Source organism: Pinus tabuliformis, chromosome 2_1 (genome assembly GCF_031772625.1).
Source record: "Pinus tabuliformis cultivar Carrire ecotype Pingquan chromosome 2_1, CPIR1, whole genome shotgun sequence".
Lineage (NCBI taxonomy): Eukaryota > Viridiplantae > Streptophyta > Pinopsida > Pinales > Pinaceae > Pinus > Pinus tabuliformis.
In genome coordinates, this window is record NC_142299.1 from 948,129,005 (window position 1) to 948,251,641 (window position 122,637).

Here is a 122,637-nt window from a genome sequence, read left to right on the forward strand (position 1 = left end):
GTTAGTCACAAGTAGTTCTTAATAAGGTCAAGCTAGCGTGACTTGTCTCCGGGAATGTAACCTGTCATGAGCATTAGTCACAGGGACTTCTTAATAAGGTCAAGCTAGTGTGACCCGTCGTGCTCCGGCAACGTCAGTACAGGTTATTTTATAAAGTCAAGTTGTATAATTGTCTGCTAAAGACATTTTGTACCCAAAATGTTATCCTAGATAAGTGGTGAATATTGTGGAAGGCCATATATTCAACCAATGGTGGCATCTCCATAGGATGGTTCAATATCGACACTGACTAGTTGCGCTCCAAGAGGTTGAGAAGCATCAATTCTGCAAAGCATGTCAACAATGGTCTGAAGCGGTTATGTCTTAAATGGATAAAGTGGGAAGCTCGAAAAAGTGGTGAAGAAAAAAGTTGAAACCTTGAGATTTCAGAATGAATATGAGTGTTAGTGATGACCATATCAGACAAATATGACGAAGATTTATTTATTGTTGAATTGTGGGTTTTTTATATTTTCTACATTTAAGCATTAAGGGAGGGTTTTGGAAGTAATGCTTCCATGTCATGTGTGAGTTGTCATTGAGTCCCTAGGTGTCAATCTAGAAGTAGTTAGTTTACTGTGTGTGAGTTCTAATACCTATCTAGATGTGTAATTGTGATTGATCTAGATATTATAAATATGTAACCATTGAGATCAATAAAATATAGTGAGTGTGATTTGTTGTGTGCACAATCATTGTCTCCTCATCTCTCATTTTCTATCGAAATCTAATATCTATTTATTTAAAAAAAAATTATATACATGTATAAAGTAAGTATTTCTCATCTATTAAAATTTCCAAAATTCTTATAAATATTTATTTTTATTTTTATTTTTTAGATATTTTATAGTAAAAAATTAAATAAAACATTTTTTTCATTAACAAATTATTACCAGATATAAAAATAAACATAAATCAAACAACTAAATATAATTTTTTTTATTAAAAATATGTAATTATGTGCAAGTTCATTTAATTTTTGTGGTTAATTTTTTTTAAGTAAAATCACCTCATAGATTATTTTATTTTTATTCTTTTTAACTTACTATTTTAAGTAATAGCATTTTGTTGATAAAGGCAAATTATGCTATGTCAAACATAAATTACACAACTAAAAAATTATTTTAATTAAAAATCTATAATTATGTGTACTTTCACTTGTTTTTTGTGATCAACAATTAGGAGTAAGTTAATTTCTTTTTTTGGCTTTTTTTTTTCTTCTTTTTTCTTGAAGTAAAACCATATCATAGATGGTTTTAATGAAACAACATTTTCTTAGCAAGTGGTTTTGAATATTTTTCTATATTATGACTTAGTTTACATTTAAATACTTTTTATTACAATAAATAAAATGCAAATGTTTTAATATGTGAAGTGCAAAATAATGCTATGCTCAATTAACAAAACTAATTAGATAAATATAGTGCAAATATATTATTTATTGTTGTTTTATTATTTTGAGTAAAAAGATAGTAAGAAAATAAAAACTGAAATTTAAATAACCAATGCATCTTAGAAAAGCTCAATAATGAACAAGTAACCACAATAATATGCTTAAAGCTATAAACAAATAATTTGTGAGATAAACCAAATAAAACAAGATAGCCCCGAGGGTTAGTTTAGTTGGTCGATGGTTAGTTTAGTTGGTCAAGTCTCAGTCGTAAAAGCACGTGTTATTGAGAGGTCATATGATCAATTCTTTCAACACTCTCAGGGTCAAGCTCTGTGACAGCAAGAAGTAATCCCTTCAGGTGGATCTGCCCAGTACAAACAGTACAAATATTTCGAGTGGAGGTCGCAATCACAAATCTCCATGAACCACGAACCATATTTAAAAAACAAAAAAAACCAAGTTCATCATATGCGAAAAAAAAATTACAATGTAAAAGAAAATACACCATTTCAAATATCACAACTTTCAAAACTGAAATCAATTTCCAAATGGCTTAGCCATTAATGGCTTCTCATTCATTAATTATCCAAAAAAGTCTACAAAACTGCTAAAAACAAAACACTAATTTCTCCTCACTAACATCTCATATAAAAAGCTAAAAAAATGTACTAGCACAAAACCAATTCTCGAATTGGTTTTAACTTATTTGTACAAACGAAAGAGAAAGAGATAGAAGTTAATAGTATTGATTTCTCCACTTGGTTATCTAATTCTTTTCTTAGTTGTTCAATTTCTTCAATCAACAACCTCATGTGCCACTCAACAATTCGCATCTTTTCTTGATTGTTCAAATCTTTTTTGCTCTTGTGCCACTTGGTTGTTTCAATTCCATTTCTCAATTTGAATGTCATTTTATTTAACTATCAGAATCTTTTCTTCGCCATTCAACTCACTTTACAATCATTGTATATTATTTGCATGTTAGTGTATAAAACACAAGCCGCACATTCAACTTTCAACATTACGTCAATTGCATCTAACAAAACCTACTTTTGGTATTACAAATTAATTCTAGCTATAATGAATATTGGATCACTTTTTTAAAATTCAAGAGCAAGGTTTAAAGCAAACATTAATTAGGATTTGAGACCCTTGATTTGGTGATCGAAACCAATGTCTAAATGGGGTCTTGGGTTTGTGTGGAGTAGGTATGATTATAATCAACTTCAAAATATTTTTTATGTACAAGGCCTCAAGTTCATGAGCAAAATTCAAAGGTCGTAATTAGGTTTCACGATACAAACAAGGAGCTTTGGGAAACAAGGCCAATTCTAAAATCAAGGCCAATATACAAATTGAGATCATGTCTCACTCTCATTTGTAAAGAGAAGGCCTGAATTTGAAGTCAATCCAATCATTGAATGAAGTTAATGTTGAAGCACTTTGATGAATGAATGAAGAACCTGAGGTTTGGACTGAAAAGAGAAATATAGCTTTGGAAGATAGCATACAAAGATTAAAAGGAAGATAAACAAAACAAAAAACATGAAAGAGAGTCGATAATTGTAAAATTTAAATGGTGACAATAAGTTCCAAATTTGAAAATTTGGATCAATTTCCAAATTGAGGCAAAACAACTAACAACTGAAAAAGAGGTGGCCAGTTTTGAAAATCAAGGTTGATGATTGCACTTTGGAAAAGGTTATCACTTAGCTAAACTGAAAAAGTTTGAATAAAAAAATGAAAGGAAAAAAAACTCAAATAAAAAATTAAGAAGCACTCAAATGAAACACAAACAAAAAGGAAAACCTTTGAATGGTTTGAAAAGATTAAATGAGCTTGATTTGGAGATCGAGGTCAATACGAAAATCAAAATCCACCCACACCAAAGTCAGTGGATGAAGACCCCAATTTATCAATCAAGGTTGATTACCAAATCAAATGGATCACAGAGTCCAAGGAAAAATTGAGAATTTGAAAAGAAGTTTCAAAGTCTAAACAAAGGGCAAGCTTTGAAATATTTAACAGTTCAAATAAAAGTCCAAGGGAAAGTTCAAAGGCAAAAAAAAGGTGATAAGAGGCCTAGATTTAACAATCATGTATGATTTCCAAATTACGGGACTAATGAACTAATTAAAGAAAAAAAGGCTTAGTTCTAGAAATTGGGGCAATTTGGAAAGTGAAAGGGGAGACACAGAAATTTTCAAAAAGTAAGTAAAGGAAAAGAAAGAGTTAGAATTCAAATTCTAAAGAGAACCAAAGACTCTAAAGAAAAATTAAAAGAAAAGTTTAAGTTAAAGCAAAAATTTCAAATAAAAATTCCAGAAAAAAGGCTCGAACTTGAATTCGAAAAAGTTCAAAAAAAAAACTGCTTAAAAATAAATAACCACAGAACCTAATTTAGCAGCAATCAGACTAATTTTGGGATTACAAAACGAACTTCAAAAAGAGGTTAACAAGTGGCCCTGATAAGAAGGTCAGGCCTAATCTAGAAAGCATGGGCAGAAAGAGTTCAAACAAAAAGAAAATCAAGAAAATAATGAATGAAAAACTAAAACACAATGAGGAATAAAGTTCAAGGGATGAAGGAAAGCAAGTCAACTGAAGTGCAGAGTTCGAGAAAGAAAAATAACCAAGTCAAAACAAAGAAAGTAAAACATGAAATGTGAGGGTTGTTAAAGGCCAAACACATTCTTATTTATGTATAGTTTTCTGAATAAATCACAATTAATTATGAAAAATAATTTCAACCAAATTAATGTGATCCACTATCAAAATATTTGTTCATAATAACGGACCACACTAGTGCACCAGCGTTCATCTAATTGCAATTTATCCAAAAGAGTCTACATACAATAATATCAATCACAAAAGTCTTAGAAATAATATTTTTCATCCTATTCAAAATTAGCACTCCAACCAACCAACCAGTATGAAAACCCATTACTATTTATATTATCTCATGAGCCCGAAACATTCACCTCACATACTCGTTTGATAGAATGCAATCAACCATGCAAACTTCTCTAAGGATAACTTTTCTAAATATCTATAGATAACTTTATTAGAAATCATTCGACAAATTGTGAAGGTTTAAAATGGAAAAATCATTTAGACAAATTCTGAAGGTTCAGAAAGGAAAACACACCAGATAAAAAAATGCTAGTATTTTATATATACATGGAAATCAAGCTTAAAGTACATTCAAATCAAATGCGAGTATTTTATATATACATGGAAATCAACCTTAAAGTACATTCAAATCAATGAAAAACATATGTCAAATGTATGATATGGATAGTTCAAAGAAATATGTGTGTCAATGTGGAACAATCGTATCAAACAAATCACAAACTACGAGCATCAAAAAGCACACTTTCTCAGATCTGATGAGAGGTGGATGGAGAAAATTATCATTAATTAATCCATAAAGTTAAAAAATCGGAAACACAAACAATTTTCCGATGTGATGAGAATTGCATGGGAAAGTTGCAAGCTTGAGTGCGATGGGAAAATTCAACCATAGGCCCTACTCATTAGATTCAATTGACAAACACATAGATCCAACAAATTTGAGTAGATTGATTTTGAATTAAGTGTATTATGTGGTTGTAGGTGCATCAAAAAATGCCATCAGCTATATTACTATCATTTTAATTTCGTTAGCAATGGTTTTTAGAGTTGCTTAAAAATAGATTCATTTTATTCAGTTTGGCAAAAAGACTACTTTTTCACATTTTCGTTAGTGTTTGCTACAATGTGCAATAACATTAGGATACAGACCATCGTAGATCAACAGTAAACAATTGAAGCTCCCCTTCATGCGGACCCAATCAACATTTCCTACATTATAGTAGAAAAGAAATGCCTCCAAAACATCAATATAACTTTGATAAACATTTGCAGGAAATGGATGGGCCTAGTAAAGATATCTTCCCAAAGTAATACCGAAATCATCAACGAGGAATAGAATTCAAAGGAATTACCCAAACACGTCAATTAATATCAGAGATTTGATCTGACGTTTATAAGGAACTTCAAATACATCATCCCTCTTTACTCAAGAATGAGAAATCTCTAGTTTTATATTCAGCTGACCATATGTTCTACTCTAGGCAGAATGCAGAACACAGCTAAATCATGCAGACTCAAACTTCCACAGGGTAGACTCCCTCTAAGTCTACACAACCTTCACTGGAACACCCGGTACTTGTACCTGTACCTGCACTTGGATCCAAAACCCCATTTTGGGTAAATCACCCAATAAACAACTTATTGATGGGTTGTCCTCTCTAGGAAATACCTTCCATGCTACCCAAAATTTAACACTTCCTCTTTTAGTGAGGAAGATATTTCCTTCATGCTTCCAGCGCCATGACTTTCCATGCATGTTCATGACCTCTTCGCATGAGTCATGACTTTCCTTGCGTAGCCATACCCCTCTTGTATGAGCCACGACTTCGTTGTACTAGGCCTAGTTTTGACTTGCACAGTGCATGAATATTTTTGCATGCAACATGACTTTTCCAATGTGATCCTTGCATGTCCTCGCAGGATCTACAACTTTCCTTACACCACCATGAATGATCTCGCATGGTTCATGACTGTCCTTGCATGGGCTGAAAACTTCTCGAAATCACTTGATCGTGAAGACTCAAACTTCCACAGGGTACACTCCCTCTAAGTCTACACAACCTTCACTGGAACACCCGGTACTTGTACCTGTACCTGCACTTGCTTCCTGCACACACTATGATCCACATGCCTTCAAAGTTGTCACGATACCATATCGATTTTTCCTTGGCACTTCAAAATCAAGACTGTCTAAAACACAATCACAAACACACTGAAATACCCTCAATCTACTAGCACTTCGCACAACGAAAATCTCCAGCAGTGAAATCAATTTAGTGCATAGAGATATGAGCCCCAACACTCAATTATTTTATTACTTCATTAATAAAAGAATCATGGGGCTCTCGTACTTGGGATCATGGCCCTCGATCTCTGATAAAAGCAGTATAAATAGTATAAAAACTATGGCTTGTAATCTGCAACATCAAATCTGCAATATGCCCACAAAGAACTAGACAAGAACAACCACATAACTTACTTGCTAAAGTAGACCATCTAGATCATCCCTTTCTGCACTTGTTGTCCTTGATATCTGGCAAGTCCTTTGCCTCCTCTACTCGCAGAGAATACTACTCCAGATTCACTTGCACAACCAGCTTCACAACTCAGCCTTTTTACAGTGATCTATGCTGCTCCAAAATCACTGATCTTAGGCCCAACAAGTTTGCGCTCTAACAATGGATTTGCTTCTCCGATAACATTGTACTTGGGGCACAAAATACCAGCAACTCACAGTGGGTTTGCCACATCAAATACTACTATATATCAACTTCAATGCATGTTTTTCACAACTTCGTTTGTGAACAGACTTCAAGATCTATACTTAGAATATCCTCAGTCCTTATCTCAGTAGGACTTGGATCACTCCCATAGCCCTAGCAGACCTTAGATCTGTCCTTAGCAACCAACCAATACTGAACGCAAGACTCATATATCTCTGTCACACTTTGTTACTTTCACTCCAAGACATTTTAGGGGTCTCAGCCCTCCTTAACTGATTTTTCCTAGTGCCAGAGCCTTATTGTGCCACCTGATGCCCTTTCAATGTTCTCCTAGACTGGACTGGGACCTATTCCGGCCTACTGTAGCATGTACATGAGTCTCAGCCTCCACTATAGGACTTCGGCCCTCCTTTCTATAGAAAAACAGAGTCTCGATTGCCCTCTCTACACTTGGTCTTGCACAGAACCCAGAACAGAGATAACACATCAATCCTTCTTAGATCGAACTGCTCAGACTACAAGAAACTCGTCCTTCTTCCAGCTCAGCCTTCTCTAAGGATCTGCAGCTAGCTCTTGTTCACATAAGGATGATTGCCATATTGTTTTGGCTCTGCCCTCGGTGCCCTTCCTCGTACTCTTGTTCACTTGGTCACGTAGCTTGAAACTCTCGGCCTCCTATTTCAGCCTGCGGTCACCCTCTTCTTAGCCTTAGTCTTGTGTTATGTCTCCTGCACATGGATCTGAGGGCACTCGGCTCTAATACAAGCCTTTCGGCCCTCCTTCCACGGAGATTTAGGACCACATCCCTCTCCAAATCTACAGCAGATCTCGGCACCTTCCAGCCCTACTCGACCTCCTTAGACCAGGAGTATTTCAGCCTCCTAGGGCTCTCTCAGCACAAGAGTGATTACATCTTCTCTGGCACTTGACTGCTCATGAACCTCACTTTAGGCTCATTAAATACTTTTCCTTGGGTCACTTAAGAAACCTTCTAGATCTAGGGTTTTCTCTTCTTTGACCCTTAAAATATTAAATTATTTCTTTCTTGGTCCGAAAACACTTACTTGTGTCTAAAACCTGATTTTGGATAAATCACCCAACAACCAACTTATTGATGGATTGTCCTCTCTCAGAAATACCTTCCAAGCTCCCCCAAAATTTAACAATTTCTCCATGTAAATGTACTTCACATACCATGGGACTATGGCTTTGTGAAACAAGTATATTTTAAATTAATTACCAAACAAAGATCTGAAACCGCAGCTAGTAAGTATACGTCATACAATTCAAACTTTGAATAGGAATGCATATACCTTACATTTGGGTTTGGATCTGTACAGAGATTGTTGCAAAATACAATGGAAAATCATACAGCTCTGATTGTAATTGTGGAAAAGTTCAGAGTAGAAAAGCACAAGCGCAGAATTGGCACAAGTGTGGCAGTGCCATAACTGCCATCATCCAATTTTTTCTCATTGAAAATTCTGGTCCAGTAGCATTTTGGTGTGTAAGATCATTCTGGCGCAAGAGTTGAGCTCACGCAAAGATGACATGGCACAGATTCTTGCTGTGGAAGCAAAGTTTGACTTACTAACTAAACCAACTTTGTTCACAAGTTACTTAGGCAAGTACTCAGTTTAATGTTAATTTTTGGGTAGCATTGGATGTCCTCTAACTCCAAAATTTTATGGAGGGGCTAGAACACATGAGATCTCCAACACCCATAAATAATTTGGAGAAATTCCACCCAGATTGTATTTTATTAAAATAATTAATATTTTTAATGGGATTCTTAAGTCTAAACTTAGGAAAATTAAAATATTAATGGGTATTAATGAAAATATGGGTGAGAAGCTTCTAAGAGATGAGGATCAAGTCTAATTTAATCATAGCCATCGATTAGAGACTTAATCTTGGCCGTTGATTTCTCAACAAGAAAAGTATAAATGGAGTTTTGGGGTCAGTTGGAGAAGACACACAAAGAGATAGAGAAAATCAATTTTCTGAAGTGAAAAGTTCTGAGGAGGAAAATCGATTGAGGAGATCTCTAGCAGAGGGAGGCAGTTCGGTAGAGGGACTTCAGTCCAAGGCCGAGAATACATAGCAGAGAGGCAAAGCAGCCCCAAGAGAGACAACACAACTCCAAAAAACGTGACATAGAGGCTAGAGGAGCTGACATAGTCACTTAGAGGCAGCATTGGGGTTTCTGTGAGGCAGAGAGAACAACAATTCAGCGAATCGATTTCTGAGCCGAGAAGGCTCACTAGGAGGGTGACGCAGCTCCTAGAGGAGGTGGCGCAGTTACAGCACAGAGCTTGGAGCAGCCATCGTTGCCCAGCACTAGGGACAGCACAGTGACTTGTGGGGTTTGTTCATCCAAGTGTTGGATTCGCCTAAATATTTGTATCCCGATAGAGGTACTTCTGTCGGGTTTATTCTCTGTTGGGTGAGCCGGATTTGGCACCCTAGTTGTATTCAGAAATCTGGTTAATAATAAAAACCCTCATATCTGCTGCACTGGTTTTCCTGCATTGGGTTTTTTGGGGGACGTTTAGTCCAAAAATAAATGTCCTTTGTATGGTTGTCTCATTTATTTTTCAGTACTTAATCTATATGGTGGTGTAGGCTGTAGTGTATTTACATTAATATTTTCTGAAGAATTATGAAAATAACTTGTTAAACTGAAGAACACAAGTAGGTAATGCAAATCAATTTACTGTAGTAGGATTTATGACTTGTTTGATTCATAAATTTTCACATGGTATTAGAGCGATTGCAGATCAAGGAGGACTGAAGCCATCAGCAAAAGGACAAAGGAAAACTTGTGTTGAAGACAATTGGCCGAGAGAGCAGAGGAGGGGTGACGCAGTCACCAAGGGAGGCTCACGCAAAGCTTGCATCAACCTGAGTGGGAGATGTTGTTGTTGTAGAGGGCAGCACAATGATTGTTGGGCCAGCGCAGAGACTGTTGAGACTCATTTTTCCAGTTGTCGTGGCTAGAGGTGCAATGCAAACTTCATCTGAAGTTGTTGGTGGGGTATTGATTTTGTTGGTGCAGAATAGTACCTAGTGGGGCAAGATCCTTGAGGTGCCCAAACTCTTGGATCACATATGGCTACAGGAGCCCTTAATGACAGTAGCAAAATGACGGGATTCAGTTGGTGTGAAGGATGATGGAGCAACAGTGGCAGAGCTAAAGTGCCAAAGTCTGAAGCAGCGCAGTAGAGTGTTGCAGCAGTGCGGAAGGCACAGAGAAGATACAACAGCAGCGCAGTAGCATCAGAGGATCAGCACAGATTAGCAACAGAGGTAGCTTCAACGTCAAGGGGCATCGAGATTGACCAGCATGTCAGCTTTTGGGTGACTTTTCAATTGCTTACTTCTCAACAACTGAGTTGCAGTGCAGCAATTAGCAATGGCAGTGCTATGGGTAGCATGATACAGCATATTGAGAGGGAGTTGCAGTACAGATGCCGCAGTGACAGTCGCAATGTCATGGGCAACAGTACATGTTGCAACAACGCAATGGATGAAGGGCAGCAGGTCAAGCATCAGCAACGCAGAGGACCGATATCGTGGATCAGTGTGATACTTCTGCCGGGAATTATTACTAGAGCACATTCATCGCTAAGAGGGAGTGTTGATTTTTGGGTAGCATCGTATGTGCTCTAGCTCCGAAATTTTGTGGAGGGACTAGAACACATGAGATCTCCAAGACCCGGTAATCATTTAGATAAATTCCACCCAGATTGTCTTTTATTAAAATAATTAATATTTTTAATGGGGTTCCTAAGTTTAAACTTAGGAAAAATAAAATATTAATGGGTATTAATGAAAATATGGGTGAGAAGCTTCTAAAAGACGAGGATCAAGTCTAATTTAATCTTAGTCATTGATTAGAAACTTAATCTTGGTCGTTGATTTCTCAGCAGGAAAAGTATAAATGGAGGCTTGGGGTCAGTTGGAGAAGACACACAGAGAGATAGAGAAAATCGATTTTCTGAAGTGAGAAGTTCTCAAGAGGAAAATCGATTGAGGAAATCTCTAGCAGAGAGGGGCAGTTTGGTAGAGGGACTTCAGTCCAAGGCCGAGAATACATAGCAGAGAGGCAGAGCAGCAACAAGAGAGACAGCACAGCTCCAAAAAGGGTGACGCAAAGGCTAGAGGAGCTGACGCAGTCACTTAGAGGCAGTGTTGGGGTTTTTGTGACACAGAGAGAGCAGCAATTCAACAAATCGATTTCTGAGCCGAGAAGGCTCGCTGGGAGGGTGACGCAGTTACAGCACAGAGCTTGGAGCAGCCATTGCTGCCCAGCACTGGGGACAACACAATCATCTGTGGGGTTTGTTCCTCCAGGTGTTGGATTCGCCTAAATATCTGTCTCCGGATAGAGGTACTTCTGTTGGGTTTATTCTCTGTTGGATGAGCTAGATTTGGCACCCTAGTTGTATTCAGAAATCTACTTAATAATAAAGACCCTCATATGTGTTGCACCGGTTTTCCTGCATTGGGTTTTTCCAGGGATATTTAGTCCAAAAATAAGTGTGTCCTTTGTATGATTGTCTCATTTATTTTTCAGTACTTGATCTGTATAGTGATGTAGATTGCAATGCATTTACATTAATATGTTTTGAAGAACTATGAAAATAACTTGTTAAACTGAAAAACACAAGTAGGTAATGCAAATCAGTTTACTACAGTAGGATTTATGACTTGTTCGATTCAGAAATTTTCACATTTAATGGTGAGTGTGAGGAATACTTGGTCAACTTTGATTGCTCCTAAAACCTATATATATGTAAACTCCTCATTAATTGAAGTCAAATAAATACGTATGCAATCAAGACAGCAACATTGGATAGTGAGCCACAGCACTATGAGCATTGTGAGCCATAATCTGTAAATCTTCTTGTGAGCCATTGGAATTGGAATCTTCTTATGTGGGCAGAGGAGCCCTATATCATACTTGAGAGCCATTTGTGGTGAATTCATATAGTATGTTCATTGTTCTATTAAAGGCATAATTTCCCAAAAATACTTGGAAGCAAATCATCCTGGAAGCATATATATATATATATATATATATATATATATATATATATATATATCATTGCATTTATATTCAAAAAAACATCATGAATGCCAAATTAGTTGTAGAATATATCAAAGCATGCATATTGTATTGAAATCAAGATAGAAATGGCATCCATAATACATTAATGATTAATTATTCGAGCATCAACCATCTAGAATCTAGATTCTTCTCCTCTTGTCTAGCCTTTCACTCTCCCTCGATTCTCTAGGGATATTAATCAACATTGCCCAATTTTTATCAAACTACCTAATTCAAGCCTTAAAATATCGTACAAAAACCTTAACATGCCTGATCAATGATTTTGACTTGAGTGAAGGGTACATTTTTGCTAAGGCCATGACAAAGGAATTCAACAATCAATACCAACAACACTAGGGTACATATAGGGCTTGGTGCTCTTGATTAAATGCCAATCATATGCCCTCATACATGATATAATCTAATGAAATGTCACAATCCCATTGATCCTGAAATTCTGAAAACTGCAAGTCTGTTGAATTTTGAATGGGCTATGAAATTCTATTTTCTCCATATGATGTCCGAGGAGGTTGGAACCACTCTCAAACATACTGAGTCATTTCAAGCTAATATTAAAAATTTAAGTAGAAGGATGAAAATGAAAGTGCTATTCTCTTTTATCTTTCATTTTCATCCTTTTACTTAAAGAATTTAACATTACCATTAGGGGGAATCGAGGAAGCATCTAGGGAGCATTAAGGGAGTACCTTGGGAGTGTCTAGGAAGCATGGTTTCCAAAATTCCAACAACAACAAAAAAGTGACCCACGAAACTGCACGAGAACTGTCATGGAACCACGAATGGAACCATCATGGTTCTAAAAGTCTAAGAAGCGTGGTTTTTTGACAAAACCACAGTTTCGATTTTTGAAACCGCAATTCCACATGTAGTACGCTCACAGTTTTTCACATGACGCAGTTTCGCGTTGCAATATGTGGAGGGGGGGCGGTTCATGCAACACTGATTTGGGTCGGATACTTCTTCTTTCCCCAAGTGTTATTTGCATTAGGATACTCTAGGGGGTAGGTTTTCCCATCTCATTCTTGGGATGCATCTGGTGATCCGGGCATCTGGATGGACAAGGCATGAACTCATTGGAAATGGTCCAAATTCACTCACATGCGCCTTTATTCACCCACAGCCACTATAGTATCCCACGACGACATTCTAGACAGCCTTGTGCCTCTCATCCGAATTTCTCGCAACAGATGATTATGCTAATTAGCTCTGCAATTCGTGCAAATAACTTGTGATCATTTTGTATCAAGAACTTTGTACTGCGATACTGGCCATGCAAATAATTACAGCTTAATCCCTTTCGTGTGCGTGTTCTATAGTCATACAACCTACACTAACAATTGACGTTGTGAGTCTATCTGGCAGCAACGATCTCAGGTTTACTAGAACAGATTTGCCATGATTGCTTGCTAACCGACTGTTACTCGATCTTCAGGTTGGTGATCTTCAGCCCTCGTACTTCCACGTAACAATCAGAAAAACTCGACTCACACGTAGACCAGAGTGCACAGAGCTCCTTCGTAAAACTTGCTCGCAGTCAATTGCAACAATGTAATAGTGCGCCTTCCAAAAGATTCACAACCCCTACGAAATCACCTACTCTCCAAAATGATCAGATTGACCATCACACTGAGATTTCAACGCTCTCATGGAAACTCCAAATTGCATGCAAAACATCCAGATATTTGCATAATTCAGACCACGTACTCATGCAAGGAAAGAGTTTGTTGTGTCATTGGATCAACTCTTTTTACTTAGATCGAACATAACACCTGTAACAAAGAAAAACAAAAATTTTGCAATCGATCTCTGTTAAGCAAGCCTGCCATAACAATTGCTTGTTGCACTTAGACAATCCGTGTCAAAGAGTGCAGTGAGCCTTATATTTCATCATCAAATACTCAACATTTAGGCCTTTCCCAATAGTAAATCCATCCTTCAACAAATCAATTGATATATTCTTCCGTAAGAACGCTTAGGCATAGATCTAGTCACCAAGGGATTCGACCCAGTGACAAGAACTTTGTCATCTTGCATACGAACTCGATCTCAGCTTCAATGTCTTGGGTCAGCTTTCTAACAATAATCTCTGGAATCCGACACTATTCTTGACCACAAGATCAACCCTACAAATGATAAATTTGGCTTGACAAGTCACAAGAGAAAACCCTCAAGCTGGCAAGAAACCCAACTCTTATAACACTAAACTATTCCAAACGGAATATTTGACAAGTTTTCGAAACTTCACTCAACCAAAATTCTTCATATAAAAATTTCATCCATCTAATAGAAAATGGCCAATAAAATGGAACAAACAAACTATGGCAACTCAAAAATGCGATAATGGAAATAAGTTCAACTTTATTATATTAAATGGATAGGGTTCACACGCAGATACAAACTGAAATAGCTAAGGTAAATAATTTGGCCTCCAAAATAATTTGCTACAATGTTTAAACCAGACCTCCAAAACTGAACTGAAAATTGATAACTGCACCTATGAATTTTGAATGAATTCACAAAGGGATGAGGTGAGTTTTTGTCCACTCTCACCGAACCACCCAAGGGTTTCTATCCTGAAGTTGAGAACCAGGTTCTCAAAATCTCTCACAAAGAAAATACACAAATCCAAGATGTCCCAAATGATCTCATCCTCCTTTCAGAGACTCGATAGATAGATCTCCAATCTTCTAGAAGTATTTCATTTTGATTATTTTAATATTATTCTAGAAGCTCCCCCTTGACTTCATCTAAGTGACTTTTTAATTTTATTTTATTTTACTTAAGTCACGATTGGATTTTTTCCTTCAATTAATCCTTTTCCCCTTCCTTTATTTAATTAAGTGATTAATAAAGGTCACTTTTAATCCAGGAAAATGGTAAATTGCCCCCCATACTTTCTTTTGTCGTTGGAATTCACTTCTCATCATTTCATCTTGTAGATCTTCTTGTTCTGGTTCCAACAAGCTATTACACGAAGGTGTTCTCTCATATATTCCTCCCAAAATGCCACCTTACGCATAATTAATTTAGGCTCAATAATAACCTCGTTTTATGAGAATTATCGAAATGCAGCAAAACCAAAAGAAAGTTTTGTGGATGATAGAATACATCAAGCGAACATTGTTGGATCCCATAAAACCCCTCAAAACACCTCTGAGACCTCCAATTTTGTAATCCTGCTCCTATGGCCCAGCCATCACATACCTTGGAAATCCATCTTGGTTGTACTATAGAGGAAACTGAAAATGGGGACATTACTAATAAGTTGAAAGCTTTTCACGTGTTTCCCATTAACACCATCAATCAAATTATCCCACTGAGGTACCACTTTTCTTAAGCATAATACTCCATTTAAACTGATACTAGTTATGTTACTCAAATAATTCTTGTATCCCTTTCTTCCTCAAGCTACCAGAATGATTGTATATCTACAGCACAGAGATTTCATAATTATCCTTTGATTGCTTTTTGCCTTTCCATGCCTCTACCATCTAGCATGATCCAATCCATCCACTTGGCAAGCTTTGATTATAAATGTTTCTTTGTCATGGTAATATTAATCAAGGTATAAGCCCATTGCTCTATCAAGGTATCAAAAGAGGTTCAACATATTAGATAGACCGATGAGCATTGACTTCGCCATCAATCCAACACTTATTCATTAGCCCATTAATAGTCTTCAAGAAAACCATGTAGTAGTCAAAATAGCACGATGTCATATACGTGATGATTTGACTTCTCCAAATGTGCATACACATTCCATCCATTGATTGGAAGCTGGTACATGTGTGTTTCCTTTGGTTTGTGCATCAATTCAACTAGCTAGAGCATGTCGCTAAAATTGCAATGTAGCATGTGTCATCCTACCACATCTACAAGTATAGTTTTTCCTTTACCAACATGCATGGGCACAATGTACACGTGGCATGGTTTCATTGGTCCATGTGGTTGTACCTAATTGATCCTTGGAATAGTCAAGACATCAAGCTATTAGTGTATCAACATGATCATGTGCCACATACTTGAGATGGTCTAATAAAGATTGACTCAATGATTGGGCCAACAGAGAATAATTTTTTGAAAAATAATTCTTTGGGACATCAAGAGAGTCAATGTATGGAGTAAAGAAAAGAATACATTGGATAACTCCAGGGCATTGACCCGAGGTCCCTCTAACATGATGGAGACCCACACTCGATTAAATCCTAAAACATAATTAAAAGCCTGATCATGTTTGATTCCACATTCGGGGTGAAGTAAACAACTTCGCTTCCAAGACATAACCAAACCCATTGAGGTAACACCCATTGTCTAACACTTGGAAAATTTCAAAAGAACAATAAACTCTGCAAGGGCACCTACAATGAATAATGAAAACCATGAAGCTAAAAGTCGATGTCAAGCACAACTAACATTAAACTTAAGGCATTAATATACCTTCCAAAATCACCATGAAACCTACAACTCTTCCACTTACAATCATATTCACGACCAAAGCAAAATCCTGAAACCTTAAAGACCTACAACAGAATAATCTTTCCATCTATAAATGGGGCTTTCTAAATAAATTCAAAGTTTCAAACAGGGACAACAAACAAGGGGAAGCAATCCTCTATAGGTGTTATGCAATATATCAAGAAATTTCCATTATGGTCAAGAGTTCTAAATCACTATTGCTATCATCTGAGAACTAACTTCATGAAGAACTTCACTGAATACTAAAGTGAAAAATCCAACCATGTTAAAGGACAACTAAGCAACAAGGAATTTATCAAGATAAATCTGACTTTAGAAGATCTATAACACAAGTTCTATTTTCGTGACTTTGAAAATCAAGCCCTTTGCTTTCTATTCTACCACAATTCTCAGAAAGTTCGCTACATAATATCAGTTGCTCAGCAAACGATTCTAGTTCTACTCGAGAATTACATGATATGTCAAAGATGTGTTTCCAACCAGCCCTGAGCTTACAAACAACCACTCATCTCCAGCAAGTTAGCTCTGAGAAGAGACGTTTAGAAAGGTAGAATAGGCCCCAAAAGTTATTTCTTTTACTTTTCCATTATAGAATAACATAATAACCTCACAGAAGAATTTTCTGAATAAGTTGCAAAGACAAATACTGCCCAGGAAGAATAATACAAGACAATTCCCAAGATTAAAGCTTTCAAAAGCAATATATAGCTTCGCATTGAGTCTCAAGAAGATTATGCCACACCTTGATAAACCTCGAGAGATCCTGAATCACTTTTGAAGATGCAAGGATTGTAAAACAAGCCCAAAGATCACAAATAGAAAACCAAGACCCCAAAGACCATATAAAAGACATCTGTCATTTCCGACATTAGGCTATTCACACAGTTATAAGCAAAAATACTGAATTATAAACAAGTTTATAGCATCAGGTTATGAAGAACTATCATCAACTAGTAAACCAACGAACAAAGCTTTTGTGTATCATGCCTGTGCACAAGACTCTTACATAAAACATAAAACAAGTTGTGGACACAATTAAAAAATATGATATAAACATTATCTCCAAGGTTAATAAATTGGAAGCAAATATTATCTAGTGTAGTTTAGTAAAACAAGTACAATGACTAAACAGAGGATTGAAAGAATAAACAGATCCATTGAACGTTATGGTAATTGAAATCAGTTATTTAACATTTTAAGACAGAAAGTTACTAACCCAATCATAAGCAATTGTTTGGTTGCACCAGTGAGCTAGTGGCGGCACAAGTATTCGCCCTGCATAGAACTTATTAATGTAAGAAGCCTCAACAAAACTTTATTTATTAACCCAAAGAAATGACAGCTATGCTAGCAGAGTTTAGAAATGATTCCATGGACATAAACAAAGTTCACACTAATTGTTTAGAAGACGGCTAAGCATTCTAGAATCTAGATTTTCGACCATTTCCAATTTGCCATCACCAGATTCCAGTAAGGTAATATTTGTTAAAATCAAAATTTTGGCAATTGCTATTTCCAATGTAGAAATGAACTCAGCACCTTTGAAAACCACTACTGCAATGAGATTGTGCACTCTTAACATCTGATATCTGCAATTACATAAACCTAAAATGATTCTGGCCAGATTTCAAGCCAAATATGCTGGTTTCCTTCACATTGCTTTGAGTGGCTGGAAAAGGGCCAATTCGTAGCACATTTAGACTACAGAAATTGATTAAGTTCTCAAATAATTACAATCCCAGTAAAAGTGGGGGCAACACGGTGGAGTTAATTAAAAAATTGCAATGAAAGTCAATGAAATTTCAGGATATGTTAAATCCAGATGTTTATATCAGAATATCTGTTCATCATTTGAACAACGGTAGTCCCAACTCTCTACATGTATTGTCTGTAGTCAATCATTACTCTGATACTAACATATATCTTCCTACAAAATCTTAAAATACAATATTTTTTGGAATTGCCTACTTTTTTCCGAATGCATTACAAGATTTACATGTAATTTAAAAATGCCAGAGAAAAGTTCCAGAAATTTCACCAGATCTTGAAGTCTTTAAGCCAAAAGCTTTGGACACCTCTTCAGGTGTTGTTTGTACTCGGGATGGAGGAAGAGGGGGTGGAATCTGCAGAACATTGGATAGACAAAAATGTCCACAAGTATCACAACCAATAATTAGAAAAAAGTAACATATGAACATTGAAATGAACCCTGACTGCAACCAAGCATAATATGCATTGCATACACGAGAACTTACCTTTGAATGTGAAGACTGTCTTTTACCAATTAGAGTGCTTGTGGTTCTTTCTGTACCATTCTTTTGAGTTTGCAGGCTATCTTTATCCTTATCAATAGTTTCCTTTACAAGGTCGACACCAAGTTCAGTGTCATGTTCAGCAGACATGTCATGTTCAATTTCAACAGCTACTGGGTTCAGATCACCATCCACAATTTCACTGATATCATCAAGCTTCAGCTTTAAACCATCCTTCATTGTTATCTCATTACACACAAGCCCATTTGAAACATTACACATGAGATTTGCATCCCCTGTCCTACTTTTACTTTTGCCTTCTCTCTTTGTTTTCGTCTTGTTCACAGCTTTCTCAACTCTATTGACATCATTATTAATGTGACTATCTCCTGATGAAAAGGGTATATTTTCTGCAGAAGAAGATGAAACAGGTTTCTGGAAATGTAAAAGACCAAATTCTGCCAAATTCTTTTCTTCAGCATGCACTGTCTCATCTGTCCCTTTGCAAGCTTTATCTAATGGCGGACTTGTAGGAGTAATTTCTTGATGCAACTCCTCGCAGCGAATCATAATTTTAACATCAGAATTATTTTTTCTACCATCCATCACCGTGGCTTCATCACATAATATGCCCCTTGAGGCTTCAGAATATGCATTCCTACTATTTCTGCTTATTATTGTATTGGATTTACGTGGTCTCGCTCTTCTCTTTTTGGAACCAGTGACAGCAAATTCTGAAATAGGAATTTCAATTTCTCGGGTCCGTTCTACTGGAATAGAATTATTAATCAATTGCTCCAAATGCACCTTGTTCTGGGATGATTGCTCAATTACCTGCTTATCAGCTCTAAGATCAGCATCACCCTCTGAATCAGGGAACCTGCCAATGGTCAGGTTTGCATTGCAGTCTCCGATGTTCACAGTTCCTGTAGACTCTACCAATTTGGCTTCATTAAGAGAACCCACACAGTCAATCTTTTCTTTGGATTCTTTGGTCCTCTTATATCTTTGTGGAACATTCTCCTCAGTTTTAACAGGATCTTTGCCTCTTCTCCTTTTGGGGGTAATTTCCTGACGCAACTCACAGTCAGTCATATCTTTCAATTCTTTACCATCAGAATTATTACTTATGCCATCCATCACTGTACCTTTATCACATAATACGTCTGCTGATGCTTGAGAATACACATTCCTGCTATTAGTATCTGACTTACTTGGTCTCCTCCTTTTGCAACAAATGTCAGCAAATTCCGAAATATGACTTTGCGACCCTTCTTCCACAGGAGTACAATTATCAATTAATTGCTCCAAATGGACATTGTTCCAGGATGATTGTTCAACTTCCTGGTTATCAGTTCTGTTATCAGCGTCACCCTCGGAATAAGGTAACTTGTCAATGGTCTGGTTTGCATTGTTTTCTTTTATCTTCACAGTTCCTGTAGACTCTATTAATTTGACTTCATCATGAGAACTCCCACCCTCGATCTGTTTTTTGAAATATTTGCTCTTGTATTTTGGTGAAACATTTTTCTCAGTTTTTACAGGACCTCTGCCAACATGAAATGCTGAGAAATTTGGAGATTTCGTCCTCCTTAATTCACAGCCAGAATCTGTCCATATATTTTCATGGTCTACTTGTACATCACTGTCCACATCTGATGACTTGAGTCTTGGAGCTTCCTTTTCTACAAATTTACTGGGAACACCTGGGGACAAGTTAGCTTCTGTTCCTTTCAAGATATTAGGATTGTCCTGTGATCCCACAAATTCTTTTCCAGAAGCTGTCAACTTATCTTCTTGGACTATCTGTACATGATTGTCCATGTCTGAGGACTTGAAATTTAAAGATTTATTAGGTGCACCTGAACTCAAGTTAGCTTCTGATTCTTTTAAGATATTAGATTTCTCCTGTGATTCCACAACTGTGAAAAGCTTTTCAGGCTTGTCTTCTGTGCTTAGCTTGCAACAAATAGATTTTTCAGACAATTTAGCAGGCTGGGAGTCGTGTCTTACTCTCTTACTGCGCCTTAGTGAGGATTCCCTTCGAGAATCTGTTCTGGACAAGCTTTGTTCTTGTTCCAGTAAACTTGATTTGCCAGTCTCTGTGCCATCAACCTGTACCACTGGGCACTCAGAGTCAGGTTTTTCCACTTTTTCCTTGCTTGCACAATCTTCTGTATTGCTAGCTGATAGAATATGCATATTGAAACTTGGTTTCCTATTGGATATACTGATAATATGGTTCCAGTTAAATGGAAAACCATGCAGGAATAAATGGATTACCTGATGAACTATGAGTTAGAACATAGAGTAAGTAATCATCATAAAATACCCCAAACTAAAAGAGAAACAGAAATCATCTACCATACTTGGAAAGGAAAACCATTGTCATTAGTGCATTGTTCATCTATTGTACCCATCAGGAGAACATCAAGCCCATCAACCGTCCTCAGCTTGCATTTCTCTAGACGGGATTCTATAGGTGCTGTCCTAAACTCCTCACAATCCAGCAAACTGTAACAATGTAAACCACATAGATGAATATGGATAAAAATTGAAAAAGGTGAAGATACACCAACATAGCCTCCATAAAACAGCTGACCCAGCAACCAGCTGAAAGGTTTCCTATATCTCTTACTCTGGTGTTGTGTACCCTCCAACAGCTACTTGTTCTTCATCATCAATGATGCCATTCTGAGGACAGTTTTTAACCACCCTAATCAAATACCACTTGTATAAAGTAACCTGCATAAACAAAATAAAAATACAATGCAATCAAAAGTAAATATGTGAGTTAGTACCCTAGCAATATTTGCTTTGAGAGATCAAAATTGTTCAAGGATCGATACTAGGTGCAAAGACAACTGCAAGGAATCTTTCTGACAAGATAAACCACATTCATTTATGTTATGTACCAGAATCCATATCTGGTGTTACGTCAACCAATTAATAACAAATTATTGGCACATTAAATATTCTGAATCATGTTCCTAATAGGAATAATAAACTGTTAAAATTTGGGTACTACCTCACAAGTGGTTCCCTAAGGCTTTGATCTTAGGCATAGGGAAAAGTGTCCAAATTTATTTTTACTTTTCTCCTAAAGTGACTTTATAAGTGGTAAAGTTACATTCTAATTTAAAAGTGACTTTACAAGTGGTAAAGTTCCATTCTAATTTAAAGGTGACTTTATTAAATTCAATGAAAAATTAGAAAGTGAAAAAGAGACTATGGAAATAAAAAGCTAAGTGGATTTTTATTTAAGTGGGTGAGTTAAAAAATAGAAAGTGAGAATTAAATGCACATTTATTCTCATCCCTAGATCTAAATGAATCTAGGTCATTAGATCTTAGGGTAACCCAAAAGGTCATTTAGAGAGTTAAAAGTAGAAAAGAAGAGGAAAAAATCAATTCATTCTTTCATGAGCATTTGAGAGAAAGAAAAGAGAGAGCAAAGAAAAAATTTCTGGGCAATGAGGAAGTGAAGGAGAGCAGCAAGAAGACATTTCAACAAAATATGGACAGCAGAAAGGCACAGAAATCGAAAAAGAGGGACAGCACAAAAATTGAGGAAATGGGACAACAACAAAGGCATAAATTTCGAGGCAGTCATACTGCTGAAAGCCGTGCAATCCATACAGTTAGTACAAGTTCTGCACACATTTTTCGAGGCAAGTTGTACAACATTTAATGTTGTTTTATTGCTGTAAAAATTTCTGTTTTGTTTGTTCGCTGATTGGCACAATTTTCGAGGTGGAGTTCAAGCACGAAATTCGAGATAAGTTGTAATTTGTGATTGCTAGAATTTTTACTGTGTATTTCAGTTTCTTTGTAAAAGCATTTTCAGAAATAAAAAAAAAAAACTCTCAAACTGGTTTTCCCCAGGAGTTGTAAGGGGTCTTTCCAAGGTCACATTGACCAAAAATAACTGTGTTATTTTCTGTGTGGCTGTCATAATTTTGCTATGTTTTATTTCTGCAATTTCAGCAGTTGTGAAATCTCTAAATTTGTGTTTTCAGAAAAATATTGTCATTTCCAGATTTTAGGATTTTTATCATGCTTGGATTTAAAACTAAATGCATGGAGTGATAAGGAAAACTAACAACCAGAGTGGGGGTTGAGATTTCTTCATGGTATCGGAGCTTGGTTTGCTGAAAAGTGCAGTTTGGGACAGCAAAGTGAAAATTACAGCAAGCTGATTTTTACACAGAAAACAAAAACCTTTACCACAAATTTGAAAATTCAGTTTGGTAGGACAGTGAAACATGTCTTTGGGTTTTAGAATTGAAGACAAGTTGGATGAGTAAAACAACTACAGTGCATGGAAGGAGAGAATCTTGAGCATCTTTGAGGAAGTAGAAGTTTGGGGCATTATGGTAAATACCACACAGAACCCAGTTATAGTACTTGTTGACCCTGTACAGTTCGCAAAGTTTAACAAAAATAATGCTAAGGCAAAAAGATTGATTCTGGAAGGAATCAAAGACCATGTCATTCATCATGTGAAAGGAAAGACTTATGCACATCAGATGTGGACAGCCTTGACCAGTCTTTACCAGAGCTCAAATGAAAACAGAAAAATGGTCCTAAAGGAGAAACTAAAGGCCATTAAAACGGCTAACACTAATAGTGCTACAACATACCTCACAAAAATCACTTCAGTGAGAGATGAGTTGGCAGCCATAGGTGAGATCATTGCACCCACTGAGTTGGTGAGAATTGCTTTGAATGGTCTTCCCAAGACTTGGGAGAATTTTGTGGATGGCATTGTTGCACGGGAAAACCTTCCAGATTGGGAGAGGTTGTGGGATGATTGCATTCAAAATGAGATCAGAAAAAACCATTTTGAGGAAGCCAAACAGGTGGAGGAGGATGACAATGTGGCATTGTTATCAAGAGGCAAGAAGGGCAGAGCAAAGAAGCAAGCTTCCAACGGTGGAGGCAAAGGCAAAGGTAAAGGCAAACAGCAAAACAAGGAGAAAGACTATTCCAAAGTCAAATGTTGGAACCGTCAAAAGTTGGGACACTATGTTGTTGTGTGTCCGGAGAAGAAGAACAAAAAAGGGAAAGACAAACCCATGGCAGCTTCCGCAGAGATAGCGAGCTTCTCAGAAAGCTTTGTTCAGGAGTTTGGGTTCATAGCTTGTGAGGCCTCTAGTGCAGGATCCCCTGCCATGCAGGTTCAGAGGGAGTTTGCATTCCTTGCTACTAGCAGAGCATCTTCTAGCATTTGGTATGTTGATGACAGCATTATTAGAGCAATTGATGTGGGAACATTGACATTTGATAGGGGACCCAAACCTCCCTTGAAAATATCAGATGTTCTATATGTGCTTGGAATGAAGAACCTGATATCTGTCTCAGCACTTAAGGACAGAGGGTATGATGTGTTGTTCAGGAGATCGGTGGTGCTTATATATGCTAGGGGAACTCCAGCTTCTTCAGCTAGAGAGATTGGTGTGCACAATGCCAAGGTGTACAAGTTCTCATTCCAGCCCGTGATGGCATTGAGTAGCAGCACCCGTGACAGGACCGACAACAGATCTAGCAGTTCAGATTTGTGTGAGATTTGGCACCGCAGGATGGGGCACATGTATCATGGGGCCTTGAGTAAATTGCAGGAGATCACCACTGGTGTGCCAGATTTCAGTTCTGATCACCTTGATGTATGTAGAGGATGTGCTATGGGGAATTTTGCTAGATCCCCTTTTCCCAACAATGGCAGCAGAGTGACCGGGATCCTTGACTTGATTCATACCGATGCGAGTGGTCGAACGTAAATTGTATCCTTGAGTGGCTATCAGTACTATGTTTTATTCATTGATGACTACTCCAGGAAAACCTAGATTTATTTCTTGAAGACCAAGAGTGAGGTCTTAAGCGGTTTCAAGAGTCCAAAGCTCTTGTGGAGACCCAGACAGGTAGGAAGATCAAAGTCCTCAGGTCAGACAATGGAGGGGAGTATACCCTTGGTGAGTTTGTTGATTTTTGTGCTGAGGCAGGCATTATGAGGGGTTCACAGTTCCTTACTAGCCCCAGCAGAATGGGGTTGCATAGAGGAATAACAGATCCATTGCAGGGGCTGCCAAAGCCATGCTTTATGATCAGGGTTTACCTTTATTTTTGTGGGCAGAGACCTGCAACATTGCTGTGTACTTGCAAAATAGGGGATGTGAAGTTCAAGGACGAGAGAGCTTTCAAGAGGTCACGAGAGTTAGAGTATCTAGAGTCACCAAACCCTCAAGAGCAGCTGAGTCAGTCACAGGGATCCAGTGGTCAAGGATCAGGAGGTACATCGATTACAGTGTCAAGTCCATCAGTGAGTAGTGGCTCTCAAAGCCAGGTGGGTGGTTCTTCGAACCGCATGCACGGCAATCCACAGAGCAGTTCACACGGTATTCCACTAATGGACAGTTCGCACGATACTTCAGCATCTACAGACACAGATTCAGGCATGAGGTCTGTTGGCAGGCCTTCAGGAGTTCAGGCATCTGATGATGATGAGGATTCCTTCACTCCAGTGGGAGAAGTATGCTCAGGGAAGAGGAAGCCCAAGTGGATTCAAAATACCTTGTGCGAGGCCACATCAGTTGTTGGGCCAAAAAGACAAGTTAAAGAGTAAACCACCTGAGCGGTTCTGTGGTTACATGGCATCGGTAACAAGTATTGTTGACTCTAAGCCTTCTAGTTATGAGGAGGCAGTCTGCCAACAAGTCTAGAGAGAGGCCATGATGGAGGAGTATTCTTCTATTATGAAGAATGATGTTTGGGAGGTAGTGCCGAGGCTTGAAGGTAAATCAATTGTTACTTCCAGATGGCTCTACAAGATAAAGCATGTTGCAGATGGCAACATCGAGAGAAGTTCAAGGCTCGATTTGTGGCGAGAGAGTTCTCACAGGTAGAGGGAGTTGACTATGAGGATACCTTCGCTCCAGTAGCTCGATATACATCTATTTGCTCCATTATATCGATTGCAACAGAGATGAATTGTTTTGACCCTACCGCCTACACCTACCTACAAGTCAGTGAGAAAAGCCTTTAACCCCACAAGGTGTGGTTGGTGGCAAGGAACTCAGAGAAGGGGTTGTCACACTAATCCCGAGTCCCTCTGTTTGAGCTATCTCCTAGGTTAGCTAAGGGGGGTGGTCCCTAATGAAAAGTTAAGTTAAAAAAGATGTGAGTTTCTAGGAGAATTGTTAGAGTTAAATAGATTATTTATTTAAGATTTATAAGAAAACCTGATATGAGCAATAACCATAAACACATAAGATAAGCATGAAATACATAAACAACCAGTGCCTTCAAAGTACTGCTCTTTAAGAAATGAATTTTTTTATTTATTTATTTTTTTTTTTTGCTTAGAATGAAGTGAAATGCTTTCAAATGAAAGCCCAAATAAACTTAGACTTGGGTTTCCAAATCGAAAAAGGTTACTTAGTTTATGCTTCAGCTCTCTTTCTTCAAACTTGAATTGCCTCCAAGAACACCTGTAAGAAAGCAAGCAAAAGAGTTAGCATACAAAATATATGATATTTTTTCAAGATAGAAAAGAAGCAAAGGGCTCATGAAACCCCCTCTTAAATAAATCTCTTGATGTCTTATGAGATTGTTGGCTTGAACAACTTGTGGGATCTTTGATATCCTTGGAGGTGACTATTCCAACCGAAGAAGTCCTCACACTCCAATAGAGTTGGCAACCTATCTTTTGAACACAAAAATGTCTGCAAACCAATTGTTAGTGCAAAAGAGACTTGGCATATAAAGACCAAGTTGAGCTTGTCATTCAATCAAAAATAACAAGCTACAACAAGATCACAAAATATGCCAAGCCCAAAGGAGATTTGAGATAGTTGCAAATCTCTCCTCCCTAGACAATAATGCCCTCAAGCAAATGCACAAAAAAAACAACTAGATAGCAATGTAAAATCAAATGAATAATAACATCAAATGACACAGGTATACCTCATCAACCAAAGAATGCACCACAAGAGAAGCTAGTAACCCCAAAGACTTTTATTTGTTTATATGAAAGATGAATACAAAAATCCAGCAAAGGCTCCTCAAGCCCAACAGCTCGTTCTAAAAATACAAATGAGAGCTCAAGACTCATATAAATAAGAAAATGGGAGATGATCCCAAGGAAAATTCCAACGACAAGTGGACATGGATTGACAATCCCAATGTAGAAAATCAAATCACAAGTGACAAGATGATTGGCTGTAGGTGGCAACCTTGACTCCTTGACTGTCCATCGAATATCTTCAAATCCGTTGTGGGTGGCATAAAAAATGGGCAACGTATCCCTTTGCTAGCATGTGCGCGCATCTTATTATTGCCAAGTGTGAAATCTGTGGAAATGAATGGGAGCAATATCCCACAAAATTAGCCATAAATCAAATACAACGATCTTGTGCCCCACGTGTACCAAAGCAATGCCAATCAGATCTGTGTGTTATCATCAACATATCGCTGCCTTTAACTGCTGCGTATGATTTAATTTGTTGGTAGTGTATGTCTTTGGTGTGCATGGAATGGAGGGGGGCAAGAATTGTCCCATGTGGCAGAGTTGTCCCCACTAAAACTGATATCAAAACATGTGCTGCGTTATTAACTTTAGTTACTGACTGAGTGGAGTTTCTTTGATGGCAGCGTACATGAGACAATGCTTTGACTTTGGATTTTATGGCATGTGCATATTTGCCCTTGAATTAAATCACATGTAAATTATTATCCATACGTAATATTTCAACATTGCCTCTTTAATTCAACATTGGACCATTTGACTTGAGTTGTGGCTTCATGTGGTGGGCTCCACATAATTACCACATCATATTTGAATTTCATTTGGAACTGCCATGTTATTTGATTGACTTTCTTTGTCTTTGGAAAAATTTAGAAATTTTTCCAATTATTGATATTTTTCATTTTTTTCCCATTTTTTGCCACTGTCATTTGAAAAATCGGCTTTTGAAGGACTCTAAGTCATTTTTTGACCCCCAAAGTGGGTCCGAGGATAATGTTGGGCCACTGAGGATGAATTTCAGTGAGTAGGCCACTTATTTACACCATTACATAGAAAATAATTTAAAAAATCTCGTTTTGCGAGAAATTTTTAATTATTAAAAAATCCTACCTAGACCTAGCCAAATTCCACGAAACTTTTTGTGTGATCTAGTATGGTAATATACATCGACTCTAGACACTAAGATGTGTCAAGGGCTCAATCTTCAAACCGTCGCCCTGGCATTGGAGTAAAACGTGAGTGAAAAAACCTAGAAAATTATCCGCCTCTGAAAAAGAAGGGATATTTAACCAGATTAAAAAAACACTCCAAGGTGTACTCATTTGTGGATTCAGATTGGGCAAGTTGTGCTTCAGATAGGAAGAGTACTTCCGGGTGTTGTTTTGAGCTGGGTTCGGCATCTCTGTCGTGGATCAGCAGGAAGCAACAGTCAATTGCGTTGAGCTCAGCTAAGGCAGAATATATGGCAGCTAGTTTGGCTAGTTGTGAGGCCATATGGCTTCGCAAGGTGTTGTTTGGTTTATTTGGTTAGCCGTTGAGACCTTCAGTAATTCACTGTGATAATCAGAGTTGCATAAAACTCACGGAGAATCCAGTTTTTCATGACAGGTCAAAGCATATTGAAATCAAGTATCACTTCATTAGAGACTATGTCCAAAAGGGAGTTGTCAGGCTTGAGTACATTTCCACAAATGAGCAGGTAGCGGACATTTTCACCTAAGCCTTATCACAGGACAAGCATGTCTACTTCAGAGACAAGATGGGAGTGGTGAGGAACACTTTCCTCGATAAGAAAATGTGTTAAAATTTGGGTACCAGAGGACAAGTGCATCCCTAAGGCTTTGATCTTTGGAATGAGGAAAAGTGTCCAAATTTATTTTTACTTTTCTCCTAAAGTGACTTTATAAGTGGCAAAGTCAATTAAATTTAAAAGTGACTTTATAAGTGGTAAAGTTACATTCTAATTTAAAAGTGACTTTATAAGTGGTAAAGTTACATTCAAATTTAAAAGTGACTTTATTAAAGTCAATGAAGAATTAAAAAGTGAAAAAGTGACTATGGAAATAAAAAGCTAAGTGTGTGAGTTAAAAAATAGAAAGTGAAAATTAAATGCACATTTATTCTCATCCCTAGATCTAAATGAATCTCAACCATTAGATCTTTGGATAACCTAAAAAGCCATTTAGAGAGTTAAAAGGAGAAGAGAAGAGGGAAAGATCAATTTATTCTTTCATGAGCATTTGCGAGAAAGAGAAGAGAGAGCAAGGAGAAAATTTCTGAGCAGTGAGGAAGTGAATGAGAGCAGCAACAAGACATTTCAGCGAATTTGGACATCAACATTTATTGGCACACATCCCAAAGCAAAATCGTACAGTAGGAGAAAAGCACAAAAATCGAGGAAGAGGGGCAGCACAGAAATTGAAGAGGGACAACATCAAGGGCATGAATTTCGAGGCGGATTTGGGCATGAATTTCGAAGCGGATTTGGGCACGAATTTCGAGGAAGTCATACTGTTGAAATCCGTACAATCCATACAAGTTTTGGGCACATTTTTCGAGGCAAGTCGTGCAAATTTAATGTTGTTTTATCGCTGTAAAAATTATGTGTTGTTCGCTGATTGGCACGATTTTTGAGGTGGAGTTCAAGCATGGAATTCGAGATAACTTGTAATTTGTGATTGCTGGAATTTTTACTATGTATTTCAATTTCTCTGTAAAAGCATTTTCAGAAATAAAGAAAACCTCTCAAACTGGTTTTCCCCAAGAGTTGTAGGGGGTTTTCCAGGGTCACATTGACCAAAAATCATTGTGTTATTTTCTATGTGTGGCTCTCATAATTTTGTTGTGTTTTATTTTTACAATTTCAGCAATTGTGAAATCTCTAAATTTGTGTTTTCAAAAAAATAGTTATTTCCAGATTTTACAATTTTTATCATGCTTGGATTTAAAACTAAATGCATGGAGTGATAAGGAAAATTGATAACCAAAGTGGGGCTTGAAATTTCTTCATAAACTGCCTTATATAAGCTTACAAGGTAATACGACCATTGCATTAGAAATATCTAGGAGGAAAATATCTACATTGATAAGAAATTGTTATTCAAACAATCTCCAGGGTATTCAATCCATTTCAAGTAGGTATGCTATTTCTTGAATTATTTTGGCATAGTTTGATGATTTTGTTATCATGGCATCACAGGGTTTAAGGTATTAAACAACTTTATGGATGAATGATTATGGAACTATCTTCAAGGAAGGTGTGCATTTAATGAATATCTTGGCTCAGTTTTGTTGCATGGGCATTACTTGACCTAATGGGACCCTAAAATAATTGTTTCAGAATCACCTTCAAGGAAGTTGAATTTGTCAAAATAGCAAACGATTAAAAAATAATAGCTTTTAATCAAAAAATCGAGTTAGTGTCAGCGTAGATGTCTGCAAAAAATTTCAGCTCAGATAACACAAAATTATTGGACATAACTAGGCACTTCTAGAAATTTCCCCATTTTCACAAAACAAAAACTACTTTCTGTTTATTCAAGGCATACTTCCTTCTGTATTTTTTTTCAAGTGGATTGATCAAAACCACATCAACATACTACTTTTCCACATCACCAACTAACCTTCATAGCCAGTCAGTTCATTGAAAGGAACAAAGAGATATGGCAAGTTGATCAGCCACTCTTTAAAACCATCATCTTTGAAAATGTAAGTTCATGGAGGACAAGCACCTTACCCAAGAGTTAAGACCAAAGAAGTTCATCAATTGATCTAGTTGTTTGTCTCTACCCTAAGTTTGTGAGAACCCACCTTGAATTGGCCTAGGGGCATGTGAAGAGCGTGTACACAATGGCAGAGTGTATACTATGGCTGAACAATGATTCAATCTCTAAGCTCCAAGAAGGGTTCAGCATAGAAGGCCATCTTTGGGCATAACCCACCATGAGGGTTAACCCAAGTGATTTGGATAAACTGCCTTAATGTCATCCCTAATTATTGTATTTCACTCATGTCTAGTAGGTAGGAGGTGGTCAAGTGCATCCACAAAATATCTAAATGAAGGGAGATGGTCCATATGAATGCCCATGGACACTAAAAGATCCAAAACCTACATGAACCAATGTTGAGCCCGATCTGAAGGGCTAGTGTTATGAACCTTGGGCATTAAAAATTATAAGAAACCAACAATTACAATCAACTATCATGGGGAAATCTCTTTTTACAATGAATAAAACATATAAGACAAGATTTGATGATCCTAAGACTATGTTTCCATAGTACATATATAGGAGACAAAGGGTAGATTATAATGAAACGGTATAATGAAAGGTTCTCACTGACATAACAATATGACAATAAAAACATAATAACTAATACTTAGGGTTTAATAAGCGGTTTTAGTGTCGACATGGCACTTCTTCATTAATCTATGGTAAAATAGCTTGAATTGGGATCTTGTAACCAAGAAACAAGGAAGACCACATGAAAATGGACGCAACTCCAATTTGTAAGCCACACTTTCAATCCTCTACAACACCTTCTAAGGGCCATAATGCATCAATGCTAATTTATTGTCCTTTTGTTACTTGAGGGAAATCTCTTTATATGGTTGTATTCTCACAAATACCCAATTCCCCACTTCAAATTCCCTTTCATTGCAATGTTTATCTACTTCTTGTTTCATCATGTTATGTGCCATAACCAATTTCATCTTTGATAGTTTGAAAACCTATTTTTGGTGCCCTATGTTGTCGTCCACTGCTTGAGGCCTTACAGTCCCATTCAAGGGTGACGTGATGGATGGAGGATGACATCCAGAAAGTGCCATAAATGGGGAGATTTCTGATGAAATATGGAAGGATGTGTTGTACCATGATTCTACCAAGGGCAACCACTTGACCCATTGCCTCTACATATCACAATATAGATATCCTTCTAAACATGTATTCGCAATATCATTTTGCCCATTAGATTGAGAACAGTAAGATGAGTTGCGAGCCAATTAAGTACCTAGACAAGAAAATAATTTAGTCTAAAAATTTCTAGTCAAAATTGGATCTTTGTCACTTATAATAATCTTCGATATTCCATGTAGCATTTGGAATCTTTCCAAGAATGCTTCTACCATTGTACTTGCTTTAAAAGGATTAGAAACAGAGCAAAAATGTGCATACTTTGTCACTCGATCTACCACTACCACAATGACATTTTTTTCTTCAAATTTAGTTAAACCTGTAATAAATCCATTGAAATTTCTTCACAATGTCGGCTTGGTATGGCTAGAATGGTTGTAGCAACTCAAGGGTCTTGATTGTCTCCCCCTTATTTTGTTGGTATACCATACAAACTTTTTCACATCTACAGTAAGATCTTCCCAAAAACATCTTTCTTGATCCAATGGTATGTTTTCAAGAACCCTAAATGCCCTCCTACAAGAGAAGTGTGTAATCCCAAAAGGACCTTTTCTTTGAGTTGAGAACTCTTACATAAGTACAAGCAATCTTGATACCACAACAAATCATTCTTCCACATAAACTTTTATATTGCATCGAGGTCCTCTTGTAGTTGTTGATTGATCCATAGTTTTAAAACTCCGACTCCGACTCCGACTCGGCCGAGGATCTACTCTGACTCCGACTCCGAAAGGGTAATGACTCAGCCGGCTCAATTTCAATGACTCGGTCGTTGTAAAAAATACATTAAATATTTATTTTTTTTATAAAAAAACATAATTTTAAAGATTTTAAACATAATTTTAAAGATTTTCATTCATGTTTCCAAACACACAACATTATAATATAGATGGAAGACAACATATGATCAAAGTAGGCTCATGAATCAATCCATTATATCAAAATGGTACCTAATGGCACTACATTGTCAACTGTCATACATGATCAAAGACTCAAAACAAAAAACACATAACCAAGGAGGCTAGAAATGGCCTCTACAACAAAAGTAAATTGTGACCAGACTCCAGTACTAGTACTACAACTATTGGCTAGTAGCTACTGTCAAAGGAGCCAAGATCATGTCGATCAATCTCTGGATCATCATCAGAGTCAGATAGAGGGCCCCATGGCTCCTCCTCATCATCATCATCTTCAATTGCAGATGTAGAAGTGGTACCACTAGCAGGCTGTGCAACTGCAGTAGATGCAAGCTGAGATAGAGTAGATATGCGGCTGCGCTTCTGTCGTGGCTGAGCAGAGGAAGCACCTACAACTGGAGTCCTTGCTGGCTGTGAGACTGAGGCTGGTGGATTGGGATCTGCACTCAACTGAACAGCATGTTCAAGTTCAACTGATGTCTCAATATCTAGATCTAAATCAAGATCCTCATCAGGATCAAACTCTGCTGGACGACTCTCCACTACCCAATCTGATGTTGGATCAATGTCTTCCAACACAATGGGATCTGAATCAGGTCTTTTGTTCAGCAAATGGTTTCGTCTGAGCCGGAGGTTGTATTGGACATAAACTAGATCATTTAACCATTTTTTATCCAAACGGTTTCTCTTCTTTGTGTTACTTGGGAGCAGGAGCGAAAACGGGAGCGAGAGCGACATTTTCAGAAGCTCCTGGTTTGGGAGCGAATCCCAGAGGAGTTCAACAACCAATGTCACTAACATCAAGGTACATAAAGGGATTGGTGCTCTTCATTAAATACGAGTTCCATACCCTAATACATGACAAAATTCAATGGAAACATTACAATCCTCCAATTCTGAAATCCTTAAAAACTGATAAGTCTGCTGGATTTTGAATGAAATCTAAAATTCTACTTTCTCCATATGAAATCCAATGAGGCCGAAACCACTCTCAAACATCCTGAGTCATTTCATGGTAATGTTAAAAATTTAAGTAAAAGGATGACAATGAAGATTAAGGAGAATGTCACTTTTACTTTAAGAATTTAACATTACCATGAAATTTGAATAGCATATCAATAGTAGAGAGCATTTGAGTGTGTTAAATAGGGTTTGGGAGGGGGAAATGGACCCCAAATAACATTTAACTAATTCATAAAACACATTGGAGTTCAAACCAATCAGCAAACACTTCAAAATGTCATTAAAAAAATGTCAAATCGTTGTTTTGATGGGGTTACAGGCCACTGGTTATGACTCGGCCGAGTCAATACAGAAACAGCCGAGTTGGCCGAGTCGGCCATGACTCGACCGAGTCATTGAATGACTCGGCCGAGTCATGGCTGACTCGGCCTACTGAACAGTTTCCTCCACCGAGTCACATTTTTGGGCAATGAAACGGATCAGCTCGGCCATTTCCGTTTCGAATCGGCCGAATTTTAAAACTATGGATTGATCTTGTGAGCCTTCACACCTTGCTTCCATTCTATCGTTGCTTCTTCCACCTAACCAAATTGTGGAAAATAAATAGTGCATATTAAACTCTTTGTCTTCCTCTTTCCTTAAGAGTGCATTTGTCACAATATTTTATTTTCTGTTTTTGTAGATAATTTTGGAGTCGTAATCTAGCATCTTTGTAACCCATTTTTGTTGCTTTTCTGAAGACAGTCTTTGTTCCAAGAAGTACTTCAAACTATCATGATGTGTTTTTACTTTGAAGTGTCTTTCTATTATGTATGGGCACCATTTCTTAACTACACATACTATGGCCAACATTTCTTTTTCATAGATGGGTCTGAGTAAGTTCTTTCTTTTAACTTCACTACTTTCAAAGGCAAGAGACCTTCCTTCTTGCATCAAAATTGCACCAAACATAGATCCAACTTAGTCTTCATGAGATTCATCTAATAATTCATCAATGACAGGAATAGGAAACTTATCTTTGATTGTCATTCTGTTGAGCTATCTGTAATATCGACACACACCATGGACCATCCTCTTTTATAACCATTACCAATAGTGAAGAGAAAGTGCTCTAGCTAGGTTGAATGATGCCAACCTCTAACATTTCTTGAGCCCTAAGAGGCACAAAGTGTCGCAACATTTCGGAGTTTCCGAAACAAGTACATTTAGAAACGTCGCCTCCAAAAAATGGAAATGTTAGCTGAAACGCTAGTTGAAACATCATATATGTATATATATATCTATCTATATATATATATATATATATATATACAAAATAAATTTATAAATAAGTGAATAACACATTATCTTGCAAGAAAAGAGGGAATAAGAACCATAGATGACAATTTATAAGGACAACCAAGTCTATATTAACTATCGTAAATGATTACATGATGGTCGAGTTTCCACCGAGTTTCAATAGAGTTAAGTCTAGTTTTGACTACAGGTACGACCCAAAACATTGGGTTCCTAGAAGTTTTGTGCAACATAGCTTGAACCATACTCTCAATCTCACTTTTTTGTGCATATGGATACATGCAATGCCTAATGTTAGGTGGTACATTTCCAGGTTGCAAATGAATAGCATGGTCATGATCTCGAGCAAGTGGAAGACCCATCTCTCCATATTCCTTAGAATGATCATTTATAAACTTTGGAGATCTATTGTAGCAAAGGATACAAATGTTTAAACACTCAATGAACACAATTGCACAATTACAACATGGTGTCCCTTTTCTAGCAATTTTGTCTTGCTATAAGAGCCTATCACTTTAGAGGGTTTCCCTTAGATACCTCTAAGGTAAATTTCCTTTCCTTTTGATGAAAATCTAATGAAAATATCCCAATGGGCAATGAACTACCTCATTAAGGGGTAATAAAATTGTTATTTCATTTAAAGCAAGCTCTAACCATCGAGCTATGAGTAATAATACAAAGAAAAGAAAGAAAGAAAAAAGCAAAAGTAAAAGGTGCACAATAGGGGTTGAAAAGCAAAGGCCGAGTTGGTAACTCATCCATCCACATTTGCTCACTCCTCACATCTATACGATCAGGGTGTGGATCCCCCATCAGCCAATCCCTTTGATGTTGCACTTGGCCACAAAGTCTTGTCTCCTCTGTTTCCATCATTATTATTCACTGACACCTATCGATTGAAGGGTGGACTGAGGAAATGTTACTTCCCCCTTGGGGGATGGAAACACCTAATAGGATTGTCCTTTAGCCACTCCCACCTACGGAGAAAACACCATTGCGAGTTCAAGGTCGTGATTTTGGAAAGGGATCCTTATTTGAAGTATTAAATAGCCCATAACACTCAAGCTTGGTTCACTTAGATGCAATAATGATTTTGTTCCTTAAAGATTGGTTTATTCACTAGAATCTATGTGTGATTGTCAAGTGGTTCAGCAACCCATGTCTTGGGCAACTAACTCACAGGTATCCAAGCAATTTGAGAAGGATATTGGCACTGTCAAGTGAAGCTTTGAGACTATTGGGCCTCCCAACAACACGAGCATATCACCCATGAACCAAAGCACTCCTTGCACCCACAAAGTTGTGTCGCTTTTCACTGGATTTAATGATTCTTCTCGATGATACACCAAGACCCAACATGCCCCCAAGTTGGCCTTAGCACCTTATGACGAATGGCAGCGGATCCAAGGCCTAGATGAGGATGGCCTAACCTTCGGAGACTTGGGAGGGCTACTTGCACCCGAAAAGCCCTCAACACTAGAGCAGAGGTTGACACTTTTCACAATTAGAGACCCATGGAGACCACTTTGTTGTACCCCAGCTCGATTTTGCGACCACATGTAACCATTGAGGCGAATTTGAGGGTCGTCCCTCAAATCATGATTTTTACATGCTTCTACATCACATTGGGCACCTTCTAGCACTTGGACATAGCATATGGAGGCCATTTTTCACATGACATCAGCTTTAGAAGGCTAGCAACTCAGACGTGTGGGCTTATTTTGCACTTATGATCAAACGCTAGTGGGTTGGCTTGTAACCCAAGTGTTTCTTATGATTTAACTTGTTAGTAGGGGCTTTGAGGCTAATATTTGGAATCATCCTCCTCGCATTAATATAGGAGAGGACTTTTCATTTCAATCATCATCACTTGGACTAATTTGGCCTCTCTTAGGAGAATTTTAGCTTCTTTGTATCCTGGAGAGATGTGATCTATGGAGAACATTGTTTATTGGAGCTCTTCTCTTGGCTTCGGAGAAGTTATCTTGGATAAACAAATGGATTGTTCATGCATGTCATCTTGTAAGTAAGCCTTATTGTTGATGAATTTTTCCCCTATGTCTAACGTATGGAATGTATTGGTAATCTAGGGTTTTTCTATTGCACTAGTATTATTGAAGATCAATTGTATAGAAGCTACATATCATCATTGTATGCCTTACTCATGGATAATTGTAATAACCCTAAGTTGCACGAAATGGAGAAACGGGTACGAGTTTTCGAAACGTGACCCCCCCCCCCACAATTTTGGAAACAGGGAAACGCAATATATATATATATATATATAGATATATAGATATTAGGACATTTAAGAAATGTGTGCAATCATAAAGCATATATGATACATTCTAATTTATTACATTATGATTAAATTCTCAATTGTCAATGCATAAACTATAATTCTCTAAATTTTCATCACATATACTCATGAATGATCACATAATGAAAATATCAATATCCAAAACCAGCCACGAGAAATTTCTAAATTCTTGTCTTGTGCTTGATTAGGAGTCTCCTCCTACATAGTTGAACGACCTTAGTGCTCTTGACCAAGTACAAGTTTCGTACCCTAGTACCCTACGTGCTCTTGATTATTGGGAGTCTCCCCTACATAGAAGGTTTGGTTCTCTTGATTAAATACAAGTTCCATACCCTAGTACATGACGAAATCCAACGAAAACATTGCAATCCCCCCAATCCTGAAGTCCTGAAAAACAAATAAGTCTGATGCATTTTGAGTGAAATCTAAAATTCTACTTTCTCCATATGAAATCCAATGAGGGCAAAACCACTCCCAAACATCCTGAGTCATTTCATGGTAATGTTAAAAATTTAAGTAAAAGGATGAAAATTAAAAATAAAGGAGAATGTCACTTTTACTTTAAGAATTTAACATTACCTTGAACTGCGTATCAACACTAGGGCCATAGGCTTGAACATTTGGCTGCCCCACTCAAAAAATCCTCTTTTTTATAACTTGAGAGGCATCTAGAAGCATCTAGAAGATATTTTAGTCGCCCAATAAAAAATTAGAAGCGAAAAAATAAAAATATAAAAAAAAATACAAGAAAAAGTCAAGTTAGAAGAGGAAACTCCACTGTACGACCTAGAAACTCGTTTCCGGCCGTACTAGCCACGTTTCCTCCTCGAGAAATGGGCCAGTACAACTGGAAATGAGTTTCCACGTCATACAGTATGAGTTTCCTCGTTTCCGTTTCGTTTCTGACCGAAAACAGTCCCTTCTCCAACGTTTCCTGCAACTTACTAATAACCTCACCACGGTTTATATTTCTAAATTTTAACAGGAATCTATTAACTAAATAACACAGATACATCCTTGGTTTTCGCGTTTGAAGTCGATCCCAAACTGGCGTAGCTCCAAATTTGTTCTCGTTACCAAAGTGACCAAATCCTCCCTACCAAACTGGGCACAATCTTGGTACCCAGCTCCAAAACACTTCAAAATTGAAGCACTCAGGCCCCCTGCCCAAAAGATTCAAGAACAATTGCTCAATTCTCAAATTCTGATGGAATTTTCCTCTGTACAGCACTTCACCCTTCCCGCAGACCCCTTCCTCTTTCCTTTTTCCTTTCTTATATATAATTTCTCCTCTGTCTTCCCCCAAACAGTGATCGCCTTACCTCTCCATTCAATTAATAATCAAATAAGGGCTAAGGTAGTCGGTTCCAAGTATGCATCTGCCACCTGTGCTCAAGGTTGAAAACAGAGTCATACACAGTTTCTTTGAAAGACTAAGTTGATTTTATATTTTAAAGTTTTGAAAAAAAAAAATATAATATTTGTTTATAACTTTATTAATTTGTATTTCTTTATTATGTTTATAAATTTCTAACATTTGTTTGAAAATATAGTTTAATTATATTTCTTTATTAATTTAGTTATAGTTACGATTTTATAACATTTGTTTATAAATATAATTTATTTATGTTATTTCATTAATTTACTCATAAATATAACTTAAATTTTTTTTTGAGTTAGATATTCAATTAGTAAGTATACTAATGCAATACATACGATGCATGCATAAGTAGCTATCATATGCATGCCTCGTATGCATGTTAATATTCCATTTTTGCACGTAATTCAAAATGGGTCATTCCAATAATATGTGAACGGCAATCCCTTTGGTGAATCTTTTGAATTAGGTCTCAAGTGATTATCGATCCCCCACAAAGATAATAGTTAGGGTTTTGTTGCTAGGACATCCAAATATCCTACTCCCTTGCAAGAATTAACCAATCTTTAACATCTATAGACTCCATCCACGCAAGGACTAGACACTAGCCTTGTCTAATAAATGATCAGCCTTTATCTTATCCATAAATTGATTTTCACTCTCCTTATCTCTCTATTTTTGGCCCTCTTAAGAATAAGCGGCCTCATGTAGGGCTTAGTGCAAAGTTGTCTAGGAGGGAAATTTTGGGCATTGGAAGGATTCAACATCAAGGGTAGAAGTGGTTGCTTCAAAATCATTCCTTTTGATGGCTAATCTCTCCCATCTTCTCCATAATTCCTCTTGCACTAGCTATTTTCCTTGGGAGAAACCCTAGTTTGGTCAAGCTTCAACTTGAGGGATTTTTGAAGGTTTAATGTGCCATTGTCTTGTTGGAATACATTATTGGAAACCTTTTCTTGGCACCTCGACCTTAGTCCATTCCATTTTACATACTATCACTCCCTAGGTCTAGCATGCCCTATATTAGCCTCTCTAACTGATGTGCATTGCCTCTTCATCATTTGAGCCTTGTACTTAAGTTGAGCCATCCTTTGGAAAGCTTATTGTGACAGCTTAAACCTTTAAGCCTAGAACATCTCTTATAAGTGACCCATATACTAAGACTCATCCAATTGGTGAAATCCCATAGAGAGCAAGGGGTAGTGTCTGTGGTGACAGTGAACCATTACCTTATAGTTGCTACTTGGTCTAGTGTTTGCCTTGTAGGGTATCACTCTACAAGACCTGCTAAATTTGCAACAACAAGTTCCAATTCTTGAGCTTCTTCATCTTCACAATCTATGTAGAATAATTTATGTGCCACATTTATGCCCCTTACTATACTTGTTGTCACAAGCCCCTTTTCTCTTCTTTCATTCATTGCTATTGTGTCAACCTTGTCGGTTTAGGAGAGGGAGCATGATGTTCTCTATAGTTATTAGTGACCATATCTCACTTTCATCTTTCCTTGCTACACTAATAGCGTGATCTACGGATTTAGGTTCAAGAGATGCACCTCATGTTGGATGCTTTCATTTAAAGTTCCCATAAAGAGGTCTAACAAATAATCCTTTGAAATGTTCTTTAGACTAAGATTCAATTTTTTGAATTGTTGAATGTGTTTTGTAATTGGACCTTTTTTTTGCAGATTTATCAATCTACTAAAGAATTTATGCTCTTAACATCACTGTAACATGCTATCAATTCCTTCGTAAGAACAGACCAAGATATAATAGAATCATTTTTCCTTTCACAAAGCCATTGATACCCTACAAACTAATCATGTTCTAAATACATGACTGCCATATTTACTTTTTTCTAAGGTTGTCACTTGGTCTAGATCAAAGTATTGATCCATCTGGAATATCCATGTTATAGGATTGTTGCCATCAAACTATCTCATATTGATCTTCTGAATGTAGTAATTCCTTGGTGCTAACTTGAAGCGGTAATGATGTGGATCTTAAAGTGAAAAATCATGATTATGATTCTTTGATTTCCTATTTGTGCTCTCCAATTGAGATAAAATATTCCCAATATGTGATTGACTTCCTATATAATTGTCCTCCTTATTTTCATGATTTCCTTGGATCTCAATATCCCTTTTAGGAAGCCTCTCCAAGAGAAGCTTTTCCATGGAACTCATGGATTTTTGTATTTCTTCCTTATTTTCAGTCATGGACTTTTGTATTTCTTCCTTGACATTTTGCATTTCTTCCTTGGTTTCCTTCATAGTTTGTTCCATATGTGACAATTGACCTTCCAACTTCAATAGCTAATATTGGACATTTCTATTTCTTCACGAGTCATGAATGAGCTTTCTAGAGGTTTAAGTGGTGAAGTAACTTTTGAAGTACCCTTAGGAGCCATGTGAGTAAATAATAATGCTTCTCTTTTTCCTCTTTATTACAAATTTGAATCACCAAAAATAAATCTTCCAATCAAAACCGATGCCAAATGTAAGTTACATACCTTTTAAAACCCCAATTTCTAGACTCTCTGGATGGTTGAACTTTGTCCTGATATGTCTCTGAAAAATTGAGCCCCTCCGAATCCGAAATTTCAACCTATGATACTGCCAATATGCTCAAAATTTAAGGATATAAAGCTTCCGTAAAAAAAATTATATATATATATATATAGAAAAAAGAATAAACAAAAAAAAAAAATTGAAGATCACTTCTTTGAAAGTGATTTCAAGACCTTTCACAAACCCTAACTTCCACAAGGTATATCTCTAAAAGTATCCCAAATTAGAATCTAAACTTTTTACCAAATGTACCTTGAGATGTCTTCTTGATTTGCTTAAAATTTCACAATCTTAAACATCTTTGAAAGAAGTTATAATGAAAATTCCAAGATGAATCGTTTGACGCAACAAAACCATATGATAATGACTTTAATACCAAATGTTATGAACCTTGCACCTTAAAAAAGATAAGAAACCAATAACTACAGTCCACTTTGAGGACGAAACCTCCTTTTACAATGAATACAATGTATAAGACAAGATTTGATGATCCTAAGACTACATCTCCTTAGCATATATATAAGAGATAAAGGGTACAATTATAATGAAACAGTACAATGAAAGGTTTTAGCCTTTATAACAATAGAAATATAATAACTCTATATAGGGCTTAATAAGGGATTTGAGGGTTAACATGGTGCTTATGTAGGGCTTAATAGCCAAAGAGAGAAATACTACCTAAAGAACAATATGCCAAGTATAAATGCCCATCTCACCCCTCCACTAAGTCATTAGAGCTCTAGATGTGATGTAGAAAAGAGACCAATCTAAACACCATATCAAGTCAAAATGGTTAAGCCTCAAACTTTGTAGGATGATGCGCCAAGGGTCTATTTGCTTGCATCTAATGATGCCCCAAAGGAGAAGGGTCTAGACTCTCTCAACTGAGCCCTAATCAAACTCAAGTAAAGAAAGCCCCCAACCCAAATCTTTGAGCAATAGAGAATAGTGGGTCATATAATGGAATTCCATGAGGAACATCTTGGATGAGATGACCTGAAAATGGTGTCGAAAGAAATGTCTCTCAAGAAGAGATAAGGATCCATAGCCCTTGTTGATCCAAGGCTAGAGGGTTGATCGCAAACTAAAGCGAGGTCTAGAGAATTGTGCCCCCAAGTATGTGTAGGTGTTGGTGATCTCAATCTCCTCACCTCTAAATAAGAAATGAAGGTTTGAGGTCATCTTCAATCCAATGAAGATCATCACCTTGGTTTTACCCAAGTTGACCATCAACTACCAAAGGTCACAAAAGAGAGCTAAGGCGTCTAATTGTCTTTATAGACCCTTTCGAGATGAGGTTAGGAGGACCACATCATCAACAAAGAGCAGGATGGATACCAAAACTTGGTGGAGTCACCAATCATTATCCTAGATATCCTCGTGAAGAAAGGGTTCCTTCTCATCAATATAAATCCCAAACAAGGCGAAGGGTAGGGGGCCAACCCTATTTAACCCAAATGGTACTCTTGTTGAAATCAAACATCACATGAGCTATGTAAAGACGACCAAGCTAAAACTCATATAGGCGCATGGTGGCAATCAATAGGCTCTTGGAGATGCCAATGTCTTTGAGCCTCTAAAACAGGGCTTCTTATGCAACAAAGCCAAAAAAAATTGAAATCTATAGCACTAGACTTTTGAAGAACAATATATGCCTCCTCAATGGTGGCCAAAGGGTAAATATGTGATCAATTCTCTGATGAGCAAGTCAAAATCCTCCTACCCCCTAGCTTTGAGGTATCTTTGCTTGCTTCATATGGAGATTTATATCATAGAGCTTCAAAAACATGTCGCCCACCATGACCATCCTGTAGTTGTTGGGATCTAAGTGTTTATTTTTCAAGAGTCCTCCAATTTGATAATTGTTTCTTATGTTGCTTTCTTAGAAAAATATTTTCTTACATTGATTGTTCATCATAAAACAATTACACGGAGAACTTCAACAAAAAAACAATATCCCAGTAAGATCATCAAGAGATAGCCACACAAGAACACAAGAGTTTACCTTCGGAAAACCCACATAGAGGAAAAACCCAGCAACATTTTCAATAGAGAATTTCTTTAGATCAACAAAGATACATCTTAGTCAAACACTAGGTCAAACCTGGTCCATCCTCCTAGTCAATTCATCTACCCAAAGAATAGGTTAGGTCTTCTGCCTTCCTCAAAATTTGGTCCTTCGTTGCTCTTCACTTCATAAATTCAGCCTTCATGGATTTGGTATTGTTGTCACCTAGGATGCACACCTAAATTAATGTGGGAAAAGTCCCCAATCCCACCATGTGTGGCCTTAAGGCGAAACTCTCAAAGAATGGGCTATCACCTATTCCCAGCTCTCTTCGTTAAGGTTCTCTCCTAGCTAAACCAAGGGGGGTGGTCCCTAAAGATGATTCTAAGATAAAAACTTGCCAAAGATAACAAGCTTTGTTTGTCCTAAATTTATATCAACCAAGCTTACGCTTGGAGGTAAATATGAGAGAATGAAATATGCAAACTAGTTCTAAAGTGCAAATTAGTTAATTCCTTCAAGCGAGATGCAATTAGAATGAAATGATTCAAAAGTGAAATATCTTAAGATTTATCAATAGTGAAATATCATTCCACTTATATGATCAAATTAGAAATTATGATATTAGTATAAGATTAGCTTATGCGAATGATCAATGGATCAAGCAAAAATCTCCCAATGAAGTAAAGCAAATTAGATCAATTACAAATGAGACCAAGATACTAGAGATGCCAATTAGATCTAATAGCCAATGAAATTATTCAATGAAAACAATAAGCAAGCTAGATCAAGAAGATGACAAGAGATTAAAACTACTAGCAAGGTGAGAATGAAAATAGATCTAAGAATGTTAATGCAATTACGAAAATGAAATAAGCAAGAAAACTATTCTAACAAATGCAAAATGAACAAGTTAGTGACTAGATCTAGAGATTAAGCTAGCAAAGAAAAGAAACAAGTAGAGACTAGCTATCCAAGAGATCCTCCTACCAAATGAGGGGGTAGGGATACCAAAGGGAAAAGCCCTAAGCTCCCTAAAGAAAAATTCCCTTTATTATTATTACAAGAGAAAGCCTCTTAAAAAGAAGAGAGGGTTGAGATCTAGAGGAGGGTTTACAAATATGAACTTTAATAAGCTAATACCCTTCCTCAAAGAACCAAGAAATTTGGGAGAAAATATTATTTACAAAAATTTTATAATAAAATTACAATGGAAATCCTCCCAGCAAATTTGATTTCCTTCCAAAAAGATTCATTCAAGTTGCAAGACGTCCAAGAGGAATTTCGCCTAAGAGGGAGAGACCCTCTTTATGCTTGCGGCCAAGTGAAAAATGGCTCAAAAATGAAGATAGCATCCACAAAAATTCTACCTTAATTTTTCCAAGCCTCAAGTAATGGATTTCTTCAAAAATCAAACTTGAAAAACCCTTAAAACCCTAGTCGTCTAGGATCTGCGCAAGAGAAAGGAGAGGGTTTGATCAATGAACAAGTGTGTAGCTTCAAAAATCAATTTCTCTTTGATCCTCAAGCTTCCACTTGCAAGAAAAAAATTCAAGAAAATATCCAAACCAAACACTTGCTCCTACTTCAAATCTAAAAAAAATTAGAGAAGGGATCCAATATATATACAAGAGAAATATACGTACAAAATGGGTTAGAAATATACACAAAAATTATAGAGCTACTAGCCCAAAGGGTGTGAGGACAACCTCCGCTCTTGGGTAGCAAAAACACGAGCTATAAAATAGCTAGATCTTATAAATAAAGCACATGAATAAACAGTTATGAAGAGTTATGAGCTATGGCAAAGAAAGTCCCTTTAAAATTGTCTTATGATAAGCCTTTGAGGGAGATATATGTGGGTTCTTCCACTTCTATACCTTAAGAGTCGGTTGGTTCAACCGAAAACTTCCCCAAAAGCCCAAAGATCTGATTCAGAAAATAAAATCTCTAAGCACTTTCAAAAGATAATGTTAGATCCAGAACGAATAAATAGCACAATGAAAATGAAGATTTGGGGTTAACCCGAAAACCCAATAGTGCTTCTAGATCTAGAGTGTTTCTCTAATCCAAATATCAATGTAAGATAATTGAATATCAATAGGATCCAAACTATGGCAAATGAAAATAACAATTTAATTATTTACCAGTAGAGCATTAAGAACAAATGAATCAAAAAAATATTGTCATAGATGTAGAAGATAACACCACAAAGCTTTAACCTCGAGGACTTTCATTCTTTTTAGCTCAGAAAAATTTTCAGTGCAAAGCAGAGCTTCGATAGCCAAGAGCATGATTAAAACTAATGTTGATGTTCAATGCGGAGCTTGGAGCTTCCGTAAATACAAAAATGAGAGAGAGATCCCCCCCTCCAAGTGAAAACGGCTAGATCCCAAGTGCTAACAGCTAGATCTCACCCAAAAAAATTCAAACCCTTGATGAGCTAGCACAGAGCTATAGCAGGAAAACTGTTTGCCTTGAAGGATACGTTGGATTGACCAAAAATGTGGTCCCATAGTGGTTTGGACCACCAAAAATGTATTTATCCTTCTTTACTCAAAAAATCTCATTCAAAATAACAATATTGGACCATTCCACTTAAAAATTAGATTTGTTGGATCATTGGCTTCTTTCCTGGAGACCATCGAATTTTTCCTTTGGCCAATTCTTCTTAGTAAATGGAATTTTGATCAATTTTTTGACTTGATTTTAGTATTTGGAAATTTCCATCTTATTTTTTTATAATTTTCGCTCTGAGAGAATTTTTATTTTTCTCTCATTTTATTTTCTGGCTAATTTTTTGCCATTCCTTTTGATAAAAAATTAGAAAGATGGGCTTTTGAGGGGTAAAGATGTACTTTTTCCTCCCTCAAAGTATGTCTAGATAGAAAGTTGAGGTGTATAGGTCTAATTTTGATTACTCATAACCCCTACAACTTCTATAGACATCACTTCTACAATTTACATCAAGATTTACATGAAAAACCCATCAAGCTTGGAATTTTGACCATTAAAAATTGACACTTAGACACAACCAAATTCTACAAAATTTTACAAATGATCTAATATGGTAATATACATTAATACTAGACACTAGGACTCACCTAAGACTCTACCATTAAGGCGCACTCTAGCATTGGGGTGTAACTGGGAGAAAAACTCAACCAATTATAAGTGTTGAAAAACACATATAATGGGTTCAGGAAAAGAAAAACTCAGTGAACTCACTTGTTAGTAAAATGCTAAGCTACCTAAGCCTTTTACATGACTCTTTTTTCATCATACTAGAATCACATTTTACATAAGCCACGCAGACTTGTAGAATTTGGAATACATAGTGATGAACTCTAGAATTCTGGAAATCTAGATTTATGGCATTCTAACATGATCTATTGATGGTGGAATGCCTTTGAATGTGCTTTGCCCATGGGACCTCTAACAAGTCTTGAAATGAAACTTGAGTGGTTAACAGGTGCTGCAACTCTTGTTCATCACAGAGATTCCACATGGATTCGACCTTCCACTATGATTACGAATTTGTCCCTCAACAAAGATCTTCCTCCTTTCCTTGTTGCCTCAGACCTTCACTACTTCAGACCTTAGTTGCCTCAAATGATGCAAGTTTCTTGGCATGGAGGAGGAGCAAATTAGTGTGTTTATATAGTTTCTTTGGAGGCCGAATATGTGTCTCTAGAAGCTCGCCGACTTGACTAAGCGGAGGTCGACTTCATCCTTTAAGAGGCTAAAAATCCAATGTTTACAAATTCAAATTTATTCCTTTTTCAACCGACATGAAGAAAATTGTATTTTAATAATTTTATTTTCAAATCTAGCATGGGGAACATGCTTACAAAAACATTAAGATGTCAAATATACATTATGAAGACTAACCATAGCTACAAAATTTCAACACTCCATCTTAACTAGGGAGGTATTCATAATGACTATCTAGATGTTCTCATGTTGACAGTACTTCTCTAAGAAAAGGTTATAACAATTCATTATCAACATGAGCATCATCAACATCTATAACTTACTCAACAACTTCGAAATATAGCATCATCATCCAATTACCATAATTTAGTTAGCAACTCAGACATATGGTAAATCAATAGCATCAACATCAACCTAGACAGCATCTCTGACATAAGGTAAATCATCAGACACAACTGGTCGGTACCACTGACCCATAATCCTAGTTGGTACTCTTGATGCATGGCATATCATTTAGCATCAACTAGTCATCATAACTCTGGTCGATACCATTAACACACAATCTTGGTCGATACTGTTGACCTTGACTAGTCTTGGTTCACCATCCTAGTCAAGCCCTTCGACTTGAGGTTAAACTCCAAAGGCCACACTCTACATGAGCAACTGGGCCTGACGCTAAATAAGCTCACCATCCAATCTGGAGAGACTGAGCGTGACGCCGAAAGCCACGCACTCAATTGAGTGATCCTAGGCTTCTAGGACTATTCTCCCCATTCTGGTCAATTTCTTTGACACAAGGATAATAATTGTTCTCCGCTAGACCATTCTCCCCAACTGGTCAACATCTTTGACACAAGAAGAATGATTGTCCATGATGTTATCATATCAATACTTTCTCTCATTGAGAGGTATAGGACCATTCTTCACAAGAATGATTTTCCTTTGATGTTGTTGTCTCATCAATCCCTCTTACTAAAAGAGACATGCTCAATCACTTCAAGCTTGTCCAGAGACAATTTGCTTAATAATATTGGAGCCATATTGCTCTCTTCTTGTACCACGTCTTGGTACTAGATCTCAAGGTGCCTTGACTTGTCATCATGCTATCACTTGCACCTAATCAACCAATCCTGCAATTTGAAGTCATCGTGCTTAAGAACTCGCCATTCATGCTGCAACATGCTCGGCCTCTGAGTGCAACAAATGTCTGCTTCCTGCTCATCCACGGGACCGGAGCCCAAACTGAAGCGATGTACAAACTCATTATGTCTTCAGCACTCCTTACCCAATTTGAATTTGTGAAACCTTGCAACTTCCGAAGCCACACTGCTTCAATACAAACTTCATAAGTTGTGATACTTTGCTTCTGCAATGTTGAATGAGACATATTTATGCTTCCTATCATCTACCTGCTCGGTAAAAATCTATATATCCCTGTAGTTGTTCATCACTATTTGAGTCATATCTCAAACCATAACTCATTGTGCCATGACCAACTTTACCAGGCTCGTACTTCAACACATGTTGAGTTATATGCCTTGGCTCAACCATAGACTAGTCTGCTTCCTTCTCTTGATCCATCATCTTGGCTACTTTCAAGTTACCCTAACTGGGTGTTCTTTCTAGAACAGACGTTGTCGTGGCAACCTCGGTTGCTCCCTCTGCCATTGATGCTATTAGAGTGCATTAGCTATCTAGCCAAAATCATTCACTTTTAATCCAGAGATAAACTCCCTCTAGAATTAAGGCAAGGGTTCCTAAGAAAGCCTTCACTGCTTCCTCTAAAACAATCTTTTTGGTCTATGATGCTCCCTCTAACACATGAGCTCTTATGTTTTTGTCAAAAAAACAAATCAAATAGGATCAACATTGATCCAATCAATCCAAGTGTATCAAATATGAGGAGCCTGTACAAAGCCTTCCTTTTGCTTACAAGCATAAGACTTCATCATGTACCTCACAAGCTTGAGGTAGCTCTTATGTACACTTCTTTCATTATGGAAGACAATCTCTACATCCATCTGATGTAGTTTTCAACAGAAATCATAAAGATAATAAACTTTTAATAGAAGTGTACCTAACCTCATAGTCTTCTCCCTCTTATTGGGATAATCCTTCGCCATTGTACTTATTGCCATCTATTGCATACTTCATCTTAGAAGTCACAATTGACTTCTTTTTGGCATAGAACAAGACATACTACAATTTTTGTTGACCTGACTACTCCCTCTTGAGCTCAGATCTAGTACAATATCTCTCAACCCAAATCCTTGTTTCTAGGAGAGTCCTCTTGTCACAACTTTGCTTTGTTCTTCAAACTACTACCAAAACCTTGGTGGCCTTCAATATGTACATGCAATCCTCATTAGGAGGGCATGGAAGAACAATTACAACCAAGAAAAGAATACAAAGACAAGAGACTAACTACTAGTAAAAACAACAATTGCAACAATCCAAGAAGAGATATAAAATATCTATCTTTGGGAAGAATGTCCACTTCTTCTTGATCTTTAGTCTTCTTGCATACATCTTGCACCTTTATTAACCTTGTCATCATCCTAATGCCATTCCTTCCTTCCAAAAGCTAGGGTTTCTACTTTTAGTGAAAATGTCCAATCTTAGGGTTCTGTCCAAAAACCCTAGGGCTTTCTTGTTCAAACCCTTTTGCATACTAAGGTTTACAAACAATAGATTTTCAATTTCATATTTAAATGCCAAAACCCTAGAATGATGAAACTCATTATCATTAATTGATCAAGGATGTTTTGTCCATTAATTGTTCTTGGTCCAGATAACTCTGCTTTCTCATAACCATTGTAGTAGTAACAATATCTTGTTCTTTATTTAAATGTGCAAGGAATGACTTCATCATTCTTTAGCACCCAAGCATAATAGTAGATGCAAAATATCTTGCTTGGCATCAATACTTTTCTCTACAACAAATTCATGTTAAAATTTGGGTACCAGAGAACAAGTGGTTCCCTAAGGCTTTGATCTTTGGCCTAGGGAAAAGTGTCCAAATTTATTTTTTTATTTTTCTCCTAAAGTAATTCATGTTAAAATTTGGGTCTAAAGGACAAGTGGTTCCCTAAGGCTTTGATATTTGGCCTAGGGAAAAGTGTCCAAATTTATTTTTTTATTTTTCTCCTAAGGTGACTTTATAAGTGGTAAAGTCAATTTAATTTAAAAGTGACTTTATAAATGGTAAAGTTACATTCTAATTTAAAAGTGACTTTATAAGTGGTAAAGTTTCATTCTACTTTAAAAGTGACTTTATTAAAGTGAATGAAGAATTAGAAAGCGAAAAAGTGACTACGGAAATAAAAGGCTAAGTGGGTCTTTATTTAAGTGGGTGAGTTAAAAAACAGAAAGTGAGAATTAAATGCACATTTATTCCCATCCCTAAATCTAAATGAATCTCAGCCATTAGATCTTAGGGTAACCCAAAAGGTCATTTAAAAAATAAAAGGAGAAGAGAAGAGGAAACGATCAATTCATTCTTTCATGAGCATTTGAGAGAAAGAAAAGAGAGAGCAAGGAAAAAATTTCTGAGCAGTGAGGAAGTGAATGAGAGTAGCACGAAAACATTTCAGCAAATCTGGGTAGAGCATTTATTGGCATACGTCCCTAGGAAAAACAGTACAGCAGGAGAAAGGCACAAAAATCGAGGAAGAGGAGCAACAAGTTCTGAGTACATTTTTCGAGGCTAGCCATACAGCATTTAATGTTGTTTTATTGCTGTAAAAAGTTATGTTTGGTTGTTTGCTGATTGGCACGATTTATGAGGTGGAGTTCAAGCACGGAAATTGAGATAAGTTGTAATTTGTGGTTGCTGGAATTTTTACTGTGTATTTCAGTTTCCTTGTAAAAGCATTTTCAGAAATAAAAAAGAGCTCTCAAACTGGTTTTCCCCAAGAGTTATAAGTGGTTTTTCCAAGGTCACATTGACCAAAAATAACTGTGTTATTTTCTGTATGTGGCTGTCATAATTTTGCTATGTTTTATTTCTGCAATTTCAGCAGTTGTGAAATCTCTATATTTGTGATTTCAAAAAATTATTGTCATTTCCAGATTTTAGAATTTTTATCATGCTTGGATTTAAAACTAAATGCTTGGAGTGATAAGGAGAACTGATAACCGAAGTGGGGGTTGAAATTTTTTCATGGTATCGGAGCTTGGTTGGCTGAAAAGTGCAGTTTGGGACATTAAAGTGAAAATTACAGCAAGCTCATTTTTATACAAAAAACAGATACCTTTACCACAGATTTGAAAATTTCAATTTGGTAGGACAGTGAAACATGTCATTGGGTTTGAAAGTTGAAGACAGGTTGGATGGGCAGAACAACTATAGTGCATGGAAGGAGAGAATCTAGAGCATCTTTGAGGAAGAAGAAGTCCAGGGCATTATGGTAAATAACACACAAAACCCAGTAGTAGTACCTGTTGACCCTGTACAGTTGGCAGAGTTTAACAAAAAGATTGTTAAGGCAAAAAGATTGATTCTAGAATGAATCAAAGACCATCACATTCCTCATGTGAGAGGAAAGACTTATGCACATGAGATGTGGACAGCCTTGACCAGTCTTTACCAGAGCTCAAATGAAAACAGAAAAATGGTCCTAAAGGAGAAACTGAAGGCCATTAAAATGGCTAACACTGACAGTGCTACAGCATACCTCACAAAGATCACTTCAGTGAGAGATGAATTGGCAGTCGTAGGTGAGATCATTGCACCCATTGAGTTGGTGAGAATTGCTTTGAATGGTCTTCCCAAGACTTGGGAGAATTTTGTGGATGGCATTGTTGTACGGGAAAACCTTCCCGATTGGGAGAGGTTGTGGGATGAATTCATTCAGAAAGAACCATCTTGGGGCAGCCAAACAGGTGGAGGAGGATGATAATGTGGCATTGTTAGCAAGAGGCAAGAAGGACAAAGCAAAGAAGCAAGCTTCCAACAGTGGAGGCAAAAGCAAAGGTAAAAGCAAGAAGCAAAACAAGGAGAAGGACTATTCCAAAGTCAAATGTTGGAATTGTCAAAAGTTGGGACACTATGTTGTTGTGTGTCCAGAGAAGAAGAACAAGAAAGGAAAAGACAAACCCATGGCAGCTTCTGCAGAGATAGAGAGCTTCTCAGAGAGATTTGATTAGGAGTTTGGGCTCATAGCTTGTGAGGCCACTAGTACAAGATCACCTGCCATACAGGTTCAGAGGGAGTGTGCATTCCCTACTACTAGCAGAGCATCTTCTAGCATTTGGTATGTTGACAGTGGCGCTTCCCGCCACATGACAAGAGTCAGAGAGTACTTCTAAGAGCTTTCAAAGGGTGATACTGATATGGAAGTAGTACTTGGTGATGACAGCATTGTTAGAGCAGTGGGTGTGGGGACATTGACATTTGATAGGGGACCCAAACCTCCCTTGAAAGTGCCAGATGTTCTATATGTGCCTGGAATGAAGAAGAACCTGATATCCGCCTCAGCACTTGAGGATAAAGGGTATGATGTGTTGTTCAGGAGAGGACAGGTGCTTATATATCCTAGGGGAACTCCAGCTTCTTCAACTAGAGAGATTGGTGTGCGCCATGCCAAGGTGTACAAGTTCTCATTCCAGCCCCTGAGGCATCAAGGAGCAACACCCGAGACAAGACTGACAACAGATCTAGCAGTTCAGAGTTTTGTGAGATTTGGCACCGCAGGATGGGGCACATGTATCATGGGACCTTGAGTACATTGCAGGAGATCACCACTAGTGTGCCAGATTTCAGTTCTAATCACCTTGATGTATGTAGAGGATGTGCTATGGGGAAGTTTTCCAGATCCCCTTTTCCTACCAGTGACAGCAGAGCGACCAGGATCCTTGATTTTATTCATACCCATGTGAGTGGTCAGATGTCTCATGTATCCTTGAGTGGCTATGAGTACTATGTTTTATTCATTGATGACCACACCAAGAAGACCTAGATTTATTTCTTGAAGACCAAGAGTGAGGTCTTCAAGCAATTTCAAGAGTTCAAAGCTCTTGTGGAGACCCAGACAGGTAGGAAGATCAAGGTCCTCAGGTCAGACAATGGAGGGGAGTATACCCTTGGTGAGTTTGTTGATTTTTGTGCTGAGGCAGGCATTAGGAGGGAGTTCACAGTTCCTTACTACCCCCAGCACAATAAGGTTGCAGAGAGGAAGAACAGATCCATTGCAGGGGCTGCCAAAGTGATGAAATCTTGGGGTAAGCCCAAATCTCCTTTCATGTATAAATTTCGAACTGGACCTGTGGGTTATGGCCCACTAAGTCCCGTCGGAAGCGATTTAAAACATAGATATTGTTTATGCGGATTTCTATTAACATTTGAGTCATCCTCATAATCTATTAAAACAGCGTTCCATACATATGACAGCACCTCTGATCTGATGATCTGATCGTTCACGATCCTTTTTCCTTTGGTTTCCCCGAGCCATTCTCCGCGCGACAACACAAGAGACTCTCAAAACGAACAACAACAATGGCTTTCATACAAGCTTATCTGCTTACACCAACAACGAACAACGATGATGGCTTCTATACAGACTTATCTAATATTCTTTGTCAGCGATCGATTCGCCTCGGCAGCGTAAACCGAATAAAGCTTTAATAATTAAAGACACCACGACGTGACATGCACACCAGCATAATATATGAAACCTTACACAACACCTCTGCGTCTGGTTCATGGTCGTATGTCATGATATGAACATCCTTTGGCCGATCCGATTGCGTTCCTCTATATATTCAGGTTTTAAACTACGACACTGCCACTCCATACGATCATATTCATAATACTCAGAACAATCACATATAATAATTAAACAAGCTCACAACACGGAATGAATGCAATTATAAAACACACATGTACGCAACAACACTAAACCCAGGTTTATATAGTAAACAACACAGTTACAAAATTAAGGCATTTCAGCCTTAAGAACGAGCTCACGCTCGGCTACATCTTGCCACTCACAAATTACCTCACAGAACAGATCTATCACCCCTCTCGATCTCTGTCTTATATACATAAGAAGCGTTAGAAAGGAAGGATCGAGCAGATCCTCTCCTTATTTTTCTCCAACGGAACTTTCCATAATGCATGCACGGCAGATACTCTATTCATCAAATCCGCTTCAAATCTGTTTTATATCTGTTTTAAAACAGATTTCCCATATTTTCTCCTTCGATTCAACTCGACTATCCACGTACTCTTCGCTCAGCTTCGGATTCCTCTTCGATTTACGAGGAGTTAGATGCTCCTGCATCACAAAGCCATGCTTCATGATCAAGGGTTACCTTTATTTTTGTGGGCAGAGGCCTGCGACACTGTTGTGTACTTGCAGAACAAGAGTCCACATCGTGCCTTTGGGAATGTGACTTCAGAGGAGGATTTTTCTGGGAAGAAGCCTGATGTTGGGCACTTTCTTATCTTTGGGTCCCTTACATATTCCTATGTCCCCAAGGAGAACAGGACCAAGCTAGAGCCCACTGCAGACAAGGGCATCTTTGTGGGTTATAGCGAGACCTCGAAAGCTTATCGGATTTATATTCCTGCGCAAAGGAAAGTGGTTGTCAGGCGGGATGTGAAGTTCGAGGAGGAGAGAGCTTTCAGGAGGAGGAGAGTATACAGAGTCTGCAAACCCTCAGGAGCAGCTGAGTCAGTCACAGGGATCCAATGGTCAGGGATCAAGAGGTACATCGATTACAGTGTTAGGTCCATCAGCGAGCAGTGGCTCTCAAAGTCAAGTGGGTGGTTCTTCGGGCAACATGCAAGGCAGTCCGCAGAGCAGTTCACAGGGTAGTCCACTAATGGACAGTTCACACGGTACTTCAGCATCTACAGGCACAGGTTCAGGCATGAGGTCGTTTGACAGGCCTTCAGGAGTTCAGGCTTCTGATGATGATGAGGATTCTTTCACTTCATTGGGAGAAGTATGCTCAAGGAAGAGGAAGCCCAAGTGGCTTCAAGATACCTTGCGCGAGGCCACATTAGTTGCTGGGCCAAAGAGATAGGTTAGAGAGAGTAAACCACCTGAGCGGTTCTGTAGTTACATGGCATTGGTAACAAGCATTGTTGACTCGAAGCCTTCTATTTATGAGGAGGCAGCCAGCCAACAGGTCTGGAGAGAGGCCATGATGGAGGAATATTCATCTATTATGAAGAACAATGTTTGGGAGGTAGTGCCGAGGCCTGAAGGTGAATCAATTATTACTTCCAGATGGCTCTACAAGATAAAGCATGTTGCAGATGGCAGCATCGAGAAGTTCACGGCTCGATTGTGGCGAGAGGGTTCTCACAAAGAGGGAGTTGACTATGAGGAGACCTTCGCTCCCATAGCTCGGTATACATCTATTCGCTCCATTATATCGATTGCAGCAAAGATGGGTTGGAAAATCCACCAAATGGATGTGAAGACCACATTTCTGAATGGCTTCATCCAAGAGGAAGTTTATATTGAGCAGTCGCAGGGCTTTGAGGTGCATGGGAAGGAGTCCCATGTATGCAAATTGAAAAAGGCACTCTATGGCCTGAAGCAAACTCCTAGAGCTAGGTACTCGAGGATTGATACATACTTGCAGCAGTTGGGTTTCACAAAGAGTAAGGCTTATACGAACCTATACTTCATTGTGGTGGGTTGAAGCCTCTCATTCTGGTCTTGTATGTCAATGACTTGATCATCATTGGTGCAGAGAGACTCATTGAGGGCTACAGGAGAGATCTTGCTTCAGAGTTTGAGATGAAGGATATCGGCTTGATGCATTATTTTCTGGGATTGGAGGTGTGGCAGGAGGAGGGGCATTTCCTCCTGGGACAAGGGAAGTACATTGTGGATATTCTTAGCAAATTTCACATGGAGAACTGCAAACCCATGTCTGCACCTATGATCTCTAACTGGAAGAAGCTTCATGCTTCTGATTCCGAGTAGGTGGATCCTATTTTATACAGACAGTTGATTGGTTGTTTGATGTATTTGATCAACACTCGACCAAATATATGTTTTGCAATTAACACTATGAGTTAGTTCATGTGTGAGCCCAGGAGAGTGCACTGGGTAGCGGCAAAACACATTCTTCGTTACTTGCAGGGGACTGTGGATTTTGGTCTGGATTATAAACAGGGTGATGGAGTGAGACTGGCAAGGTACACGGATTCAAATTGGGCAGGTTGTGCCTCAGATAGGAAGAGTACTTCCGAGTGTTGTTTTGGGTTGGGTCCGGCAGTTGTGTCGTGGATTAGCGGGAAACAACAATTAGTTGCATTGAGCTCAGCTGAGGCAGAGTATATGGCTTGTAGTTTGGCTAGTTGTGAGGCCACATGGCTTCGCAAGATGTTGTTTGTTCTATTTGGTCAGGCATTGAGACCTTCAGTAATTTATTGTGACAATCAGAGTTGCATAAAACTCACGGAGAATCCAGTTTTTAATAACAGGTCAAATCATATTGAGATCAAATATCACTTAATTAGAAACTATGTCCAAAAGGGAGCTGTCAAGCTTGAGTACATTTCTACAAATGAGCAAGTAGCGGACATTTTCACCAAAGCCTTACCACGAGGCAAGCATGTATACTTCAGAGACAAAATGGGAGTGGTAAGGAACACTTTCCTCGATAAAAGGGAGTGTTAAAATTTGGGTACTAGAGGACAAGTGGTTCCCTAAGGCTTTGATCTTTAGCCTAGGGAAAAGTGTCCAATTTTATTTTATTTTTCCTCCTAAAGTGACTTTATAAGTGGTAAAGTCAATTTAATTTAAAAGTGACTTTATAAGTGGTAAAGTTACATTCTAATTTATAAGTGACTTTATAAGTGGTAAAGTTACATTCTACTTTAAAGGTGACTTTATTAAAGTGAATGAAGAATTAGAAAGTGAAAAAGTGACTATGAAAATAAAAGGCTAAGTGGGTCTTTATTTAAGTGGGTGAGTTAAGAAATAAAAAGTGAGAATTAAATGCACATTTATTCTCATCCCTTCATCTAAATGAATCTCAGCTATTAGATCTTAAGGTAACCCAAAAGGTCATTTAGAGAATAAAAGGGGAAGAGAAGAAGAAAAGATCAATTCATTTTCTCATGAGCATTTGAGAGAAAGAGAAGAGAGAGCAAAAAGAAAATTTCTTAGCAGTGAGGAAGTGAAGAAGAGCAGCAAGAAGACATTTCAAAAAATCTGGGCAACATCATTTATTGGCACACATCCCAAGGAAAAACCGTATAGCATGAGAAAGGCACAGAAATCGAGGAAGAGGGATAGTGAGTTCTTAGCACATTTTTCGAGGCTAGCCATACAACATTTAATGTTGTTTTATTGCTATAAAAAATGTTGTTTTTGTTGTTTGCTGATTGGCACGATTTTCAAGGTGGAGTTCAAGCACGGAAATTGAGATAAGTTGTAATTTGTGGTTGCTGGAATTTTTACTGTGTATTTCAATTTCTCTGTAAAAGCATTTTCAGAAATAAAGAGCTCTCAAACTTGTTTTCCCCAAGAGTTGTAGGGGGTCTTTCCAGGGTCACATTGACCAAAAATCATTGTGTTATCTTTTGTGTGTGGCTGTCATAATTTTGTTGTGTTTTATTTTTCCAATTTCAGCAGTTTTGAAATCTCTAAATTTGTGTTTTCAGAAAATTGTCATTTCCAGATTTTAGAATTTTTCAAAGTTCCACCAAGACTTCGGTGCGAGGAGACGCATAGGGGGGACATGTGGGAGTACCCTCAAATTTTAGGGAAATTTCGAGGGTGCGAGGAGTCCTCGAGGTATATATATATATATATATATATATATATATATATATATATATATATATATATTCAAGTTTTGACACCTAATCCGAAACGGATGGGTAAACTGGACAGTCATCTAAAAGATGAACTGATCCGTCATATGTATTTATATAAATAATAGTTAGCTAATGAATAATATTATCTTAGTTTTCTTCCGCTCATTCATTCTGGAGTTACCCTGGCCTGACATGGTATCAGAGCACAGGTCCCAGGTTCTAAATATAGTTGTAACTCCTGCCTCTGCCAGCGCTCTGTCCTCTGCGTGATTCCCTGCACCTCATTGAATCTCTGCGCATCTGCATTCTCCTTGTAACTCCTCTGCTCTGCCTCTGTCGCTGGACTAACATACCAGAGATGCGTTGGTGCCTCATTTTGCTCTCACCCAACGCTCATGGTTGTTAACACTCTCACCTTCGATGCACCAGCTCACCGCCGTGTTGCTTGAACTTGTTTTCTGAAGAAGTGTCCCTTGCTTAACTCGTTTACAATACCTCTGCCCTCGTTGCCCACAAGCAGCGCTGCATCGGACCTGAACAACCCTTTGTTTTCCTTCAACAGATTATAGTAGTTATTGTCGAAAACTAACGAGGTATTTGGATCCATGGGCACTTTCGTCTTTCTGTCAGATGGACTACAGATTGTTTTGAGATGAACGGCATAACCAGGGTCCAGCGAAGGATCGGTGTCTCCTACGCCACTGTTGTTGTATAGACGAATTGAGAATGAACCACAGTGAGCCCTTCTAATCGTATGAGGTCCATTCCTACGGCATCTCGTGTAGCCAGAGCCAGAATATCTGCACATGACACCACCCCTGGACACGCAGCCTCCAGGGCGGTCTTCACGGACAGCGCAGTAATGGAAGGCTGATCTTCACGCCTATTCACTAAAGAGGGCACGCTTTTCATTAAAGAGAGGGTACTGCACCATGCAATGCAAGGGAGGTAACGTGTTGCGCAATTGATTTTAAATGGCGGTTCTGGTAATGTGATGTGTTGCGCAGTGGTATTATTTTTTATCGAATGCACAGTCGTATTAACGTTTGAATGCCTTTGCATTATCAACGTTTGAATGTGTCTGCAATATTTGAATGCGTTTGCATTAATTAACACCCTTTTAAAGCTGAATTCGCTCACTATATTCGAGTGTATTAAAGCTGAACTGTGGCATTCCAAAAAAAACGTTGGCGACTCATCCTAAAAACGTTGGCGACTCAGCATACGACTGAGATATGAGACCGTGGTGCGCAGCTGAACTATGGTAAGCCTCTGCCTGAGATATTGCAACTTCGACATCCTCAATATACGCGTTGTATCCATTCATTTGATCTCTGTTTCTGTGTATATAACCCTCGGCGATGTCAACACAAGGTCAGGTCATCGCATACAAAGTTGTTGTTGCATGTTGATGTGGGTGTGACTGAGGTTCAACCTTTGATAATCTGTTCAAGCTTTGATAATCTTGATTTTGCAGTGCGAAATAACTCCAAAGAAGTAAATGACCGTGAAGGGCAGTGAGTTGTACTGGCCCCTTCAGAAGGCAGTGTCTCCAATGGAAACGCGATTTTGTGTTGTTGCTTGTGTTTCTTGATAAGGTTCTGAACTGGAAAATGCAGCTATTTGTTTTATTATCAATGATTGATACTTGAATGGTAGAGTGAACATTGCTGCGTATGGTAGCAAAACCGTGTTTAGTAGTTCAAATTGTATTGAGCAGCTTATATATATCATTCAAGGCGCTTATATAAGCAGTTTTCAAAAGCATTCAAAGTCATATCAGTCAAAGCATTTTATATATCAAAGCATTTGTGGAGGTGATATAGTGATATTGCACAGTTTTTTTATTTTTGGTAATGTTGTATTGAAGCATAAAGTGATATAATATTTCAATGAAATTATGATGCCTTCTGTCACATATTAGAGGGATTTAAAGGCTGTAAAGTGAGGATTTTTTTTAGCAGAAGTAATTTTTATCAGCAAAATTATTTTTCTATCAGCAGAAATAATTTTTGTTACAGTATGCATTCAAGAGAAAGAGGAAGATACTTCAGAGGCAGGGGGGGCAGACACTCTCAAGCAGAAAAGGCAGACTTACATTGCATTCGCTGCAAACGAAATGGATCTCATGATGCTTCTACATGCAAGCTACCATGGGAAAAGATTGAGCAGAGAAGAAATCAGCAGAAAGGTAAAACTGATGACACAGACAAAGGTAAAGCACCTGAATCCGCTCACTATATTGAGGCACAATGTAACATTGGAGTAAATGAAGATCTGTTTAATGCTTCACTTACTTCTTCGAAAAATGACTGATTGCTTGATTCAGGAGCAACCTGTCATATGACTCATAGGAAAGATTTTTTTGAAGAGTTCACTGACAATGTTGATGGAGCAGTATACTTTGCAAATCAGTGAAAAATCAAGCCATCAGGGCTTGGCACAATCAGGCTTAAACTGCCTGGTCTTCCAGACTTTCTTCTGGATCATGTTCTATATCTCCCACAGCTCAAGAGAAACTTGCTGTCCCTGGTCCACATCCGCCAGCAAGGTCACTCCATTCATATGTTTGATGGAAAGCTTGAGGTAAGAAAGGCATCTGACCACTCACTTGTCATGAGGGGTATAGAAGAAGAAAGACTTCTTAAACTGCAAGGAACCTCTGCTCATGCACAACATTTTTCATATATTTCTCATCATGAAGAAGATACACTTCCATCAAGTTTATTATGGCATGCTAGATTTGGACATTTAAACTATGATAGTCTCCGCTTGTTGAAGAAAAATGGTGTTGCTGGTTTGCCTACAATTCCTAGAAAACATAAACAATGTGATGCTTGCATTCTAGGAAAGCATAGCAAACAGTCTTTTCATGATTCACATTCAAGAGCACATAGGAAGCTTGAACTTATTCATTCAAATTTATGTGGTCCAATGCATGTTCCTTCTACAAATGGAAATAAATATATCATGACATTTATTGATGATTACACCAGAATGTGTTGGGTTTACTTATTGAAGAACAAATCTGATGCTTTTCAAACATTCAAGAATTTTCATAAGTGGATTGAAAATGATGCACAATCTCATATTGGGTCTATTCGCACTGATAATGGAAAAGAATATACATCAAATGAATTTGAACACTATCTTCGCCAACATGGGATTAAACATCAAACAACTGTGCCTTATAATCCTCAACAGAATGGTGTAGCTGAAAGAATGAACAGAACAATTTTGAATATGGTACGATCCATGCTTTTCTTCAAAAATGTAAAGACAATGTTTTGGGCTGATGCTGTTCTATGTGCTGCATATATAAAGAATAGATGTCCATCTAGTGCTATAAGAAACAAGACTCCTTATGAATTGTGGTATGGACATGTTCCTTCGGTAAAACATCTCAGGATTTTTGGTTCCACCTGTTATGCTTTAATACCAAAGGTACATAGAAACAAACTTGGTGCTAGAAGTCGTAAGTGTATCTTCCTGGGGTATTCAAACACATCTAAAGCATACTGCCTCTATGATGAAGTAAATAAAAAGTTTGTTTTATCTAGAGATGTCATTTTTCTTGAATCATCCAAATCTGACAGTGTTGTTGAGCGGCAACTTGATCGCTTGGATAGATTCACAAAACCAAAATCATTTCAAGAGTTTGATAATCAGATTCCACATCTTGAAGGGGGGATTCCTATACTAAATCAACATGTGGAATCTTCTTCTGAAGAACAATCTCCCCTGCATGACACTCCAACAACGAATGATGCTTTAAGTGATGTAATTGATAGAATTGGGAGACTCAATCTTGATTCAGACCCAACTCAATCAACAGAGCAACCTGGACCATCTCAGAAAGGTCCCCCAAAATGGTTGACAAAGACACTTGAAAGTGTTCATCCTGATGAAATTGGAAAAACAGGAACCAGAAATACAAACCGACAAGATGGAGGTGATGTAGATAACTCTAATTCACCTGTTGATATGGATGTTACTTATGATTGTGAATTGAACTTGTCTACAGATTTTGAACCAACTTCCTTCAAAGAAGCTGCTTCTCATGATGAATGGAAAGAAGCGATGCAGAAGGAGTATGATGCCCTCATAAAGAATGGCACTTGGAAGCTGGTTGATCCTCCATTTGGAACCAAACCAATTGGCTGCAAGTGGGTCTACAAGAACAAGTACAAAGCTGATGGCTCACTTGACAAGCACAAAGCTAGGCTTGTGGCAAAAGGTTTTGCACAGAAGGAAGGGGTCGATTATGAGGAAACTTTTGCCCCCACAGCAAAATGGGCAACCATCCAGACACTCTTTGCACTAGCTGCTCAGAACGGGTGGAAAGTCCATCAAATGGATGTAAAAACTGCATTCTTGAATGGAGATCTAAAAGAGAATGTTTTTATGTCCCAGCCTGAAGGATTTGCTGTGAAAGGACATGAACACAAAGTATGCAAACTTGTGAAGTCCTTGTATGGCCTCAAACAAGCACCACGAGCCTGGTATGAAAAACTAACTGAGCATCTTCTGAAACTCAACTTCAATCATTTTGATCTTGATGATGCAACTTTATTTGTCAAGAAAGTTGGCAAAACAGTTGTATATCTTGTGGTATATGTAGATGATCTTTTAATGACAGGGAACAATGAAAGCTATATTGCATCCATAAAGAAAGAATTAGGAAAAAATTTTGAAATGACTGATTTGGGCTATGTTCATTACTATCTTGGCATTGAAGTAACCCAACATCCAAAGTCCATATTTCATTCTCAAAAGAAATACATTGGAGATTTGTTAAACAGATTTGGCATGACAGAGTGCAATCCCCTTTGTACTCCAATGGAACAAAACTTGAAGCTCACATCTATTGAAGGAAAGGAATTTGAGGATGCAACAAAATATAGACAGCTTGTAGGAAGTCTCATCTACCTCACTACTACCAGACCAGACATTTCATTTGCTGTTGGAATCCTCTCCAGGTTTATGCAAAAGCCTTGTGAGGGACATTGGTCTGCTGCAAAAAGAGTTCTAAGGTACTTGAAAGGAACTCAAGACCTTGGAATCAAGTATACACAGGTGGACGACTTCAACTTGATTGGATACTCTGATTCAGACTTCGATGGAGACAAAGAAACTGGGGTATCTACTTCAGGATATGCTATGAGTCTTGGATCAGGAGCTGTCTCCTGGAGATCACGCAAACAATCAGTACCAGCAGATTCTACAACAGAAGCAGAATATGTGGCAGCAGCTGAAGCAACGAAAGAAATTGTGTGGCTCAGGAAAATTCTTGAAGATTTGCAGGTAAAACAAATACAATCAACTCCACTCATGATTGATAACACCTCTGCAATAAAGTTGGCCAAGAACCCAAAGTTCCATGATCGTACTAAGCACATCAATACTAAATATCATCTGATCCAACATCATGTTGAGGCCAAAACAATCCATCTCCGTCATTGTTCCACAAACGAGCAAATTGCAGACATCTTCACCAAAGCGCTTGGAAGAGAAAAGCTTGAAAGATTCAGAACGATGCTTGGACTCTGTTATCACAAAATCAAGCACTGAAGGGTTGTTGATCAGGCAAACTCTGTGTAACTGTTTCAGACCAATCTTTTGACTAAGGATTAGCCTCCCTAGCCTGAGAGGGCTCTCTCAAAAGGTTATTGATTTTGACTATTGATAAGATGGCTAACTCTTGTAAGGTGAATTTAACAAACATGCTGGCTGGACAGACATTACAAAGACTTCCATTGGGCTTATGGAGTTAATCATACTTCAGTAAACTATAACACTACTCATACATAGAAGTCAGGGCATGTGATGTTTAAATACTCAAAACACATCTCATAGAAAATCTCAGCTTACAAATACACACAGGAAATCAGAGCAGCATAAGTGAATTCTGAGTGATTGTGTATTTATACAACTGTAAAAACATTAAGGATAAAGCAAAACCACATATCTTGAGCATTGAAACACTGTATGAATCCTGAGAAGAAAAGCAGCAAATTGTATTACTGAAACTGAGTTTTTACACAAGCCAAAACAATACTCTGTTTTCTCAAATATCCAACCCTCATTACATAGATATTTCAGCTATATATAGAAACATTATTCTAACCACTTCGAGCTTCCTCCTCCAGCATGAGGGGAGCTCGATGACTGTCACTAATGACACCTATCTGCTTTACAACAAACTATTAAATACAATTAATGCTAAGTGGAGTTCTAAAGAGTTCTACTTTGATTATAACTCTAACACTATCTTCTTCGTAGAAAGATTCCTTCTTGTTCTTTGACACCTGGATTCTTTGCAGTTTGGCTGAGATGGCTGAGATGAGCATTTAAAGCTCCATATTGGCCTCGGATGCTGAATACTTTAATCTGCTCAGTGATGCTAGGTGATATCCCCTGTTTTTTCGGTTCCAGTCCTCCATAACTTCGAATATATAGCAGCACATTTTAGCCCTTTAAATAACCCCAAAATATAGGGGACCACCATGTTCCTGATGTGTTGGAGACTTCATCGATGGCCAAGTGTGCAAGCCAAAATTCTTCGTATGCAACTTATTCCATACCCTATGACTGGTAATAAAGTGGCTTTATAACAAAAACTTCAAATTTGAGTTAAAGCATTCCACCTTTTAAAGGTACAGTTGTCTTGATCTGAATGGTTGTGATGGCTTCATCTGGTCCCTTTGATGTCCTTTAGGTGTCTCCTTTTGAAGATTCCCGCACATATCACCAAACTGTCTTTTTGCGTTGAAAACACCACCTACAGCAGTTTCGTAGCGCGCTACGAAACTGCTGAATCTTTTAGCTTGCTTTTGACCACCTTGTCGATTACTTCTGGATGTGTTAAAATCTGATGATTTCCTCCCAAGGTCTGAATTTGAACCATAAATGATGCTATTGGAGGTTGCTCTTTCAACAGCTTTGAAGGTTCTGGAAAACATCGTACATATGATAATTTACTTCTTTCTATTGAAATGTGCCAATTCCACATCCCTGTCTTGAAAGGATCAAACTTCCTGTAGGAAGTATAAGAAGCCAAATTTTCTATTCTCTATTGGGCAAGCCTGGCTGTTTCACAGGTGCTAGACTTCGAAATACATCAATATCAACCTCTTCAAGTCGCTGAGAGAAATTCTTGAACACAAAGTGTTTTTCACTAGGCCCTTTGTTAAGACTCTTGATAGGCTGATTTTGTGAACATGCCATTTTATTTGATGAAAGAATCCAAACTTTTGTTTCAACCTTGAAATCCAAACATAATACCTCCAACTCTGACTTTTATCATGACACTTATTGGTAGAGATAAAGTAGATCTATCCAACAAAAGGCGAAGGGCTTGCACTGCTCTCGAATGAAATTTTAATGCTGGACCCTTCAGAATGTGCCACAGTAAAGCACTACAGCCTGTTGTTTTCTCCTCTGAAGGCTCCATGACAATTTCTCCCATTATTTTTCGTATACCTTTTATAAGCTGCTTAACAGATGCATTTCGGAGCAAAAATGACACAGCCTCAGCCATAAATTCTTGCACATATTCTCGCTGACGGTCTTGACAAGCAGAATTAGAACACTGAGGATTAGGTAACATTTCCATGGTTGGGAAATAGTCCTTGAGAGCATTGTATCCCAAGTATTTAGAAACTTCACCAAATTGAAGCAAGTACTTGAGAGTACTTTGAACCAAAAGACCAGCCACAACTCCCATTGTGGTGGGTAATGAAGCTGCACAAACACCATCACGCTTGAGAGTACGCTCATCTACTCCAGATGCAACTACCAGTGGTGGAGCACATGCAAAACAAGTTGTTTCTCCCGGAATGAGCAATTGAATATGCCCAGATACAGCATCCTCCGACACACCTGACTCCATCCATATTTGGTTTAGCTCGTTGCAAGCCTGATTCACAACCATGCGAGCTTCATAATTATCTACACAGCTTAACACCAAATCAACTCCACTTTGTCGACCTCTTGTGGATCCAATAACTTGGTTGGTCAGAGTCTCCATGAATTTCTCAAAACCCTTCACTGTTGTAATATTCAATGTGTAGCTCTCAATCAAAACATCTGGATTAATTTCAGCAAGTGTCTGAGCAGCAGCATCTGTCTTAGTCATGCCAACCTGTTCTGGCCGGAAGAAGAGACGATTCATATTTGCCAATTCCACTGTCATAGTCATACAGCAAAAGGCGCCCAATTCCACATCTTGCAAGCATTTCAACTGCAACACTTCCTACGCCACCAAACCAACAATGGAAACTGAGAATTCTCGAATCCGCTCATAGTTGTTCACAATACCCATTCGCTTCAATGCCATAAGTCTACTGTATGGATTACTGTCCACTACTTCAGAGCTCATATCCTTCACTTTTGGGCGTCGCATAGCCACACCTTTTACAGTCGTGGAAATCTGCTCTGCATGATGTTGCAACTTGGTAAGCTGAGATCGAATTTTGGTATCTAATGGTGACAATGATAACGCTGATTTAAGGCCTTCCAAAGTATCCAGTAGCTCCTTCACTTCCTCCTCCATGCCGGTTGCTGCTAATGCTGCTGTTTCGTCTGATGATCCCGAGTATGTGTTAACTAGCGCTATACAATTGCTAGGTGTTCTTCTCTAAATTCTCGGAGAGCCTCGGGACTGTCATGGAGATACTTGACAGCCATTATGGTTGTGGTGGAAACTGTTTCTTAGCCAGCATTGATACTGATCCCCTTCCTGAATATTCTTTTTAATCGATCTGAATTATGCGCTGTAGGAAAAAAAATAATAGGAAAATGTAGATCCTGAATACAGATCAGAACAACTGAAATCTCCCTGAGATGGCCGACATAGCATCTGGTGTCGTGGAAGGCAGGGGCGATTTCACTGGGAGCGGTCAAGATCGCTTACTCGCTTCCTTCCTCTGCAACCAATCCCCGTGCCAGATTATTTTTTCGCTTCTTCTCAGCTTCCTGCCATTCTCTCTCCGTCTGCCAACCAGACTTATAATCACCTCTATCATGCATGAACTTGCAAGCATCCCCATAGCCACAATAACCAGTCTCCTTGTAGTCCTTACAGATGTCAGGCTGATAATCAAATCTTATAGAAGACCTAATATGAGCAGAAGCCCTAAGAGGCCCATGCGCACCGCCAGCTTTTTCTCCGGAAACTGTGTGTTCTCTTCTAAAACCTGCTTTGTGATCGGTATAACCGTGAATACCTTTATAAAGTTTTTCATCGCCCGGATTATTACCGTTGAGTGACTCCTCGCCTTGCTTAAACACCCGCTCTCGGATAGCCCTCGCATCTTTGGTAAACTCTGTCTCTAGCTTGTGAACGAGAAGCAAGAAGCGGAATCATATGTAATTGCGTGGAATTTCGACAAAACATTGGATGGGATCTGAGACCCCACATTCTTCACCTTTGACGAAATTCATCCACCTTCCGAACCCTTGTTGAATCCACTAATTACCAAAGATGGCTTCTTCCAAGAAAAGAGTGCTCCAGATAAACCTAATGAAACAGAATTTGCTGGGGTACCAGAAACCTCATAAGCTGTAGCCCCTTTGATGCCAACAGAGCCTGCACGTGTCAAGACCGACATGTAAGACCTTCCACATGCTATTCCCGTAAAATTCTTGCAGAAAATATGACAGCGGGTGTGAGATGTGCTATGGATCAGCACGAATCCCCCATTTCGTAGCGCAATTTAAAACATGTTGCGCTGCGAAACTACAAAAAGGCTTTATGCGCATCAAACTAATGTAAGCGGTTTTGAAATTTTGGCATTAGAATTTTCAGTGATAACAGACTCACCAACATCCCTTCAGATTAAGGGGGGGAATGTTGACACCTAATCCGAAACGGATGGGTAAACTGGACAGTCATCTAGAAGATGAACTGATCTGTCATATGTATGTATATAAATAATAGTTAGCTAATGAATAATATTATCTCAGTTTTCTTCCGCTCATTCATTCTGGAGTTACCCTGGCCTGACAGTTCACTGTTCAATAATGAAAGCATAAAAATATTAAATAGAGAATTGAAATTTGAATCATTGATCCATCCTCATCATTCATTTTGATACATACATGATACATCATTCATATGACATACTCAAGTGACAAATCTCATTATTGAATTAATTATTATTCATACATACCATGAGCATTGAGATTTGAAAAAAAAAAATCAGTAATAAAATATTCAAATACTGAAATACATTGATAGATATCATTCATCATTCATTGATTCAATGGTTCATCATTCTACAATCTAGTAATCTACATTGATTTAAAAACTAAATTCATCATTCATCATTCTAGAATCTAAATTGAAAGCAAAACATACTAGTATATACTATATTTTCAAAGTTTGAACACTAAATTTATATAACTCAAACTTCAAAGTTTCAAAGTTCAAACTCAAAAATAGTTAAGAGTGAAGAGTCAAGTCATCAATATCTAGTGTCACAACTCAAAAATGAAAAACGCATAGTCAGCACTGAAAATAAAATGATAAATCAGCATCAAGGACTCAATCTCAATGATTGGTCCTCTACATCTATCTACTGCATGAAGTCATCAGGACCATCAATGGGAATGTCAATATCCGAGTCAGAGTCACTCTCTTCAGTAACCAATGAAACTCCAACCAAACCATGTCGCAACTCAACTGGTCCATCCTCGTCATCTATCTGTCTAGATCCACGTCCCTCTAGATCCACTATCCCATCGTGTTGCAGGTCCCTTCCGATACTCTGGTGTCTTCCTATGTGCAAGACGTAGAGAACTGTGCACTGCAACTAGCTTCTCTGCTCTCCTAGAGGAAAGTCTATTCCTCTTGATAGAGTGGATGAAGCTATATGTGGACCAATTCCTCTCTGCTGCAGAGGAACTAGCAATCTGAGACAATAAGCGAATAGCAAGGTGTTGGATCTCTGGAGCATCATCCCCATGCATGGTCCACCAACCAATGGGGTCAGTCTAGCCTAAATCATTGCGATCTTCTCTTGCATCATGCTTGTTGAAGGGACCACTGAGACTTGCAAATTGCATCCACTGTCTCCTAATTGTTCTCCCTTCTTCTGAACTATACATCTTTGTAATGGCAACTCGAAATCCCTTTTTGACCTCTGGATCTTCAATGGGAAGAATTCTACCAGTCCTTGCCACATACCATTTTGGGTTGAGTGCATATGCTGCCATGTGCAAAGGTGTATTCATTCGATCCCGCCTACGCTGTATAATGGGTCGAATTTGGGTCGTATAGAACTCTAAGGAAGGATCTTTCTCACGAATGGCCACCCTTACTTGATCCAACATAGTATCAAAAGTCTCATATATTTCTCCAAGAGTAGGAGAATCTGTGTCAGTGTAGCGAATGACCTCAACTACAGGACGTAAAAGTGATACCAAATAACCACAATCTGTCCACCAATCGTTATCCAATATCTGAATCCTGATTTTCTTTCCTTCCTCTGTCTTGGATTCTGCCCATCTGTTCCAATCTGGAGTTACAACCATGGCCTGCAATGCTGACTGCACCTCCAACATCCTCTCTAATAAAAGAAAATAACTAGCATATCTGGTGTCAGTAGGCTTGAGGAATTCCTTCCTCGCATGAAACCTGTACATGGCTAAAGAGGTATGGTGATTGCAAATAAACATTTGCACATTTCTTGCAGCTATCACCAAGTTAGATACCCACTCAATTTTGCCAATGTCTTTCAATGCATTATTGAGCACATGCACACAACAAGGAGTCCAGAAAATATGCCTGTATTTACTTTGAATCATTAATCCTGCTGATCTACACACTGCTGCTGCATCTGTCACAACCTGTACAACATTTGTAGATCCAACCTCCTCTATAGCATCACGAAGAAGCTCAAATTGGAAAGTTGCATCTTTGCGCTTTCCAGAACAATCAATAGCTCTAAGAAAGAAAGGCCCCTCTCGGCAAGTAACTATGATGTTGATAAATGGACGTTTGGCAATGTCTGTCCACCCATCCATAACGATAGAACAACCTTCCCTCACCCATATTTGCCTCATATTTTCCTTTTGCACATTAATATTGGCCACTTGCCTTTCTAATATCACTGTCCTCAACTTATGTTCACCTGGGGGCACATATGAGGGTCCTGCTGCTGCAATTGCCTTCACCATCTCCTTATAGTAAGGAGAACGACTAACATGGAAAGGAATGCCATTGGCAAAAAGAAATTTTCTAATGGCATCATCTGTATCATTACGGTTCAACTTACCATACATTCCAGTAAGAGTTGGTCCCACTGCACAAGAACGAGAACCTGGTGGAGGCATATTTTTCATTTTTTTTTTGGAGCTTGTGGCTTCATCAATATTTTCATTTTGGTGAACTTGGGCCATGGCATTTTTACTTGAGAAGTTGCCCTTTGCATCTGCTACCATTTGCATCCTCAAGAGCTCTGATTTTTGCAATATGGTTAATTTTGAACATATATGAACCCCTTTGCCACCTACACCCAAAAGATGCATCTTGATACGACTATAACTCCCAACCCAAGAATGACCACAAACATTGCATTTCCAATGGCGTGTCCCACCTCTTTGTTTTCTGAGTTTTGGTTGAGTTGAAGAGTCAGCCATTTTGGCAACATATAACAAAAGAGGTTTGAGTGGATTAAACGTCCCTTTTGCATATTCAGCCAATGCCTTTGACGGGGTTGCAGTTGTAGTTGCACTGGGAGAAAAGCTCGCTGCACTGCTGCCATGGGTTTCATTCATTGTTGATGGGATTTCAGATCCAAGAGGACTTTCTGTTTGAACATCATAATCACTATCAGTATCACGATCAATGTCACTGTGGCTGCTCATGTTGTAATCAACGATTTTAGTATTTACACTTGCAGGCTTGCAGCTTGTTGTGTCACTGTTTTACTTTATTTTGCAAATATTTTTTTGTTTTTCTGCCTTGCAGAAAGAGTTAAAAAAATAAAAAAATTCATCATGTAAATTAAAATTTACAATGCAAATATAGTAGAATTAAATATAATTTATTAAAATTTAAAAACAAAAACATAAACAAAAAATAAAAATTAAATTTGAGTGACTGTCCACTGTCCACTGTCTTTAGCTATTGTCTTTAGTGTCCACTGTCCACACATTTGGTATTAAAATTTAAATTATTTTGAAGACATAATTGAAGACCTATGGCCAAAGGACAATTCAGATATGTGGCTTATGTGACAAGGTTAAAAACACGAAGCAGACCTGAAGTAATTTAAAAATTTTGGGAAGCCTCAGCCTGTGGAGAACCCTCTTTGGAAGCAGCGGTTGAAGTACTGGCTGGAGCAGCCTCAATGGGTCGACTTATGAACTTATAGTACAGCCCTCGTGAAGTCCTATTGGAGACAACATTGAAGACTTGTTTGAAGCATCTTGAAGTCGTTGTTAAAGCAGACTTCAAAGCCCTTTATACTATAAAATTAAAAATACTAAACAGCACAAAGCTATGGCGAGAAAAGAACAGAAAATGAAAGATAAAACTAAAAGTCTCTACATATTGATTTAACGAAAAAAAAAACTTTGATGAGAAGAAATGGTTCAGCTCAATGATTCTGCTCATTTGGGGAAAAGACCTCCAAGAAATGGCTCTCAATCTGGAACCTCAGAATGAATAGAATTGAAAGAAGAGTTAAAAAATATTCCCAAAATCTGTTAAGTGTTTCACTGTTTTGGAATGGAGTGAATCTAAAATTTAATGAAGGTGGTCAGCTAACATCATAAAAGAACTCAAGGTAACGACAGGCTGTCTGAGACAAAGAGACATGCAATGGTTCTATGGTGTTGAATTTGACTGGAAACTGTCAAGGCTTGGCTCTTTCCAGATTTTCAGGGAGTCACTAAACAGAAGTTCCTTTTCGTCTTGAAGAAAACTAGGGCTGACACCTTGTCTCCTTTGAAAGTTACATAAGGAAGTATTATGCTGCAACATTAAACAAGAAGATCCTCTGTTTCTGTCACATAAACATCTTAAATATTCTCAAAATCTGTTAAGTGTTTCACTGTTTTGGAATGGAGTGAATCTAAAATTTAATGAAGGTGGTCAGCTAACATCATAAAAGAACTGAAACTCAAGGTAACGACAGGCTGTTTGAGACAAAGAGACATGCAATGTTTCCATAATATCGAAAATAAAAACCAAAAAACAAGTCAGCGTTGAGGTTTATATAAAGTTTAGACATCCTTGTGATGCATCGTTGAAGATCCCTTGAAGTTCACTGTGCAGACGTATTGGTTGGAAGTTAAAATATTCTATCGGCCAACCGGATAGCTACCACTCTTAGATGGAGGAGACTGATAGCAAAACAGAAATTAAAAATTTTTATCCTTGCAGGCTTTAACGTCTACCTGGAGGTGGAGCCGCACATCGTAGGCATTCGGGACAGAGGGTTGACGCAAAACAGTAAACACTGGAGCTCCGAGGATGATGCGCTGCGGCTCAAACTTGAAAGCCGTGGTCGAACTTTTAAAGCCGCTGGAGCAACTGCCAACAGCAAACTTGCAAAGGGACGCAGCACGCTCTCTCAACACTGAACAACAATGACTCTGCTCACCATGGTCTGTCCCTCAGTTCAGCGTTTCAACGTTCAGGCAAAGTCGGCGCTGGAGCAATGCAAGGCCACTAATCAAATGAGCGTTTTGCCTTTCATGACATGACTTTTAGGTTTAGCTTTTAGTTTTAATTTTAATTTAAAAAAAATAAATTAATGGTTTTGATTTTTGATTTTTAATTTTTAATTTTTAAGTCTTATTAGACAAATCTAAAGGGGGGACGCCCAGGCGCACCGTTTTTAGGGAGTCTAGACTCCCACACTGAAGGGGGACGCCCAGGCGCACCCTTTTTGGGGAGTCTAGACTCCCACACTGAAGGGGGACGCCCAGAAGCACCCTTTTCGGGGAGTCGTGGGGAGTCTAGACTCCCACACTGGGGAAATACACCCCCTTGTGTCTCCCCGAGACTCCCCAAAAAGGGTGCGTGGGGAAACGCACCCCCAAGAGACTCCCCGTCCAGGGTGCATGGGGTGCGAGGGGTGTGCGCACCCGACCCTGGGGGACGCGTCCCCGTGCAACACTAGAATTTTTATCATGCTTGGATTTAAAACTAAATGCATCGAGTGATAAGGAAAACTGATAACCGCAATGGGGGTTGAAATTTCTTTAATTCAGCCAAAACTTCAATGTTTTTAGTTATTTATGTCATAGTACTAGATTTGCAAATAACATCATCAAGAAGGCCTTTAAACTTTTAATCTTGAAGAGGGACTCCACCTTTCCTTCTAAAAAATGAACTCAAGATATTTGGGCCATCTAAGTGACCTTAAAAAGGATTATCTTCAAATTTTGCACTGCTAATTGCCAAGATTATTCAATTCAGCAATTTGACATTTTAGGCTCAAATAATCTTATGGTTGTTCCAATAACCTTCCTAAACTCCCTTTGTGTCCAATACAACATCACGATTTTTAAGAGACAATTTGGGCGTCTTTCAAGGCTTTATTCAATCAGGCTTGAGTTTCAAGGAACACGTAATATAACATCTCCAAAGAGAAGCACTTCAATCTAAAGGTCACATATTTTTCTTACATGATAATGTCTTAGTTTTAGCCACAACTCAAAATAAGTTGTCATTACTTCTTGTCATATCAGAATAACATATTACCAATATTTCCTTGAACATGATTGAAGATTGTTCATCAATGATCATACATGTCCTTCAAAGTATTGTATTGATGAATCTTTCACTCTCCAAGGTATCGAGATCCAACCTTTCATACAGGTCATGCTAGACCTATTCTTGGTCTTGACAGAACTCCAATAAAAGAAGATCACTTGCTATTAGATCTACTTTTAAGTACAGTGCCTTCCATACTTCAAAGTGTGTAGATCTCATGCATAAGTAAATACCAATGTTAGCTTAACCATTTCAAGTTTCCTCCCTATTGACGAGACATGTATATAATACAAAGACAAATCTTGAATCAAATCAAACATGTGGATAGGCTTGAAAATCATTTTTTACAAATTCAAATTTCTTCCTTTTTCAACCGACATGAAGAACATGTCTTTTAATAATTTTCTTTTTTAATCTAGCATGAAGAACATGGTTACAAATACATTAAGGGCTCAAATATACATTATGAAGACCAACCATAGTTACAAAAATTCAACACTAAGTTGGGGCTCAATTTGTGTATCACGTGAATAATGTGATGTGACCATGTCATTAGAAATTAGGATGAACCACATAGTTGAAGAGATCAACCAAGTGAGAAACCAAAGCACAATGATTGTGCTTAAAGACATCTACTTGGAACCCTTCTCGTTTGTTGCTTTGCTATTGTTCATCACCCAAATGGCCTCTCCAATGTTACTTGTTCCCCCTCATTCAGCAGGGGTACTCCTAAACTTCTAAACACACCATTTGTAAGCCCAAATGTGTACAATTTATAATTCTATAACGCCATGTGGGATGAAGTGTAAAAGTGTATCCTACATTCCCAATGGTGAATAGTCATGGCCAGTGTTCATAGCTTCGTCTTCATGGTGCCTGGTTTTGTGGCTTTGCTAACTACCACTTGCTGGGTGGCAACCCCCTACCTTGACAAGCATTCTTATGTCCTAGATTGGTATGTGCACGTCATGGAGATGGGCCTATTAGGACACATGATTTAAACGAACACTTATTGTCTAAAGCGCTATAAAGGTGATTGTTCTATGTAAGTCCCCATTCTCCCATGATCAAGGTGCACCTATTTGTCCCTACATGTACCATCTTCTTATTTATGTCGAATTCTTTGGCCATGGCCATCATTCTTCATGGCAATACAACAATTCACTATGCATTTCTACTCACCATGGCAACATCCCACTTCCTCCAAAGCAAAGAGAAGATTTGTTGCAACCCCTAACTCAAGCCATCTCCAAGTTGAAGCGCTCAAAATGCCTTGCTAGAAATACCTTTTCAAGCATGTTGTCATCTTCAAAATGGGGCCAAATTCACTTGGAGCAGCCTTTAAGGGTTAAAGGGGAAACATAGCATTTATTATGAGCAAACAAAGTGTTATATCAAGTCAATGATATTCTAATGGACCAAGGACAACTCATAAGCAAACAAAAGAAAACCTTAAAGCACACTTCAAGCAAGAGAATGGTCCAAAATCAAGATGTCATCCACCTTTCACTAGCCATTGGAGGGATCCAACGTCCCAAAAGAAGAACGTTGAGCAAGCTAAGGAAATCATTTGGCCTCCGAATCATTCCAAAAATTATTTCAAGTCAATTGAAACCAAAATCCAAGGAAATATTGCACTTTTAAGCCAAATTGATCCTCCTTTCTTGCAAGACAAAACTCTATTGTGGGACAGCCCCTCTAACTTGAGGGTTTTAAGCAATGTAATTTTTGTAATATACTTAGTCTCCAAGCATTTTATGGATGACAAGTCACCTTTTTCTTTGGAGCAAAAGGGGAAGATATGTTGTGAGCCTCATCTATAAATAGAGAGCTCTTCTTCCTTCCAAATCATCGTTAATAGTTGAAATCATTATGCCATAATGTAACTATTTTCAAGAAAGCTTGGTGTTGACATTGGAGTCTCTTTTTCTTAGTTGTTCTAAATTACAAAGGAAAATTTGTGATTTATTCAAGACTACTACAAAGGCTAGCAAGATCGATCCATTAAAGGGTAACTTTGTCACTTGGAGAGTAGGGTTTCATCTCTCACTTCTTTCTTGTTGGTGTGAGGTAAGTATTGAATCTGCTTGTTGGGCTAGACATCTAGGGTTTAATTTCTCACTTCTCTCTTGTTAGTATGAGGTAGGTATTGAATATCCTTGTTGAGCTATGCCTAAGGTTCCTCAACAAGGGTTTCATTTTATTCCATGTCATAGTTGATCTTATGGTTGAAAGCTTTTCCACCTAAATGGATCCCTTCTAATATGCCTTTGTTTCATATCTTTGTCTTGATTAGACAAAGAGGTAATTTAACTTTTAGGACTCTACCTCTTCGCCCTAATCCACAGGCATTGGACAACCAACTTAAGAGAGGCATCCATCTTGACCCCATAGCCCTAGTGGGGACCTGAATCCAACAACCAACCATGATTTTTTCAAAATTCTTACAATTGTCTTTTGTCTATTTATATTATTCAAAAACCCTAAAAATAGAAAATTTGAAAGATTGATGGATTAAAAAAAAAAACTAACCATTTAAAATAAAGAGTAAACTGTGGAGAATCTTTCACTTATTATTTCCGAAAAATGTTAACAAAACACATTCTTGAATTTACGCATTTCTCTTGGAAGTTGTGCCACATTGAATATCTAAAGACCTAAGTAAAATGGCCCTCATATTTATGGCTTTGAAGGCTTATTTGACATCTATTTAAGGGTTTTGAAGGTGTTTTCACAAATCAGAATTTTATTTACAGCGACATCTTCAAAGATTGGTGAGGCTCCTTGCCTAGAGTTCCATGAAAAGTTGTCTCTAACCTCTTAAAAGCCCTAGTAATATTCTTAAGTGTTTTCATTGCATATTTTTAACAATTGAAAGTATTAAGGCACCTTCTATATTTCAAGTTTTTAACCCCTTGGGGATTAGACCCCAATTCATGCAAGTTTGGATTGAATTGTTGTAATTCATTGTTTGCTTGCATATTGTTCATTGTTGGGATGTATTTTCACTTCTACTTCAGTCCGCTAGCTCAAGCACCAAAAGATTCATTATTCTAAATGTGTTTCCACACTTTTGGGTTGCTTCAAAGACCGTCCAAAACTGTTTTTCTGCATTTTCTGTGTTATTTTCCAGATCTAGAAGTGTAGGAAAGTAACAAGCTTATCACAATCAGGTCACAAATCAAATAATAATCAAGGGTAAATCATCTCACTTAATCTTGCGCCTTTCTCTCTCTCAAGCTTCAAAGGTAACCAATTATCAAATATTTTGAGTGAATTTTGCTTGCTGGTTTGTATTTTCTGCATTGAAATATTATATATCAGACCTAGCATTTGTTCCATTTTAACTCCTAACCTTCATATCATGTGTTTATAGGCACTGATTTTCTAAGATCACTGGTGAAGTGTGTAGATTGGGATACACTTCTTGGTATTTTAGAAGTAGGCCTAAAGTGAGGAGACTGCACTGAGGTGACAGTGGGTGAATCTCCTATGTGCTTACCGTTTGGCAGCTTGACCAGACCTTACCAAGGCTGCTAATTTAGGCAGTAACATTACCATCTAAGAATAAGAAGCATGAAGAAGGTGGAAAGTTAGCATGAACCTAGGGCTGCCCTAGTATATCATAAAGAGTGGATATGTCAAAGAACATGTATCTAGGTTTAAATTCGAGACTCCAATGGGAGGGGTGAGCACATCAACACAGAGCAACTGCCAAGATCAACTCCCATCTCAAGCGAGCAAGGCACTGGCTAGATCGAGTAATCACTTGTCTCTGGGATGGCTAGATGCACGTGCATGGTACCAGTGGATTCCTCTTTTGAGTAGATCTTATTTGTGTTCTTCTTATGTTTCAGGGACGAAACATGTTTAAGGGGGGTGGAATGTAGTATACTTAGGGGGATATTGTGGGGTACAAAGGGAGGTACCCAAGAGATTAATGTAATAATATGATGAGTCATAGTTAATAAATAAAGTGGTTAACCCGCATCATGTAAGAGACCACAAGTTGTTAGGAATAATGTGATAAGCCCATTATATTAAATACATGTATTGAAAGATCCACGGTAATGACCCAGGGTATTGTATGTATGAAGCCTATATAGAGGCTAGAAACTCCCCATGGAGAGAGGTCAAAGATTATTGTATTGGCAAGCATATGGCTTGTGGAGTGTTCCCCTTCCTTAAGGAGTGATTGTATGATATTACCCTACCTCAAGGGTTTGATATTAATAAAGATTTGAAATTTATCTAATTCTCTCTTGTTATTTCTGGGAATTTCTATTTTCATATATTTACAAGTCAAATCTTCAAATCTTTATAAACTTGCACCTGCTCATTATTAACCCGTGTGTGCTCCAGTTGTTTGGCTGGGACTTGCAATCTTTTTGCCAAATTACCATTTATAAAATTGTGCTTGCAACTAGGATCTATAGACACAATGATTTTCTCCCTCTGTTCCCCATAATATCCCCCTTAGGTGTACTACACAAAGGCAGCCTAGGGCAAGCCATCCAGAGCCCGGATCAGATTTTGATCGCCAGTAACAGTGTGAGAATTTTTCTCACCACCTCTTTGCCAGTTTATTCTCTGTATCAGATTGCCAGTTTGGGCATCTAATGATCTGTACTCATATTACTACTTCATAATAATAAAATTCTCAATTGTTGCACCGATTTTCCCAGATTGGGTTTTTTTAGGGACGGTTGTCCAAAAACAACAATGTAATTGTGTGTGTGTTTATTTATCTCCAATGCAGTGTTTAGTTTTCACGGTATTTTATTTTGTGTAAGCTACAATGTATGTATTTCGATATTTTCCATAGAAAACTACAAGAAATTTGTTCAAAGTAATTTAACAAATAGGAGAAATATCATCAATTTGTTGCAGTGGGAAGCAGGTCTCTGATTTTTCACAAGGAGTTATTAATTTTGAATATGCTCTCATGTTTCCTAGATTCTCTCTTTTTCGTGTGCCAACCTCATGGTGTAAGCGTGAGTGTTGTTGATTATGTCCTCTCTAGCCAGGACTTAATCCATAGAAATCTTCAAATTTTTATAAACTTGCACCTGCTCATTATTAACCTGTGTGTGCTCCATTTGTTTGGCTGGGACTTGCAATCTTTTAGCCAAATTAACATTCATAAAATTTTGCTTGCAACTAAGATTTATAGACACAATGATCTTCTTCTTCTGAATACATCCATAAACCTGTAATAAGGAGATAGCATCAGAAAATAACCATTTTCGTGTTTCATTCTCCTGTTGTGTAGCATGAAACCATTTGTCCAAAAGGAGTTTTTCAAATTCTTCATCTGAAAGGTTGGACAACTTCTTATTGTCAGGTGACCTCCACCATCTGGCAACCTCATCTTTCAAAAAATGCATAATAAACCTCTCCATTGTTTCCGAATGGTTCTCTTAAAATCTTTTAGGAATTCTTCAATAGTAAGACCATTATTTTTTCCTGCAAAAAACTCTTTTCTAGAAACCATGAAGAAGGTTTTGAAAAAAAAAATCACTTACTAGGCGAAAATTTTAAATGACCACAGTTTGGTCAATATTGCTCAAAATCCTTATTATGACCTGTTTTCAGAAATGGAACAACCATTTTGCATCTTCTTGTGTGATAGAAATCTCGATTTAGGCACTTTGGAGTTTCAAATTCGCGCTGCAACTAATCCGCCGTCACAAAAAATTCTGAAAAAAGAGATGATTTTAAATCAACAATATCTCCCTCTTCCGGACTCCGATTCGACCGATTTATTTTTAATTTGACTATTTTTCTCAAAGAATCCAAATCTACAATTTGTTTCTGCAAATTTTTCACCAGAAGTTTCAGATTTGATCTGCAAACTCGCCGCCCCAAAAAATTCCTACAAAAATAAAAGAAAATATCTCTCTGTTTTGCCCAAGAAAATGCTATGATACCACTTGTAATAGATCTGACCTGCAAATATATGAAAATAGAAATATGCCTAGAAATAACAAGAGAAATAGATAAACTTCAAATCTTTATTAATATCAAACCCTTGAGGTAGGGTAACACCATACAATCACTCCTTAAGGAAGGAAAACGCTCCACAAGCCATATGTTTGCCAATACAATAATCCTTGACCTCTCTCCATGGGGAGTCTCTAGCTTCTATATAGGCTTCATACATACAATACCCTGGGTCATTACCATGGATCTTTCAATACCATGTATCTAATACAACGGGCTTATCACATTATTCCTAACTACTTGTGGTGCCTTACATGATTCGGGTTAACCACTTTATTTATTAACTATGACCCATCACATTATTACATTATTCCCTTGGGTACCTCCCTCTGTACCGCATAATATCCCCCCTAGGTCTACTACAGTCGAAGTTGTTGGAAGGGTCGAAGATCTTGGAGGCTGACATGGTGTGGAGAGAAAGTCTAGTCTTGGTTTAAGGTGAAAAGTCTCAAAGAATACTATTGAAAGGAAGATTTACTTTCACTGGGTTTTCCCCTTGAGGGGGGTTTTGCCCTGTGGCATGTGCTTATATCTTGTGTCTCTTGTTTTGTGATCTTCATGTATGTATAATTGCTTGATGAAATATAAGATAATAAAGAAGTAAAAGAAGCCAACACACTCACAAGTAATTATCAAGAAATGAGAATCAAACCCTAATATGATATCTTTGATTTTCCAATGACATCTAGCCAATAATTCATCGAAACTAGGAATCTTGTCATTGTTGAGAATGGTGGTGTTAAACACATCCCATGCTCTTGAAAGACCCCCAAGTGCAATGAGAGTAAGCTCCCTGTCAGCAATAAGTTCTCCAATAGATAAAAGGTCATTCTTGATTTGTGTGATCCTCATGCTCCTCCAAAGTCAGGTCCAAAGTCATTTTCCATACATGATAGTCAAATTTGTCATTAAGCTTGTCCTCAGCATTGTAGTAAGATGAAGAAGCCATTGAAACTTGTCCAATAAACCTTTCTTGGTTATTGCTTTTCTCTCTTGCTTGGGCTTTATCTTCACCTGGGCTTTGATACCATGTTAATTTTAGTTAACAATGGTATATTCTATGCTTAGCACAATTACTTCAATGTTCATTTAGCATCCCAATAACAATTTCCAATTTAGTTTTCAACGTAGTAGCAAATCTTCCTTTTTGGAGCTTGGTCATACCCAATCAAACTCAACCTCATAAGGTGTTCAAAGTTAGTGCAAAACAATCCTAAAAACTATGGTCAAACTTGGACAACTTTGTGGTCAACTCTACAGTCAAGTCTGCAATCAACCCTTCAGTCAGCCCTGCGATCAAAGTGCCCAGAAATTCTCTGGTTCCTGTGCCAAACTATACGACCTACCAAAAATTAATTTTTCCCACAAAAATCGGAGTCAAAGGATGAGTCAAAGTGCTAAGTAAATGCTTGTCAAACTCCTGCAACAGTCCTACGATTTGGCCCAACAATTTTCCTAGAAAATTCATCATTTTGCCTTTGTGAGAGAAAGAAGATCTACCCAATAGTTGTACGAACCAATGAGAGAAGGAGAGAAGAAATGTGTGTGATGATGATGCCAAATAAGGTGAGAGGGCACTTGTATTTATACAATTCATTGAAGGTGAAGAGTCAAGTCCATTGGGCTTCATGAGCCTACATGATGTGGCCGACTAGAGCAATTTGCACATGTGTGGCCATAAATTCAAAAACACACTTCTACTTGTCCAAATTGGATGATCTTTATATCAATTTTGGTCCTCTCAAAAAGAAGAATTTAATGCAATCATCATCCCCATCAAATGAGCTGTCCGAAGGTGGAATTTGGCCCTTGTTGCCAATTTTAACATTTGTTTAAGGCACATGACAAGGTTAACTAGGCCTTTATCAGGCTATGTTTAATCCAGCTTGGTTAACATGAAATTTAACAAATTAAGTGATGGCTTGTATATCCTCTGTCAACTTTGTAAACTTAATCAATTGGCATCCTTCAGCGTTTTTTAAAGCTTCAGAAGGGTTAAGAGAGTGATTCCCACTGTCGCCACTTCATTTCTTACATGTTGCAAAAGTACTCAGTAAACTTATTCAAAAGTGCATATCCTACAAGGTGATGGCTTGTATATCTTCTGTCAACTTTGTAGTCTTAATCAATTGGCATCCTTCAGCCTTTTTTAAAGCTTCCAAAGGGTTAAGAGAGTGATTCCCACTGTCACCACTTCTTTTCTTACATGTTGCAAAAGTACTCAATAAACTTATTCAAAAGTGCATATCCTATAGGGGATTACAAGCTATCAAGACTTCTGCACATGTCTAAATCTCTCAATTGCTTTTTGTTGATGATATTTTATTATTTTTGTATGTATCTATTTTGAATCTTAATGTTATTAAGAAGATACTAGATGCTTGTGAACTTGTAATCAAAATGAAAATTAATACAGATAAATCTGATATCTTATTTAATAACATTTTTGATCCTGTTAACAATTATATGGGTAATTGTTTTCCCTTTCAAATATCTGGACAAACGAGAAGATTGGATATGGATGATAAAGAAGATTGAATCCAAGGCCTTATTTTGGGTGAACCGTCTACTTTCAAGGATAGGCAAATTCATTCTTATCAAATCTGTTTTGGAAGGAACACCAGTTCATTAGAATTCAATTACTATTCTCCCTAAGGGCGTCCTTAATAAGATTAAGGAGATATTGTTAAAATTGGAAACTAAGGCCAAACTCCATGTGGGTCATCTTATTAATGGAAGCTGATATTTTTCTTGGACTTCTCTCATCGAGAGGTGTAGGATTGATCTAAAGATCATCCGATTTCGATAATTATTCATGGAGATATGAATTTATTTGTGTTATGGGACAATTCGTCAAGGTCAGCCAGCAACCAAATAAACCCCACTTGTGCTCAACGTTTTAGTATAAATAAAGGTGGCCTCAAGTCATTTCAACACACTTAGGATATCTTCCTCTCTACTTGTCTTTGGGTTTTGATAGGAGGAGAGATCCTAAGGGATAACGCTACCCTAATCCAAAGGGCAAAAGCCGAAACTGACGGGAAAATTCGGAACTGTCGGGAACTATCAGAACTACTAGAACTGCCAGAAAAAGTTGGAATTGCCAGGAATTGACGAGAACTACTGGGAATAGCCGAAATTACTAGAACTAACGGGAACTGTCGGGAAAAGCCAGAACTATCGAAACTGCAGGGAAAAGCCGAAACTGCCAAAATTGTCGGGAAAAGCCGGAACTGTCGAAACTACCAAGAACTGCCGAAACTGCCGGGAATAGTCGAAACTGCCGGGAATAGTCGAAACTGCCAAGAAAGCTGATGCAGAGGATAGAAGCCGGAATTGTCCAGAACTATCAAGAACTACCGAAACTGGCAGGAAAAGCCAGAACTGCCAGAACTGTCGGGAATAGTCGAAATTGTCGGAACTGTTGAGAATAGGCAGAATTGCCGAGAACTACTGGGAAAAGCCGAAACTGTTGGGAATAGCAGGAATTGCTGGAATTGCCGGAACTGCCGAGAAAAGCCAAGAAAAGCCGAAACTACCAGGAAAATCCGAAACTGTCAGAACTGTCGGGAAAAGCCAAAACTGCAGGGAATAGTCGGAATTGTCGGGACTGCCGAAATTGTCGAAACTGCCAGAACTGTCGGAACTCCCTGAATTGCCGAGAATAGCCGGAATTGTCTAAACTGTCGAAACTGCCAGGAATAGCTGGAACAGCCGAGAAAGCTGACGCAAAGGGCAAAAGTCGGAACTGTCGAGATCTGTCGGGAACTACCGGAACTGCCGAGAAAAGCCGGAACTACCGGGAACAGCCGAAATTGCTGAAACTGTCGAAACAGCTTGAGCATTTGTCTCCGAAGGAGAGCAGCATGCAAGGGACAACTAACTAACATTAGGACAGTTGTATGGTACTTAGTAGCAAATACACCAAGCATGCAATGTTACAGCTAGCATGCAAGGGACAGCTAGCATGCAAGGGACAGCTAGCAGGCAACAACAAGCATGCAAAGGACAACAAGCATGCTAGGGAAAGCAAGCAAGCTAGGGACAACAAGCAAGCACGATGCAGCCAACACATAGGTTAGTATGGCAACATGGTGCAGCAATGGCACATAATGCAGTACAGTGATGGGTACAGTCATGATTAATGAAGCATGATGAGATGCAGCATAGTGATGATGGGTGCAACACGGTGAGGTGCAGCATGATGACGAAATGCAGCACAACGATAGGTGAAGGAGTCACCTTGGAGAATCAGTTGAAGCAGCATGTCTTCAACTGATCTCATGTATCATCTTCTTAGAAATGATCTATGCTCTTATCTAGATAAGTCAAAGTGTTGACTTTCGTTGTAAACATACTATCTCTCTCTCTACTGAACTATTGAAGAACATATAAGAAGAATTGATCAAGGGTTTCCCCACATTGGGGTTTGTCCCTGGCTAGCGCCACATCTTCTGTCCTGTTGTCTTGGCTTGTCTTCTGCGATTTATGTTTATGTTCTATATGAAGTTTACTTTAATGTTGATGTGATTGCTAATCTGGAAAAGATATTGAGCTAACTATGAAAATTGAAATAAATCAAGGGTTTCCCCACATTGGGGTTTGTCCCTGGCTAGCGCCACATCTTCTGTCCTGTTGTCTTGGCTTGTCTTCTGCGATTTATGTTTATGTTCTTTATGAAGTTTACTTTAATGTTGATGTGATTGCTAATCTGGAAAATATATTGAGCTAACTGTGAAAATTGAAATAAATTGCTCTAAGCATAGAACATACCTAAAATTAACAAATATGTTGTAGTTTTTTTTGGGCACGTAATCGCCAGGGAGGGGGCATCCCTCTGGTAAAATGAAACACAATTGCACAACAAGTTAATGGGAAGTTGGGGATTAAAAGATCTTCTTCTCTTTAGTCAATCTTTAGTCGTGAAAAGCCCATGGAGACTAATGAATAATAGATCTTAGTGGGGAAATACAATGAAGGATAAGTATTTTAATAGCCTTTCTAGAGTTTAATGGATAAGGAATCCTGGAAAGTGGATTCCAAACTCCTCCAAGGTCTGGAAATCCCTATGCAATGCCTTTCCTTTGATTTGGTGAATGGGTTGCTTAGTGGGTCAAACATGGAAGGAGCATAAGGATTGGCCTTAATCCTTGGATTGGCACAGGTGACAATTACAGGCTCTCTATTGATGCTATCGATTCGCTACATAATGCAAGTGTGTACTCTGGCAAATGCTCGCAACAATGATATAAAGGAGTTGGGAATTAGAGGATGGACATCAGCCACAAACCTAGGTCTTAGTAATCAAGAAGCAGTGGAGTGGAATGCTTTTATCTGTCTCCTTGTATCAACAATGATAAGACTTGTCAATGAGGATGTAAACAAATTGGTATGGTCCATGAATTTTTCATGGGGTGACTTCATTGAGAAATTAGGCTCTCATGGCTAGATCAAATCCAATTTACGTAGGTCCTGCTTATTAAAATGTTAAAGAAAACATAACTGATTGTGCGCAATAACAACACCTAGTAAGTTCACTATGGGGAAAATGAGCTCTGCAGCTCCTAGCTCTTGGCGGGTAGAGTTTCCCTAGCCACAACATTAGTTGGCCCAGATCTAATATGCAAAGGATTGCAGCGCTCTGATCTTGGACTCCATCTCATGATTTGGTCGTTGAAGATTAGTTTTGGCTGAAAGAGACCCTAGCAACTGTAATTGCAGCTCCTGTAAGGTTCAAGCTTGCATTTGACAAACATTCAACAAGTAGATTCTCAGATCTAATCTTGCAGATCGATTTTCCTCCGCACATTATGGAGGAGATGGCTACATTCAAAGCCATGTTGCAAGCACAAAAACCAGACGGGCCTTCTTATCCCCCCCCCAAAAAAAAAATGGTGAAGAAACTAGCTAAGATTCTGGATGTGGAACTCTCTCCGTCAGATCCATGCAAGAGAGCCTTAGCCCTCTCAAAAAAAGCATTGGTTGGCAAGTTTATGGGCTTATGGCCAGATCCAAAAGTTGTTGAATCCTAGATCATGGAACAATGGACACCCAAGCTTCAAGGTCAGGCAACTTTATTTGCAGTACGCAGGGGTTTCTGTTTTTCTATTTGTGAATAAACTAGCAAAAGATCTGATTTTCAAATCAAGGTCGTATTTTATGGGGACCAGAGGCTTCTTTATCTCCCCCTGGACTCTAGATTTCAATCCAAATTCTAAAATTACTTCTGTGTCGGTGTGGATTCGAATACCTCACCTCCCTCTCCATCCCTGGGGACCGAATGCACTAAAAGAGATTGGAAATAAGTTGGGTCGCTATCTAGACAAAGCAGAACCAAAAGGAGGCCAATTTTCTTGTGCTCGCATTTGTGTCGATGTAAATCTCTCTGAAGGTTTACCAAAGGCCCTAAAAATAAATTTAGGGGAATGGAGCCATATTCAAGAATTGGACTATGAACAGATTCCCTTCAAATGCATCATCTGCCATTCTCATTGGCACTTAGACAAAAACTACCCTCAACTAAAAAAGGATGAGCAAGCCCAAGCCCATGTCTCTAATGAAGGGCAGACCCAAACCCCCATATCTAAAGAGGGTAATTTTCAACCATTTCAAAAGCGAAGTAAGAACCAACAGAATAAGGTTGCAACTCCAAAGAAATCCGTCGAAGAAGTTCATGAACCTTCCCTCAACAAAAATTCTTTTGAGGCTCTTCAAGATCTAGAACAAGTCGAAATTACTCCTATGGATGAAACCCCAAAGGAGGATCAAGGAAACTTAGCAATGTCGAGGGAGAATGAAGAGAAATCTCCTTCGACAGTTGTCTCTTCAGATACAAAATCACACTTTGCGGCAAAAATATTAACAATGTCAGATTTTGAGCTTGCAGAGATGAGTATATCTACTGCAACGTTTTACAAAAAAGTTATGACAATCAAAGCAGCTCACACTAAGTCAAGCACAAGGGGCAATATTGGACAATCACTCTCCTCAAATGCAACAAAACCGCCTCTCACAAGAGGCCGAAAATCCCATAAGGAAAAACAAGAACGTGAAGCGGATGTCAATTTAGCTTCAAGATCCCAACTTCGTGTAGACTCCTTGTTGCAAAAGTCTCCCAAATAAGTCAATGTATTGTTTCTGCATATTATTATGTTTGCAATTTGTAAGAATTTACTCTTGTAATCACGAGGAAAGTCTTAGTTGTAGAAACCGTGGAAGATACTAGGATTTGTCTCCTAGAATCTTAGTCAATTTGTCAGTAGAAGATCCTCTGAAGATGGTGCAAATGTAAGGAATTTCCCGGTTTTTTCGCTGCATCCGGGGGCAGATTTAATAAAACCCTCTACTCATTCTTGTTAAAAAAAAATCCAATTTACATGGGGAAACAGCATGGTGGATGAAGTTCTTGTGGAAACACAAAAAACCACTGAAAATGAAACTAGCTTTGTGGCTGGCACTATCTATCAAATTATTGACATGGAATAATGGGCTAAACCAAGTTGGACTGGTCTGAATCGGTGTCCTCTTTGTAGACGTGAAGAAGAGTCTATATCATACATGTTTATAAAATCTCAATTTGCTCAACAAATATAGACTATCCTAAAAACAAAATTTGCTCCTGTATCATCCACTTGGAGCAAGGATACATTGGAAGAGTGTGTGAGAGAGTAGATATCGAATGGGTCTGTGGTGTCTTTCCCAGAAATGCCAACTGGTTTGATACATTCCATATGGTGGGCCAAGAACATGGCCATGTTTTGAAGTAAAATATCTTCCCGTTGAGGTGGTATCAGCTGTGATTGAAGAGTCTGTCAGAGTTCACATGGTGAAGGCAAAACAAAAAAAGACCAGAATCTTGATTATGCCCCCGCTTAAGGAAGGTAAGCCATGGGGCTACTTTGATGGTGCTAGTCAAGGCAATCCACCAATGTGTGGTGCAGTTGCTGTTCTTTTTATTAATAATCATTTAGTGAAGCATATCAGACTTTGTCTTGGTGGTGGAACAAACAACAAGGTAGAGTTTTCCACCTTATGGGCCTTATTATTTGTTGCAATTGACTTTGAGGTAAAGGCACTTCAGACCTTTGCTGATTCCAAGACTGTTATTGAATAGATGAATGGTAAAATCAGCATGGTGCTCCTCATTTATACCACATCATTGAGGAGATTAAACAAGAAGCTCACGAATTGGAATGATTGGAAATAAATACATATATAAAAAGTTGAATACCAAAGCAATTCATTTGTTCAAAGGGGTGGTCCAAGTTCACCTAGGTGCTTTGGAGATAATGGAATCTCCGGACAATTGGGGTCTTAGAGGCCATGGTCATCCAATTTTAATTTTCCTGTTATGCAATTTTCCTTTAGGTCTGATTTTGAGAATGCCAAATCTATGTATATATTTATGACTAATAATAATGATCATATGGGTCAAGAATAAGGTTCTTTAGGATGATTGATGGTTTTGGGTCCAATTCAGTAAATGGTTTTTGTAGGCTTTTTCAGTTCGAGTCTTATGGACTTTTTGTAGCCTTTTTTGGTTTTGGTCCCATGGACAAGACATAGTCATTATCATACCAGTAGTTCGTCCCAATGTATATTTTCAAACTTGGAAATTAGTTTTTTTTCCAGGGAAAGAAAACAAAAAAAAACAAAAAAAAAAAAGCAATTAGTGATGAGGCTTCAATCGAACAAAATCTCACAATACCCTGATTTCCTATACAAAGGTGTCTAGTTATAGGTTGAGCATCCTTTCTGATGCAATCTTTTAATATTTTGCCCTACCTACTATAATAAGTGTTTCGTAGTAGGTGGGCATAGCTAAGACACAAGACACTATTATTATTACATCTATCAATAATACAACATATAATTAGCATTAGTAGTGACATCTCACATGATTGACAACAACTTTATACGAAAAGAATATGACAACATGAGACACTAAGAGAACTACACCTATGAGTTATATAACTTAGGATTAGCATTAGGATTGACATCTAGCATTATTGACAGTGACTTTATACAAAAAGAACATATAACAAGGGACACTAGGATTAGTACACCTATGAATAGCATAACTTACGATTAGCCTTATACAAAAACAATAATGACATAAAAACATATTAGGACCAAGGACTTAACTTTCCTCAACAGAATTTGACTAAAAAGGACTACATATTGTAACAATTCCTCCATTTATAAAAGCATCAACTCTGAAATGTGAATTTTACTTTCTTAGTAAGAATAGAAAAATTGTTTGAGTAGCTGGTACTATGATGACAAAAAGAAAATTGAAGCCTTTGCTAAATGAGAAGGTTTAGAGTTACCATGAAACTCCTGAAAAAATTAGTGCTTTTTGTTGAGGAGTAACAAGAGAAGATGCTTTGACTGGAAGTGAATGCAGCCCCAATGGAGTCAAACAATCAATGAGTCCATAAAGCAACCACAGCTTGTGCATAAGCTCAATGAACTAATTGTTAACGTGAAGCAAGTGTTATAACTCCAAACTAAATACCAAGGGAACTTCATGAAAGATGTCACAAAAATATTTTTGGATCGAATTCTTCTAAGGCATGATCTTAACAATCAAGCGGTACCTATTCAAGATGCTGAAGAGGGATTGTGTAAGGATCTTCATCTGGTTCAACATTCTTTTCATCATCTATTGCTCTAAAGTAGGTGGAGTCTCAATTACATCAACAATGTCTTCATTTGTTGATTTATAAACATTTGTCAATGATAATGTGTAGTAGAGATAACTGTATTGGTAGCTTTCGGGTGGAGATAAATATCATCGTGGGGAGCATGACATTGAACCCTTTTTAAACACACAGCAATTTGGCTGTGCATTGGGAGGCATACAGTGGTGTTGCGTTGGCAAGTCCATGCAACATTGACCATACGAGCAGGCTCTTCATTGGGCACAACTGTTTGACAGGTGCCATATGCAGGGAGACCACCATGTAGAAATTAGGACGATACAGCTCGACAGTTAGGTGGACACAACTTCACCCCTGCACCCGAAAATATTTATCCTCACCTGTATCTTCTGTACATGGAACATTTTCATGTCACTTATAACGGAGGTCTTTGTTATGAAGTATCTTGTGAAATGCTGAGATGTGTCAGTGAAAGAGAAATTGTAGATGCAGTTTCATTTATTGAAACACAACTGTTATGTTTATGTAAGCTGAGATGTTGCTGAAATTGTTTTAGAAGCCAATGAATCCATCCCATGCGGCCATGTTTGTTTGTTCTAAACAAGTTAGATAGAAATGTTAAAGAATTAATGACTAGACTGACTAGTCATCGGCGACAGATATCAAATTCCTCTAGCTACCAGTCCTTTCCCTGGTCAATCCAGGTGAATGTAAGATTTATCAACCTAGTCTAGGTAGGTTTTTGGTTTAGGTCATTTTAAGAAGGCTATGGCAAAATCTATTGGGAAACTAACCCAATGACCAGAATTCCCATGTTAACTTTTATTGTACTGAGTTTATATATCACGTTAGAATTAAATGAATATGACCTTCTACTGGAGAGATCATGAATCTAAGTCCAGTGAATCCCCCTTTTTATCCTGTAGAGCTATGTGGAGCTACTATTCAAATCTAATAAACAACAACTTCTTCAGATCGGGAGTTACAGAATTGATAATATACACATTCGAAATTTTTCGAGGGTTTTTCTCTGACCAAACAATATGCCAAAGCAAAAGCAACAGCGGAAAATGTAAACAGTCGAAACTTAAATATATAAAGAAAGAGGATCTCAAGGGCGTACTTTGGTTTTTGAGTAGTAATTTATTTTTTTCGGAAGCTAAAGAGCTGAGATTAATCCGATGAGCAAAGCATGAGCGAAATATAAAATGTAAAACCAGACCTATAAGTCTTTAATCCGGCAAGAAATATGTATTGTTGCTCAATTCAGGCTGTCAGTTCTATAACAAGGATTTCTAAGGTCGCATACCTGCTTTTGTGAAGAAGCTGAATGAACATAATCACTGCCCCCTGTAACAAGCTTTGGGTCGCGTGTACTTCCATGGAAAAACTGGTTTCTATGACGCGCGGGACTATTAAACAGATTTCTAAAAGAAGAAGTATAAGGTCGTTGAATAGAGCTCCTAGTAAACCCATTGTGAATTCGTCTGTCATTATACGTGCAATATTCTGCCTCATCCGAGCATCCACAGGTAACTCCAGAGTGTGTTGAATTTTCAGATTGAAATGCGAAGGGATCTTCCATTTCGAACTAGACCCTCTGGATCTCGAATCCTATTTTGGGGCTTTAATTGTATGAGATAAGTGTTCTCCGTGCAGCTGCAACAGACTAACAAATGTTTTTCGCCGATGTCACACTAAATATATGATTGACAACACCGAACACAAAGAAATGCGTGATCAAACTTCCCGCCCATATGAGTGAATTTGTTTTGGGTTTTGGGATTTTGAAATGCACGTCCACACAAAACCCCGCCGGCCCCACCTTGTTTTCGGCACAGTGAATCCCTGTCCCACTGCCACGGTACTTGATTTTGAGCTTCGGCTGTTTGAAGAAATTCTGAACCATTGTGTGCTTTGGGTTGTTGTAGATGAACTTTTCTACGAGTTTATGTAGATGAATCGTACAATATTAACTTTTTTAGTGAGTCGGGTTATGGTTCATTTATATAGATGGATGGTAGAATACTAAATATATATTTTTAGTGTACTAAATTTATTTCTTTTTAATGAGTTGAGAGTCGAGTTATGGTCTAAGGGGAACCAATATACCACTTGTCAATGGGTGGGGTGAATGGGTGGGGTGAGAACCAATATACCACTTGTCAATGGGTGGGGTGAGGGAACAAATGTTTTGTCAATGAGTGGGGTGAGGTATATGTCTATTGTTGGATAACTGATTTGAGAATGGTAGGTATATACAACTATGTTCATTTAATGCTTAGTGTCAAGCTATCTATTTTCAACAATGGTTCAGTGCTAAGTGAGGCGAGGCATTTATCTGATTTATTTAATGCCCATTGTGAAGCTACTTATTTTCAGTGATGGTTGAGTGCTTAGTGAGGCAAGGCATTTATGTGATTTGGTTTAGAATTTACTTTTTGATTTACCACGTTTTAACTTCTCAATACTTTATGATTATAAAACACATGCACTTTTTCTTTTTTCTTTTTTAATATGAAAGTGATATTTAAAATTTATAGGTATATTTAATATTTTAAAATATATTTTATTAATATTTATTGTCATTATAAATTACTTAGTTAGGGTTTCGAGAATTGTTAGTGTTAAAGGGTTTGGAAATGTAGGGTTCACAAAGATCTAGAGTTCAAATCTAGAGAGTTTCTCAATCTTGGTGAAACTCATCTTAGGAGAATCATTTAGTTTGTAGGCTTCGAACTCAGATCTTGTTTTCTCTCTTGTGAAAAGGTTAAAGGAGAAGATGTGCATTCCTCATAAATGCTTTCGACTCATTCATGAAGAATGACAGCTTCAGGATCAGAAGCTCCTCAAAGAATAAAGCATTACTAAGGACACCATGATTTACATGGTAGCAAGAATTAAAGGTGGAGCCAAAAGGAGGTGCATCCACCTTAGTCCCCTCGAGATTGTTTAAAGATGTTCTAAAACTAGGGCCTCCCTCGTCAAACCCTAAAGATCTCTTTGGATCTACATTTGTGGTGGACGAGTTAGCTGAAACCCCTTCTCTTAGGGTGAAAAATATTGCTTACAGTTTCATAGTTGTAAATTATGAACAAAATGTGTGTATATGTTGTTTCAATGATTTTTGGGCTTCTTCATCGGTTTTCGAGGAGTGGGTTCACGAGAATTGGTTTCCAAATGTTGTGGTACATTTTTTCTCAAAGGGATTTTTTATTGTTATTTTTTAGAAGATAGAAGACAGGCATAATGTTTTTTATGAGGGACCCTAGTTTTGGGGCCAATCTAGTCTCTTCCTTCAAACCTAGTTTCTGGATATTAATCCTCTATCTATTTGAAATCTAGCAACTCCAATATGGGTGAGGTTTCCCAATTTGCCCATCCATATGAGACATCCAACTTTCTTAAAAGAATTGGGAAATTTGTTAGGTCAGTTCATCAAAATTGACTCGGAAAGGATTATGAAAGGAATTCATACATTTACTCACATTTGTGTTAAAGTGGTCCTCAGTAAACGATTGTCGGATAAAATCCTCCTTAAATGGGGAAAAAAGGTTATTCCCAATCGGTGGATTATGAAAATATGACTTTTCATTGTAGATCTTGCCAACAGCCAAGAAACCAACAAAGTGTTTCCCGTATTCACAAGGCACCTCTTCGCACCTTGAAGCCAGGGAGAAAATTCATGGATGGCAAGATCTAAAAGGACCCAATAGTTCTAAGTCCATGGTGGCTCGCGGGTTGGGTAATTCTCATAATCAAAAGACTCTTGATGCTAGCGTTTCTCCTACAAACCCAGCTCAAAATCATGATATGCCATCTCAACCATCATGGGAAGAAGCTCACTTGTCAATTAGTATGGCACAAAATTCAGCGATATTTTTGGCATTTGCAAAGAGTGGACAAAAACATACTCATGAATTAAACCATTCAAAAGATACTGACGTGGAGCTTACAAATATGTTAGAGCACTCGAAAATAGAAACATCTCAAGGAAAAGAAATCATTGTCTCAAAAAATCTTTCGGATTGAATAAACGTGTAGAAAAAGAAAGACAAGAAAAAACATCTCAAGGAAAAGAAATCATTGTCCCAAAAAATCTTTCAGATTGAATAAACATGTAGAAAAAAAAAGACAAGAAAAACAAGCCAGTATATAATAGTGGAGTCTAAATTCAAGAAGGAAAAATGAAAAATATAATATTGTATAACATAACTAAGAATAAATTAATATGATATAATTCATTTTTGATAAATAAGTAAACTATATATAATTTTATATAATAATAAAAAATTTATAAAATTTTAAAATTTAAACAAACAAAAAAAATCAATTGATGATTAATGTGTAAACTACTACAAAGAAAAAGAGTGTACTTATAATATAAATCCATTTTTTATGAGTAGCTTCTTGTCTTTCCATCCATTTCATGTAGTCTTTCAAAAAGTTATATCTATTCTCCATCATAGAAGTGGAATCAAGCACACCGTTAGAATGCATCAATCAAAGTAGACGAAAGTCATGCTGAAGGGAAAAGACATGTATTTGACTTAGGTTGAGTGTTATGAGAGCTTAATGGTGGTTAGCGAGTCTCGTGAATGTTTGTAGGTTGGTCCAAGTAGTGGCATAGTAATTGTTGGCTTAGTAAGGCTCCAAGTATTACGTAAAACATCATCTTGCGGTGTAAGTGCAAGTGAAACTCAATTTTGCTATTACATGTGTATTTTTCAGTAAAGAAAAACAAATAAATAAAACATAAGAAGCGCTAAATGATAGTATAATCACAAGGTCGTGGAGGCGGCGTAGTGGTAAAGTTGGCCTCGTCATGACGGACCGATCTTGTGTTCAATCCCAAGCAAGGTTGTAGCTCGTCGTGCGAGTAGTTAATCTAAACTGGGCCAAGCCCACTACCTTTAGCCCACGGGGCTTTGGATTGATGGTGAATGGGTGCGCTGTTAAGGCACTCCTTGCGATAGGTCACCGGTTCAAATCCCCCGTGGGTACTTAGGTTAGTCTTAACTATATAAAAAAAAAAGAGGATAGTATAATCATGCACCAAAATCCATGGAATAATGAGCAACCAAGAATAAGAAAAACAAATGAGTTAATATTTAATATGTTTAGATAACTTCAAGTAATATGCACGACCTGAGTTTTATTTAATTTTGGATCTATTAAGTATAGAAATGGAGAAAAAATAAATTGAGATTAAAATATGTTGGTGCTTAAAAGATTTTGAATTAAGATGAAGATGTAGTAGGGTGCATGTGACAGGTTTATGTTTTGTGTGTTTATATATGTATATATCTATGTGTATAGGTGTATGTGTATGTTTTTTTGGGCGAGGTGGGGGAGGGTACGAAGAAATATGGAGGAGATGATGCTAAAATGTTTATTTGTTAGTATTATTTATTATTATTTTTTTAATTTTATGTGTTAGCATAACATTAGGCACATAGATTGCACATTTCTATCATCTTGTGTTGTAAATGCACCTCTTAATCCAATCAGTGAACAGTCAACAAATGCAAACAATAAATGGTGAATGTGTGACACAAGAAATTTATATATGTGATGAAGTGTGTAGAGATCAAGCAACTATGAATGTGTTCTAACTTTAATGAATTTTCTAGGAAATGGATTCCATCTATCATGAGAATGTAAATGATGTTGTAGGTGTGTATGAGTAAATCAAGTGGGAAAGAGTTAAATCCAATATGTGATCCAAAATAGGGGAAATGATTCCAAAATTAGCATGACTACGACACAAAATACATGTTTAATTAACCATACATGGTATTTGAATTATTTCACTGCCAATAAAACTTAACAAATCGAACAAGCCTCACGCCATGGATAGCAAATAAAATTTGCATTTTACAAATCATTTGAACAAAAGGAAGCCTAAAAAAAATGAACCCATTTGCATGTCACAAGGAATTTTCTAGTTTATGGAAGATAGAGTGACTTTTTTTTTATGTTCCTATTCCATACAATATATAATAATAATTTTTAAATGGGGAAATAGGAAGACATAGTCACGGGAAATGATACATTTCATCGTTGAAATTTTATGTGCCTTTACATTAAGTTCTCCAACCCTAATGTCAATTAGGTTTATCCCAAGTGGTTGGGAGGAACCATTATTATCCTCCCCGCCCAAGTTCAATTTCTACAAGTGACATGATGAGCTCGCATTAAGGATAATGTTGTAATGGCCTAGAGCTTTGTCGTTGAACCATGTTGAGTCTTGATGAATATCTTACCCTTGCTTACGAGCTAGATGGTGGGTGATCCGTAAACAGTCGTGGATATTCCACTGGATAGTTCGTCATAATAGATCTAATAAATTATTTAAAACTCTAGAAATTCTATACTATTACAGTTTATTAAACTTTAAGATATGTGGATTTAATTGTAATTAGTGCATGCACGCGAATGGAAATTATGCAAAAAAGTAGAGAACGACGAAATAAGCACACACACACAAGACACAAGATATGCTCTCTCGGAAACCCTTTCAGGAGAAAATCCAGCTGGAAGGTGAGGTCTCTTCACTCTCTTTCTCTATCTGGAAATATGGCTGCAAGTATAAAAAAGTAATGCATGTGGCCCGTGGGCTGCTACAACGCACAAATCCTCTCTATGTGCTCTACCTCCTATCTCTCTCGGCTATCTTTACTAAGCTATGGAACAAAATGCTCTCGAAAGAATGGAATGCCTCTTCTTCCTAGTGGCCCGGTTATAACACAACCCGATAGCCTACTAGTGGTAAAGTTTGACGACATCAACTCTTAACTAGAGTTACAAAATAGACTCTTCTAGAATCTTTTACATCACAAACACGTGCCTATCCCCTTTTCCATGAATGATGGGGGTGGGTGCGACATCCTCCCGAACTATAGGTGTGAAAATAGGAAGGTCAAACTCTGAGTGGCATAACTTTTGCATAAGGACTCTGACTGATGCACTTCTTACACCGTTGGAAAGGTCACTATGTGTAGAATAGCTTGAAAAGGTGCGCTAAAGTAGCAAATTTTTACCCCCAAAAAACATCGTTTGATGCCTCAAAACGATTCCAAAAGGTTTTAGACCCTATTTTGCCAAACTATGTTCTGCTGGTCAAAACGGTTTCGTGAGTTGATTCTTCCATTTTCTCCACTCTAAATGCATTGATATGGCTGACAAACAATATAATGATCCAATTTAGATCAGTGGGGTGCTTCATTACATGGAAAAGGGGAAGAAAAAAAAATCTCCAACCCCACTATGAGTTTTTTTTTGTTTCGTGCCATATGCAACAAATCCAATGTGCTAAGTTGGGTAACAAAGTGTCAATGCAATAAAATTGCACTCTATGGGGTTAAATCACAATGTTAGAGTGTGCAAGAACATTTCTTTTAACATAACATTGTTTGTCACTATGACAATCATATATAATTGTTCTCTATGATGCATAACCTATATACATTGCTCGTTTGATATAATCATTTTTGTGCAAACTCCTAAACTTGGGAAAATTCAAAACAAAACTTCTTTGTAGCTCAAATCCAAACTATCTTAGGCTTAGTAAACTTCTAATTTCAAAGAGAAAATCTCTCGACTTGGGACTTGTTGTCCACATTAGCTTTATACAATTTAGGAGACTTCCTTTTGAGCTATTCTATTTTGTACCATTTTGATGTTGTTTATGTATTATATTTTTTGCATAGTTAACCCCGTTTGTGACACACATGCGTTAGGTGCAATGGGGTGGTTATGATGTAGGGGACCATAAAATATTACAAACAACCACTCTAGGAACCCAATCATCGCAAAGGTCCTTGTTTGTCAACATTAATAAAAATTAGAGACTAGCAATGACAATGAGGAAACTGAGAAATTTATTGGGTATGTGTCTTTGCACGACTAGCTCTACGCATTGTTACATTGTGCCAGGTATAGCAGGGGGATCACAAGGGGGTGATAACCCCCCTTGCACGAGGTTTGGGGCAGTGCCTCGTAAAAATTAAAATATATATATTTGTGTGTGTGTGTGTCTGTGAACCCAAATATAGGAGGTGGGCCCAAGGATGGTGAGTAGACCTTCCCATAGTTTTGTCCATGGTGTTTTGCACATGGTTTTGGGCATGATGTTTTTCCGATGGTATTTTATAGATATGGAGGGAACTATGATTATGTTATAATCCAGGGTTGATGGATTGGGGGTTTATGAGTGCTTCAACATGTATATAATGTATTGTAACATTGGTATATAATGAAAAATCAATCTGGTTTTCCCAATTTTCGGTTCCTGGAGAAAAATATATATGTATATTTTATGTTCTTGCCATTGCATATTTCCTTTTTTTAAGAATTTGTTTGCGGTAATTTATGTAAAGGGTTAAAACCTTCAAAAGTTACAAGAGACAATATAAGGGACAATAACAAATTTTTGTTTCTTTATTCACATGCACATTAAATTGTTCTTACAATCAGTGTACAATCCTGATTTGCGTTAAGACTTTGTACAAACACCATAGGTTTCATCACTAGACATAACCAATTGTTCCTCTTCTATTATGTTCCATCCTCCCTTTTCCAACTTCTTGGGCTCTCTTTTTTTCCTTCTAGCTTCTCTAACTCTTTCTCCTTTTTTACGAATTCCTTCATCCCCCTTTCTCCCTCTACTCTTTGTGTACTCCTCTCTCTTAAACGTCAGTTAAGGAAACTAAAGAGTCAGGGTGGTTTAAATTCCTCAGTCATTTCCTACTCCAATCATCATTCCTTCACACATTGAACGATCGCGATGGTTTGACTTCCCAGCTAATCATTATTTCTTCATTTGGTTCCCGAGATAATCATTATTTCCTCACACAGGTGGCCCATCAATTCACCATGAATCCCCTTGAGACATTTGGAATTGTTGCAAGTCATGATCTATAGTGTCATAGTAGAGTCATCACATCATAAAAACAAGGCAGTGTCGCAACAATAATCAAGTGTTGGCACTGTAATGACGACAATGTCATAGCATTATAGCAACGAGGTGGTATGACAACAACGATGAAGTCATGACACTATAATAGTAATCGTGTTGCAACATTGTAACAACAAGGAGGTGTCGCAACAACGATACGACATTGTAATTGCAACAATGTTGTAACACTGTAACGACAAGGTAGTGTCATGGCAACAATGTCGCCACACTATAACAACAGGGCAATGTTGCAGCATTATAACAGTTGTGCATTGTCGCATCACTATAACAACAAGGTAGTTTTGCAATACCAATGAAGTCACAACACTATAACAACAACGATGTTGCAACACTCTTAATTCATCCTCTAAGCTACTAACTAAAATCAATCTTTGTGGATTTCTTTTAGGCCAAATATGATCTTGCATTAGACATACCTAATAAGAAAAACATGAGTTGCCATCTTATGTGGATGTGGTTGCAGTTGTTACAAAGGAGGAAGGCCTTCATTGGTGTGTCAATTCTTCTTCAAAAATCCATGATGCATCCTCGAAACCTCTATTTCTCAACTTGACCAAATACTCATAATAGTCTTTCCTTTGAGTGCTTTTATTGACCCTCTTTGCCATAACTTTCTCTAGTGCTTTAGCTCACTTGAAGGCAATTGTTTCTTCCACTCATCTTAAGTAACTTCTTCATCATCCCTTTATCCTCTGTGAAACTCATACAAGTTAGCAACATTAAATATTGGGGAAATGTTAAATTTCTCTAGTAATTCCAACTTACATGTATCATCATAAATGTTCTTAAGGACTCGACATGGTTCAAATTTCTCTTACTCAAATTTACTATATGCACCTTTAGGAAATCACTCTTTCCTTAAATGTTCCTTCACGATGTCTCCTTCTTCAAAATCCTTTTGTCTTATTCCCAAATCCACCCCTTGCTTATATCTATCATTGCTTTGTTGTGGCTTTAATTTGACCTATTCATGTGTTTCATGCATGTCCTCCACAAAATCAGTGACATCACCACTCCATTTATCTTATAGGTTTTGAAACTTAACAAAATCTACAAATCCCTTTGGCGACCTGCCATAAAAAATTTGAGATGGAATCTTTCTAATAGACCTATTGATTGAATCATTGTCAGAAAATTTAGCTTGGGCCAAAACTAAATCCCATTGTCCTGGTTTTTCTCCACTCAAACTCCTCAACAAATTTTTGAGGCATCAATTTAACCACCTTAGTTTTCTATCTGCTTGTGCATGATATGTGGAACTATACAACAATTGAAAGCCCATTTTCTTCCAAAGTGCCCTCCAAAAATGTCTAAGGAATCTAGTATCTCTATCGAAAGTGATACTCCTAGGTAGCCCATGCGATCTCGCAATTCCTTGGAAGAACAAAATAGCCACTTTCGTAGCATCATTAGTTTTCTTGCATGGTATGAAATGTGTCATCTTCATAAACCTATCTTGTACAATCATCACAAATTCTTAACCTCTTTATGCTCTAGGAAATTCTAAACAAAGTCCATACTTACATCCTCCCATGGCCTTTTAGGTATAATTCATTGTGCATATAACCCTATTGATGAGCCCCAAATTTGGTAACTTGTTGGGCTCATTTGGCCTAATTATCCTTGTTCAATCCTTCATTTTTCATAGCTTATGCATTATTTTTCAGTATGTTTATGTCATTTGTACGAATAAGGGTAGTCACTCTTCCTAGGTGGCTAACACGTGCTCATTTCAGGTTTTTTTGACACCTGTTGGAGCAAAACCGAGCAATCATGGGCTGGAAGACAGCCAAGCTTGGGGTGAGGATTCGTAGGGGGGTTGTCTATGGCATTAAATAACCTTCCTCTGGATCTTCACCCCAACTCCGAGCTCCAAAGGCCACCAAAACCGGATCTAGAAGGCAGCCAAGCAGATTTTGGAAGAAGCTGTCTACTCACAGTTTGGGCAGCCAAGTCCCATAGATTTAGGACGCCAGCTAGGGCCCTCGTGGTGTATAAATGTTAAGGCCTCAGCCTTCGCGAGAGACTTTTTTGAAACCATTGCATATTTTGCACTACAGTGCTGCTAGCTTTACTTTGTTCTCTTGTAGCCATTGTGGCATAACTCTTGACTTATGACTATTTTTTGATAATGAGAAGCAATCCAATTTTATATCAAATCTGAGTTTCCTATAGGAGCCATAGCTCTCGGGGTTGGGCCCAACCTGAGAGCCTAGGGCCTCCTTATTTGTACTGTTACCTTTCCTTTATGCATCGTTGTTCTCCTTTTATGCATTTGAAACGTATTTCTGTTGGGCAGATTTAGGTGTGTTGGTTAAATAGGTCACTGTTTATGAATAGAATTGCTTCAGATGTTTAAAATGGATTGGTAGGATAATAATAGGAAGAAGCTCCAAAAAATGGGTCAACAACACTCTCTATTTCGCCTCGTCCTTATTAGATCAGGGGCTGGAACTGAAGAAACAGTGCTGCCCAACAAAAACACTAGTTTGCTTGACCATGCAATCCTTAGTGTACTGTTTTCATTTGCAGAAGTTAATTATGGGTTTATATCTCTGAAATGTTCTCTACATGATTGATGTACATGGTTTTCTTTCCCAATAACATTGTTGTTAATTCGTTTTATTGACAGTTAAGTAGATTAGCTAGGACTTGCATTATTTGTAAGACGTTGTTGATTCGGTTAAATGTACATTGTTCCACCTAAGCCTCATCAGAGCCAGTTGTTCCATCTCCTAGCTAGGTTCCTCGTCTCGCATCTGTCCTCTTGCCCATGTAACCCTACCTTTTTGTACAATCATTGTTTCAACCTCCTTTGAGCCAATTTAGCCCTCCACACCTTCTCGCCACTCCATCCACCAGTCCCTGGGCCACTACCAGACCCCTATCCTACCTCCATATCCATTAATGCATCTCCCCTCACTCACCCATCCACCAAAATCCAATTTTTAAACATCCTGTAGAAATTTCTGAACATCCTGTAGAAAATCCTGAACTTCCTGTAGAACCCCTGCAGACTTCCTGTAGAAGCTCACAAATGAGGTTTCTTGAGAGCCAAACTTTGTGAAACTCTCTGGAAGGGTGTTAGGGACTCCTTAGACCCTCTCTGAACCTTCCCAACCTCTTCCAAGCATTTCTCCTCCTTGATCCACCCCTGCACAGTAAAAAGCGAGTCAAAGGCACATGCATGATAATTCTAATAACTTATTCAAAAATACAAAAAGATGTTTTCTTCAGGTAGAGGTAGTCTAGACACATGTATTTTACCTTCATAGAAGTAATGGCATTCCTTCCAGTAGTTTGCATTCTCTCCTTTGCATCAGTAGGACTAGCTGGTAGAATTAGGGTTTGCTAGGGTTTGCGTTACTTTTTGGCTTTCAGTTCTTTCCGCAAGTAGATTAGCTTCCTTTGAGTTAGCTTTCATCCATCAGTTAAAAAGCTTCTTCTAAGAGCTCATAGAAGTTGGCTTAAGCCCCTAGCAGGACTTGTGCCAGCTGACCAAGTGACAGTTGCGGCAAGAGCTAGTACTTGTGCATACAGCACCGTCGCTTCCAAGTTTGTTACGAACTACCGGGTTGATATAAGTAAAGAAGGGAGTCCCAGGAGTTGCAACATTATTGCTGCAATACTGGAGCCCACCACCTATCTTTTGAATCCTTCCTTTTGCCAACTAGAAAATCATGTAGCACTCAACAAATTTCTTGACATTCTTGTTAATCTTGGGCCAATAATATCTTTCCTTCACCAGTGTTGTGGTATTTTCAACGCCAAAACAACCATCAAAACCTTTATTGTGCAACTCTTTAACAATATTCACCTGGAACGAGCTTCGAGGAATGCACAAACTTTGATTCTTAGATAGGAATACTTCTTGGATGTGGAAATAGAAATAAAAATTTCTATCAATATTCCAAGGTGTCTTGCATGCCTTCCAAGCTTCTGCCAAATATGCATCCTCTTCATACACTCCAAGCTCATAACTTCACTTGATAAGGCATTCATTAGTATTATCCTTCGACTTAATATATTTGTAACCTTATTTGATTTTTCAAACTTGTGTTTCAAAACAAATGTGTGACTTTGCAAAAAATATATCCAATTGGAATGTTTTTTTATTAAATCTTACTTTAACCATTGATGCACTAGAAGGCCTTATGATCAATAAATAAGACAAACTCCTTTAGTGGTAAGTAATGTCGCCATTTCTTTAGAGCTTGTACAATGGCAAAAAAAAATTGATGATAGACATAGTACTTCTTAGTATAATTTAGCTTCTCGTTAAAGAATGCAATTGGTCTTCCTTCTTGACTCAAAACTTCTCCAATTGTTGAACTAATAGCATCACAGTCCATTTGAAATACCTTATTAAAATTTGCAAGTGCCAAAATTGGTTGTTTAGTTACTTTCTTCTTCAAATTTTCATAAAATTTCATGCCTCCTATTATCCTTTCGAAAATACCTTTCTTCATACATTCTATAAGTGGTGAACAAATCTCACCCAAGTTTCGAATAAATTTATTGTAGAAGCATGTTGAACCATGAAATTTTTTACATCAAAGGTACACTTAGGTATTGCCCAAATTGAAAGGCAATACCATTTACCATTTACCATTTATCATAATTGTAATATTCTTAACATACTATTTTACTAAATTCCATCATCACTGTAATATTCCTAAAATAGCATTTTACCTTTTATTATAATTTTTTTAATATAAAATTTTTTATTTACGAAATTCCATCCATCATCGTGTAATAAGTTAATAACTTTAACCAAATATTTAAGATTATTATAAAAAAATTAATATAAAAAAATTATTAAAAAAAAAAAACAAAACCATACCGAATTCCAATTTCCGAATTTGCGACCGGATCGAATCGTATTGCCGTATTTTCGAATTTTTCTGGCCATTACGGCCGAACTTGGTAGCTATGGTCTCTACCAACATTATTTTCATCGAATCTCCGACGGATGTCAACGTCACAACATCTGACGTGAAACCATCAAATTTTTAATAACAAGTATGCCCATTTTTGTGTTAGATAATTGACGTCTACACCATTGAATATCTAACGTTTAATGAAGTGTTGACTATTCAACACAATGTCAGTGATGAGTTGCTCGACTTTAATGTGTCAGATAGCCAACGCTAATAAGTCGCATATACGATGAATAACTGTCGTATTTTTGCCCCATTTGTACTAGTGTCACCATCCAAACCTTTGCTAATCATTCCCTAAGCTTCTTCGAAGGATCTCCTCTCCTGTTTATGATGTAGTGTCTCATGTCATTTATGTTTGTTCTCAATTTCATTCCTATTTTGCCTCATGCTCCTTGGTTATTATTCTTGTCTAGATAGAATCTCTTCAGCCCGTGGAATCATTCCAAATGCCCCCCTTGTCTCTTAGATTTTTCTATTGTGACAATGGGTGGCCAGCAATTCTATGTGCACCCAGTCACAGACTAGTTCCCTACTGTGTAGCCAAATTTCCATTGGTCTTGTTGTCCTATGTTTAGTTATCCAAAAGCATACTCGTGTCCTCGTCCCCAACTGATATTGTTTTTTTTACAACTTCCCCCTTTTGCACACTTGTAAAGCTCCATGGCTACCATCAAACAATCAGTACCCCAAGCAATTTCCCCCCTTCTCAACTCTGGAATATGTGTCCCTGAACTTATCCCATTTTTATTTAAATAAATTTACAATGATTGGGAAAAGTAATAAAGGTTGTCACATTAAATCACATGGATGTCACGGGCACATTGTTGCAACATACAAGAAAATACAATTTTCACACTTGTTGACCTATTTCAAATGCCATGAAATATGTTGAAATGTCCTTTTCCTCAAAAAACTAAGAGAAAGAATTATTGTCAAGGGGAAAATATTTTAGTGGCAGAAAAGATAGCGGGATTAGTTGACAGATCACCCTATTTTCCATTGATGTCAAAGGGGGAGAAAAAAATCAAAGAGCATTCTCACAGGGGTGGTTGCTACAGAGTATGTTACCATCAATGACAAAGGAGGAGATTGTTGAGATGTTTTCAATGATGTCAAAGCAAGGAACCACATAGAGACAGAATGCAGAACTACAATCCAGGATCATGATCATACCAATGTTGATAGATCACGGGTTAATATTGATCTAAGTTGGTTACTTATCAACAAAAGGTGATTATGTTATATCACAAGAGTTGCAGTGTGAATGATAATATCATGATCATAAAGTTTCACTTTATCTTCAGACTCATGGAAATTTTATGAAATGTAGCTCTTTTTTGTTATATAATCTGAAGGAATGAGTGTCAAAGAAAGGTCTCTGTTACAATTCTGGATGATGATAAATACCTAGGGTCATAGCACAATTTCAACCTTTTTATAGTGAGGAGAAAGAGTGATGTTGCAAGTAAAATAGAGGGAGAAAAAATGTAAGTTGTATGGGAATACCACCTCAGCGATATTGTTAACCACTTTAGGCATGGATCTCTTGTCGTGTGTATGCTAGATTCAAAATCCAACAAGATCCCTATAGTTATATTTACAATAGTAAATGGGGAAATTAGTGTGATCACATTTCTACCTGAGTAATACCAATTTCTTGAAAAGTTGCAAATGAATCTTATAGTAGAGAGCTTGAACCACAAGCAATGGTGGTCAGTTAAATTATAGTTATAATGGTTTTTACTGTAGAGGATCTATGTGACAGGGTAAGAGTTGAACAATTGACATTAACACAAAGATAATTTACCAGCTTTAAAACATGTTGTCAATTCTTGAGCGTGAAAGACAATTGAATGTGCACAAGTCAACTCCGAGAATGAAGACAAGTTGACCTTGAAGTTTGCCTTAAATCCTATTGGTTCTTATAAAGTTGATTTTGGTTGTACATTATTATTTTGAGACCTATTTTAGACCTCAAAATTTTTCTAATGAGAACTCAAACCCACTAAGGATAGACTTTGTCTCTATAACTAGGCACCTATGTTATAACTCGAACCTGTGAAACTTAGGACCATGTAATTCATCCCTCTGTAATAATTTAGGCTTGTATAATTCAACCCCTTTGCATAAATCAGATTTATAGAAAGGGATGAAACTTGGCCCTGTTGTGAAGACGAATTTTCCATCAGACATTTGCACTCTGATAGAAGAAAAATCGAGCTATCTTTTGGAAATTCCTTGAATAGATACTTGACAAGTTTAGAGACTTCTTTGGAGCATAATTTTATGCCCGTTCTTGATGTATTTTGAGCATTTTTAAAGTTTCCTTTCAAGCAGGCCTAGATCATATCGTTGAAGTGTTATGGGTGCAGATATTGGAATATTGTTGACCAGTCTCTAGAATTCATTACTAAAGCAGCATTGAAGCCTTTTTGAAGTCATCTTGATACAACCTTGAAGTCACATTGGAACAATTCTTGGAGAAAATATAGAATCAAGCGTTGAAAATAATTTTAAAGTATTCCTAGAGAAAATCTTAGAGAGACTTTGTATCAACCTTCAAAGTGATCTTTCGAATATTCATGAGGAAATTCTTTGAGTGACTATATATCAATATTTGAAGTAATTTTTGAAGAGTTTTCAGAGTATAAATAGAAGAGATATCTAAGGAACCTCTTTATGACATTTAGGAATAGTTTTTGGAAACTTCCTAAAGCATAGTTAGAGACCCTTTTTTGAATAAGACTTATAGTGGAATTTAGAGTCTTTCTTGTTGTAGACCTAGAAACATTGGAGGATATGTTGGGCATATCATTGAAGACTTCTGAAGCAATTATTTAGAGAAAATTTAAAGGTCCTTAGAGCGTAAATTTGGAGCAGACATTGTAGTCCTTCTTGAAACAAACTAGAAGTAAACCTTGAAGACCAAGTTGGAGCCTAGATTTATATTTGAGGATTGGAGTCCTCATACAAGGTTGAAGCCTTGTGAGAGACCAGGTTGGAGCCTAGATTTATATTTTATGATTGGAGTTCCCATACAAGGTTGGATCCTTGTGAGAGACCAGGTTGGATCTTGGATTGACATTTGAGGATTGGAGTCCTTGTTGAAGGTTGGAGCCTTGAAGAAGTTAGAGACTTTGTTGTACAAGTTGGGTAAAAGAGGATTGGAGTCCTCGCTTTCTTTATTAATAAAATTATTTTTTATTATTTCTATGTTATGTTATATTGTTCTTCTAATTAACTTGCTGATTAAAAATTGAAAGAGATATTGATTAATCCCTCGGCTTAGTATTACCAACAATTGGTATTAGAACTAGTTCCTTCAAGCATAGCATAACATAAGGAAGGTAGATCCTAGGAACACATATGGCAAAGTCAAGAACGAAAGGCTCCAAACCTTTTGAATATATCTCCTTCTTGGTCATGAAATCAGAAGTAGATCGGGTTGGCAAAGCTCCATTGTTCGATGGAATGAATCATGTGTTATGGAGCAATAGAATGGAGTACTATTTGATGGCTCTAGGATATGAGGTATGGGAATTGGTAGTTACATGGAGAAAAATGATAGATGAGTCAAAAGAATACAATACAAAATCCATGATGGTGATATTAAGTAGTATATCAGATTCTATAAATGGTAATATGGGTTAATTTTCTTTAGCCAAAATTATTTGGGAAAAGCTACAAAAGCTTGATGAAAAAGAATCTACCCATGTGACAGCTGATCCAAAAGAAAAATATGTAGAACAAGAAAATGATCAAGAGTTAAAGGAGATAGATGAAGGCACCAAGTACATAAAATACTATGAAGATGAAAAAAACTTTGAAGTGGAAGCTGAAGTAGACCTTAAAATGGAACTTGTAGTTGATATAAAAGAAATAAATAGAATGGGAAAAGAAAATCAAGAACTTAAGAAGAAAGTAAAATATGTGGAAGAAAAGAATCATGACCTTGATGAATCAAAGGAAGACATTTTCCTCCTAAGGAACCAAATAGAAGAAATATGTAAGGATCTCAACAAACTTGAAGTAGAATTGCATCAACAATAGACAAGACATGATGAAGAAGTCCTCTCCCTAATAATTCAGCTGGAAGAAGTAAAGAAAATGGAAGAATTTGTAAAGATACAGTTGATGAAAAAAGAAGAAGAATGTGAGAAACTTAAAGAAGAAATTGTCTTATTAAAAAATGAAATTGGCACTCTACGCAGAAGTCTAAAGAGTTCCCAATCATTGGATGACATTCTTAGCCATCATAGATCACCATTTCATAAAATGGCACTTGGTTAAACAAATGAATCTCCAAAAACTAAATTAAAGAAAAACCTGAAAGCGGTGTCAACATTCTCCAAAGGTTAAATCATAATGAAAGCCAAAAAAATGTTGCAAGTGCTCCCCTTCTTAGAAGTCATGCTGATGACCTCAAGAAATATTCTTTCTATGCAAGTAATAATGAGACTCTGTTAAGGATTGAACCTCCTTAAAGGAGAAATAGCTTCAAAATGTCACCAAGAGAATATTATAATCTAGCTGATGAAGAAATTTTTTTGCTTATTTTTATTTATGCCCTAATTTCGGTCTTCTAGCTAGAAATTGTAAATCATACGACAAGAATGATTGAAATGGTTGTCATCAAAGCCCTAGAAGGAAGTTTGCAAGTAGACAAGTTGCTCTGCTATTCAAAATCAATGTAGATAGTTATCAATGTCACAATTTTGGACATATAGCATGAGATTTGAAATGGGCTCCTAAGTTATTAGAAAATCATATGAAGGTTTGGAGAAGAAAACAAGAAGAAGCCCCCACAGTCTTTGCATATATCAAAGACATAAATAGCTATGAGGATACCATTATAAACAAAGAATAGAAACAAAGATACCTGACTCAAGCAAATAAGGCAAAGGTTGAAGGAAATAATTCATTTGCAGCTGGAGAATATGAAGCAGCATAAGAAGGGTTTCTCAACCATTGCATGAGTTGTCCTTCCAAATAGGTTTACAATATTTAGGTCCTAGCTCAACAATTGCTTTGAAAATTCATTATTTTGAGTGGGTAATGCAAGTGTTCGACCAACACAATCTAAGTGTTAGTGCATGTCAATTTTCCCATATAGCACTGGAGTAAGTAGATGAAGCCAGTCGAATGATAGATTTCACGCTTGATGATTCCTCGGTAGAACAAGCATATAATGTTAAAGGTCCTCTATGGGCCACTGTTTTTAAAATTTTCAAAGGGTCGTGATCAATATAAAGAAGCATAATGTGCATTTGTGAACAAAAGGAACCTTAGCAAGTTAACATTTATTATATATTGATTGATTATTTGTGGTCGTGAGTTACCTTTTGTGGGCCTATTTGAAAAATTGGAGAGAGAATTAGTTTGGAAGGAAAAATGTTCAAATATCATTGCAAAACCAAATGCTTATTGTTCACGTATGATCAATAAAAAAAATTCACAAATCATTACGAGTGTCTTCCCATTCTCGTAATAAGAAAAGTAAATTCACATCTTAAAGAAATAAATATATTAAAAAATAAAACTACCTTAAAAAACATTTTGTCGTCATATGTAATGTTATTCAAACAACAAATGCTCCATGATTTCATTTACATTCAACTTATGACCATATTTAAGATGGGAAAAAAACTTTGGTTAGAATATCATTAGGTTTGTATGTGTATAGTATCAAGCTTACAAATATATTTATTTGTATAGCATCCCAAAGCATACAAGAAATTGGAGCTTTGGTTTTAATTTCATATCTTGTATGTTTTACAATGTTAGAAGTCCAAGAAGGCGTTCTAATAATCCATAAAGTCGATCCCTACAAAAGCTACACAAGTATATTCAAACATAATATGTTAAGGGCTTTGAAATAGTGCACACACTTTATGTATTTTCTAGGTTGCAAGTTTATACTATACATATAAAATAATATATTGTATTTTTTTGACATGATGCTCATAGATATGGTGTCCGAAGAATTATTTCTGTTGTAAACTCATTAATGTATGTGATCTGTTGAAATATATCGTGGGGTCGCCAAAATACATATATTAGTAAGAGAATATTCGAAGTATATGAGTGCATCGCTCAGCGGATGGGGCAGTGGTTAACTCGTACCTCGTTTTCATTCGAAGCCCTTTCGTGTTGCTGCGCTGTAGTATATGTTGTCTCATGGCAATTATTTCGGCTAATATGATGACAAATATTCTGATTGTATTGATGGTTTCGATGTGATAATTAACAGCTTGTCTGATATATATAAATGTAATAAAAAAGACCCTATAATACTTCTGCTGGGGAACTAGGGCTTCCCTTTTGAAAATAAAAATCTTATAAATAACCAGATATATTCCTTATCTTGGACCCGTATGCGATCGATGATCCCAACAGAAAATTTTGAAAACTAATAGCATATATTGGTCGTGGTCCTTACATGTCACTGATCAAGATAAACACCCAAATGTCTGACCAAAGGAGATTATCCTTGACGGAAACAAGTTGAGACCTAGGTGTCATTCCATGTGGCTTGCTTGAATGGCACCAGATTTCCATTGTGAACATGGTTAAATTACCAGTCCTGCTCATAATATTTGCCCAAGATTCACTATTAATCTCAGGCCTTTTTCGGTTATTCTTTGTCAGCGCTTAGTGACAACTTCGTGACAACTGTTGATCACATTTTACTTTGCAAATTATAACCATAAAAAAATTAGGAAGTTTAGGAGGTTTTTTAGTGTGATTTTTTGGATTTTGTTGGATTGAAAACTAGGGAAAAATTGAGGTGAAATTTTGATTTATGTTATTTAAACTAGTTTTTCAACTATATAAATTCAGCACTCTTAAAAACTTTAATATATTTCAATTATGCAAGTTCTAGTTTCAACAAATTCTTCCCAAATTTTAGTTTTTAGTTTCAAATTTAGAAAAATGAAACAGAAAAACCCACCAAAAAAATCTCACTTAAAAAAACTTAGTGATTGATTGTTTATGATCCCAATCGGAATCCTACGTGAGGTCTATGCTTTGCTTTTATCCACGACTTGATCATCCAGCTTGCCAAACCTAAAAACGACTTTTACTCTTCAATACGTCTCGAGCTTTATTCATGTATTGTCATCTTTACATTGCTTGCGGTCTCCGGGTATTAGTCATGTCTGGTTTCTTTTTCCTCATTTGTTACCTCTCAAACTACTTGAAACTATCGCTCCAGGCCGAGGAGAAAGCGGAGAATTCTTGGAACTCACTGCAACTGTTCTTGGGCACGCTAAAATCACCAAGTATGCCTGAACGACAAATAATTTCCTCCAAGCGTTAATAGGTAAAAATTACATTATGGATCCTCTATACCTGTTTTTCCTTGTGTCTTATCAATTGCTTGATAGTGTCTCAGGATTTCTCTGAAATCAGTCCTTCTAAGTCAAAATTCCTCTCTATTGGTTTAAGAACATTTTGAAACTCATAAAGTTTTCCTTCGTACAAGTATGCACTATGTACGCTTCTACAAAGCTGATTTTATTTGCATGCAAAATAAAAAGAGCCTCTGTGAATGTTTCAACAATTTCGACTTCCCCCGCATTCTCTCTACTCACAGTGCTAGCCCTTTAGGTGGAGATCTCAGGCACAAAATCACTTGGTACTTTTCATCAGTTTCCTAAGTTGGTATTTATTTTTCATGATTTAGAATCCTCCATCGTATCTAGCGTTTTTTTAACTTGTTAAAACTTGTTTTATATGCTCTATTTTGGGATGAGATACCTCCTCTGCACATTTTAGTCAAAATACTGAGTTATTGCACATTCGATATATCCTCATTTTGTTATAAAGGGCCACTCAAAAACGAAGATGCAAACATTTTTCCTGATAATGTATAGCACGGACACTCTTCTTTTATTTTAAAAGCGTTATTAGAAGTTTTTTCCCACACATAATCGTGATTATCATTTACACCCTCGATTTAACAGTTGTCATGGATCATTTGGGTGATCTTAATACACCATTTATAAAACCATATAGTCCAATTGGATAGTTTTCTTTATTATATGATACATGTCGATGGTAGCCCTCGTGACCCAAGGGCCTTGGGCACAAACCCATATCGACATTACCGTAGCGCAAAAATAATATTTTATCAACGTGTCCACGGGCAAGATAAATCTCTGTGCATTTCAAATACACATAGCTTCATAATTATGTGTTGTATGACAAATGGGGTATATATGGTAGCATATGTATTTATTCATGGCCTCGGATTACTATTATTTTCCTCGGCTATAAGACAAGATCTCCATCAATTTTTATATTTGTATTCACTCAATGCACAGAGTCTGTACATTCTTTTACTTTTGTCCAAATACCTGATTCTACAAGTTCGTTTAAAAAAAAATGTACGAGACCATCGCACTCCTCCATGAAACACTGGAACTCCCTTTCTAACTGTTTCACTCTCTATTTTCTGCATAATCATGTACAACCCATTGTGAAACAAAAGAGTCAATTTTTTTAGACCTTTTACTCTCATAATCCATCGTTTTATATATATATATATTGCAAAAAGCCCTTAAATCATTATGGAATCACTTCTCTTTACAATATTATGTATATTTTTCATTTGAGATGAATTTTGTTAACGCATCAAATAATTATTTTTCTCCACAAATTATTTTCTTGATTATTTGTTTTATTTTAAATTTGTGTAATAGTATATTTTTCTCCACAAATTATTTTCTCGATTATTTGTTTTATTTTAAACTTATGTAATAGTAAATTTGTTGATACTAGAATATCTTATTTTATCATAATCTGCAAGTGACTTGATGTTTATGTTACAGTATGAGTTTTTATAAGAGAGGTAGAGGAAGAAATAAAAGAGAGAGAAATATGGGGATAAGAATGGAAAGAAAGCCTAGGGTTTCTATTCATTTTGATGGGGATTGGCATTGTAAACTTAAGCCAACCCATTGCTCAGCCTCCTCCTAAACCTATGCAGCCTTTCATTCATAATAGACCAAGTATTGACATCCCAATACCACCCCGCATCTCTATTCCACTTGCAATCCCTCCTAATAATGGCTGGAAAAATGCCATTCAAGCACAAACATTACATTCTATGCAGAGTTGGATGACAGTTTCATTGCTTCATCCTCCCTCTCCTGAGGCAAATGTGTCACATCATCCACAATCCGCTAGTGTTATGCCCACTCCACAAACAACACCTCAACCTTCTAATCTCCTAAGGCAAATGTGTCACATCAGCCACAATCCGCTAGTGTTGTGCCTACTCCACAAACAACACCTCAACCTTCTAATCTTGTTAATCAGCCTCGTCCATATGTTGTTCAACTTTCCAGACATACTACTATCATTGCTCAACCTACTACTCAGTCTTCCAAGCATGTGACCAAACCACCTCAACCTGCTGCTAGAAATTAAAAACAAAAGGCTCAGGCTACCACGTCAGATTCCTCTCACGGTTCTTCTCACTATGTGACATCCCATCCTCACCCAAAGGCTAAATTTTCTCCCTCTCACAAGTTAAAATGATAGTGTATGTATATTTTCAGTTTAAGTTTGATACACAGATGGGTTATGCTTTATTTCTTCTATTGCTTTAGTTACTTTTCCAGCACTAGCTTGCACAGACTTATATCAGTTTTGTGTGTTTAAATGGATGATGCACAACACTTACTTATGGATGGAATTTTTGAGGTTTGGATGATGCACAACACTTATTTATGTATGGAATTTTTTATGTTTTTTTGTGTGATTGATATATTGAAGGCATATTCATGTAATGATCATCACCATAATGGAGGAACAAGGATATTTTGGAGAAATGAGGAGTTTATCTATTGTTGTTTGATGATGTTTATTTCAGCATAGATATACATAAATGATGATGGCTTTTTATGGAGGCATAGAGGTTATGTTTTCTTATACACATTGTATGGCAACATGATTGATTTATTTTTTGAATTATATGGCACACATATTTTATGTTCATCACATCATTAGTTAAAAAAAAATTGTCAAAAGTCATATTAAATGACTTATATCATGGAATGGGAGGGTCCCACATGCTAGGAAAGTTAAATATAATAATTGTAAAATGAATCCTTTTAAATATTTCCCTTTAGAACTCCTACCCTCGAATCCTAATCAAAACTTGATTAGAACATATATTATAATAAATTACCAAAGTGGTTCAACTATCTAACCACTTTAAGGGGGGAATAAAAGAGGGAGCGAGATATGAAGGAGGGGAGAGAAATTTGCAATGAGAGGTATGCATTGAGTCTAAGTTATATTTCCTTCCTCCGAATTTTTATATTTTGTGTGTTATAAGAAGTTGAACTATAAGTTGGAAACAAATCAATTTCGAAGGGAATATATAGTCAAATGAGAAATTCACTCATCCTTTCGGCATATCATTTTAGGTAAATTGTTTTTCTGTCATTCCATTTGCTATTTGAAGGTCTAATTTTTACTTAACCAGTTCTAACAATTATTAATTTTGTCAAACACACATGGGAAACCAGCATAATCTAAAGGATAAAACATGAGTGTTCAATTATTATTAACAAAAGATATACATTTATAGTACATTATGTGACCGTTGGGTTTCACATCCTAAGGTCTCTTGGACTCCTTTTGTCCATTCAGCTTCCACACTAACCCATTGAGAATTAGGTGTCCAACATTCCCCCCCTTAATCCGAAGGGTTATGTATGAGTCCAAGAAGAGAGCTGTAATACAAACTGTGCAAAAATGCATGGCAGCACTAGGCTGAATGTGCTCTCTGAAATGTTGGTAAAAAGGGCGATGGTTTAAGGATGACCACCAATACTGGAACGCTTAGTGCAGTTCCCGGAACTCTTCCAAAACTGGCAAGAAACTGAAGTTTTTTGCTAGAGGAAGTGATCCTATTGTTTTAAAGAGGGAAACCTTCAACCATGAAATGGAAGCCTCACCTCGCATAAAAGGGAGAACTTCAACCTGAAAAGGGAAGTATCAACCTGTGATGGTTTAAGGATGACCAACAACTCTGGAATGCTTAATGCAATTCCTGGAACTCTTCCAAAACTGGCAAGGAGCTGGAGTCTTCTACTAGAGGAAGTGTTCTCAATTTTGTTCCTGGAATTCTTTCGAAGCTGGCAAGAAGCTGAAGTCTTCTGCTAGAGGAAGTGTCCCAGATTGCCAACTGAAGGCATGTTCACGGGCATCTTTGTTTCTGGCTACAACTCTGAAACTGGTGTGGCAGGTTGTGGCTCAGGCTCGCTTGATGTGGCTTTGAAGCTTGTAGATGACCATCATTTCCCCCCTGTCAGATACAAGGTGAGATGATGGAGAAAACTCAACTGCAAGACTGTTCAATACTCTGGAAGAAGTTTTGACATGTGATTGGAATATCTTCTTGGCTGTTGATGCCCATTGCCAAGAAGCGATCCATCCAAGATGAATCTTTGTTCTTGCAAGGTGTTTGTTGTTAAAGCATCTGTGTGAAGAATGGCTGGTTTTATGACAGTGCTTACATGGATGAAGATCAAAACAGTGATCTTTCAGATGACCAACTCGGTCACAGTGTTGGCATTTCACAATCTGTTGTTGTTGTTGTTGTGGAAGAGAGGCAGAGTCTGGAACAGCTGGAGGTGAACTGTCATGAGGAGTAGCTGAACTATCATGAATGAATCCAGCACTCTGAAACTGAATGGGCTTGGCTTAGTCTGGGATATGAAAGGACAAGTCCTTGTCATGTCCAAGACCAGTTTTGTGCTTGTTGTGGACACGTTGTTCCCAAGGTCTGATGATGGGTTTGGGAAGTGCAGACTGAGTTTCTGCATCTGCATGTACAACTGCTGCTTTATTTGAATGAACGGTAACATTATTGACTTGCTATTTATGGGAGTCTGTTTCAATCTTCTGAACAGAAAGAGGTTCAGAATGATGACTCCTCTGTTTTAATTCTTCTTACTGTAGTTTTGTCTCAAGCTGCAAAAACTCAATATTCTCCTGTGCATTTTGTAAACATATTTTAATATTGAATAAAGAGGTTTTGTTGATCTTAACCATCTCATCAATAGTGGAATGTATCAGAGTATTTAACAACTCTAATGCATTATCAAGTCTGGTCATTTTCTTCATTATCTTATACGTTAAAGAAACTGATCACAACTATCAACTAGTGAAGAAGAAGCAACAATCACTCACAATTCAATGTCACTGCAATATCCTTTATAAATGTCAGCAAATGATCAGTGTGCAACATAAAAGATTATAATCAGCCCACCAAACTCTTTATGCAGCAGTGGAATCAAGGAATCAATGCACTATAATGAGTTTTAAATACAATGCTACACTGGAGCAGCAACAACTGCAAACTTGCTTGGATCCTTCAAATACTCGTTCACTTTTCAATGTATATCAAAACTTCAGCTAGTGAGAAGAATATACAGCCACACAAACAGCCTCGCTCACCCCACCAAATGGGCAGAATAATTTATCTTCAAAGCTATCTCAATCCAAATTCACAAGAAATATCAAGGATATATGTGAACAAATTATTTTCATCTTCATGGCATCATTGGTTTCAAATCCTCAACTATCAATGGCCCCTGGATTTGTTCCTTTCGCAAATGCAACACAAGGAATACAATTTAGATGCAGATCACCTATGGATATAATGAGTATTTTAGCCTTCAATTTGACTCCTTAATAAATTTGGAATAGGCAATATTTGGAACACATACTCGCCCTTGACACCTTGAGATTTCAGAGCACAATTAAGTCTGAAAACACAACTTAATCCTCAGGTAATGTAACAGATAATGCATCCCTTATTGTCTGATCATAGACCAGGTGTGCCTATTGGACAATGCTTCTGGTGTACTGTTATTGGCATTGGTATTTTCTATTTCAAAGTGCAGATATACCAATGTGATTCACATTGTAACTCCTCATTCCTCCATCAAAACATAAAAATCGATAATTTTGACTGTTCAAGTAACGGCTAGCAGATTTTTTTTTTGAATGGCTGAAGCGAAATCACTGGATGGCCCAAGAAGACGAGCAAAAGAGACACAGAAAACAACGATTCCACTGAAAATCCACACATGTAAATAAAATTATATGATTTTCAATTGCCAAGCGACCTCTATTTATCTGGCACCATTGAATGAATACACAACACCTTCGATTTCTGCAGAAAAACTTTTATGGTAGGTCAATTAATTGGCCTGCTCCACAATCGCATGGATGACATGAAAACACAAGACAGTATAAAACTGTGTTCAAACCTTCAACGTGTTCCAGTGAATGTCCTGAAGAAGAAAACCTGCTCTTCGTTCTTCAAATGACTACTCTATATGTTGATGTTGGTGATGATGTTCATTCTGTTGCAGCAGCTGATGCTAATCGAGATTCTCTTGCGGCAGAGCCTGCACTACATTTTGAGATGGAGCAGGAAACGATACCATGTTACCTCAGTGGTAGGATTGTGACTGCGCACATTCTCTCCCAACCACAATCGAATCGGCGACTTCGACTATCTACCTGTTGCATCGCGTCCTTGTTGTGGCGATGGCTCTGCCCAATTCAAGCCGATACTCGCAGGGCTTCCCTTCTCATTCAAATTGCTTGACACCTTCGCTCCATACCACAACACTTCCTTTTTCTATATTCAAACTTCAAATACTTCATAATAAGAAACAACAGTCGCTGAAGCTTCGTTCGTCGTATTCGCTCAAAAATTCAGAGAATTTATCCACGCGCAGAAGCGGCAGAACATATACGATGAGAAATGATAGCACTGGTTCTCGCAGGTCATGGCATCACTATACCCAAATTTAATCCAAATTTCATGATTATAGATCGTTACGGCATTGAATAGAGGGTTACAGGTTACCAAGGATGCGGTGAATGCCTCCCACAACTGCACCCGGAATCCGCCTGATAAGCAGATGAAGCATGAACGAGAGAGGCCACCAAATACTTAAAACGACGTTTCCCGGGCTGCCTCTTCAACTCCTTTTGCTGTGGAAAATCTAGCATAAACGGGAGCCACCATATTTAAAAGAATTTTCTCGGCTACCTCCTCAACTCTTTCAATGAAAAAGAAGGATCCGGCGATGCTTGCGAAGCAGCCAGGTTGGAAGGCAAGACGCTTTAAAACATTAAACAGAACACTATGTCATTAACACCATCAAGTTTTTCAAGCATATTTGCCCACATCTCTGTGAGATCGTATTGATGTCCCTCTTGGCTCCTCCGGTGCAACCCTGTCTGGTCTTACCAAAGGTTTTTGCCATACATCTTTTGATTTCTCAGAGGAAGCTCCAAACTCTTCTGAAGGGTACTCTGAATGGCCCCTCGAATTCCCGTAGGACCCGTTTCTAGCAATTACATTCAAATTTTCATCACCCTGTCGAAGACCAGCGGAATCTGCAAATGTATCTGCAGCGATTCGTTCATGGCAATGATGCGGTCAGGGCAGTGGAAGCATCAGCGTCAGAGTTGATAGACAGAGGTGGCAGCTAATGGCAGACAATGGTTATGGCAGAGAGCCCACAAAGCGCAGACAATAATTATGGCAGAGGTGAGCAGCGCAGGGGACACTACAGGAATATTAATTAACAACTGATTATATGAAACAACGTCAGGGGCAGCGCAGCGTTACAAGTAGGTGATTATACAAACGGTAAGCAGCATTATTATATGTCAGAGCAAAGCAGGAGTAGTGCATAAAAATGGCGCTGGAGAAATGACAGGTTGCAGCTAAAATTTAGCTGATAAAATATTCATGAGAAAATATTCCTGAGATGCAGAATCAGAAATGATTTGCACAAAAAAGGCCATAAAACAAATGGCTCAAATTAATTATGCAGGGCAAGAATACGCCTGCTCTGATACCATGTCAAACACACATGGGCAACCAGCATAATCTAAAGGATAAAACATGAGTGTTCGATTTTTATTAACAAAAGATATACATTTATAGTACATTATGTGACCGTTGGGTTTCACATCCCAAGGTCTCTTGGACTCCTTTCGTCCATTCAGCTTCCACACTAACCCATTGAGGATTAGGTGTTCAACAAATTTGTAAAGAAACAAGTTGTCAATCATTTTATCAGATCATCTGAAGGTGTTTGAAGGTTGTCTCGTCTTTTTTTTTCTTTCCAAAACTTTTGTATATGATTATTTACATTGCAAATGTTTAGAATCTGATTTGGTCTATGATTCTTCACATGAATCTGCCTTTTGATCCTATTGTACTCACATACTTTTAAATTAATAAAATCACCCTTGTTTTCCTCCATATTTTTTGTGTATATCTCTTACAAAATTATATTTTTATTTGCAGTTAATTCTCTTTAATTTACAAACTTAACATATCTATTGTTGCTTATTATGTCTAATTTTCATTTTTTGTCTATTGATTTTTAATAGAAATATTATATTTCATATTTTTTTATGAAATCTCACACCCTTTTGTAAATACTAAGTTCTAGTTTTGATTTTTTGTTTTAATGTTTTGTATATAATCTTCTTAAATCAATGAAAACTTATAAATACTATCATAGTCTGTCACAACTAAGGGCACAAAAATTAAGAAAATCTTCTCCCATTATTTAACCCGCCCTAGTGAGATTGGAGGGTTTGGTTAAAGAGAAGCATCAAAAACTTCTCCTTAATCAACACTTAGCTCCTTTATTCTTTTTACATGTATCAATAAAATTAACAAAGGGTCAATGATTACATTTATAGTTGTAGTCCGTATCCAAAAGGAATCTGCAAAGAAATATCAACCTATTGACATAGAGTAACTAGAAAATGAATATGTTCCAACTTTGGCACATCTCCAACTTTCGTACATTGTACAATAAAGCCCAGGGTTGGTTATCTAATAGAAATCATCTCCATCAAATCCTAAGGTTGTAATGAAGGTTGAGAAAGGAATTCCACATGTCATAAACATCAATTGACATACATGCATTTCCCTTTGGCATTCCTTATTGAAATGGGGCTTTCCTTCTCTCATAATGTTGAGTTTTTGAAGTATCCATCAAAGGAATGGAATCATCATTTAGGCCTTGTCTTACTATGCCCTACTCATCTTCATTTTAGGTGCATCTTCTTGTGAAAATTCTCTTTTCATCCACGGTTCATTACATTACTTTCAAATCGCATGGATGCCACAAGATAATTGTTGCAACATCCAAGACAATATAGTTGTCACACTCGTTGACCTATTTCAAATGCCATGAACTATGTTGAAATTCCTTTGTCTCCAGAAACTGAGAGAAAGCATTATTGCCAGGAGGAACGATCTTTAGTGGTAGAAAATACAGGGGGAGTAGTTGATACATCACCCCATTTTCCAATGATGTCAAAAGGGGGAGAAAAAGATCAAGGAGCGTTATCGCAGGGGGAGTTGCTACAGTGTATGTTGCCATCAATGACAAAGGGGGAGATTGTTGAGATGTTGTCATTGATGTCAAAGCAAGTCACCACAGAGAGACACAATGCAGAACTATAATCCAAGACCATGATCATACCAATGTTGATAGATCACGAGTTAAGATTGACCTAAGTTAGTTACCCATAAACTAAAGGTGATTATGTTATATCACAAGAGTTGCAGAGTGAATGTGAATATCATAGTCATTAAGTTGTACTCTATGTTCAAACTTGTGGAGATTTTATGAAATCTATCACTTTGTTGTTATACAAGCCCAAGGAACGAGCTATTAGAGGCCTCTATTGCAATTCTAGACGATGATGTATACCTAGGAGAAGAGAACAATTTCAACCTTTTTATAGTGAGGAGAAAGAGGGATGTTGCAAGTAAAATAGAGGGAGAAAAACTGGAAGTTGTAAGGGAATACCACCTCGGGGATATTATTAACCACTTTAGGCATGGATCTCTTGTTATGTGTGTGCCCGATTCAAAATCCAACAAGATCCCTATAGTTATATTTACAACAGTAAATGGGGTAATTAGTGTGATCACATCTTTACCTAAGGAGTAATACCAATTTCTTGAAAAGTTGTAAATGAATCTTGTAGTAGGGGGCTTGAACCATGAGCAATGGCAGTCACTTAAATTATAGCTATAGTGGGTGTTATAGTAGAAGTGCTATGCAATAGGGTAAGAGTTGAACAGGTTACATTAACACAAAGATAATTCACCAGCTTTAAAACATGTTGTAATTCCTCATGCAATTCCTGAGCATGAAAGAAAATTGCATGTGCCAAAGTTGGCTCCAGGAATGAAGACAAGTCAGCCCTAAAGTTGGCCTTGTTTTTTAGCATCTAGACTAATATAAATAAGGGTTAGTTCGACCTAATTTGACCTGAACTCGTCCAAGAAAAAGAACAGAAGAACTCGGGCAAGAAGACAAGAAGTAATTTGGACCAGTGGTGAAGAAAAATATGGTTCATTCCTCATGAACCTAGGAGCAAAGTGAAGGAGCATCTCTTGATAAGTTTAGAGAGTTATTTGGAGCAAAATTGTATGCACATTCTTGATGCCTTTTGAGCAATCTTAAAGTTTCCTTTGAAGCATGCCTAGATCAGATCGTTGAAGTGTCTTGGGTGTAGATCTTAAAATATTCTTGACCAATCTATTGAAGTCACGTTGGAGCAATTCTTCGAAAAAAACCAGAACCAAACATTGAAAATACTTTTGAAGTATTCCTAGAACAAGTCTTGGAGAGACTTTGTATTAACCTTCGAAGTGACCTTTGGAATATTCATGAGGTAGTTCTTGGAGTGATTATAGATCAATATTTGAAGTAATTTTTGAAGAGTTTTTGGAACAGAAATATAAGAGATCTTGAAGGAGCCTCTTGATGACAATTAGGAGCAATTTTTGGAAACTCCCCAGAGCAGTCTTAGAGATCCTTTTTTGAAGAAGACTTGAAGGGGAATTTGGATTCTTCCTTATTATATACCTAGGAAAATTGGAGGATATATTGAGCAGATCATTTAAGACATGTGAACCAATTGTTTAGAGCATATTTGAAGAGTCTTGGAACAAAAATTTGGTGCAGACATTGTAGTCCTTCTTGAAGCAAACCAAAAGCATACCTTGAAGAATAGGTCTGCGCCTAGATTTATATTTGAGGATTGAAGTCCTCATACAACGTTGGAGCCTTGTGAAAGACTATGTTGGAGCCTGGATTTATATTTGAGGATTGGAATTTTCATACAAGGTTGGAGCCTTGTGAGAGACCCAGTTGGAGCTCGAATTGATATTTGAGGATTGGAGTCCTTATTCAAGGTTGAAACCTTGAAGAAGTTGGATATTTTGTTGTACATGTTGGGTAAAAGAGGATTAGAGTCTTCACTTTCTTTATTAATAAAATTATTTTTTATTATTTTTTTGTTATGTTATAATGTGCTTCTAATCAAAGAAATATCTTAACTAGCTAATTAAAAATTGAAAGACATATTGATTCACCCCACTCCCTCTCAGTATTTCCAAAAAAATGATTGTTATCCTCCCCAGCCACGTTCAATTCCCACTAATGACATGTTGAGCTCATATCAAGTATATTGTTGTAATGGATTTGAGCCTTGTTGTTGTATATTCTAAAGAATATCTTACTCTTTCCCATGAACATTGTAAATGCATATATCATCATCTCCATTTATTTCGCAAATAAATACTTGACTTTATAGTTTTGTGAAAATGAATTTAATATGAGTTTGTAAAATTCATATATCACTTCCTCTTCTCACGTGCAAGCTGAGTTCTGGTCCCCTTAGGGCATGAGCTTGAATGCTTCTACCATGGTTGCTGCGGGGGGCCTCCCCCTCCACCCCAGATTGATTAGTTAACCTCTGATACATAACCATAAAGAATAGGTCAATTATTTAAGAGACTAATGTGACTCATCATCAGCGTTAGTCACAAGTAGTTCTTAATAAGGTCAAGCTAGCGTGACTTGTCTCCGGGAATGTAACTTGTCATGAGCATTAGTCACAGGGACTTCTTAATAAGGTCAAGCTAGTGTGACCCGTCGTGCTCCGACAACGTCAGTACAGGTTATTTTATAAAGTCAAGTTGTATAATTGTCTGCTAAAGACATTTTGTACCCAAAATGTTATCCTAGATAACTGGTGAATATTGTGGAAGGCCATATATTCAATCAATGGTGGCATCTCCATAGGATGGTTCAATATCGACACTGACTAGTTGCGCTCCAAGAGGTTGAGAAGCATCAATTATGCAAAGCATGTCAACAATGGTCTGAAGCGGTTATGTCTTAAATGGATAAAGTGGGAAGCTCGAAAAAGTGGTGAAGAAAAAAGTTGAAACCTTGAGATTTCAGAATGAATATGAGTGTTAGTGATGACCATATCAGACAAATATGACGAAGATTTATTTATTGTTGAATTGTGGGTTTTTTATATTTTCTACATTTAAGCATTAAGGGAGGGTTTTGGAAGTAATGCTTCCATGTCATGTGTGAGTTGTCATTGAGTCCCTAGGTGTCAATCTAGAAGTAGTTAGTTTACTGTGTGTGAGTTCTAATACCTATCTAGATGTGTAATTGTGATTGATCTAGATATTATAAATATGTAACCATTGAGATCAATAAAATATAGTGAGTGTGATTTGTTGTGTGCACAATCATTGTCTCCTCATCTCTCATTTTCTATCGAAATCTAATATCTATTTATTTAAAAAAAAATTATATACATGTATAAAGTAAGTATTTCTCATCTATTAAAATTTCCAACAAATTCTTATAAATATTTATTTTTATTTTT

General features: G+C 37.5%; 1 protein-coding gene and 1 pseudogene across 1 annotated transcript; both read right to left on the bottom strand.

Annotated features, from left to right (window-relative positions):
- Window positions 1-17,473: 17,473 nt before the first annotated feature.
- On the bottom strand, window positions 17,474-90,809 carry LOC149203778 (uncharacterized). Its single transcript, XM_089400247.1, has 6 exons — window positions 90,245-90,809; window positions 21,290-21,396; window positions 21,021-21,165; window positions 18,655-20,934; window positions 18,438-18,522; window positions 17,474-17,674 (listed from the first exon to the last, which is right to left on the bottom strand). Exons 1-6 carry the CDS (start codon window positions 90,518-90,520, stop codon window positions 17,595-17,597), a joined length of 2,973 nt encoding a protein of 990 aa, XP_089256373.1. The 5' UTR covers window positions 90,521-90,809; the 3' UTR covers window positions 17,474-17,594.
- On the bottom strand, window positions 64,799-66,155 carry LOC149203779 (ubiquitin-like modifier-activating enzyme 5 pseudogene; annotated as a pseudogene).
- Window positions 90,810-122,637: the final 31,828 nt, after the last annotated feature.

Coding starts and splice junctions, on each gene's coding strand:
- LOC149203778 (XM_089400247.1), bottom strand. CDS start 90,520: ATGGAAGATCCCTTCGCATTTCAATCTGAAAATTCAACACACTCTGGA. Junction 21,166..21,289: donor GGAGGGTACACAACACCAGA/GTAAGAGATATA, acceptor ACATTGTTACAG/TTTGCTGGATTGTGAGGAGT. Junction 20,935..21,020: donor ACAATGGTTTTCCTTTCCAA/GTATGGTAGATG, acceptor ATAGTTCATCAG/GTAATCCATTTATTCCTGCA.